Below are 122,546 nucleotides of genomic sequence, written 5' to 3'. Positions count from 1 at the left end.
TGGATAACAATTGTGAACAAATTTCTTTACACAAAATCACTATCTAGCTTCATCACCAAGGTTTCAACAAGTTCATTTCCCTCTAACTAAAAATGTTAAATGTTTTCAGAAAACCAAAAAAGTTGACAGCTTTTATATTAAAAAAAAATAAGATAATTTTTCGAACATGCCACAGTAAATGTTTTAGGTTTTGCTGGTCATGAGGACATTACGCTGTTAACCACTGGAAAAGCGTTACGTTAAAACACTGAAGGATTTTGATCAGACAGTCAGTCAGACAGTTTAGCTGAACTAAAAGGATCTTTGAAGGATTTTGATCAGACAGTCAGTCAGACAGTTTAGCTGAACTAAAAGGATTGTTGAAGGATTTTGATCAGACAGTCAGTCAGACAGTTTAGCTGAACTAAAAGGATTGTTGAAGGATTTTGATCAGACAGTCAGTCAGACAGTTTAGCTAAACTAAAAGGATCATTGAAGGATTTTGATCAGACAGTCAGTTGGACAGTTTAACTAAACTAAAAGGATTGTTGAAGGATTCTGATCAGACAGTCAGTCAGACAGTTTAACTAAACTAAAAGGATCATTGAAGGATTTTGATCAGACAGTCAGTTGGACAGTTTAACTAAACTAAAAGGATTGTTGAAGGATTCTGATCAGACAGTCAGTCAGACAGTTTAACTAAACTAAAAGGATCATTGAAGGATTTTGATCAGACAGTCAGTCAGACAGTTTAGCTGAACTAAAAGGATCGTTGAAGGATTTTGATCAGACAGTCAGTCAGACAGTTTAACTAAACTAAAAGGATCATTGAAGGATTTTGATCAGACAGTCAGTCAGACAGTTTAACTAAACTAAAAGGATCATTGAAGGATTTTGATCAGACAGTCAGTCAGACAGTTTAACTAAACTAAAAGGATCATTGAAGGATTTTGATCAGACAGTCAGTCAGACAGTTTAGCTGAACTAAAAGGATCGTTGAAGGATTTTGATCAGACAGTCAGTCAGACAGTTTAACTAAACTAAAAGGATTGTTGAAGGATTTTGATCAGACAGTCAGTCAGACAGTTTAACTAAACTAAAAGGATCATTGAAGGATTTTGATCAGACAGTCAGTCAGACAGTTTAGCTGAACTAAAAGGATTGTTGAAGGATTTTGATCAGACAGTAGGTCGGACAGTTTAGCTGAACTAAAAGGATCATTGAAGGATTTTGATCAGACAGTCAGTCGGACAGTTTAGCTAAACTAAAAGGATCGTTGAAGGATTTTGATCAGACAGTCAGTCAGACAGTTTAGCTGAACTAAAAGGATTGTTGAAGGATTTTGATCAGACAGTCAGTCAGACAGTTTAGCTAAACTAAAAGGATTGTTGAAGGATTTTGATCAGACAGTCAGTCAGACAGTTTAGCTGAACTAAAAGGATTGTTGAAGGATTTTGATCAGACAGTCAGTCAGACAGTTTAGCTGAACTAAAAGGATTGTTGAAGGATTTTGATCAGACAGTCAGTCAGACAGTTTAGCTGAACTAAAAGGATTGTTGAAGGATTTTGATCAGACAGTCAGTCAGACAGTTTAGCTAATCTAAAAGGATTGTTGAAGGATTTTGATCAGACAGTCAGTCAGACAGTTTAGCTGAACTAAAAGGATTGTTGAAGGATTTTGATCAGACAGTCAGTCGGACAGTTTAGCTAAACTAAAAGGATTGTTGAAGGATTTTGATCAGACAGTCAGTCAGACAGTTTAGCTAAACTAAAAGGATTGTTGAAGGATTTTGATCAGACAGTCAGTCAGACAGTTTAGCTAATCTAAAAGGATTGTTGAAGGATTTTGATCAGACAGTCAGTCGGACAGTTTAGCTGAACTAAAAGGATTGTTGAAGGATTTTGATCAGACAGTCAGTCAGACAGTTTAGCTAAACTAAAAGGATTGTTGAAGGATTTTGATCAGACAGTCAGTCAGACAGTTTAGCTAATCTAAAAGGATTGTTGAAGGATTTTGATCAGACAGTCAGTCGGACAGTTTAGCTTTATTGCGTTATAGCTTTTATTGTGGCGGATTTGAGGCTGATGTAACACAAATTTAGTTAATTTAATGAACAAATCTGACAAATAGTCATTAATTAAAGACAAAAATAGCATGTGCAATTCCATGTATTTTATCTTCAGTACATAGTTACTCATAAATCTCATACAGTACTTTAGCCAGTAACAGGCTGTTGTGTTTTGCTTGTGTGTCTCTTTGTAAAAATAATAAAAGCCCGCATGACCGAAAGCGTTTATTTTTTACCATTACATGGTAAAACAGAGCCTTGTTTAAAAGTTACCAAAGACGACGCACGTGTCTGAGGAAGAACCAGTCCCAGGAAGCTCCTTTTCTCCAAAAATAAAACCCAGATAGATTGTAAATAAATCTCAGCTTGAAATACAGAATTATTCAAATTAGCCTGAATAGGAGGAGTAGTACTGATGGGTCATTCATGAACGATTCTTTCATTCTGAACAAATCTTTTAAATGACTCAGGAATAACGAGTTGTCTCAGAGAGGGATTCGTTCATTTAGTTTTTTTCGTTCATCTTTTCGTTTGTTTGTAAGGTGAAAACCGCTCTGTACAGGAAACGGAAGTGATTAGATCTCATTCACTTATCACGTGACGTGACAGCTGCATATATTCTGTATTGGATACAGAAATTAGTTCATAATTCCCAACCTTCCTTATGGACAAGCGGGTAGTTAGGTTTTTTACTCTTACAGTTAAACTTTTTTATTTCTTACAATTTATAATTTAGTGAATTTCTGCCATGATGGTTCTTTTCCATAACATTGAATCTGGTAATAAAGCGTTAGTTAATGCTTTAAACTTTTCAGAGCCTCAGCCTGTGCGTCTGTCACGTGACAAACGAACGAATGACTCGGACCAGAAGACGCAGCTGAGTGGTGAATTCATCATTTCTGTTTCTCATCATTTGTCCTTGGGTGCATTATCGTTTTTTGCTTACTCGGAATATGATCAGTGTTCGCATTAGACGTGGTGGGGGAATTTGGCTATTGAAAATGTAACATTTTAATTGAATTCTGCTCAAATGAATGCAAGGAACAAAATAACTAGAATAAAGGTTCCTTCATTTTGCTGAATGAGATTCAAAGATCCAAGTCAGTAAAGTGATCCGACTACAGTTCCATCAGGCCTATTTATTAAATTTGTCCTAGAGGAGGGGCGTGGTCTCTTTTATTCTCTGTGAAGGAGGCGTGGCCTCTGTCTTTTATTCTCAGGGAAGGAGGCGTGGCCTCTGTCTTTTATTCTCAGGGAAGGAGGCGTGGCCTCTGTCTTTTATTCTCAGTGAAGGAGGCGTGGCCTCTGTCTTTTATTCTCAGGGAAGGAGGCGTGGCCTCTGTCTTTTATTCTCAGGGGAGAAGGTGTGGCCTCTGTCTTTTATTCTCAGGGAAGGAGGCGTGGCCTCTGTCTTTTATTCTCAGGGAAGAAGGCGTGGCCTCTGTCTTTTATTCTCAGGGAAGGAGGCGTGGCCTCTGTCTTTTATTCTCAGGAAAGAAGGCGTGGCCTCTGTCTTTTATTCTCAGGGAAGGAGGCGTGGCCTCTGTCTTTTATTCTCAGTGAAGAAGGCGTGACCTCTGTCTTTTATTCTCAGGGAAGAAGGCGTGGCCTCTGTCTTTTATTCTCAGGGAAGAAGGCGTGGCCTCTGTCTTTTATTCTCAGGAAAGAAGGCGTGGCCTCTGTCTTTTATTCTCAGGGAAGAAGGCGTGGCCTCTGTCTTTTATTCTCAGGGAAGAAGGCGTGGCCTCTGTCTTTTATTCTCAGTGAAGGAGGCGTGGCCTCTGTCTTTTATTCTCAGGGAAGAAGGCGTGGCCTCTGTCTTTTATTCTCAGGGAAGAAGGCGTGGCCTCTGTCTTTTATTCTCAGTGAAGAAGGCGTGGCCTCTGTCTTTTATTCTCACTGAAAGAGGTAAACAAACTTCTCATTCTATTGTCCACGGATCCACACTTCAAAAATCTACTGGGAATAGTAGAGCATCCGGGTACCTTTGGGGCACACGCCTGCAGGAACAGGGAGAAAAGCATTTTTTAATATTTAAGATGCTTTGACTAGCGGTTTTCATCAGAAAAAGATGTTACATGTGAGCACAGCCTGACTTTGTTTAGTTACCAAGCCACGTTCGATATTAACGTTAGTTCAGTTGAGGTGTCTATGATATCTATGAGTTAGCTAGGTTAGCAATTTCTTTAGTTATGAAATAGGCTACATTATTTAGATCTTTTCTCTATCTGCTATCGCTATTGTTAACATCCACAAGAATTAGTCCCTAACAAAAAAAGTTTATACTTCATTTATTCTTTGTTGAGTATATATTTACATCACACAACTACACCTCATGTTTACATCACACAGCTACATCTCATGTTTACATCACACAACTACACCTCATGTTTACGTCACACAGCTACACCTCAGGTTTACATCACACAGCTACATCTCATGTTTACATCACACAGCTACATCTCAGGTTTACATCACACAACTACATCTCATGTTTACGTCACACAGCTACATCTCATGTTTACGTCACACAGCTACATCTCATGTTTACGTCACACAGCTACATCTCATGTTTACATCACACAGCTACATCTCAGGTTTACATCACACAACTACACCTCATGTTTACATCACACAGCTACACCTTATGTTTACATCATGTTTATCTCATGTTTACGTCACATCTTTATATCTCATGTTTACATCACACAGCCACACCTCATGTTTACATCACACAGCTACATCTCAGGTTTACGTCACACAACTACATCTCATGTTTACGTCACACGGCTACATCTCACGTTTACGTCACACAGCTACATCTCATGTTTACATCATGTTTATCTCATGTTTACATCACACAACTACATCTCATGTTTACGTCACACAGCTACATCTCACGTTTACGTCACACAGCTACATCTCAGGTTTACGTCACACAGCTACATCTCAGGTTTACGTCACACAGCTACATCTCAGGTTTACGTCACACAGCTACATCTCATGTTTACGTCACACAGCTACACCTCAGGTTTACATCACACAGCTACATCTCATGTTTACGTCACACAGCTACATCTCAGGTTTACATCACACAGCTACATCTCATGTTTACGTCACACAGCTACATCTCATGTTTACGTCACACAGCTACATCTCATGTTTACATCACACAGCTACATCTCAGGTTTACATCACACAACTACACCTCATGTTTACATCACACAGCTACACCTTATGTTTACATCATGTTTATCTCATGTTTACGTCACATCTTTATATCTCATGTTTACATCACACAGCCACACCTCATGTTTACATCACACAGCTACATCTCAGGTTTACGTCACACAACTACATCTCATGTTTACGTCACACGGCTACATCTCACGTTTACTTCACACAGCTACATCTCATGTTTACATCATGTTTATCTCATGTTTACATCACACAACTACATCTCATGTTTACGTCACACAGCTACATCTCACGTTTACGTCACACAGCTACATCTCACGTTTACGTCACACAGCTACATCTCAGGTTTACGTCACACAGCTACATCTCAGGTTTACGTCACACAGCTACATCTCATGTTTACGTCACACAGCTACATCTCAGGTTTACGTCACACAGCTATATCTCATGTTTACGTCACACAGCTACATCTCAGGTTTACGTCACACAGCTACATCTCATGTTTACGTCCCACAGCTACATCTCAGGTTTACGTCACACAGCTATATCTCATGTTTACGTCACATGTTTATATCTCATGTTTACATCACACAGCTACATCTCATGTTTACGTCACACAGCTACATCTCATGTTTACATCACACAGCTACATCTCAGGTTTACATCACATGTTTCTATCTCATGTTTACATCACATGTTTCTATCTCATGTTTACATCACACAGCCACACCTCATGTTTACATCACAATTACATCTCATGTTTACATCACACAACTACATCTCATGTTTACGTCATATTTATCTCATGTTTACATCTCCTGTTTATGTCTTATATTTACATCACGCAACTATTTCTCATGTTTACGTCACATGTTTATCTCATGTTTACGTCACATCTTTATATCTCATGTTTACAACACACAACTACATCTCATCTTTACAACACACAACTACATCTCATGTTTACATCCAATGTTTATATCTCATGTTTACATCACAATTACATCTCATATTTATGTCACATGTTTACATCACAATTACATCCCGTTTACGTCCAATGTTTATATCACATGTTTACATCATATGTTTACATCACATGTTTGTTTCTCATGTTTACAGCACATGTTTCTATCTCATGTTTACATCACATCTTTATATCTCATCTTTACATCACACAACTACATCTCATGTTTACATCCAATGTTTATATCTCATGTTTACATCACAACTACATATCATCTTTACATCTCATCTTTACATCACATGTTTACATCACATGTTTGTTTCTCATGTTTACATCACATGTTTGTTGGCACCCTATCTCTCTATCTATCTATCTATCTATCTATCTATCTATCTCATCAACTCTACAGGTATTGGCACCCTATCTATCTATCTATCTATCTATCTCATCAATTCTATCTATCTATCTATCTATCTATCTATCTATCTATCTATCTCATCAACTCTACAGGTATTGGCACCCTATCTATTATTCTATCTATCTATCTATCTATCTATCTCATCAATTCTATCTATCTATCTATCTATCTATCTATCTATCTATCTATCTCATCAACTCCACAGGTATTGGCACCCTATCTATTATTCTATCTATCTATCTATCTATCTATCTATCTATCTATCTCATCAACTCCACAGGTATTGGCACCCTATCTATTATTCTATCTATCTATCTATCTATCTATCTATCTATCTATCTATCTATCTATCTGTCTATCTCATCAACTCTACAGGTATTGGCACCCCATCTATTATTCTATCTAGCTATCTATCTATCTATCTGTCTATCTATCTATCTATCTATCTATTGTACAAGTATTGGCTATCTGTCTTCAACTTTACAAGTATTGGCACCCTATCTGTCTATCTATCTATCTGTTTATCTGTCTGTCTATCTCAACTCTACAAGTGTATCCATCTGCACTGTATCTATCTGTCTATCTATCTCATTGGCTCCACAAGTATTGGCACCCTATCTATCTATCTATCTATCTATCTATCTATCTAGACTAGGCTATGTTACAAAAAAAACCAGGATAAACAGAGAAACAGCTTTCTACATCAAGTGACGAGATATTATAACATCATTAATACTGTATAACATTATAACATAAGCGTTTATGCATGACTTTACGTAACAAATTTCTGTGTGTTTAGCAAGAAAAGAGTGATTTGTTAACAGCAAATGAACCACACTGCATACTGTTAAGGATATATGAAGCTACACTCATTTGCATTTATTTCACAGAATTTCAGAGAATACGGTTCCAGGTTTTTACATTGTTGTTTTAGCAACGAGTAACCTCATCAACTTGTACTGCATAAAAAAGTCTAACATATATAACATAATGGAATAAACTCCATATTAAAGTTTAATTAATTACAATTTAAGTTGGAGCTACTTGTAGCTATGCTAATTTTCAATGTTAGTTATGCAAATGACACTCAAATTTAACTTTTTTACATGGCAGATATTTGTGAAATAAGGCAAAATATGTACTCGTAAATCACTGTTTTTGACTCTAATTTGATGAGTTTGTTTCCCTCGTTAACCCTCGACTTCCTGCGATTAAACGTTGTGTTCTTTTTGTTTAGGTTTTAGCCTATGATTGAAGAAGTGCCAACCTGGAACATGGTGCATCATATTTGCCCCTCAGTGCCCTTGATGCCTTGCTGGCTTTCTGTCCTGCTTCTGTTCGGCTACGCGGCCTTTCCCTCCCACGCCGACAGTGAGTATACCGGCGCTGAAAATGTCTGCTCTAAAATGCCTGTACTCCATTTACATTTACAATATGGTCGAAGTTGGGTTAGCGGTTGATGCTAAATGTAAATAAAGTGTCATTTTAGCTCTATAGTCTTTATAGTCTTTTTTCTGAGGAATTTACCAACATATCTGAGGAAAATGTTGATATTCCAGATTCTTTTGTTGTGTTTCCATGGTTACTGTGTGTTCACTTTATTAAAAAAACTCAATACCTGCAAACTAGTTAGTTGTAGCCTCAGAATTAACTAATTTATGCCTGGACTTGCCCTTAATGAACAATAACTCAAATAGATGAATCAAAATTTTATACGTTTATATAAGAATAATAGAAGAAAAGGTGGGTGCAAAAGTTTTGGCCCCCGACTCCATAATACTTCATAATGCAATATTGCCACTCGGTTATTCTTGAGCACTTCTGGTTTCTTAAACTTTGTTGATTTAGTTGATTAATATTTTTAATATATAATTGATGTATTTGTATCTGGATGTGTGTATTGATTCAAATATCTGTATATATATTTGGATTTAAAATCGAAACATGCATAAAAGTACACCACATGGTATCTCTACCAAAACTTTACAACTGTAAAGATATACAGCACTGTGCAAAAGTCTTAGGCACATGTAAAGAAATGCTGTAGAGTAAAGACGCCTTCAAAAATAACGAAATTAAATGTTTCTGCATTTTTAAAAAATCCTATAAAGAGCAGTAAACAGTAATAAATGAAACAAAGTCAGTATTTAATGTGACAATCCTTCACTTTAAATAAATAAACAGTATCTGAGGTGCAGTGTGTGCAGTTTTATAAGGAAATGAGCTGGAAGTGTTACTGAGCATCTTGCAGAAGCAGCCACAGTTCTTCTGGAGACTTTGACTGTCGACTCGCTTCTTATTTCTGCAGCGAAACCCAGCAGCCTTCATTATGTTTTTATCTGAAAAGTGTCTCTTATGGAATCTGCTGCTTTCTTTACTGACATACAAACATTTTTCTGTAACATTTCATTTTGTGCTGGAAAACTAATGTTTGGAATCTAAAATGTTTTTGTACTGAATCAATAATGTAGAAGTCAGAAAATAAACATCTATAACAAAGTTTGTACTAAAAAAAAAGTAGGGTGCCAAGACTTTTGCACAGTACTGTATACAGTAGAAAACTGTCAAATCAGCTGCTAGTCATTATATTGAAAAGTTATAAAAAGACACCTTGATACCTGAAATATCTCAGAAAAGTGTATTGTGACTTCTCTGATATTTTAATATTTTGGCTAAATTGCTATAAGAATAAACATCAGTAACAGTGGATGTTCTTCCAGCTGGGTGTAGTCCCGTAAGTCCGAATTCAGAGACATCCGCATTGTCTCTGAATTCCTGTATCGGTCATCGTTACTTTGAACCAAGTGCATTAAAGTCCCTTCGTGGCTACTGAAATTTGACCATAGTAATGAAGGTTTGTGAATGAGAAAAGCTTACGATGTAACAAACACCACTAGCTATGAAAACGTGAGGCAGCGTCGGTCCAGTCTACATCTTATGTAACTTGTTTGTTTGAAGCTTCGTTTCATCCGAGTACACCACGTTCCCTCATCAGGTATCGATATTCTGGCAGATTCTCCAGGACACGGTTCCCCCATTACGCCTTTTTGAAGGAAGATTGAAAAATAGAGATTGAAGATAAATAAAAACCAAAAGCAGAGTGTTGGAGTGCTGGAGTTCCCGTATGTGAAATGTCAAGTCAAGTCTGTTTTAGAAGTTATGTAACTACTTCTTATTGTTTCTTATTGAAACAAAAAAAAAAAGTGAGACAGGCCACGCCCACAGGAGGCAAACTACAAACGTCAGGAGCGCGTGACCGTACATTTAACCTTTAAAATTCAACGTATCTCCAACGTAACTGATCTTTCAGTTGTGTATTTTATTAACATTGTACATATTAATAAATTTTTCTATCTAGCTATCTATCTATCTCTCTGTCTGTCTTTCTCTCTGTCTGTCTTTCTCTCTGTCTCTGTCCCTCTGTCTCTCTCTGTTTCGGTCTCTCACCCTTCTCTTGCTCTGTCTCTCCCTCTTTTTCTTTTCCAGGTTTGCCGAGTTTCATCAAGACTCCGGAGGACTACACGGGGATTTCGCGTGGCGTGGCGTCTTTCGTGTGCCAGGCGGTCGGAGAACCCAAACCTCGTATCACATGGATGAAGAAAGTCAGCTCTCCGCGCTTTGAGGTGAGAGTCGTAACGTAACTGTAAACAGATAAAAAGTACGATATACTGTATATTCACTTTAACTGTTGGCCAGTTGCAGTAGTATAAGAGTAATAAAACACTTCAGCATGTGCTGAAACTAATCTGTTTTGTGGTGGTAACAGTAACACTGCTGTGGAAAATACTCATCTCTGATTGGCTGGCAGGACTCTTTTCTCCAAAGGTGATTTTACCAGAGCTAACTGTAAAAAAGAGACATTTTCCAAGAAGGTCTTTTTCTTGTGTGCAGGTCTTTCCATACCCATGAACTGTGCAGGTCTTTCCATACCCATGAACTGTTGTTTACATGCAAGACCTAAGACAGATTCAGACATTCATTATGGTACAGTTTTGTATTGCGTTGTTTACGGTATCACTTAACTAAAGAACTAAGAACAGATTTCACCCAGTATTAAAAACAAATCACTTTTAGTCCATTCGTTCCTGATGATGGTTCTCGTCTACATTGCATTTGATGTTTTCTTTTGCAATACACCGAGGGAAAAACCTCGTTGCATGGTGTATTCATCCCTGGCAGTCCTCTGCACCTATAGCCAGACAAGCAGCATTCATTGCCTCCAGGATAGACATCTGGTCATATGGTCGGTTATCATACGCCTTCCATCTCCAAGTAGAGAAGAACTCCTCAAGCAGGTTCAGAAAAGGGAGGAATGGAGGGAGGAATTGCATTGCATCGTTCGAGGTTGTGCTGCAAACCATTCATTCACAGGGCGAGAGTGGTGGAAGGCAACGTTGTCCCAAATGATAACATGCAGAGTCATGTCAGAGCTCAAACAGCCTTTCATTCAGTGCATGCAGAAATATGATGAGGTGCTCTGTATTCTCTGGGCCAGCAGTTGATGTATGGCAAAGGACGCCATCATTGGAGATGTGAGGAAGGAGTCTCCAGTGCCAGTGCTTTCTAACAGTCAGTGGTAAAGCTGTAACTTTTTGACATCGTTGCTTTTAGTCTGATGCTAATAGCGAAGCCGTCGTATGTACGTGCGTACACTGTGTTTACCTTCGTGTTTTATTGAATTATTTTCACTCGTGCATGTCTGTGGTGTTTAGATGATGTCTCAGCTTGCAGCGTTTGCTTCCCTCCGTCTCTCCGTCCCGCAGGTGATCGAGTTTGAGGATGGCTCGGGCTCTGTCCTGCGTATCCATCGCCTGTGCAAACACCAAGACGAGGCCACTTACGAGTGTACGGCCACCAACAGCGCCGGAGAAATCAAAACCAGCGCCAGACTCACCGTGCTGGAAGGTAGGAAGTGTCTGTCTCTTCCTAGTAAATGTAAAAGTCAATGTGTAAAATTACTCAGTGATAGAATTTACCATTTGCAAATAAAAATAAATTACTAATATACATGATGGGACTGTATATTAGATACAAAAGGAGAAATTTTGGACTTCGAGAGCAGGAACACAGCGTTTGCCTGCCAGCTTCCTTTTTTCACCACCACTGTTTTGTTCTGTTGATAATTTCTCAGCACAAATCTGTGTTAGTAGAGATCAGAAGTCTCGTGTTTAAATTGCTCAGGGTTCAATTACTGCACAAGCGGCTTCATCTAGATGGGGAAGAGGAGTCCGGGAAATGTGACTGTGATGAAACAGTTTCTTTATTTAAAAAAAGACAGCAGGTGGTCTTAGCATTAGTACGTTTTTATGATGTAAAGAGTTCGACTGCCCCAACGCCGTAACGTTCTCTGTAACGAGTCTTTTGGAGAATGAGCTCCGCTGACTCTGTAGTGTGTTGTAGAGTGGGTGAGACGGATCGTCCATGATGGAGCGCAGTTTGTTCAGTGACCTCCTGTTCCTCACTGACTCAAACGGCTCCAGTTTCCATGATGATGCGGAAAAAGACCACCAGGCCAAGGAGCTCATCAAACAAGCTGAACAATATACGCTCGTTTTAGTCTTATTTACATATGCATATTTTATTCAATTAAATTGTCGCTAGTTGGCAGTAATCATTTATAATCCGAGAATGTATTCACAGGGCTCATTTGATGAGTCTTAATAATGTCGTGATTGATTTTATGTGTGAAAATCATTTTTGTCTGCATGTGTTTGTTTTTTTTTGGGGTTTTTTTTCCGGAAGCTAGCGCAGTTCAAATGAACGAGTAGGAAATGTGCACTCTATTCGTGCACAAACCAAATAGAATTTTCAATTTCATCAATTAACAAACTAATACTGATAAGCTGCTGTGCGAGTTTTACAAATAGGTTATAATTACAATAAAATGTTTTGTTTTTGTCAGTTATTTTACGATTTCTGCTCCTCTACCTCGGTCCCATGGATTTGTCACTCTAAAACAAAAGTCTATACCAATCTGCATGTTACTGTGTGTCGCTGTGTGTCGCTGTGTGTCGCTGTGTCTGCAGCAACACACAGATGCAGCAACATGCAGACGCAGCAACACACAGATGCAGCAACACACAGACACAGCAACACAGCAACACCCAGACGCGGCAACTCAGAGCAAGACGCAGAAGCACACAGCAACACACAGACACAGCAACACACAGATGCAGAAACACGCAGACGCAGAAACTCAGAGCAACAGGCAGATGCAGCAACACGAAGACGCAGTCACACACAGACGCAGCAACAAACAGCAACACACAGACACAGCAACACACAGATGCAGAAACACGCAGACGCAGCAACACAAAGACGCAGCAAGCCGCAGACGCAGCAACACGCAGACACAGCGACACACAGATGCAGAAACACGCAGACGCAGAAACTCAGAGCAACAGGCAGATGCAGCAACACGAAGACGCAGTCACACACAGACGCAGCAACAAACAGCAACACACAGACACAGCAACACACAGACGCAGAAACACGCAGACGCAGCAACACGCAGACGCAGCAACACGCAGACGCAGCAACACACATGCATGTTGCTGCATCTGTGTGTTGCTGCAGACACAGCGACACACAGTAACATGCAGACGCAGCAACTTGCAGCAACACAGATGCAGCAACACGCAGTAACACGCAGACACAGCAACACAAAGACGCAGCAACCCAGAGGCACAGCAACACACAGTATCACGCAGACGCAGCAAGACTCAGATGCAGCAACACACAACAATACACTGACGCAGCAACACACAGCAACACGCAGACGCAGCAACACACAGATGCAGCAACATGCAGCAACACAGACGCAGCAATGCGCAGACGCAGCAACACGCAGATGCAGCAACACGCAGCAACACACAGATGCAGCAAGACGCAGACGCAGCAACACGCAGACGCAGCAAGACGCAGCAACGCACAGACGCAGCAAGACACAGCAACACGCAGACGCAGCAACACGCAGATGCAGCAACACGCAGCAACACACAGACGCAGCAAGACGCAGACGCAGCAACACGCAGATGCAGCAACACGCAGCAAGGCGCAGACGCAGCAACGCGCAGACGCAGCAAGACGCAGACGCAGCAAGACGCAGCAACGCACAGACGCAGCAAGACACAGCAACACGCAGACGCAGCAAGACTCAGATGCAGTGGAAAGCATGCTTAAAGATTGGAGTGATTATTAGCATTTATCTGGATATCGCCATTAATTGAGGAATTGTCGAAGTAGAGTTCAGTCACTAGTAAGAGAGCTGACGTCATGCTAACTGCTGTGTGTAAATAATAATATTAGCCGTGTTTGCTAGGAAGTGGGCGCAATGTTTCAGATGTTAACAACATTCTAAAACATTTTTACAAAAGTATATTGAATGTATATGCTCCACCTAACTCACCACCAACCTTTTTTACAGTTAAAGACTTTGCATTTCTTTCAAATCCCCATAATTCTTATTCTAGTCTAGACTATTTTCTTATTCCACATACCTTAGCTGCATCAGTTTTAAATTGTAGGATCGGTTCAATTCATGTATCAGACCATGCCCCAATTACTCTTCATTTAACTTTCCAAAGCCCTGTGCACACGTATAAATGGCAGTGCAATAAAGCCGTTTTATCGGATCCAGATTTTTGTGACTATATCAGGAGGAGTAAGAAGAAGAAAATGATATCTGAACAGAAAAAACATGCAGTAATGCTGCAAAAGTCCACCCAAGACCAATCATTCGGCAAATAAATCCATAGCAAGTGTAATCCAAAAGGCGTCGGGGAATCTCAGTAGCCAGTGTCTGTTAAAACTGCATTCACTGCGAAACTAAGTGTAAACATCTCAAATGTCATTTTATTTGATCTAATTTACTAATTTAATTTATTATTTTATTGAATATTTCACATTTCTAATATTTTGTCTTGTTCTTTCTTTTTTTTAAAGACATTTTTACTAATTTTTTTGCTTGAGCTTGTTTGGTAGATAATTATTGGTATGTAATGAGTTAATAATCTTATAATGTCATTATATAAAATATATTCACCTCCAAGATGTTTTCATTCTTGCAGCCATTGATTTGGCCTGTGTAGCTTTTCTGAACGTGTGTGTTGTGTGTTTTCAGAGAATCAGATTCCTCCCGGTTTCCCGAGCATTGATACTGGTCCTCAGCTCAAAGTGGTAGAGCAAACACAGACCACTACCATGCTGTGTGCTGCTAGTGGAAACCCCGATCCGGAGATTTCCTGGTTTAAGGACTTCCTTCCCGTCGACATCATCAGCAGCAATGGACAGATAAAGCAGCTTCGCTCAGGTATCAGTTAAAACTGCATGATGGTGTAACTCATGCTATTTTATTAGTGAAAAATAAAAGTCTCTTTCTGTACAAGTTTAACAAATTCCTTAAGTCGTACATTTAATATTTTTTTTTATTTCTTGTAATAATCTCTCACACCAAAATCTTTAAGTTGCGTTACAAATTTTTTTACATCAAATAAATAATAGAATTGATTACATCAAACAACAGAAGTAGTTTACATCAACAGAAGAAATTGTTTACGTCAAAAATTCCTCAGAAATTGCCATTGGTTCTGAAACTTTTCTTGGCTTTACCAGGTGAGATTTTTGTTTTCCTTTTTAGGAAAGTGCAGGTTCAGCGATGACTATTAAATGGAAACCATATTTGGGAGATGTGTTGAACTGTTTGATCTGCAGAATGACAACGTCAGATCAGAATGTGCGTGTGAGTCTTGGTGCTCGTGTGTTTATTTTTATTTTGGCGGAAAAAAAAATGTAACATCGTCCCAGGTCAGAGCGATGATCTCATTTAATTAAATAATCATCTAAATGTATATCTCAAACATTAGGACAGTTGATCAGAAGGATAAACAGTGTCATTTTGTATAAGCACACATCCATCACATACGAGTCATCTCATTCAAAACCTCCCGAAAAATCATCGCCAGCCATCAATACAGGATCCTATGTGAATGTAAATCGATTTAAAATTCTGTTTCTATCACCTTTTTTTTTGTTGTAGTGCAAATTCCTTAAGTTAAAAAAAAGTTTGCGTGTTTACTAGTGAACAAATTAATTGCTAGTTCATTGCAAATTTGATAATTTGTGTCAACTGATCAATTTTTTGGCGTCCTGTGTATATGGAGAAATGTTCTGTATTTTATAAAACCCTATAAAACAAAAAAAAAGATAGTGGAAAAAAAAATATTTAAATTTTTAAAAAATCACAGCATGAAGTCAAATGTGACCAATCAGGACGCAGAATGGGGGGGTGGGGGTGGGCGGTGCTCAGGTAGCAGCTATAAACAGTCGCTCCCTCACCAACCTTGCTTTTTTCTCTCACTTGAAGTTGATAAAAAAAAAACAGAACCGAGAAAGCGTAAACAACTCTTTCCTGAAGATGTTTGAAAAGTTACAGCTTTACATCCGACTGTTACGAAGCGCTGACACTGCAGACTCCTTCTATAAAGGTTAAGTAAATAAACATCTCCTTACAGAAAATTTCAGCATGTTAACGAAGTCCCTGCAAATGAGACGATGTTACTATAGAAATGATAAGGTATTAGAATGAGCGCATTAATATAAACCCCTGTTGTGATTTGCAGTGAATTAGCAGGAGAGGAAAAAAGAAAGAAAGTATTTTGTAGGCATGTAGGTCTGTAAAGTGGTGAGTTGTGTGATAACTGGCCTGGGTTCTGACATCAGTGTAGCGCCGGCTTTTCCCCTCAGTGACTCCCACATGCAGTGTGCTGGTTTGTGGACAAACTGCAAAATCAACTTTTTTTTTTTTTTTCGGAAAAATGTACCATTAATACTACGGAATTTGAGAGGAAATGTTTGCTGACAGAATTGAGATATAATGTTGAACTGCTGTACTGCTTTACTGTGATACTACTATACTGTTATACCGCTGTGCTGCTGTACTGTTTTACTGTTATACTACTATACTATACTCCTATACTACTATACTCTTATACTACTATACTGCTATACTGTTATACCTCTATACTACTATATTATACTGCTACACTACTATACTTCTGTACTGTTATACTGCTAGACTCTTATACTGCTACACTACTATACAATACTCCTATACTACTATACTCTTATATTGTTATACTGCTGTACTATACTGCTATACTACTGTAGTGCTATACTCTTACACTGCTATACTGTTATACCTCTATACTACTATATTATACTGCTACACTACTATACTTCTGTACTGTTATACTGCTAGACTCTTATACTATTATACTACTATACTATACTCCTATACTACTATACTCTTATATTGTAATACTGCTGTACTATACTGCTATACTACTGTAGTGCTATACTCTTACACTGCTATACTGTTATACCTCTATACTACTATATTATACTGCTATACTACTATACTTCTGTACTGTTATACTGCTAGACTCTTATACTATTACACTACTATACTATACTCCTATACTACTATACTCTTATATTGTTATACTGCTGTACTATACTGCTATACTACTGTAGTGCTATACTCTTACACTGCTATACTGTTATACCTCTATACTACTATATTATACTGCTACACTACTATACTTCTGTACTGTTATACTGCTAGACTCTTATACTATTATACTACTATACTATACTCCTATACTACTATACTCTTATATTGTTATACTGCTGTACTATACTGCTATACTACTGTAGTGCTATACTCTTACACTGCTATACTGTTATATCTCTATACTACTATATTATACTGCTACACTACTATACTTCTGTACTGTTATACTGCTAGACTCTTATACTGCTACACTACTATACTATACTCCTATACTACTATACTCTTATATTGTTATACTGCTGTACTATACTGCTATACTACTGTAGTGCTATACTCTTACACTGCTATACTGTTATATCTCTATACTACTATATTATACTGCTACACTACTATACTTCTGTACTGTTATACTGCTAGACTCTTATACTATTATACTACTATACTATACTCCTATACTACTATACTCTTATATTGTTATACTGCTGTACTATACTGCTATACTACTGTAGTGCTATACTCTTACACTGCTATACTGTTATACCTCTATACTACTATATTATACTGCTACACTACTATACTTCTGTACTGTTATACTGCTAGACTCTTATACTGCTACACTACTATACTATACTCCTATACTACTATACTCTTATATTGTTATACTGCTGTACTATACTGCTATACTACTGTAGTGCTATACTCTTACACTGCTATACTGTTATACCTCTATACTACTATATTATACTGCTACACTACTATACTTCTGTACTGTTATACTGCTAGACTCTTATACTATTATACTACTATACTATACTCCTATACTACTATACTCTTATATTGTTATACTGCTGTACTATACTGCTATACTACTGTAGTGCTATACTCTTACACTGCTATACTGTTATATCTCTATACTACTATATTATACTGCTACACTACTATACTTCTGTACTGTTATACTGCTAGACTCTTATACTATTATACTACTATACTATACTCCTATACTACTATACTCTTATATTGTTATACTGCTGTACTATACTGCTATACTACTGTAGTGCTATACTCTTACACTGCTATACTGTTATACCTCTATACTACTATATTATACTGCTACACTACTATACTTCTGTACTGTTATACTGCTAGACTCTTATACTGCTACACTACTATACTATACTCCTATACTACTATACTCTTATATTGTTATACTGCTGTACTATACTGCTATACTACTGTAGTGCTATACTCTTACACTGCTATACTGTTATACCTCTATACTACTATATTATACTGCTACACTACTATACTTCTGTACTGTTATACTGCTAGACTCTTATACTGCTACACTACTATACTATACTCCTATACTACTATACTCTTATATTGTTATACTGCTGTACTATACTGCTATACTACTGTAGTGCTATACTCTTACACTGCTATACTGTTATACCTCTATACTACTATATTATACTGCTACACTACTATACTTCTGTACTGTTATACTGCTAGACTCTTATGCTATTATACTACTATACTATACTCCTATACTACTATACTCTTATATTGTAATACTGCTGTACTATACTGCTATACTACTGTAGTGCTATACTCTTACACTGCTATACTGTTATACCTCTATACTACTATATTATACTGCTACACTACTATACTTCTGTACTGTTATACTGCTAGACTCTTATACTGCTACACTACTATACTATACTCCTATACTACTATACTCTTATATTGTTATACTGCTGTACTATACTGCTATACTACTGTAGTGCTATACTCTTACACTGCTATACTGTTATATCTCTATACTACTATATTATACTGCTACACTACTATACTTCTGTACTGTTATACTGCTAGACTCTTATACTATTATACTACTATACTATACTCCTATACTACTATACTCTTATATTGTAATACTGCTGTACTATACTGCTATACTACTGTAGTGCTATACTCTTACACTGCTATACTGTTATACCTCTATACTACTATATTATACTGCTACACTACTATACTTCTGTACTGTTATACTGCTAGACTCTTATACTGCTACACTACTATACTATACTCCTATACTACTATACTCTTATATTGTTATACTGCTGTACTATACTGCTATACTACTGTAGTGCTATACTCTTACACTGCTATACTGTTATACCTCTATACTACTATATTATACTGCTACACTACTATACTTCTGTACTGTTATACTGCTAGACTCTTATACTATTATACTACTATACTATACTCCTATACTACTATACTCTTATATTGTTATACTGCTGTACTGTACTGCTATACTACTGTAGTGCTATACTCTTACACTGCTATACTGTTATACCTCTATACTACTATATTATACTGCTACACTACTATACTTCTGTACTGTTATACTGCTAGACTCTTATACTATTATACTACTATACTATACTCCTATACTACTATACTCTTATATTGTTATACTGCTGTACTATACTGCTATACTACTGTAGTGCTATACTCTTACACTGCTATACTGTTATACCTCTATACTACTATATTATACTGCTACACTACTATACTTCTGTACTGTTATACTGCTAGACTCTTATACTATTATACTACTATACTATACTCCTATACTACTATACTCTTATATTGTTATACTGCTGTACTATACTGCTATACTACTGTAGTGCTATACTCTTACACTGCTATACTGTTATATCTCTATACTACTATATTATACTGCTACACTACTATACTTCTGTACTGTTATACTGCTAGACTCTTATACTGCTACACTACTATACTATACTCCTATACTACTATACTCTTATATTGTTATACTGCTGTACTATACTGCTATACTACTGTAGTGCTATACTCTTACACTGCTATACTGTTATACCTCTATACTACTATATTATACTGCTACACTACTATACTTCTGTACTGTTATACTGCTAGACTCTTATGCTATTATACTACTATACTATACTCCTATACTACTATACTCTTATATTGTTATACTGCTGTACTATACTGCTATACTACTGTAGTGCTATACTCTTACACTGCTATACTGTTATATCTCTATACTACTATATTATACTGCTACACTACTATACTTCTGTACTGTTATACTGCTAGACTCTTATACTGCTACACTACTATACTATACTCCTATACTACTATACTCTTATATTGTTATACTGCTGTACTATACTGCTATACTACTGTAGTGCTATACTCTTACACTGCTATACTGTTATATCTCTATACTACTATATTATACTGCTACACTACTATACTTCTGTACTGTTATACTGCTAGACTCTTATACTGCTACACTACTATACTATACTCCTATACTACTATACTCTTATATTGTTATACTGCTGTACTATACTGCTATACTACTGTAGTGCTATACTCTTACACTGCTATACTGTTATATCTCTATACTACTATATTATACTGCTACACTACTATACTTCTGTACTGTTATACTGCTAGACTCTTATACTATTATACTACTATACTATACTCCTATACTACTATACTCTTATATTGTTATACTGCTGTACTATACTGCTATACTACTGTAGTGCTATACTCTTACACTGCTATACTGTTATACCTCTATACTACTATATTATACTGCTACACTACTATACTTCTGTACTGTTATACTGCTAGACTCTTATACTGCTACACTACTATACTATACTCCTATACTACTATACTCTTATATTGTTATACTGCTGTACTATACTGCTATACTACTGTAGTGCTATACTCTTACACTGCTATACTGTTATATCTCTATACTACTATATTATACTGCTATACTACTATACTTCTGTACTGTTATACTGCTAGACTCTTATACTATTACACTACTATACTATACTCCTATACTACTATACTCTTATATTGTTATACTGCTGTACTATACTGCTATACTACTGTAGTGCTATACTCTTACACTGCTATACTGTTATACCTCTATACTACTATATTATACTGCTACACTACTATACTTCTGTACTGTTATACTGCTAGACTCTTATACTATTATACTACTATACTATACTCCTATACTACTATACTCTTATATTGTTATACTGCTGTACTATACTGCTATACTACTGTAGTGCTATACTCTTACACTGCTATACTGTTATATCTCTATACTACTATATTATACTGCTACACTACTATACTTCTGTACTGTTATACTGCTAGACTCTTATACTGCTACACTACTATACTATACTCCTATACTACTATACTCTTATATTGTTATACTGCTGTACTATACTGCTATACTACTGTAGTGCTATACTCTTACACTGCTATACTGTTATATCTCTATACTACTATATTATACTGCTACACTACTATACTTCTGTACTGTTATACTGCTAGACTCTTATACTGCTACACTACTATACTATACTCCTATACTACTATACTCTTATATTGTTATACTGCTGTACTATACTGCTATACTACTGTAGTGCTATACTCTTACACTGCTATACTGTTATACCTCTATACTACTATATTATACTGCTACACTACTATACTTCTGTACTGTTATACTGCTAGACTCTTATACTGCTACACTACTATACTATACTCCTATACTACTATACTCTTATATTGTTATACTGCTGTACTATACTGCTATACTACTGTAGTGCTGTACTCTTACACTGCTATACTGTTATACCTCTATACTACTATATTATACTGCTATACTACTATACTTCTGTACTGTTATACTGCTAGACTCTTATACTATTATACTACTATACTATACTCCTATACTACTATACTCTTATATTGTTATACTGCTGTACTATACTGCTATACTACTGTAGTGCTGTACTCTTACACTGCTATACTGTTATACCTCTATACTACTATATTATACTGCTACACTACTATACTTCTGTACTGTTATACTGCTAGACTCTTATACTGCTACACTACTATACTATACTCCTATACTACTATACTCTTATATTGTAATACTGCTGTACTATACTGCTATACTACTGTAGTGCTATACTCTTACACTGCTATACTGTTATACCTCTATACTACTATATTATACTGCTATACTACTATACTTCTGTACTGTTATACTGCTAGACTCTTATACTGCTACACTACTATACTATACTCCTATACTACTATACTCTTATATTGTTATACTGCTGTACTATACTGCTATACTACTGTAGTGCTGTACTCTTACACTGCTATACTGTTATACCTCTATACTACTATATTATACTGCTACACTACTATACTTCTGTACTGTTATACTGCTAGACTCTTATACTGCTACACTACTATACTATACTCCTATACTACTATACTCTTATATTGTTATACTGCTGTACTATACTGCTATACTACTGTAGTGCTATACTCTTACACTGCTATACTGTTATACCTCTATACTACTATATTATACTGCTACACTACTATACTTCTGTACTGTTATACTGCTAGACTCTGATACTGCTACACTACTATACTATACTCCTATACTACTATACTCTTATATTGTTATACTGCTGTACTATACTGCTATACTACTGTAGTGCTATACTCTTACACTGCTATACTGTTATACCTCTATACTACTATATTATACTGCTACACTACTATACTTCTGTACTGTTATACTGCTAGACTCTTATACTGCTACACTACTATACTATACTCCTATACTACTATACTCTTATATTGTTATACTGCTGTACTATACTGCTATACTACTGTAGTGCTATACTCTTACACTGCTATACTGTTATACCTCTATACTACTATATTATACTGCTACACTACTATACTTCTGTACTGTTATACTGCTAGACTCTTATACTGCTACACTACTATACTATACTCCTATACTACTATACTCTTATATTGTTATACTGCTGTACTATACTGCTATACTACTGTAGTGCTATACTCTTACACTGCTATACTGTTATACCTCTATACTACTATATTATACTGCTATACTACTATACTTCTGTACTGTTATACTGCTAGACTCTGATACTGCTATACTATTAAACTGTTATACTATCCTGCTATATGACTATACTGCTATACTGCTATATTATGCTGCTATACTCTTATACTGCTTTACTATACTGCTACACTGCTGTAGTGCTATACTCTTACACTGCTATACTCTTATACTGCTGTTATACTGTTATACTGCTATACTATACAGATATATTGCTATACTACTATACTTTTATACATCTAAACTACTATACTGTACTGCTATACTGTTCACTGCTATACTGCTGTACTGCCATACTGCTATACTGTTATACTGCTATACTACTATACTATATTACTATACCGTTATACTGCTCTACTGTTATACTATACTGTTGTACTGCTATACTACTATACTATAATACTATATTATTATACTGTTATTCTGTACTGATATACTATTATAGTACTATACTGCTATACTTTTATACTGTTATACTGTTATTCTACTATGCTTCTATACTATTATACTGTTATACTGCAGTACTACTATACTGCTATACTACTTCACTGCTATACTGTTATACTGTTATCCTGCAGTACTACTATACCACTATACTGTTATACTACTTAGGAGCTCTGCAGATTAGGAACACTAAAGAGTCGGACCAGGGAACATATGAGTGTGTGGCGACGAACAGCGCCGGGACACGTTACTCCGCCCCCGCCAACCTCTATGTCCGAGGTAACACACGTTCAGCCTGTTCTGCCTTAGTGTGCTATGACTTTTCTAACTCATCGAAAATGATTTTTCTGTTATAGAAGCTCAAAGTGGCCAAGATTCCCATTCACATTCATTAAAAATTTCAGACTGTGGCTTGAAAACTCCTTGAGCTTTCAGGCAATTTCCATCAAACTCAGCACAGTCCTTCAGGCTGTTCAGACTGATCATGTTGGTTTTCCCGTAGCAGAAGATCATATATCTCGGTGTAGCAAAGCTGTGTGTAAACATACATTTAAATATAGTGTTGTGTGTGTGTGTGTGTGTGTGTGTGTGTGTGTGTGTCTGTGGGAGAGAGAGAGAGAGACAGAGACAGAGAACATTCACTATAGTGGTGTGTTTAAAACAGACTTGAGGCCTCGTGAGCCACGTGGGAGGTGTGTAATGATTAATGGATAAATGTTATTACTTATACACTCATGGTCCACTTTATTAGGAAGTACATCTGCTCATTTATGCAGTCAGCCATGTGGAATCATGTGGCAGCAGCACAGTGCATAAAGTCATGCAGATACAGGTCAAGAGCTTCAGTTAATTTTAATCAAACATCAAAATGAAGAAAAAGTGTGATCTCTGTGACTTTAACCGTAGCATGGATGTTGGTACCAGATGGGCTGGTTTGAGTTTTTCAGAAACTGCTGATCTCCTGAGATTTTCAAAAAAACATATAGACTTACTCAGGCAAGTCAAGTTATACGGTGTCCACTCTTGCATCTCTCCACCACTAAATATCCAAACATCTCACTTTATTCTTTTTGTTATGCGTTCCAGTACGGCGGGTGCCACCCCGTTTCTTCATCCCACCCAGCAATAAGGAGGTGAAGCCAGGGGGTAGCGCTGTTCTCTCCTGCGTTGCCACCGGAGCCCCAGTTCCCTATGTCAAGTGGATGACTGGAGAAATAGAGCTCAAGAACGAAGAGGAAATGCCCGTAGGGCGCAACATTCTGCACCTTACCAACATCCGGGAGTCAGCTAACTACACCTGCGTGGCCATGTCTTTCCTGGGAACGATCAAAGCCACAGCGCAAGTTACAGTCAAAGGTAAAGTTAAGTCTTTTACTCCTTAATGGCTTTCAGTTTGAGCTGGTCTTTTCTCTGATGGTATCTTCAGTTCAAATGGTAAACGTTTCAAAGAATTGAGGGGAAGAAACTTTACCACAAGACACAATCCTATAGAGAGAAAGACGGTAGCCTCGCAACAGTCCACGGTTTTGGACCTGCCAACTAAAGACACGGTCAGGATGAATGAGAAAGATGCATTAGCTGCCAATCTCGGTTCATTTCTTTTAGGCTTTTATTTCGACTTTGCTAATTTGGAAACTTCAGTATTAAAAACGTAAACAAGATGAGAAATGTCTAATTAATTCAAGGTAGCATACCTCACCAGACATTTTGGCTCACCGTCTTTTTTTTAAAGGAGCAGTTTGATATATTTAAAGCCTTTTGCTGCCAGTGAGGTGAATTGCACTTGTAATAAAATAAAAAGACCTAAAAAATGATAATCTCCACTTTTAATATTGTCTGAATTTGCTAAAACCAATGTTAGCTCTCCCTGGGCCACTCCATTTTCTCCAAAATCAAATGCAATCAGGCCCTGAATTTGGGTCAACCTCAGTAAAGAAAGTAACGGGTCTGATGTGAACGTTACTTAAAAAGTCCTGTCAGATACACCATCCTATTCTCTACCATTATTGAGCTTTATGGACTTTGGAAAGCTCAATGGAGAGAGCAACAGGCTTCAGCTCTTTGCCCTTTTGATGCTTTGGAGCTGGTATTTGCACAGAGCGAATGTGCAGAGCAGGCTTGAATGTGTTTCGGTCGCACCAGACACCAGGACTCGCGTTAGCAACCTCTAACTCTATTGATGGCACTTTGCACTTTGACAGTCAGTAATGGCTCAGAGAGTGTCACTTGTACTGTCTCTCTCTCTCCCTCTCGCTCTCTCTCTCACAAATACACAGCGTTCCAGTCGAGCTAAGCTACATTTCTTTCTTGCTTTTTTGCGATGGTTCTGTCTCGGATTCAGAATGGGTTTCAGTGGCCAATCAAGGTACCACTGGCAAGGACTATAAAGTGACAGTAGCCGTGTGATGATAATACATTTTTGCCCTAGTTTTTATCATTATTTACGATATTACCATTACGTCATCGATAATGACGTTATCGACTTATCGTACGATATATGGACATGACCTCGATCATTTTTGCTGACCTCGATATTGCCCATTGTGTTTACATGCGTGTTTGTTTACTCAACAATGAACGTCACCAACATTTTAGCCATTTCGCGCTGCTTCGGTCCTCTTGCCTGCTCTAGGGCTGTCAAGTTAACATTTAAGCTTGGAATATTCGTCCAATTTAAGATTAAAATGCACATGCGAATGCAAAAATTGTGTGCATTCGAATTTATGATGTGTAGCAAGCACTAGCACCAAATTTAATTAAAACACTTGAAAAAATGACACACAAGATAACTAACAATGTTTTTTGAAGAAGAAAAATCTAGAAAGAATAGTTTTAGTGTTTCAGATAATCCAGTCCTAGTGAATAATGTCAGGGATTGAGACACTGAAGCTGGACAGTGAATGAACACCAGGAAACTGAAGCGCTTTACTAGCAGCTTAATTAACTCACCCAAACGCATCCTATACACACATGAGATTAATCAGATATATACACAACATAAACGTAATATTACAACTTGCTTCTGCACAAAATGACACGAATGCACAAGTGAAGCTGAACTTCAGTAAGACGCTAGGTAGAAATGTAAGCCACATTGTGAACACGCTCTTTCAGTAACAACGCACTAAAACATGGACAATGATGAATTAAAGCATAAAGAATTCACAATATTGTATTACAATAGTGTACTCAATAGTGTAATGTTATTATTTCATGACATCAGGTTTTCACACGAAGGGCAGTTTTCACATGTGTTTGTTGACGTTACATGTTTAGTATATAAAATATGTGAATATTTGGTTTAATTTTTGCCGTTGATTAATATTTGATGCCATTTTAGTCAGAGTGAAATTAACTATAATTAATAAATATAGCACTTTAGTTGAAAAAATAAGTGCACTTTGTTAACAACCAGGTTTGTAAACAATATAACACGGCGCAGTTTGGCTTGTATTTATTCGTTGCGCCCTCTTGTGGACTGTTGATTTTTGACATTCCGATTCCAACGTCTGAATATTCTTAAGAATGAAAAGTTTATCGCTCTTTGAAAGGGTGTATTTGCATTATTATGCTCTTATATTATCATCATATCAGTGGCATAAAATGGTCTAAAAATGACAGTAACATTGTTTATCGCAATTATTTCTGGGACAATGTATCGTCCAACAAAAGCAGCTATCATGACAGGCCTAATTATCTGCATGGTTCCTTACTTTACCTTCACCTGCTCTCCATCTCCTCAGCTCTCCCCAAACCCCCCACGTCTCTGACTGTAACTGAAACGATGGCCACCAGCGTCACCCTGACGTGGGACTCCGAGAACCCGGAACCCGTCTTCTACTACGTGATCCAGTATCGCTCCAAAGCCTCCGACAGCAGCTACCGGGAAGTGGACCGCGTTACAACGACGCGCTACAGCATCAGCGGCTTGAGCCCGTACTCGGTGTACGAGTTCCGCGTCATGGCGGTGAACAACATCGGCCGAGGTCCGCCGAGCGATGCCGTGGAGACTCGCACCAGCGAACAGGCGCCTTCTTCTCCTCCACTGCACGTGCAGGCGCGCATGCTGAGCTCTAGCACCATGCTGGTGCAGTGGGAACCTCCGGAGGAACCCAACGGGCAGATCCGCGGATATCGCATCTATTACACGACCGATCCGGATGCGCAGCTCATCGCCTGGCTGAAGCACAACACCGACAACAACCGACTGACCACAATCTCGGGATTAACCGCCAATGTCACGTACAGTCTCTGTGTCCTGGGCTTCACTTCTGTAGGAGACGGACCTCCATCTGATGTCCTGCAGGTCAAAACGCTACCAGGAGGTGTGTTTAGATCAAAGGTTTAACATTTTTCTTTATAAGGTCTTTTATTCTTAATGCACTTGATCAGCCAAAAAAAATTCATTTCCAATGTACCATCTCCTTCTTTAAGATTTAGGCCATACCCCCTGTCTGAGTCACCGTACTCTGTGCTGGGAAAGAAAACTATTTCACCATTAGTGCAAACCTAAAGAAGCAAACTTCAAACACCAACCAACCATGCCTTGCCTTCCCTATTGACTTTTTTGTGGACATTTCTAAAATCTAAAATTGATTTTAGATCAATTCTGCCAGTCGAAACAAAAATGTTTTGTGTATTTTAAGCTTTTTTATTTTTTTATTTATTTATTTTTTTTTTAGTAAATGGTGCACCTGTTGAACCTCACTGAAGTTGTTCAGATTTGAAAATCTTTTTGTTTGTCATATTTTTCTTTGTTGCAGCGCAGAGAGACAGCTTTTTATAGACAGAGAAACACGAATAAACACAGCGAGGATCTGGGACAAGTTTTGATGTGTGTGTGTGTGTGTGTGTGTGTGTGTGTGTGTGTGTGTGGTGTACAAAGTTCACAGCTCGCTGAAGTGATTCATTCTGCCGTGACACGACTGAGATTTGTCTGTGTTGCGGATTGAATAAATACTTGTGTTTACTAAAGTAAGAGACAGATTATAAGATGAAAAACACAAAACAGAAAAAGCGCAAATGGAGAAGAGTGCAAATACGTGCAAATGACGAGACGGGCAAGATGTATTTGGTGGGTTTGTTTGCTTCTACAAGGCTCAAGTGGCTAAAAATAGAAGTGTGTCTCAATTCAAATCACTTGTGCCATTTCATGCAATTCCCAAATCTTGTTATAGTTACTTCAAAAATGTCATAAGCTACGTAATCTCGTTTCTGAAAAAAATAGTGTTAGACATGGTTAAGTTTGAAGTGAGAATATATCATCGTCCAATGTCAGTTCCAACTTTCCGCTACAATTTCAAGTGAAAAATTTGGGGGGCGGGGTCTAAAGGATTAATACCGAACTGTTTGGTAAAAAAGCGATTCTTGTTTTCCAGCATAGGCGCCATTATAATGTTCCAGGCTTCATGGGGAAGTTCTGTTCATCTTTCTAGAACTGGACATGGGTTTGGGGCATAAACGATTTTAGGTGGGTTCGATGACTTGTTAGCTACTTTAGCATTTGTCTCTCGAACACTAAAGCTGGAGAAGCAAATGATGGACCCGGGCTGATTGGCCAAATTTGGCGTAAGGTGGCCAGAATAAGATTTTGACTTGAAGGACGGATCGTTGTGATCGGGTTTACTGATTTCTTTGCTAACTTCCTTTCTTTCCCGTGCGCTCTTCAGTCCCAGCACAGCCTTCTGGATTTAAGGCCGAAGCCGAACCCGACACCAGGATTAAGCTGAAGTGGCTTTGGCCCGTTCAAGAGCCGATCACTTGGTACGAGCTGCATTACTGGGAGGCCGGAACAGACAATAAGGTACGGCAACAACGCTTCTTATCGTTTTTTTCTCTTTCTGTCTCGCTGTTATTGGGCTCCATGCAGTTAATTACTTACGTAAGTCATACTTTCTATGCGCATTCTTAGTCATATTCTGATGATTATCACAGCAGGATTTGTTCACACAGTGTTTATTGCCTGATTTACATGCCATTTTGTATTAAAAACATGGCGAAAATCAAGTTTTAATACATGTGCATGGTATTTTGAGATTGTTTAAATGACAAAAAAGGAGATATCCAAAATCTGTTGTGTAAAAATTCTGCTATGTTGTTAAAATGAAATAAAGATTTTAAATATAACTGTGTTCAATATCTAGATTTTAAAATGTATGTAAATAAGCGCATAGTTAATGAGAGAGTATCTTATTTGCATATCTAAACATATTATTTTCAGAAAACATGTAATGCAAGAAATAGTAATAACGTATATAATGTATTGGTAAAGTTTAGTGATAATATGTTCACATTAAACATTTCCTCTCCTCACCTTAAATGAATATGCAAATTAGAAAGAAAAAAAAAAGCTGTCGACTTATACATGCCCTGTCCCTCTTTCCCAATTAAACTGGTACTACAGTACATGGTTTGCATTTGCATACTTGAACCTGATTGGCTGTTATATTTTATGATGCAAAAACCCTTAATGCCAATGCTTTTACTTTCATTACATAATCTGCATTCTATTAATATGCAAATTAGAAATGCCTTCACCTCTAGGATCCCTTAGCCCTGTCCCAGGTGAACTGATTTTTGCATAGATTTCATTTGCATAATTGAGTCTGATTGGCTGTTATATTTTAGGATGAAATAAGATTCAGTGAAATCACTTTTACTGTCATTAGGAAATTTACATTCTATGAATATGCCAGTTGAAAACATCCACAACTTTAGGAGTAAACTGTTGGCTTTTTTAAAAGGATTTCATTTGCGTACTCGGACCTGACTGGCTGTTACAGTTTATGTACGCAGTCTTATTTCATCATAAAATATAACAGCCAATCAGGTTCATGTATGCAAATGCAAGCCATGTGTTTACTTGGAAAAGGGAGACAGGACATGTAAAGTCAAGGGCTTTTTTTTTTTCTTCCTAATTTGCATATTCATTTAAGTTAATATTCCCCAAAGAGATTTTTAGCCCTTATTTATTTAAAAAAAGAAAAAGAAAAAAAGAATAAGGCAGCAAAACTGCTTGTGTGTATTGTCACATTTTTGATAAGTCTGATTAATTAGCTGGAAATAATTGAATAAAAAAGACATTTTATCATCTGTGTTTCTACACTTTTGTGATAATCTACCGAAGACTCAGAGTGATTCCACTGAGTCCACTTCAAGCACTATTATCTTATTATTGGATTTTTATATTTATATGACATTCAATGGTGTCTCTTTTGTGAGAATGGGAAGTTGTAATGCCAGAACAGCGAAAGCCGTTTGTTAATAATAGCATGATTAGCATAATGCTAGTTACACCACCAAGACCAATTTGTACATCTTGGCTTTTATATTTCACATGGGTTTGGTGAGTCTCTTCTGAGATTCCACACTTACTGCCAAAAAAAAAAACCTGAAGGTTGCCTGGTCACTGATCCAAGATGGTGAGATACGGATGTCTTTTGAAAAATGAATAAAGGTGAAAAAAGCTGTCTTGTGTTCGTTTCGCAGATTCGTGTCACCTTCATCCCGGCTGGGTCGTACGTCGTGGAAGGCCTGAAGCCAGACACACTGTATAAGTTCTCCCTCGCTGCCCGCTCAGAAATGGGTCTGGGGGTCTTCACCAAGCCCATCGAAGCCAGGACCGCTCAGTACAGTGAGTGCTCTGCTCTTTCCTCCTGTTATATCGGCGCTAACCTAGAAAAAATGTTAAAGTAAAATCATCCCGCTGCTCAGGGACAGCCGTAGATTTTCTCTCCCTTTCCTCACCCGCGTCTGCCGTTAATTATAATGTTTTCCTGAGCGAGGGCATTACTTTGTCCGTTGACAAGGGAGGAAGGCACGTTTCGGCGCGTTCTTGTCACCTTTATTTCGGTTCGGGGAGAAATGGTTATCGAGGATCCTGTAATGTGCCTGGGACATTAACACCAAGAGTAGAGGAGGAAACGACGGGGTTATACAGTCGATACGAAGTTTCAGGCCGTGATGCGCAAACTTGATATAACCTGCAAAAAAATATATCCAAGTTGCTTTTACTTTCGAGAATTCTGTCTCTCAAATGAGTACCATAACACAAATGTAGCGTAAATATAAACAAGCAAACATAAATACACTGTTTCGTGTTGGAGTCAGTGCAGATAGATTTGTTTAGCAGCTGCAATGTGATTTACTGAAGCCAGAAATTCACTTTGGGAAGGGGATTGTGCGCAAATGAACACCACTGAAGGGCAGGTAATACATTTGCGTTAGCTTGTCTCAAAGTAATGGGAATTTTTCTTGAAATTATTACTAATTTTTTTTTTTTTTTCATTTATATTTAATGTTCTGGAACATCCGCTTAATAAGTTATAACAGTTTTTTTTTTTTTTTAATAAGACTACATTATGTACTATATCTTTGTGGCTCAGCCAATTAGATTTTGGAACTGAAACACCTTTAAAAGCTCAACAAAAAATAAAGAATTTATCTTGCAGAGTTACAAATTTCTCCTTGTGTTGCAATGTTGATAAATAAATACTGTTTTGTCTGGTTTTTTCATTTGATGTTCAGCGTGGTCATAGGGGTATTATAATGCTTCACATGTAAGGTTATCTCCTATTCTTTAACAATACTATTTTGCAGAGGAAGTGTTGAGAGTAAGTGCTGTCCTGCGTAAGAGTTTAATAATTAAATAAGAACACTTTTTTGGTAAATTGTTAGCCTGTGACTTAAGTTAGCATAAGATTGGCATTATCCATTTGATGATAACATTTACATAGCCTTAGACTTCTTGTAGATGAAGCATATGCATAGCCTTTGAGATGAACTCAGATATGATATGGTGTCCCTGGAGCACACAGGGTCAAGGGCACAGCAGTGGCAGCTTGAACCCCCAACCTTCTGATCGGCAACCCAGAGCCTTAACTACTGAGCCACCATTGCCCGTATTTAGAGCGCCATAACTTTGCAAGCAATTCAGAAAAAAACCAATAGGGCTCCAGATTTGTTGATCTTCAGCAGTGATGTTAGTTATTTGTTTAACTATTAGTATTATTATTATTATTATTATCGCTATTATTATTATTTATTGTTGTTGTTGTGTGTCTTTTTTTATTTCTTTCACACCTCTGGGCTGTGGAAAGTTAGCCAGATTCACCTGTGTGTCATTTGGCATGGATTTAATTAAATTTGACCTTTCATTGCCTAAAAACACACACACACACATACTAATTAGATTATGACTCAAAATGACTCAGTGGGACTGCAAATACGTACGCAAACGCCGTCCCATCTGTCGAAAAAAGAAATAAGAATTGGATTGAAAATAAATGCTTACATTTGTACTTTTATAGTCAATTCCACTTGGTGTTCAAGTGGTTAAAGCCATGAGAATGCTGTTGCTAGGCAACTGAGAAACTCGTACACTGAGCATAAGGTCGAGATGAATAAAAATAGTGATTTACCGAGCTATCACGTCTTGTCTTCGGACAACGGAAGTGCACAGTGACCACGGAAACCAGATAAAACAATCTGAAAATGTACCTCCGATCTGTAATTACACTTAGCGTTGATTTCTAACCAAACTTCCGTTGGATCTGCCGTACTGAGAAACATCAAAATCGTGTTACAACTTTAGGAAATAGGAAATAACAAAAAAAAAAGGTGGGAATTTTTTTCATAAAGTTCTCAACACTTTTGTGCATTCGAATTGGATAGAAGAATATTCGTGAATAAGAATCTTTTAGAATAATTTACACAATTTGTCTGATGCTTGTGTCCAAAGCTACTGTCCAATCCAAGCACAGATCTGAATTCCCTCAAGGCTTCCAAGTCTTTGGCAGTCCTGAAATGTGAACCCACAACCTTTGGCTCGTTAGATCTGAGCCCTAACAGATAAGAATCTGGCTAGCCTCTTAGCCTTGAGACGTTGATCTTCTTCCTAATTTGACGTGAGTTTGTTTAAATTTTGCTTGACTTCCATTCCGTTGCCTTGCCAGCACCCTCAGCTCCACCTCAGGACGTTCAGGTGCTGAGTTTGAGCTCCACCAGCATTCGGGTGAGTTGGATGCCACCTCCTGCTGCCAGCAGGAACGGCGCTATTGTTCGCTACACCGTGAGCTACCAGGCGGTGACCGGTGAGGACACCGAGCGGCACGAAGTGACAGATATTGGAGCGGACGCCACCAGTGTTGTACTGGAGGGGCTGGGGAAGTGGACGGAGTATGTGGTACATGTGAGGGCTCACACTGACGTTGGGCCTGGACCTGAGAGCGCGCCAGTACACATCCGAACCAAAGAGGATGGTACGTCTTTAAAGTCCTGGCTGAGAGAAGCCAAAATTCCTGCTGGAATCTGAACCCCATTTCCTGTTTCTGTCCTTTTTCATCTTGACTCGGGGGGGGGGTCGCTGTCCTTTCTAGTCTTCGTACCTTTGCTCTTGTCAACCTCTAACCACACTAATATGTCTTCTCTCTAATATGTCTTCTTCCATGTCTCTACTAATCTTGTCTTTAACCACAAGTATAATCATGAGTGAAAATTCATTTCTAGAGACGCAAGCCAATGCATCGTCAACTTTTGTAAATTTGTTTTATAGTTTATATCTTATAATTTTATATCCTTTTGGTTACAAACGCTTTGGGTTGTTTTAGGACTCTTATTTTCACAAGAGGAATTTTAACTGAGCTCCGGGGTCGCAAAACCAACATGATGACAGGAAACGGCTCCGTCCCGGACTCGCAGCTTTCGCTCCATCAGGTTCAAGTTCACGCTTCTTGGCATGTGTGTGTGTGTGTGTGTGTGTGTCACAACGTCTGCCAAGCGGTATCGCACTCTCTCTCTCTCTCTCTCTCTCTCTCTCACGTGGGTTATGGGAGTCACTGAAAGCACAAGTGTCTCTTCTTCTTTCTCACTTCCTTCCTTTTTTCTCTTTTGTCATGAATAAGAGCGCTCCCGGAGCTTCTCCCGGATCCCACAAGGCCGCCATAATTAATATTTCAAGTGTCCCTACTGTAATTAGCAAGTTTTCAACACATTTCCCTGCACTGTTCACTGCTCATTGCTGGATCTTCATATTGCTTTGTAAGGGCTTGTAGAAAATGGGTAAATTCTCCAAAGTCTAAAAAAAGTTGTCAGAATTGCCTCAAGATGCCACGTCAAGAGAACAGCACAACACTTGTCGTAAATGCACTTCTTTGGAAAGACACTGAAGAATTTAACTAGCATGGATGTTGGCTTGTATAGCAGAGTTGCACAGACCTCTAAGTTAACCATTTCAGGGTTAATTACTTAAATGAAAGTTGGGAACATGCTAATGGCTTGTCTAAAATCCTATTTACCTTGGCCCGGGAATCGGTAACTAGCATGCTAAAAGATATAGCACTAATGTTTCAGTGCTTCCGAATTTCTTTCCAGGTTTATCATTAATTATTTTTATATTACCTTATCTTACTTGAGCTTAATATTCTTTTTAAAAAAAATAAAAAAATAAATAAATCAGATTTCATATTTGGTGGTCTTTTCATCTTGAGATGCTATTTCTATTCACAGTGCCTGGAGCTCCTCCTCGTGCGTTGGAGGTTGAAGCTATAAACTCGACGGCTATCCGTGTGACGTGGAAGCCGCCACTCCCGGGAAAACAGCACGGTCAGATCCGAGGATATCAGGTGCTTTACTTTCGACTGGAGAACGGAGAACCACGAGGGCATCCCAATATCATGGATGTAGTGCTGCCTGAAGCCCAGGTAAGAAAATCAGTGACTCTGTTAAGTTCTTTGCCTTATGGGTCTTTGGCGCACAACATTTTCCCGACCTGTTGGATATTGAGCGGGCCCACTGAACCTCGAACCCGATGCTGAATCCTGATAAACCTCTGAGAGCCGTCTGGGTTCAAGTGCTCCGTTATCAAGACTGGGAAAAAAATGCTACAGCTCGCTAAACAGAAGGAGCATATTTCCCGGCATGAGTCTGGAACTTGCAAAAGGGCGCAAATAAATGGTTCCAGCCCTGAAAGCAATGAAGGAGTGGAAAACCGCCTGCTACCTGGTCCACCCTGCTCGCCTAAAGATCCAAACCAAGAACGGGAAAGTCTGGACATGCCTGGAGAGGCACTAAAATTTATAGATGAACCAAATAAAGCTTGAAACAATAACCATTGTGCTTCCTGAGTTAGACTGTTTGAAGAACTTGAATTCAGGACTGTTGTAGTTCCAATTCAAAACAACAGGTAGTCCTTCCTTTATCTTACCGTTCTTTAAATCTGTGATTAATACCATTTGTGGTTACAAAATGACTTAATTTACTTTAATCTAAATCCGGAGACATTTTTGAGCTTGGCAGAAGCCTTAGACTGTCTACTGGAAGATGACGAAGGAGCAAACGTGTTTTCCCACGGAGTTTGTTTGTTTGACTGTCGGTATAGTTCTAAGCCGACAACTGGGGGGAACTGGGTTTATGTGATTGCGTGCGGTTTTTCCTTTGCAATGTTTAATCACGGTGTTGCGAGATACAGGGGTTTCTGGTTTTCTTTTTTAAATGGGAAACTGATTCAGTCTATTAGTATATATACTTATACATGATCATTCTGTTAAAAGTTCTAATATTTGATGTAAAGGGCCTACACAGCCCAGTTAAAAGGAAGAGGGTGTATACATACCTTAAGAAATTACACGCAGAAATTGTTTATTTGCAAGAAACACATTTAACAGATTCGGAGGATAAGAAGCTGAAAAGAGAGTGGGTGAGACAGATCTTTGCATCTTCATTCGATTGTAAATCAACTGCAATATTGATCAGCGAAAATATTCCATTTAGTGCATCTAGAGCTGTAATTGACCCCTTGGGAAGATAAGTTCAAGGTCTGGATAGATCGATTGTGCAGTAGTGTGTTCACCTATCACACAGAGATGAGCTGTTATAGTGAAAGGTAAGAATGATTTCCTAAAACGTTCTTTATGGCAGCGGAGCTGGACGAGTCTGTTGGAAAATGAGCTGCTGTGATAGTTTCGGCCTTGCGAATGAGTTCATTGATCCTGCTGGTGTCTCTGACACTGATGCTGCTCTCCCAGCAGACCACACCATAGTAGATGGCGCTCGTGACCGCACGCTGGTAGAAGATCTCCAGCATCTTGGAGCATACATCGAAGGATCTGAGCTTCCGCAGAAAATAGAGTCTGCTCATCACCTTCTTGTACACAGCATCGACGGTGTTCCTGCAGCACAGGCTGTTGTTCAAGTAGACACCCAAGTACAAGTACCCAAGTATTTGTAGATAGGGATTATTCTTTGTATTCCCACCCACACAATATGCATACAAGAATAGATTATTTTTTTTATTATCTACCCAACTCTCATATCGCATTAGCGGTTGATTATGCAAGTCTGTTTCATCCTCAGTATTTGGGTAGAATTACATTCTCCAAACAAATTAGCACCTTTTTTACTCAGGATAAATAAAATTCTTATTCAGCTGTGTTTTTGAATTCTGTGTCCTCTTAAAGAAAACACGTGTCTGTGTGTCTGTGTGTGTGTGTGTGTGTGTGTATGGTTTGTCCATGGGGTGGGTGTGTGTGTGTGTGTACTGTGTGTAGAAGGATCAGGGTGCCAGGTTATTCTGGGCTCATGTGGTTTTTGTTTAACAGGAAGCCATCATCTCTGGCCTGAACTCAGAGACGTCGTACTCGGTTACGGTAGCGGCGTACACCATCAGAGGAGACGGAGTGCGGAGCAAAGCCAAGGTCATCAAAACCAAAGCAGCAGGTACGAGAACAGTAATAATAATAATAATAATAATAATAATAGTAATAATAATAATACTGCGCCCCTGACCAGGATAAAATATATAAAAAATAAAATGCTATAAAAAGATTTAAATGCTAAAAAATAATAAATTATGTAATTCCTTATGTAATGGTGTACTTTTTATAAAAAAAATTAAACACTTTTCCTAATATTTAAGAAATTAACAAAAAATAAAATTAATTCTAAACGCAAATTATTAAACAAAAAAAAAGTCTTATTTGACTATATTTTGTGTTTCTTGGTTTGTGTGAAAAAAAATTTGAATACTTTCTCTAATGAACCTGAAATACAGTACATTATTTATATTACAGATTAGGTTCAGGACATTTTGACCGTAACGTGGCTCTTGAGTTTTCCCGTAAAGGCTGTAAAAAAAAAAAAAAGAAGAACGGTAAGTCATGCTGTGAATCGGAATAAAAATGGTCTTAAATGAAGTCACGCACGGTGGAGCCAAAGTGTGAGACCTTCATCAGCTGCTTCTACATTACACACCCCAAATTAGACATTTTGGGTCGTTTAAAAAAAAAAAACACAGCAGGTACGTGTTGTTAGCTCAGTGGTCCATGCAGTGGAACATTTCATTAATAACGATGACTTACATTACTATTGTAAATTCCTCTCCTGTTCCACCCTCCAGTCCCCAGTGAGCCTACCATGATACATTTGAGGTCTTATGGTATATATAATTGTATATATGGACCCCTGGAAGGATAGCACTAATGCGCTAAATGTGATGAAAATGGCCATAAATGAAGCCCGTCTCTGAAACAGTAGGCTGGAGCTCGTCGTTAAAACCAGACAGGAAACCACCCACTAATAACGATCAAAGTAAGTGGCTGTTAAGAAGCAATAAAAGCATTAGCACTAAAATGGCGCCCTCGTGAAGAGCATGGAAGCTGAATAAAAATGATCTCTAGGATTAGAGACAAGGACTGAAAGGACTTAATCCAGTCACCTTACTCCATGTCCATGAAAATCGAATGGAAAATTTTGACGTAAATTACTTTAAACGTTTAAAAGGGGCCAAGTTTAGAAACCAAGTCTCCAAAATGTTCTTCTCTGCAGTCGTATTTCTTCTTCTCCATCATTTCCTCACTTACAGTTCCTGGCAAGCCCACCATGCTCATTAGCAGCACAGTGGGCAACGCCGCACTCATCCAATGGCAGCCTCCGAAAGACATGCCGGGCGAGCTGATTGGCTACCGTCTGCGCTACAAGCGCGTGGATGAGGAATCGTTCACAGTGCGTAACTTCAGTAGCACGGACGAACACTACATGGCGACGGGTCTCTTCAAGGGCGCCACCTACAGCTTCCACTTGAGCACCAAGAACCGCGCAGGCACCGGAGAAGAGTTTGTCAAGAACATCAGCACGGAGGAGGAAGTTCCCAGTGGATTCCCGCTGAACCTGAGCGTGGAGGGAATGACCACCACAACCATCCGGCTTACATGGCTGCCGCCGGCCCCGGCGGAGCGAAACGGACAGATCACTCACTACGTCGTCGTTTACAGAGATATCAACAGCCAGCAAAACAACACGAATCGTACGTCGGACACGCACGTGATGCTGCATGACCTTCGACCTGACACCACCTATGACATCCGCATCCAGGCTTTCACCAGCAAGGGGGGTGGACCCATGAGCCCCAGCATCCAGAGTAGGACCATGGCCACGTCGCCAGGTTAGTGCTAGCCATAAGAATCCCTGCAATGAACTGGTTAAAGCTCATCAGTCCAAAATTTTACTCGGCTCCCGTCTGGTGCTTTTTCATCTCGCCGAATAGGGAACACGATAAATCAAACGTACAGACTATTTTATTATAAAATGCTAATTAGTTTGTTTGCACGATTTTCAGCTACTTCATCATGTTTCAACATTACTGCTGATGATAGATGATCTCATTCTCTGATATATGAAGCAGTTGTTATGCTTCTTTGTGCTGGCAGTGTGTGAAAGTTGCTGATCAGTGACGTAAAGTCTCTAAAAAATTGCTTCAAAGTAGTTCTAACTCTTTTTTTTTTTTTTCAAATTTTGCTAGCTTTTGCAACGAGTTTTGGGGTCAGAGCGGTAATGAAGACGTCTGTCCTCCTGACCTGGGAGCTTCCAGAGAACTTCAAGTCTCAAGGGCTTTTTAAGGTGCGTAAAGTTCGTAAATGGTTGACATTTTATAACGTTAACTTTTTTAAAAATTATTTTGTGCTTGTGCTAGAAGGGTACTGAAAGCCAGGATCACTCAGAACCTTTCCTTTACAACAACGTCTAATTTTGGGAGGCAGAGCCTGGAGAGACTGCTTCTTCATCACTGCACTGTTCGTCGCGCTAATCCCATTAGCGCACAAAAATCCTCTTCTTTTCTAGCGACTTTTCTTTTTTTATACTTAAAACTTCTTTAGGTTTGCATCGGAGCTCTGAGGCTTACATCACAAATAAGTACCAAAAGCCACGAGTCATGCGTCTGATTCTTCAGAAAGGTGTTGATTAATTTTCTGTAACAGCAGCTCTGACAGTAGTGCAGCTGCAAATCACAGGTTTATATTGATGCACTCGTTAAATTAATGTTATCGTTTCTATGGTAACAGCACAGACTTGTCTGGCGGACACGCCACTTAAATGGATTTTAAAAAAGCTTTCTGTAAGGAGACGTTTATGTAACAATGATGGAAGGAGTCTCCAGTGTCAGCGCTTTGTAACAGTCAGAGGTGAAGCTGTAACTTTCAGTTTTCCGACGTCTTCAGGACAGAGGAGTTTACGCTTCTTTGCGGTTTCTCGGTAACTGCGTTTTGTCTTATTAGCTACAAGAACAGCTTGTTTTGTGGACATTAAATGTAGCAATAAACAGATAAAAACTACTTGGCATTTTTTTAATAAAGAATAAGAGGAACGAGAATAAAATGCTTTAGGATGCTAACAGTAACTCCAGTTTACCACATCACCCTGTTGTTGATTATTTTCCTATAACAGCATGACGCATTGTGTTTTATTTCTTAAGAACTGATTTAATTTAATAATATATTTATTTAATATATATTTTTAATTAATAATGTAGAGAACTCTTATTTTTTATTATTTAAAACTAGTGCAAATCTGTTTTTTCACACTATTTAATTATTTTTACTATTTTTATTTATTTATTCATTGACTAAATTATTTTTTGTCGTGATGTTTATTTTGCTTTCGGACACTTTTTAAGATTTTTAATGATATATTTTTAAAAATGACAAAAACGTTAACCAAGCTGTTGTGAATGAAAAAGAGTGGACATCAATGGCGCGTCTTTGTCTGCCCTCGCTGTAGATTCTGTACAATCAGCGGAGTGTGGAGGTTCAGGGCAACATGAAGAGGAAGCTGATCACAGGCCTGAAGCCTGACTCGAATTACTCGTTCGTGTTAACGAGTCGAGGGAACAGCGCCGGAGGACTGCAGCAGCTGGTCTCCATCCGAACCGCTCCGGATCTCCTCAAAACCAAACCCGTCCTCTTCAAAACCGACAAGAACAGCGGCAGAAAAGTCACCATCAACCTTCCCAAAGTGGTGACTACAGCACCGATCAGGTCAGGCACAGCACACAGAGAACTGACGATGGGTTACTGCGGAGAATGTTCTCGCTACACGCTAGCTAAAGTTACCACACGTTTATAGCTAGCTAAAGTTATCACATGGTTATTGCTAGCTAAAGTTATCACATGGTTATAGCTAGCTAAAGTTATCACATGGTTATAGCTAGCTAAAGTTATCACATGGTTATTGCTAGCTAAAGTTATCACACAGTTATTGCTAGCTAAAGTTACCACAGGAGGTTATTGCTAGCTAAAGTTATCACATGGTTATTGCTAGCTAAAGTTACCACACGTTTATAGCTAGCTAAAGTTATCACATGGTTATTGCTAGCTAAAGTTACCACACAGTTATTGCTAGCTAAAGTTACCACAGGAGGTTATTGCTAGCTAAAGTTATCACATGGTTATTGCTAGCTAAAGTTACCACAGGAGGTTATTGCTAGCTAAAGTTACCACACAGTTATTGCTAGCTAAAGTTACCACAGGAGGTTATTGCTAGCTAAAGTTACCACACAGTTATTGCTAGCTAAAGTTACCACAGGAGGTTATTGCTAGCTAAAGTTACCACAGGAGGTTATTGCTAGCTAAAGTTACCACACAGTTATTGCTAGCTGAAGTTACCACAGGAGGTTATTGCTAGCTAAAGTTATCACACAGTTATTGCTAGCTAAAGTTACCACAGGAGGTTATTGCTAGCTAAAGTTATCACATGGTTATTGCTAGCTAAAGTTATCACATGGTTATTGCTAGCTAAAGTTATCACATGGTTATTGCTAGCTAAAGTTACCACACAGTTATTGCTAGCTAAAGTTACCACAGGAGGTTATTGCTAGCTAAAGTTATCACATGGTTATTGCTAGCTAAAGTTACCACAGGAGGTTATTGCTAGCTAAAGTTACCACACAGTTATTGCTAGCTAAAGTTACCACAGGAGGTTATTGCTAGCTAAAGTTACCACACAGTTATTGCTAGCTAAAGTTACCACAGGAGGTTATTGCTAGCTAAAGTTACCACAGGAGGTTATTGCTAGCTAAAGTTACCACACAGTTATTGCTAGCTGAAGTTACCACATGGTTATTGCTAGCTAAAGTTATCACATGGTTATTGCTAGCTAAAGTTACCACAGGAGGTTATTGCTAGCTAAAGTTACCACACAGTTATTGCTAGCTAAAGTTACCACAGGAGGTTATTGCTAGCTAAAGTTACCACACAGTTATTGCTAGCTAAAGTTACCACAGGAGGTTATTGCTAGCTAAAGTTATCACATGGTTATTGCTAGCTAAAGTTACCACAGGAGGTTATTGCTAGCTAAAGTTACCACACAGTTATTGCTAGCTAAAGTTACCACAGGAGGTTATTGCTAGCTAAAGTTACCACACAGTTATTGCTAGCTAAAGTTACCACAGGAGGTTATTGCTAGCTAAAGTTACCACACAGTTATTGCTAGCTGAAGTTACCACATGGTTATTGCTAGCTAAAGTTATCACATAGTTATTGCTAGCTAAAGTTACCACAGGAGGTTATTGCTAGCTAAAGTTATCACATGGTTATTGCTAGCTAAAGTTATCACATGGTTATTGCTAGCTAAAGTTATCACATGGTTATTGCTAGCTAAAGTTACCACAGGAGGTTATTGCTAGCTAAAGTTATCACATGGTTATTGCTAGCTAAAGTTACCACAGGAGGTTATTGCTAGCTAAAGTTACCACAGGAGGTTATTGCTAGCTAAAGTTACCACACAGTTATTGCTAGCTAAAGTTACCACATGGTTATTGCTAGCTAAAGTTACCACAGGAGGTTATTGCTAGCTAAAGTTACCACAGGAGGTTATTGCTAGCTAAAGTTACCACACAGTTATTGCTAGCTAAAGTTACCACACAGTTATTGCTAGCTAAAGTTACCACAGGAGGTTATTGCTAGCTAAAGTTATCACATGGTTATTGCTAGCTAAAGTTATCACATGGTTATTGCTAGCTAAAGTTATCACATGGTTATTGCTAGCTAAAGTTACCACAGGAGGTTATTGCTAGCTAAAGTTACCACACAGTTATTGCTAGCTAAAGTTACCACAGGAGGTTATTGCTAGCTAAAGTTACCACAGGAGGTTATTGCTAGCTAAAGTTATCACAGGAGGTTATTGCTAGCTAAAGTTATCACATGGTTATTGCTAGCTAAAGTTACCACAGGAGGTTATTGCTAGCTAAAGTTATCACATGGTTATTGCTAGCTAAAGTTATCACATGGTTATTGCTAGCTAAAGTTATCACATGGTTATTGCTAGCTAAAGTTACCACACAGTTATTGCTAGCTAAAGTTACCACAGGAGGTTATTGCTAGCTAAAGTTATCACATGGTTATTGCTAGCTAAAGTTACCACAGGAGGTTATTGCTAGCTAAAGTTACCACACAGTTATTGCTAGCTAAAGTTACCACAGGAGGTTATTGCTAGCTAAAGTTACCACACAGTTATTGCTAGCTAAAGTTACCACAGGAGGTTATTGCTAGCTAAAGTTACCACAGGAGGTTATTGCTAGCTAAAGTTACCACACAGTTATTGCTAGCTGAAGTTACCACATGGTTATTGCTAGCTAAAGTTATCACATGGTTATTGCTAGCTAAAGTTACCACAGGAGGTTATTGCTAGCTAAAGTTACCACACAGTTATTGCTAGCTAAAGTTACCACAGGAGGTTATTGCTAGCTAAAGTTACCACACAGTTATTGCTAGCTAAAGTTACCACAGGAGGTTATTGCTAGCTAAAGTTATCACATGGTTATTGCTAGCTAAAGTTACCACAGGAGGTTATTGCTAGCTAAAGTTACCACACAGTTATTGCTAGCTAAAGTTACCACAGGAGGTTATTGCTAGCTAAAGTTACCACACAGTTATTGCTAGCTAAAGTTACCACAGGAGGTTATTGCTAGCTAAAGTTACCACACAGTTATTGCTAGCTGAAGTTACCACATGGTTATTGCTAGCTAAAGTTATCACATAGTTATTGCTAGCTAAAGTTACCACAGGAGGTTATTGCTAGCTAAAGTTATCACATGGTTATTGCTAGCTAAAGTTATCACATGGTTATTGCTAGCTAAAGTTATCACATGGTTATTGCTAGCTAAAGTTACCACAGGAGGTTATTGCTAGCTAAAGTTATCACATGGTTATTGCTAGCTAAAGTTACCACAGGAGGTTATTGCTAGCTAAAGTTACCACAGGAGGTTATTGCTAGCTAAAGTTACCACACAGTTATTGCTAGCTAAAGTTACCACATGGTTATTGCTAGCTAAAGTTACCACAGGAGGTTATTGCTAGCTAAAGTTACCACAGGAGGTTATTGCTAGCTAAAGTTACCACACAGTTATTGCTAGCTAAAGTTACCACACAGTTATTGCTAGCTAAAGTTACCACAGGAGGTTATTGCTAGCTAAAGTTATCACATGGTTATTGCTAGCTAAAGTTATCACATGGTTATTGCTAGCTAAAGTTATCACATGGTTATTGCTAGCTAAAGTTACCACAGGAGGTTATTGCTAGCTAAAGTTACCACACAGTTATTGCTAGCTAAAGTTACCACAGGAGGTTATTGCTAGCTAAAGTTACCACAGGAGGTTATTGCTAGCTAAAGTTATCACATGGTTATTGCTAGCTAAAGTTACCACAGGAGGTTATTGCTAGCTAAAGTTACCACACAGTCATTGCTAGCTAAAGTTACCACAGGAGGTTATTGCTAGCTAAAGTTACCACAGGAGGTTATTGCTAGCTAAAGTTACCACACAGTTATTGCTAGCTAAAGTTACCACAGGAGGTTATTGCTAGCTAAAGTTACCACACAGTTATTGCTAGCTAAAGTTACCACAGGAGGTTATTGCTAGCTAAAGTTACCACACAGTTATTGCTAGCTAAAGTTACCACAGGAGGTTATTGCTAGCTAAAGTTACCACAGGAGGTTATTGCTAGCTAAAGTTACCACAGGAGGTTATTGCTAGCTAAAGTTACCACAGGAGGTTATTGCTAGCTAAAGTTACCACAGGAGGTTCTACAGAAGCTAAAGCTCCTTTCTTTCTGTTGACTTTTTTCTCCTGCTTTATCCTTCTCTATCCTTCTCTTCCCTTTTTTCACAGATGCCCTCTGTCCACATCTATTCATCCCTTCCTCTCTTCATGCTCTCCTTTTTCCCTTTTTTGTCTCTTTCCTTTTATTCCCCCTCTCTGTCTCTCTCTCGCTCTCTCTCTCTCTCTCTCTGTATTTTGAGTCACTTTGCTTCTGCATGGAAAGAGTCGTTTCTCTCTGACATCCTGCCGCTTTGATATCCATGTGGAAAACGACAGGTTAAGGAACGAAACACAAAAAATTCTTTCTTTCTTTCTTTCTTTCTCTGCTTCAGCACACGCTCTTCATTTTCTTTGTCCCATTCTCGTTACCAGGGTTTTTTTCCCCACTTCTTGCGGATAATGGATGATATTCCACTTTTAGAGCAAAATCTGCAGGACGAGACTCTGTGGGCTGATAATGTGTGTGTGTGTGTGTGTGTGTGTGTGTGTGTGTGTGTGTGTGTGCAGTTGGTATTACATCGTGGTCGTGCCAGGGTCGCTGACATCATCAGGCAGGTGTGAAAATCTGGATGAAATGGAGCTTGATGAGGTGAGTGCAAATAAGAATAATAAGAAAACCTTTCATGCATTTAAATCAGAGTGCGCATAAATGAAATAAATACATAGAACAGGAGGAAAATAAATCCTAAGAGAAAAGTAAATAGTAAAAGTAAAAGGCAGAGGACACAGTTGTAGTCAGAAAGGAAAGGGGAAAGTGGGACGAATGGAGGAAGAAAAGGAGGACAGGAAATATAAGAGGGAAAAGAACGGGAGCGAGGGGAAGGAAAGAATACTAAGAGAACGGAAAGAAGGAAGGGGGGGACAAAAGAATTGAAAAAGGGAGGGAAAGGAGGAAAGATAGAAAAGGTGGGTTTTTATTTATTTATTTATTTATTTTATTTTATTTATTTTTTAGGTTTAGGGCTAGGGTTCTGGATATCAGTCTATGGTTAGGGTTAAGGTTAGGGTTAGGTTTAGGTGTAAGGCTGATATTAGGGTTATGGTTAGGGTTAGGTGTTAGGTTTAGGTGTAAGGCTGATATTATGGTTAGGGTTAGGGTTAGGTGTTAGGTTTAGGTGTAAGGCTGATATTAGGGTTATGGTTAGGGTTAGGTGTTAGGTTTAGGTTTAAGGCTGATATTATGGTTATGGTTAGGGTTAGGTGTTAGGTTTAGGTTTAAGGCTGACATTATGGTTATGGTTAGGGTTAGGTGTTAGGTTTAGGTTTAAGGCTGATATTAGGGTTATGGTTAGGGTTAGGTGTTAGGTTTAGGTGTAAGGCTGATATTAGGGTTAAGGTTAGGGTTAGGTGTTAGGTTTAGGTGTAAGGCTGATATTATGGTTATGGTTAGGGTTAGGTGTTAGGTTTAGGTGTAAGGCTGATATTATGGTTAGGGTTAGGTGTTAGGTTTAGGTGTAAGGCTGATATTATGGTTAGGGTTAGGTGTTAGGTTTAGGTGTAAGGCTGACATTATGGTTATGGTTAGGGTTAGGTGTTAGGTTTAGGTGTAAGGCTGATATTATGGTTATGGTTAGGGTTAGGTGTTAGGTTTAGGTGTAAGGCTGATATTATGGTTAGGTGTTAGGTTTAGGTTTAAGGCTGACATTATGGTTATGGTTAGGGTTAGGTGTTAGGTTTAGGTGTAAGGCTGATATTAGGGTTAGGGTTAGGGTTAGGTGTTAGGTTTAGGTGTAAGGCTGATATTATGGTTAGGGTTAGGTGTTAGGTTTAGGTGTAAGGCTGATATTATGGTTATGGTTAGGGTTAGGTGTTAGGTTTAGGTGTAAGGCTGATATTAGGGTTATGGTTAGGGTTAGGTGTTAGGTTTAGGTTTAAGGCTGACATTAGGGTTAGGGTTAGGTGTTAGGTTTAGGTGTAAGGCTGATATTAGGATTAGGGTTAGGGTTAGGTGTTAGGTTTAGGTGTAAGGCTGATATTAGGGTTAAGGTTAGGGTTAGGTGTTAGGTTTAGGTGTAAGGCTGATATTAGGGTTATGGTTAGGGTTAGGTGTTAGGTTTAGGTGTAAGGCTGATATTATGGTTATGGTTAGGGTTAGGTGTTAGGTTTAGGTTTAAGGCTGATATTATGGTTAGGGTTAGGGTTAGGTGTTAGGTTTAGGTTTAAGGCTGATATTAGGGTTATGGTTAGGGTTAGGTGTTAGGTTTAGGTTTAAGGCTGACATTATGGTTATGGTTAGGGTTAGGTGTTAGGTTTAGGTTTAAGGCTGATATTATGGTTAGGGTTAGGGTTAGGTGTTAGGTTTAGGTTTAAGGCTGATATTAGGGTTATGGTTAGGGTTAGGTGTTAGGTTTAGGTGTAAGGCTGACATTAGGGTTATGGTTAGGGTTAGGTGTTAGGTTTAGGTTTAAGGCTGACATTAGGGTTAGGGTTAGGTGTTAGGTTTAGGTGTAAGGCTGATATTAGGATTAGGGTTAGGGTTAGGTGTTAGGTTTAGGTGTAAGGCTGATATTAGGGTTATGGTTAGGGTTAGGTGTTAGGTTTAGGTGTAAGGCTGATATTAGGGTTAAGGTTAGGGTTAGGTGTTAGGTTTAGGTGTAAGGCTGATATTAGGATTATGGTTAGGGTTAGGTGTTAGGTGTTAGGTTTAGGTTTAAGGCTGACATTAGGGTTATGGTTATGGTTAGGGTTAGGTGTTAGGTTTAGGTGTAAGGCTAACATTAGGATTATGGTTATGGTTAGGGTTAGGTGTTAGGTTTAGGTTTAAGGCTGACATTATGGTTATGGTTAGGGTTAGGTGTTAGGTTTAGGTGTAAGGCTGATATTAGGGTTATGGTTATGGTTAGGGTTAGGTGTTAGGTTTAGGTGTAAGGCTGATATTAGGGTTATGGTTATGGTTAGGGTTAGGTGTTAGGTTTAGGTGTAAGGCTGATATTAGGGTTAAGGTTAGGGTTAGGTGTTAGGTGTAAGGCTGACATTATGGTTATGGTTAGGGTTAGGTGTTAGGTTTAGGTTTAAGGCTGACATTAGGGTTATGGTTATGGTTAGGGTTAGGTGTTAGGTTTAGGTGTAAGGCTGACATTAGGATTATGGTTATGGTTAGGGTTAGGTGTTAGGTTTAGGTTTAAGGCTGACATTATGGTTATGGTTAGGGTTAGGTGTTAGGTTTAGGTGTAAGGCTGATATTAGGATTATGGTTAGGGTTAGGTGTTAGGTTTAGGTGTAAGGCTGACATTAGGGTTATGGTTAGGGTTAGGTGTTAGGTTTAGGTGTAAGGCTGATATTTGGGTTATGGTTAGGGTTAGGGTTAGGTGTTAGGTTTAGGTTTAAGGCTGACATTAGGGTTAGGGTTAGGGTTAGGTGTTAGGTTTAGGTTTAAGGCTGACATTAGGGTTATGGTTAGGGTTAGGTGTTAGGTTTAGGTGTAAGGCTGATATTAGGGTTATGGTTATGGTTAGGGTTAGGTGTTAGGTTTAGGTGTAAGGCTGATATTAGGGTTAGGGTTAGGTGTTAGGTTTAGGTTTAAGGCTGACATTATGGTTATGGTTAGGGTTAGGTGTTAGGTTTAGGTGTAAGGCTGATATTAGGGTTAGGGTTAGGGTTAGGTGTTAGGTTTAGGTGTAAGGCTGATATTATGGTTAGGGTTAGGTGTTAGGTTTAGGTGTAAGGCTGATATTATGGTTATGGTTAGGGTTAGGTGTTAGGTTTAGGTGTAAGGCTGATATTAGGGTTATGGTTAGGGTTAGGTGTTAGGTTTAGGTGTAAGGCTGATATTAGGATTATGGTTAGGGTTAGGTGTTAGGTGTTAGGTTTAGGTTTAAGGCTGACATTAGGGTTATGGTTATGGTTAGGGTTAGGTGTTAGGTTTAGGTGTAAGGCTGATATTATGGTTATGGTTAGGGTTAGGTGTTAGGTTTAGGTTTAGGTGTAAGGCTGATATTAGGGTTATGGTTAGGGTTAGGTGTTAGGTTTAGGTGTAAGGCTGATATTATGGTTATGGTTAGGGTTAGGTGTTAGGTTTAGGTTTAAGGCTGACATTATGGTTATGGTTAGGGTTAGGTGTTAGGTTTAGGTGTAAGGCTGATATTAGGATTAGGGTTAGGTGTTAGGTTTAGGTTTAAGGCTGATATTAGGGTTATGGTTAGGGTTAGGTGTTAGGTTTAGGTGTAAGGCTGATATTAGGATTATGGTTAGGGTTAGGTGTTAGGTTTAGGTTTAAGGCTGACATTAGGGTTAGGGTTAGGTGTTAGGTTTAGGTGTAAGGCTGATATTAGGATTAGGGTTAGGGTTAGGTGTTAGGTTTAGGTGTAAGGCTGATATTAGGGTTATGGTTAGGGTTAGGTGTTAGGTTTAGGTGTAAGGCTGATATTAGGGTTAAGGTTAGGGTTAGGTGTTAGGTTTAGGTGTAAGGCTGATATTAGGATTATGGTTAGGGTTAGGTGTTAGGTGTTAGGTTTAGGTTTAAGGCTGACATTAGGGTTATGGTTATGGTTAGGGTTAGGTGTTAGGTTTAGGTGTAAGGCTAACATTAGGATTATGGTTATGGTTAGGGTTAGGTGTTAGGTTTAGGTTTAAGGCTGACATTATGGTTATGGTTAGGGTTAGGTGTTAGGTTTAGGTGTAAGGCTGATATTAGGGTTATGGTTATGGTTAGGGTTAGGTGTTAGGTTTAGGTGTAAGGCTGATATTATGGTTATGGTTATGGTTAGGGTTAGGTGTTAGGTTTAGGTGTAAGGCTGATATTAGGGTTAAGGTTAGGGTTAGGTGTTAGGTTTAGGTGTAAGGCTGATATTATGGTTATGGTTATGGTTAGGGTTAGGTGTTAGGTTTAGGTGTAAGGCTGATATTAGGGTTAAGGTTAGGGTTAGGTGTTAGGTGTAAGGCTGACATTATGGTTATGGTTAGGGTTAGGTGTTAGGTTTAGGTTTAAGGCTGACATTAGGGTTATGGTTATGGTTAGGGTTAGGTGTTAGGTTTAGGTGTAAGGCTGACATTAGGATTATGGTTATGGTTAGGGTTAGGTGTTAGGTTTAGGTTTAAGGCTGACATTATGGTTATGGTTAGGGTTAGGTGTTAGGTTTAGGTGTAAGGCTGATATTAGGATTATGGTTAGGGTTAGGTGTTAGGTTTAGGTGTAAGGCTGACATTAGGGTTATGGTTAGGGTTAGGTGTTAGGTTTAGGTGTAAGGCTGATATTTGGGTTATGGTTAGGGTTAGGGTTAGGTGTTAGGTTTAGGTTTAAGGCTGACATTAGGGTTAGGGTTAGGGTTAGGTGTTAGGTTTAGGTTTAAGGCTGACATTAGGGTTATGGTTAGGGTTAGGTGTTAGGTTTAGGTGTAAGGCTGATATTAGGGTTAGGGTTAGGTGTTAGGTTTAGGTTTAAGGCTGACATTAGGGTTATGGTTAGGGTTAGGTGTTAGGTTTAGGTGTAAGGCTGATATTAGGGTTATGGTTATGGTTAGGGTTAGGTGTTAGGTTTAGGTTTAAGGCTGACATTAGGGTTATGGTTAGGGTTAGGGTTAGGTGTTAGGTTTAGGGTTAAGGCTGACATTAGGGTTATGGTTAGGGTTAGGTGTTAGGTTTAGGTGTAAGGCTGATATTAGGGTTATGGTTATGGTTAGGGTTAGGTGTTAGGTTTAGGTTTAAGGCTGACATTAGGGTTATGGTTAGGGTTAGGGTTAGGTGTTAGGTTTAGGTTTAAGGCTGACATTAGGGTTATGGTTAGGTGTTAGGTTTAGGTTTAAGGCTGATATTAGGGTTATGGTTAGGTGTTAGGTGTTAGGTTTAGGTGTAAGGCTAAGATATTAAGGTTAGGGCCAAGATCAAGTTCGTGCAGGTGTGAACGTGAAGGAGAGCAGAGTGGGGACGAGCCACTAGACTGAGCAGGTCAACCCCCTATGCCTGTCTGGGCATATTTCCGCTCACCTACCCACCCCCCCCACCATCACTCGACGAGGCCAAGGCTGGGCAGGTGTGAGAAAAATGATGAGTCTCAGCTGGGGTTGAAGTTTTTGCCTTATGTCATTTGATTTTTAGGTTTGCTCAGGATGAAGATGTTTGTTTCAGCTAAGGCGTTTGTATTAGGGAGGGAGGGAGGAAGAAAGGAATCGAGTGAGGATTAGAAGTGATAGTAAAAGGAAAGGAAGGATGGAAAGAAGTGATAGTAAATGAGAAGGAAGGAAGGAAGGAAGGAAGCAATAGAAAAAAGAAAGAAAGAAGGAAACAGGAAAGAAGAGGGAAAAGAAAGGGAGAGTGAGTGAGCAAGAGGAGAGGGACATGAGGAAAGAAAAAATTAAGGGAAAGGAAAAGAAGGAAGGAATGAACAATAGAAAGAGAGGAAAGAAAGGAGGAAGAGAAAGGAAGGGCAAAAGAAAAAAGGAAGAAGGAAAACATTAGTAAAATAGGGAAGCGATGGAAAGAAGAGAAAAGAAGGGATATAACAGGTTTAGCTACAGAAGAAAGGGAGCAATAGCACCTAGATCACCATGGCAACAAATGGGTTATTATGGGATGTATGACTATAACATGTCACTCGTCTCAGCTTCTCGTTTTCTTCTTGTTAGCTTCTTGAGGTCGGCAAAGTTCCTCCGCCGAGGCACCGGCATCGTAGAAGTTACACTGAAATTCCAAGACCGTATGTCGCCGCCAAGCTGGAATACCTTCCCGAGACATTCCTGCTCGGAGACGAGCAAAACTACAACGGCTTCTACAACCGCCCGGTGCCTAGCAACCAGCCCTATCAGTGCTTCATCATGGCCGAGATGAAAGAGCAGCACCTTCCCAATGGCAACAAAAAGCAGGTACACCTCCGCACCTCTAAGCCTCTACACCTCCACATGCTGTGCTTGCCATTCTTCCCCTCCATCTCTTACCTTCTCCATCCATTTCCCCCTCCTTCTGTTTATCCATTAATTTTTCTTCCATACATTATTTCTTCCTTTCTTCCTTCTTTCTCTTTTTCCTTCCTTCCTCCCTTTTCTTCTTTATTTTCTCTCTTCCTGTCCCTTTTTTTTCACCCTTTCTTATTTTCTATTCTCTTTCAGTCTCTTCTTTTTGTCCTTTCTCTCTTCCTTACCTCCCTTTATTATCTTTCCTCCATCCCTTCATCCATTTCTTACACGTTTTTTCTCTTCTTTTCTTTTTCTAACATCATTCCTTACTTTTTTTTTTTTTGAGCTTATATTTTATTTTAAACATCATCACTTTCTATAAAAGTACAGTTTTACTTTTTGGTGTGTTAGTTTTTCATATTCCAGCTTCGTCAACACTGATTCAGTTTTAGGTTTATCAAGTACATTATACAATTTTCTTATTTTCCTAACCTCATGTCCAGTTTGTGGTTCTTCAAAAAAATGAGTTCTCTTGGAGAGGTTTTTGTTTATTTATTTTTGGGAATAAACCTTGGGAGTTTTCGGGAGTCCTTGGGAGTGTAAACTCATTTCTTATTTGTTCAAATGATTTGAGTTCACCGTTATGGAATATTTGATGCAAATAGCTGAGTCCGTATTGAAACTTTCTGTAACCTGTGTCTGCATGTGATGGTACAAGCCCTTAAGATACTGATGAGATTTTCTTAGACAGGATAAACGATGTTAGTTTTCCAAGTTTTTAATGTGACTTAAGGCCACTCTCCAATTTGAGCCTCTTTTAGGGACACTTCTGAAAAAGGTACTACCTTAAGACAACAAAGCCTACAAAGGCTTTTTTCAATATTTATCCATCAAGTGCATGTGTGATCCTTCATCCTAGAGAGATCAGGGGTCTCAGTTGTGCAGCCCAGAAATAATAACCAAACTTTACCTTAGTATGTATAGAGATGTCACCATTTACATCGACAGATAAGACTGACTATCGAGGAGAATAGTCTGCTCAATGGTATCAAAAGCTGCACTAAGGTCAACCAACACAAGCAAGGAGACACAACCCTGATTAGAGGTCAGTAGTAGGTCATTTACCACTTTAACCAGCGCTGTATCTGTGGTATGATGAGGCCTAAATCCTGAATGATGCATTTCATGAATGTTATTCCTCTGTATGTATGAGTATAGCTGCTACAACCTTTTCTAGGAACTTAGAGATAATGGGGAGGATTGCTAACTCCGCATAAGGCATCCAGACTTTCCCCTACAGAAACTATGCTGCTCTCACTCTCACTAACCCTCTCTAGAGTCTGGAATGCACCCCCCTAATGCTGCAATCTTCTCCATCAGAGAGCTAACTAACATACGTTTATCACAAATAAAGCTATTACTAACGACGGAGGAAGAATGACTAAACATCCTGCACTCAACCCACTGAATGTTGAATGTTTGCCATGTTGAGAAAAAGAAAATGCGGCAGAAGGGGAAAGTTAAACATACAACAAATGTTAGCACAAAATTATTGATGAAAAATAGGAAAAACAGTGCAATTTAAATGCCGAGACAGGCCAGAAACTACGTCACAGGGATTATGTCACAACCCATACATCACCACGTCCCCACATCACCACTTCCTCACATCGCCACGTCCCCACATCACCACGTCCCCACATCAAATCCCCACATCACCATGTGTTTACATCACCACGTCCCCACATCACCATGTGTTTACATCACCACTTCCCCACATCACCATGTGTTTACATCACCACGTCCCCACATCACCACGTCCCCACATCATCAAGTCCCCACATGAAGTTCCATCACCACTTCCTAACATCACCACTTTCTCACATCACCACGTCCCTAGATCACCACGTCCACAGATCACCACGTCCCCACTTCACCACGTCCCCACATCAAATCCCCACATCACCATGTGTTTACAAAATGCAACAGGCCACCACTGGCCATGAAACTGCCCATCAGTCAATTGTCCAATTACTTTGATCCTTACCTCCTCCAGAGTGTTCTTGACTTGGCTAGATGTTGTGAAGGAGTTTTTCTTCACCAAGGAAAGAATTCTGAAGAATAGTGGTCTTCCAGGCCTTTGGATTTGCTGAGCCGGTGCATTCCTTCTTTTAAGAATGTACCGAATTGTTGATTTGGCCACTCCTAAAGTTTCTGCTATCTCTCTGATAGGTCTGTTTTGGTTTTTCAGCCTAATGATGGCCTCCTTCACGTGCATCAACACCTCTTTGGACCACATATAGAGAGTTACCATAAACAGCATCACCACGTCCCCACATCACCACGTCCCCACATCACCATGTGTTTACATCACCACGTCCCCACATCACCATGTGTTTACATCACCACGTCCCCACATCACCACGTCCCCACATCACCATGTGTTTACATCACCACGTCCCCACATCCCCATGTGTTTACATCACCACGTCCCCACATCACCATGTGTTTACATCACCACGTCCCCACATCACCACGTCCCCACATCAAATCCCCACATCACCGTGTGTTTACATCACCACGTCCCCACATCACCACGTCCCCACATCAAATCCCCACATCACCGTGTGTTTACATCACCACGTCCCCACATCACCACGTCCCCACATCAAATCCCCACATCACCGTGTGTTTACATCACCACGTCCCCACATCACCACGTCCCCACATCACCATGTGTTTACATCACCACGTCCCCACATCACCACGTCCCCACATCCCCATGTGTTTACATCACCACGTCCCCACATCCCCATGTGTTTACATCACCACGTCCCCACATCACCATGTGTTTACATCACCACGTCCCCACATCACCACGTCCCCACATCAAATCCCCACTTCACCATGTGTTTACATCACCACGTCCCCACATCAAATCCCCACATCACCGTGTGTTTACATCACCACGTCCCCACATCACCACGTCCCCACATCACCACGTCCCCACATCACCATGTGTTTACATCACCACGTCCCCACATCCCCATGTGTTTACATCACCACGTCCCCACATCACCATGTGTTTACATCACCACGTCCCCACATCACCACGTCCCCACATCAAATCCCCACTTCACCATGTGTTTACATCACCACGTCCCCACATCACCACGTCCCCACATCAAATCCCCACTTCACCGTGTGTTTACATCACCACGTCCCCACATCACCACGTCCCCACATCAAATCCCCACATCACCGTGTGTTTACATCACCACGTCCCCACATCACCACGTCCCCACATCAAATCCCCACATCACCGTGTGTTTACATCACCACGTCCCCACATCACCACGTCCCCACATCAAATCCCCACATCACCGTGTGTTTACATCACCACGTCCCCACATCACCACGTCCCCACATCAAATCCCCACATCACCATGTGTTTACATCACCACATCCCCACATCACCACGTCCCCACATCAAATCCCCACATCACCGTGTGTTTACATCACCACGTCCCCACATCACCACGTCCCCACATCACCACGTCCCCACATCAAATCCCCACATCACCGTGTGTTTACATCACCACGTCCCCACAACACCACGTCCCCACATCAAATCCCCACATCACCGTGTGTTTACATCACCACGTCCCCACAACACCACGTCCCCACATCAAATCCCCACATCACCGTGTGTTTACATCACCACGTCCCCACATCACCACGTCCCCACATCACCATGTGTTTACATCACCACGTCCCCACATCACCACGTCCCCACATCACCATGTGTTTACATCACCACGTCCCCACATCACCATGTGTTTACATCACCACGTCCCCACATCACCACGTCCCCACATCACCATGTGTTTACATCACCACGTCCCCACATCACCATGTGTTTACATCACCACGTCCCCACATCACCATGTGTTTACATCACCACGTCCCCACATCACCACGTCCCCACATCAAATCCCCACATCACCGTGTGTTTACATCACCACGTCCCCACATCACCACGTCCCCACATCAAATCCCCACATCACCGTGTGTTTACATCACCACGTCCCCACATCACCACGTCCCCACATCATCACGTCCCCACATCACCACGTCCCCACATCACCACGTCCCCACATCACCATGTGTTTACATCACCACGTCCCCACATCACCACGTCCCCACATCATCAAGTCCCATCACCACGTCCACAGATCACCACGTCCCCACATCACCATATCCCGACATTAAGTCCCCACATCACCATGTCCCCACATCACCACATCCCCACATCAAATCCCCACATCACCATGTGTTTACATCACCATGTCCCCACATCACCACGTCCCCACATCACCACGTCCCCACATCACCACGTCACCACACGAAGTCCCATCACCACTTTCCCACATCATCACGTCCTAACATCACCACTTCCCCACATCACCACGTCCTCACATCACCACGTCCCCACATCACCATGTCCCCACATCACCACGTCACCACTCGAAGTCCCATCACCACGTCCCCACATCATCACGTCCTAACATCACCACTTCCCCACATCACCACGTCCCATCACCACGTCCCCACATCACCACGTCCCCACATCACCACGTCACCACACAAAGTCCCATCACCACGTCCCCACATCACCACGTCCCCACATCATCAAGTCCCCACATGAAGTCCCATCACCACTTCCTAACATCACCACTTTCTCACATCACCACGTCCCTAGATCACCACGTCCACAGATCACCACGTCCCCACATCACCATATCCCGACATTAAGTCCCCACATCACCACGTCCCCACATCACCACATCCCCACATCACCATGTGTTTACATCACCACGTCCCCACATCCCCATGTGTTTACATCACCACGTCCCCACATCACCATGTGTTTACATCACCACGTCCCCACATCACCACGTCCCCACATCAAATCCCCACATCACCGTGTGTTTACATCACCACGTCCCCACATCACCACGTCCCCACATCAAATCCCCACATCACCGTGTGTTTACATCACCACGTCCCCACATCACCACGTCCCCACATCACCATGTGTTTACATCACCACGTCCCCACATCACCACGTCCCCACATCACCATGTGTTTACATCACCACGTCCCCACATCACCACGTCCCCACATCCCCATGTGTTTACATCACCACGTCCCCACATCACCATGTGTTTACATCACCACGTCCCCACATCACCACGTCCCCACATCAAATCCCCACATCACCGTGTGTTTACATCACCACGTCCCCACATCACCACGTCCCCACATCAAACACCGTGTGTTTACATCACCACGTCCCCACATCACCACGTCCCCACATCACCACACGAAGTCCCATCACCACTTCCCCACATCATCACGTCCCCACATCACCACGTCCCCACATCACCACGTCCCCACATCATCAAGTCCCATCACCACTTCCTAACATCACCACTTTCTCACATCACCACGTCCCTAGATCACCACGTCCACAGATCACCACGTCCCCACATCACCATATCCCGACATTAAGTCCCCACATCACCACGTCCCCACATCACCACATCCCCACATCAAATCCCCACATCACCATGTGTTTACATCACCATGTCCCCACATCACCACGTCCCCACATCACCACGTCCCCACATCACCACGTCACCACACGAAGTCCCATCACCACTTTCCCACATCATCACGTCCTAACATCACCACTTCCCCACATCACCACGTCCTCACATCACCACGTCCCCACATCACCATGTCCCCACATCACCACGTCCCCACATCACCACGTCACCACACGAAGTCCCATCACCACTTTCCCACATCATCACGTCCTAACATCACCACTTCCCCACATCACCACGTCCCCACACGAAGTCCCATCACCACTTTCCCACATCATCACGTCCTAACATCACCACTTCCCCACATCACCACGTCCTCACATCACCACGTCCCCACATTCAATTCAATTCAATTCAATTTTATTTGTATAGCGCTTTTAACAATGGACATTGTCACAAAGCAGCTTTACAGAAATAAATGGATTCACAAAAATATATTGTAAATATTTAAATTTATCACTGTGAATTTATCCCTAATGAGCAAGCCAGTGGCGACGGTGGCAAGGAAAAACTCCCCGAGATGATATGAGGAAGAAACCTTGAGAGGAACCAGGCTCAAAAGGGAACCCATCCTCATCTGGGTGCAACGGATAGTGCAATTATAAATAAATCCCTTCTATTGTGTACTATATGGACAAATAGTGCAATTGTGCAACCAATAAATTCATCGCAGTATTTGCAAGAGGTCCGGCTGGTTAAAATCTATCCACTGTCCACTGATGGAGTCCTGAGTACGAAGCTGCTCGTGGCAACTGCAGCCCCAAAGCCACTACAGCAATCGCAGTCCCAAGCCATTACAGTACAGCTCCCCATATGTGATCCCCAAGCCATCTCCACAGCCCCCAGGTGGCACCATCCCCAGCAATCCAAACAGTTCTTCAGGCAGTCCATATGGGGCCACCCCCAGCAGCAGCGAGCGAACTCAACCGATGAGAACTCCAACCAGAAGTAGGGCATCAGGATGGGTCAGGCAGCGAGGAGGAGCAGAAGGGGTCAGGATCACTGGCATCATTGGCATCTCAGAAGTAGATCCCCACATCACCATGTCCCCACATCACCACGTCCCCACATCACCACGTCACCACACGAAGTCCCATCACCACTTTCCCACATCATCACGTCCTAACATCACCACTTCCCCACATCACCACGTCCTCACATCACCACGTCCCCACATCACCATGTCCCCACGTCACCACTCGAAGTCCCATCACCACGTCCCCACATCATCACGTCCTAACATCACCACTTCCCCACATCACCACGTCCCATCACCACGTCCCCACATCACCACGTCCCCACATCACCACGTCACCACACAAAGTCCCATCACCACGTCCCCACATCATCAAGTCCCCACATGAAGTCCCATCACCACTTCCTAACATCACCACTTTCTCACATCACCACGTCCCTAGATCACCACGTCCACAGATCACCACGTCCCCACATCACCATATCCCGACATTAAGTCCCCACATCACCACGTCCCCACATCAAATCCCCACATCACCACGTCCCCACATCAAATCCCCACATCACCGTGTGTTTACATCACCACGTCCCCACATCACCACGTCCCCACATCAAATCCCCACATCACCGTGTGTTTACATCACCACGTCCCCACATCACCACGTCCCCACATCACCATGTGTTTACATCACCACGTCCCCACATCACCACGTCCCCACATCACCATGTGTTTACATCACCACGTCCCCACATCACCACGTCCCCACATCCCCATGTGTTTACATCACCACGTCCCCACATCACCATGTGTTTACATCACCACGTCCCCACATCACCACGTCCCCACATCAAATCCCCACATCACCGTGTGTTTACATCACCACGTCCCCACATCACCACGTCCCCACATCACCACGTCACCACACAAAGTCCCATCACCACGTCCCCACATCACCACGTCCCCACATCATCAAGTCCCCACATGAAGTCCCATCACCACTTCCCCACATCAAATCCCCACATCACCACGTCCCCACATCAAATCCCCACATCACCGTGTGTTTACATCACCACGTCCCCACATCACCACGTCCCCACATCAAATCCCCACATCACCGTGTGTTTACATCACCACGTCCCCACATCACCACGTCCCCACATCACCATGTGTTTACATCACCACGTCCCCACATCACCACGTCCCCACATCACCATGTGTTTACATCACCACGTCCCCACATCACCACGTCCCCACATCCCCATGTGTTTACATCACCACGTCCCCACATCACCATGTGTTTACATCACCACGTCCCCACATCACCACGTCCCCACATCAAATCCCCACATCACCGTGTGTTTACATCACCACGTCCCCACATCAAACACCGTGTGTTTACATCACCACGTCCCCACATCACCACGTCCCCACATCACCACACGAAGTCCCATCACCACTTCCCCACATCATCACGTCCCCACATCACCACGTCCCCACATCACCACGTCCCCACATCATCAAGTCCCATCACCACTTCCTAACATCACCACTTTCTCACATCACCACGTCCCTAGATCACCACGTCCACAGATCACCACGTCCCCACATCACCATATCCCGACATTAAGTCCCCACATCACCACGTCCCCACATCACCACATCCCCACATCAAATCCCCACATCACCATGTGTTTACATCACCATGTCCCCACATCACCACGTCCCCACATCACCACGTCACCACACGAAGTCCCATCACCACTTTCCCACATCATCACGTCCTAACATCACCACTTCCCCACATCACCACGTCCTCACATCACCACGTCCCCACATCACCATGTCCCCACATCACCACGTCACCACTCGAAGTCCCATCACCACGTCCCCACATCATCACGTCCTAACATCACCACTTCCCCACATCACCACGTCCCATCACCACGTCCCCACATCACCACGTCCCCACATCACCACGTCACCACACAAAGTCCCATCACCACGTCCCCACATCACCACGTCCCCACATCATCAAGTCCCCACATGAAGTCCCATCACCACTTCCTAACATCACCACGTCCCCACATCACCATGTGTTTACATCACCACGTCCCCACATCACCACGTCCCCACATCAAATCCCCACATCACCGTGTGTTTACATCACCACGTCCCCACATCACCACGTCCCCACATCAAATCCCCACATCACCGTGTGTTTACATCACCACGTCCCCACATCACCACGTCCCCACATCACCATGTGTTTACATCACCACGTCCCCACATCACCACGTCCCCACATCCCCATGTGTTTACATCACCACGTCCCCACATCACCGTGTGTTTACATCACCACGTCCCCACATCACCACGTCCCCACATCAAATCCCCACATCACCATGTGTTTACATCACCACATCCCCACATCACCACGTCCCCACATCAAATCCCCACATCACCGTGTGTTTACATCACCACGTCCCCACAACACCACGTCCCCACATCAAATCCCCACATCACCGTGTGTTTACATCACCACGTCCCCACATCACCACGTCCCCACATCACCATGTGTTTACATCACCACGTCCCCACATCACCATGTGTTTACATCACCACGTCCCCACATCACCATGTGTTTACATCACCACGTCCCCACATCACCATGTGTTTACATCACCACGTCCCCACATCACCACGTCCCCACATCAAATCCCCACATCACCGTGTGTTTACATCACCACGTCCCCACATCACCACGTCCCCACATCAAATCCCCACATCACCGTGTGTTTACATCACCACGTCCCCACATCACCACGTCCCCACATCATCACGTCCCCACATCACCACGTCCCCACATCACCACGTCCCCACATCACCATGTGTTTACATCACCACGTCCCCACATCACCACGTCCCCACATCATCAAGTCCCATCACCACTTCCTAACATCACCACTTTCTCACATCACCACGTCCCTAGATCACCACGTCCACAGATCACCACGTCCCCACATCACCATATCCCGACATTAAGTCCCCACATCACCACGTCCCCACATCACCACATCCCCACATCAAATCCCCACATCACCATGTGTTTACATCACCACGTCCCCACATCACCACGTCCCCACATCACCACGTCACCACACGAAGTCCCATCACCACTTTCCCACATCATCACGTCCTAACATCACCACTTCCCCACATCACCACGTCCTCACATCACCACGTCCCCACATCACCATGTCCCCACATCACCACGTCCCCACATCACCACGTCACCACACGAAGTTCCATCACCACTTTCCCACATCATCACGTCCTAACATCACCACTTCCCCACATCACCACGTCCTCACATCACCACGTCCCCACATCACCATGTCCCCACGTCACCACTCGAAGTCCCATCACCACGTCCCCACATCATCACGTCCTAACATCACCACTTCCCCACATCACCACGTCCCATCACCACGTCCCCACATCACCACGTCCCCACATCACCACGTCACCACACAAAGTCCCATCACCACGTCCCCACATCACCACGTCCCCACATCATCAAGTCCCCACATGAAGTCCCATCACCACTTCCTAACATCACCACTTTCTCACATCACCACGTCCCTAGATCACCACGTCCACAGATCACCACGTCCCCACATCACCATATCCCGACATTAAGTCCCCACATCACCACGTCCCCACATCACCACGTCCCCACATCAAATCCCCACATCACCACGTCCCCACATCAAATCCCCACATCACCACGTCCCCACATCCTCACATTACCACATCACCATGTTTGTGTCTTCGCCTTCTGCAGCTAACGAAAGCTTGTCTTCCTCCCTTTTCTCAGTCGTTCCCCTTGTCATGTCTATGAAAGAAGCTCGGAATCGTACCAGCAGGGATATGTCTCATTTTTGACGCCTTCCTTTTCTTTGACATTTCTCTCCATACTTTATTTTATTTTTCTTCATTATTTTTATTACCTACTTTATATTAAATTGTAATTGAAGCTACAAGTGCTAGCTCCACCCCTCAGCATGATGTCACCCATTCATAACATTACACATCGGTTATTTTCTGAGAGCCTATATTGGTTCCTGATTCAAATCTTTCTCTCCTTTTTTGTTCCTGTAGCGTGTTTTCTCCTCCAGCCCGTACTCAGACCCGGTGATGGTGGAGAATGGCAGCATGGCTGGCAGTGTGGATTCTCCTAAGATGTTGTGGGTAATGGGGCCGGTGCTCGCCGCGGTGCTCGCCGTGGTGCTCGCCGTCAGCATCACCCTTATCCTTTACAAAAGGTGAGAAGTCATCGACAGCTCGCTCTTTCTGTCTTTCATTCATTTGTTTCAGCCCAGACCTTGTTTTTAATGTCATCACTCTTTATATATATATATATATATATATATATATATATATATATATATATATATATGTATATATATATATGTGTGTATATATATATATATATATATATATATATATATATATATATATATATATATATGTATATGCTGTGCAAAGTCTTGGTCTTTTTTTTGTTATAGATGTTTATTTTCTGACTTCTACATTATTGATTCAGCACAAAAGCATTTTAGATTCCAAACATTAGTTCCCCTCCAGGAACTCGAGCTACGTCACGAAACGCTATGGGAACGCCCCCGCGTGACCGCGCTCTGAATCACGTGTCTAATCCGTCCAATGGATGGGCGAGACGTCACGGGCGGGGTGACGTAGCGACCCGGAAGCATAAAAGCCCGAGCGGCGAGCCCCGCGTTAGCTTCCTGTTTTCAGCAAGCACTCTATGTATATCGTTTGTCTATTGTCTGTCTATTTTGTGTTTTATCGGCGGCATGCCAAAGGCCAAAGATAAAACTAAGGGCGAGAGCGGGCAGCGCTTCAGGCTGTGTGTTCCTCCCTGTCCGCGATATATTACGGGCGGGGATACACACAGTCTGTGCGTTGCCTGTTTGGGAGCGGAGCACGCTCAGTCGGCTCTCGAGGGAGCCGGCTGCGCACATTGCGAGCGTTTACCGCTGCGCACTATCCGCTCCCGCTGGGCTCTCTTTGAGGAGGGAGCCCTCACTAGCGTGCCTCGCGGTGCCGGCCCCGCTTCTGCCGAGGCAGAGCGGCGGTTGCGCTTGTGGGGCTCGCAGATGGACCTGGCGGAGGGAATGGAGACAGGCCCATCCCTTTCTCCTTCCTCACCCTCCAGGTCCTCTGTCCCCTCCCTGGGTTCGGAAGCACGCTCTGCGGTTTCTTCCCCCCAGGGAGCAGACTCGGCGCTCCGCCTATCGTCCTCCGAGGAGGTCGATGTGGAGAGCGTCGACCCAGAGCCGCAGTCTCCTCAATACGAGGAGCTGCTCGAGGTGGTTACGCGGGCAGTCGCTAAGCTGAGCATTGACTGGCCCGCTGAGACACGGCCTGAGCCTCAGTGCTCCAAGCTAGATGAGCGCTTTTTGTGCAGTAGGCCACCACCTCCGCCTCGGAGCCTGCCCTTTTTTCCAGACCCACTTCTTCCCATTACGCTAATGTGGCGGGGCTGGACTACTCCGGTTACAGGGCGATGCCCAGGGTTGAACAGACGCTAGCCAGCTATCTGTCCCCTGCTGCTGCATCGTCCCTGAAGGCTCCGGCGTTGCCTACCAAGCCGCTGCGGACCACCTCAGCGCTGGTAGGCAAGGCGTTCACGGCAGCAGGTCAGGCTGGTGCGTGTCTGCACACCATGGCGGTGTTACAGGCGTACCAGGCCGACCTGCTTAAAGAGCTGGATGAGCACGGGGAGATGACGTCTGAGCAGGTAGCGGAGCTTAGGCGGGCCGCTGATCTGTCCCTCCGGCGGAGAGGCATCTCTGGCTGACCCTGTCCGATATGAAAGAGAAGGACAGGGTCATGCTCATGGACGCCCCGCTTACTCCCTCGGGCCTGTTTGGCGACGCTGTAGATTCCGTCGTCGAGAGATACCAGCAGGCCTGTGCTCAGGCGGCGGCGTTCCAGCGGTTCCTCCCCCGTCGCTCTCTAGCTCGTGGGGCTGCTGGGCGGGGGCAGCCCCCTCCGTGTACGGCCCCCTCCTACAGGGAGGCCCAAAAACAGAGCGTCGCCTCCCGTGCTCCCCCGAGGTGGGAGCAGGAGTCACGACGACGCTCTGGGCCCGGCCCTTCGGGCGCTAAGGCGGATCTGAGGACCGTCCTCATGTCCAGAAGGGCTGCAGCTAAGAAACCCTGATGGTTTTGGCCCAGGGCTTCCGAGGGCGGGCCCCTCTGGGGCGACGCGGCGTACACCTCATGCCCGGGTCCCCCCAGTGCCCTCAGGAGGTCGATCTGCCAACCCTGCCACCTATGGTGCTTCAGGGCGCAGCGGTCTCCGGCAAGCGGTCTCTGGCCAGCGGTCTCCGGCGAGCAGCGGTCTCCGGCGAGCTCTCGCCCGGCAATGTAGCGAGTCTGGGAGGCTCGCGGCCTCTTCTGGGGTCTTCGCAGCGGTTAGTTCATTTACCCCCTGTCGGTTCGCCGCCTCAGGGCACCAAGCTAACCGCTTCTATTACACCAGAGGTCAGTCTCGAGAGACTGATTCCCTTAGTGAGCTTTCTGGCAGCGTGGAAACTTCTGCCGAATGTGTCTCATTGGGTCCTGCGTACTGTAGAAAGAGGCTACCGAATTCAGTTCGGCTCGCCTCCGCCTCGTTTTTCTGGGGTTCTTCCCACTGTGGTGGGTCCCGAGCAGGCTCTGGTATTGGAGCAGGAAGTACACACTCTCCTGAGGAAGGAGGCCATCGAGGTGGTCCCTCCTCACGACAGAGAGTCCGGGTTCTACAGCCGGTACTTCATTGTTCCCAAGAAGGGGGGAGGGCTGCGTCCCATTTTGGACTTGCGGCAATTGAACCTCTCAGTCGCTCGACTGAAGTTCAGGATGCTTACGGTCACTCAGGTCGTGTCTCAGATCAGGTCCGAGGACTGGTTTGTCACGATCGACCTAAAAGATGCGTATTTCCACATCTCCATCCTTCCCCAACACAGGAAGTTCCTGAGGTTCGCTTTCGGGGGCGAAGCTTACCAGTATCGGGTTCTTCCCTTCGGTCTAGCACTCTCACTCCGCACCTTCACGAAGTGCGTGGATGCTGCCTTGGCTCCTATGCGACTCCAGGGCATCCGCATACTGAATTACATCGACGACTGGTTGATTTTAGCTCCTGGTCACCGCGTAGTGCTAGCGACGGATGCGTCCCTCACCGGATGGGGAGCGGTCATGAGTGGCCGTTCTGCCCGTGGTCTGTGGAGCGGCCGCCATCTCACTTGGCACATCAACTGCCGGGAGATGCTGGCCGTGTTTCTGGCTCTGAAACACTTTCTCCCAGACTTAAGAGGCCGCCACGTGTTGGTGCGCACCGACAACATGACGGTGGTCTCTTACATCCACCGCCAGGGAGGTCTGCGTTCGCGCCCCCTTTACGGGCTGGCGCGCCAGATCCTTGTGTGGTCCCAAGGGAAGCTCCTCTCATTGAGAGCAGCCTACATCCCTGGTTATCTCAACGTGGGAGCGGACGGTGGTCTCTTACATCAACCGCCAGGGAGGTCTGCGTTCGCGCCCCCTTTACGGGCTGGCGCGCCAGATCCTTGTGTGGTCCCAAGGGAAGCTCCTCTCATTGAGAGCAGCCTACATCCCTGGTTATCTCAACGTGGGAGAGGACGGTGGTCTCTTACATCAACCGCCAGGGAGGTCTGCGTTCGCGCCCCCTTTACGGGCTGGCGCGCCAGATCCTTGTGTGGTCCCAAGGGAAGCTCCTCTCATTGAGAGCAGCCTACATCCCTGGTTATCTCAACGTGGGAGCGGACGCCCTGTCGAGGCAGGGGCCGGTGCCCGGGGAATGGAGACTCCACCCCGAGGTGGTGGAGCTCATATGGCGTATGTTCGGCAGAGCCCAGGTGGATCTGTTTGCGACGCGGGAGACGTCGCACTGTCCCCTTTGGTTCTCTCTGACTCATCCAGCTCCTTTTGGACTGGATGCCATGGTACAGCCGTGGCCGAGGCTGCGTCTGTACGCCTTTCCTCCGGTCGCTCTGCTCCCGGGAGTTCTGGAGAGAGTGCGCCGGGACGGAATTCGCCTACTGTTAGTAGCCCCGTTCTGGTCAGGCCGAGTATGGTTCTCGGACCTGATTTCCCTCCTAGACGGCTCCCCATGGGAGATTCCGATCAGGAGGGATCTCCTCTCACAGGCGGGGGGCCATCTTCACCCCCGCCCGGAGCTGTGGAAGCTGTGGGTGTGGCCTCTGAGGGGGCACAACTCCGCGCTTCCGGTTTCTCAACCGAGGTTGTGGAGACCACCCTCCAGTCCAGAGCTCCCTCTACGAGGAAACTGTACGCCCTGAAGTGGAAACTTTTCACATCCTGTTGCGGAGACCGCTGGCTTGACCCTGTTCACTGCCCAGTTGGTACAGTGCTGGAGTTCTTGCAGGCCCGCCTCTCCGCGGGGCTGACCCACTCCACCCTGAATGTGTACGTGGCGGCTATTGCGGCCTGCCACGCCCCTCTCGATGGCCAGTCAGTGGGCAGGCACCCCTGGGTGACACGTTTCCTCCGCGGTGCGCTGAGGATCAGACCTCCAGCTCGATCTCGGGTCCCCTCGTGGGACCTGGCCGTGGTTTTAGAGGCTCTCTGCAAACCCCCCTTTGAGCCCATAGAGGAGATTTCGGACCATCTTCTGACGTTGAAAACTGCCTTTCTCTTGGCAATTTCCTCTCTTAGGAGAGTGGGGGGATCTTCAGGCCCTCTCTGTGGCCCCTTCCTATTTAGACTTTGCGCCTGGGTTGGCCAAAGCGTTCTTGTACCCCCGAGCAGGGTACGTACCGAAAGTCCCCTCCTCGGCACCACGGCCGGTCGTGCTGCAGGCTTTCTGTCCTCCTCCCTTCAGGGAGCCCAACCATCGGAAGCTCAATTGTACGTCCACAGAACTGCCCTGTGGAGAAAGGCGGACCAATTGCTTGAGTGCTTTGGTCCCCCTAAGAGGGGTTTTCCTGCTTCTCAGACCCTGAGCCGGTGGATTGTAGAATCCATTTCTCTGGCTTTCGAGTCCTCTGGTCTCCCCAGTCCCCTGGGGGTCAAGGTTCACTCTACCCGAGCGGTGGCAGCCTCTAAGGCCTTTCTGGCAGGTGTGTCCTTGCAGGACATCTGCAACGCGGCGGGATGGTCCACGCCCCTGACCTTTGCCAGGTTTTATGACCTGGATACGCAAGCCACTCCCGGCTCCTCTGTCCTTGTGCCTTAGGCTTTTATGCTTCCGGGTCGCTACGTCACCCGTGACGTCTCGCCCATCCATTGGACGGATTAGACATGTGATTCAGAGCACGGTGACGCGGTGGCGTTCCCATTTTGTGACGCAGCGTCTCGTTCCCTCGGGGAACCATGGTTACATACGTAACCTGGAGACGTTTTCCAGCACAAAATGAAATGTGAAAAGACACTTTTCAGATAAAAACATAATGAAGGCTGCTGGGTTTCGCTGTAGAAATAAGAAGCGAGTCGACAGTCAAAGGCTCCAGAAGAACTGTGGCTGCTTCTGCAAGATGCTCAGTAACACTTCCAGCTCATTTCCTTATAAAACTGCACACACTGCACCTGAGATACTGTTTTATTTTTTAAAAGCGAAGGATCGTCACATTAACTGATTACTGTCACTGATTACTTTTTACTGCTCTTTATAGTTTTTTTTGATGTAGAAACATTTAATTTCATTATTTTTGAAGGCATCTTTGCTCTACAGCATTTCTTTGCATGTGCCTATGACTGACGTGTGATGAAAAATAGAAATGTTCCCATCGTCAAAGCTGACATTTTCTTCAGCCTGGCGTCTTCATAGTTGGTGACTTAAAGCTCAAATCCAGATTCCTGTCTCACAGGAAGCGAGCATCTCCATTGCCTAAAGACGAACACTTGAGCGGGGTGAAGGACTCCCTCAAGGCTAACTCGTCCGATCGTGTGGAAATGAAGAGACTCAACTGTCAGACACCAGGTAACTTTTTTTTTTCCATCAGTTATTTATCAACGTGGTAGATGTTAATCTTACTTTTTTTCTGTTTTTTAAATCAATGTCAATTTTCAGCTCTTAATAGGATCTCTGTTCATCATCAAAATCCTTTACACGATCCTCGTCACTTCATTAGCACTCCTGCTTTATGATTGTCAAGCTGAGCATGAAGGAGGACAAGAATTTAAAAAAGGAGAGAGAAAATGTCATTGCCTGCTCTTTCTCTCGCTCGCCCTTTTCACTAACAGGTCATGTGACCTCCCCGCTGGGTTACGGGGCCCGGCCAAGCTCTTAATCACAGTAAGCACAATTTATTCCAAAATCTTTCCCAGGAGCTTTATGTATAAGCAGACTCACTAATTTGGAACTTGATCGAGTGACTTTGGTTCCTATAATTAACGTTAAAAAAAGTAATGTTTAAATCACTTATTTATTTCAGTTACACACCAGTTTATTGAAAGAAAATGATTTAAAGACAAAAACGTAAACTAAGACTATTCATTCAATTGGGACAAAAATAATAGCGCCCTATAAAAGGAGGAAGGCTTAGTGTGCATCTCTGGTAGGCAACACGCTGCAGTGGCTGAGCTGCATTAGGGCAGTGGTGGCTCAATGGTTAAGGCTCTGGTTACTGAGCCTGGATTACTGCCAAACTGCCACTGTTGGGCCCTTGAGCAAGGCCCTTAACCGTCTCTGCTCCAGGGGGCCGTACCATGGCTGACCCTGTGCTCTGACCTCAGCTTCCTAACAAGCTGGGATATGCGAAGAAGAGAATTTCACTCTGATGTAATGTGTATGTGACAAATAAAGGCTTCTTCTTCATTACTGGAAGATTACACTTAAGAGGCATTCTTTCACCATTTAGTCACCATTTTGTCAGTTTTTTCAGCTCTCTCTGAGCTTTGCCTTTTATGGAGTTGAATGTAAATGTGCCTTGAACGCGCTTGGCAATATCATTTTGTTTTGTATTTGGATATTGTGTATTTATCTTCTTACACTCATTTTGTGTAGTATATTTTCACTTTTTTAATTGCATCCTTATGAATTGCTCTGTAAATAAATAAACAAACAACAACAATAATAATTAAAGCTGCAAGCAGCATTTTTGGGGGGCCAAGCACCCAGACTTGGTGAGCTGCACACGAAAGCAGAGCCATAACTTTAGGCGAAGGGATTCAAGGGTGATTTGTGTGATGCTGCATGTGTATGTTTTGACCACGGACAGTGGTGGAATTCTCTGACTGTAGGAGGAAAGGTCTAGATGGATAAATGCGCAGTATGGTGGCATTGCTGCCGCTACTGCTGTGACCTGTGGAGCTATTTTGACCTTTGGTCATGATTGCTAAAATTTTTCTTCTTCTTGCAATTTACAAACATGTATGGTATTTATTTTATGTTTTTTCTCATCAGTTTGGGCCTTTTTTCCATATTTTGTGCATGTTTAGATGGGTCTGAGTATAATGTGAGCCAGACTTTGCTGAAGGTTGTACAAACTGTGGAGGAGGAGTAGCAAAAATGCAGTGATTTTTGGCATGTTATTGTTACTTTTGACCAGTAGGTGGCGCTATCATGGAATTTCTTGCATAGCCTCAGGTTATGGTCCTGAAGATGCCTACCAAGTTTTGTGTCAGTGCGCAAAATCATTGCTGAGATACAGCCTCACTTCCTTTTTGGCAGCTTCGCCGTCAGGTTTGTTGACCCATTACGGGTAAACCTTTTGGACTATTCAAAATTCTTTTGGTAGCTTTTGTGATGCTTACTCTGAAGATGATACATTTGTGATGATTGGACAAAATTTGCCGGAGGAGTAGCAAAAAAAAAACAGTTTTTGAAAAACATCCAAGATGGAAAATCTAATTAGTCGACATCATAGAGTGCATTGAACCCATCTCAACCCAGGGAATCCGGTGATACTTTCATGGCTTTCAAATTTTGGACACGTGATTTGGCCCGATGGTGGCGCTAGAGCATTGGCAACATGTGGCCCAAATTTGGTCAGAATGTTCCTTAGACCCTCCCCAATCAGTGTGCCAAATTTCACAACTTTTTACCAGAAGGTTCAGCCAGACAGGCTGCCATAGACATCCTAGCCTGAAGAAGCAGAAGAAAAGGTAGAATAATACTCACGTTCGGTAGTAGTAGTAGTAGTAAACGTACGAGGTTTAATGCATCTTCTCATTGGCCCGCTTCCGTCGGCTCTTTATTTTAATTCCATGGATGTTTTTCTGGAATTAGCCTGAAAACCCCACAAATGGACTTTGCTGTTACCTGATGTGTGTTGGCTAACTTAAATTATTTATATTAATGTATATTTAGTATATATGTATATTAGTTTATTAATGTTACTCTAGTGAGTTAAAGGGAGCTTTTAGAGATTGTCGTCACGTTTCGTTGTAGATTTTACATATTAAATGTTATAAACATTTATAATGTTATAAATGTTTATTTCGTTATCATTTTTTTTTTACATCATTTAAAAAAAATCACAAATTTTTAGTGTCAGGTTTGGTCAACACTTTTGGCAGCACATTTATACTTCAATAAACACGCCAGTTTAAATATGGCTGTGAAAAAAACGGAATGACTTATACTCACTACTTAAGATTAAATGCACAACTGTGAACACTAGGTATGCTGCTATTGTAGCTAACATGCCTATACATAACATGTACACTGCTCAGCCATAACATTATGACCACTGACAAGTGAAATGAATAATATTGATGATCCCGTTACAGTGGCACCTCTCAAGGGTTGAGATATATTAGGCAGCAAAGTATCTACCAAAAGTGGTCCCAAGGAAGGACAACCGGTGAACTAGCGACAGGGTCATGGGCGCCCAAGGCTCACTGATGCACGTGGGGAGTGAAGGCTAGTCCATCTGGTCTGATCCCACAGAAGAGCTATTGTAGCACAAACTGCTGAAAATTTAAAGCTGGCTATGATAGAAAGGTGTCAGAACACACAGTGCATCGCAGCTTGCTGCGTATGGGGCTGCGTAGCCACACACCTGTCAGAGTGCCCATGCTGACCTCTGTCCACTGCCAAAAGTGCCTACAATGGACAGGTGAGCATCAGAACTGGACCACGGAGCAATGGAAGAAGGTGGCCTGGTCCGATAAATCACATTTTCTTTTACATCATGTGGAAGGCCGGGTGCGTGTGCATCGTTTACCTGGGGAAGAGATGGCACCAGCATGCACTATGGGAAGAAGGCAAGCTGGCGGAGGCAGTGTGATGCTCTAGGCAATGTTCTGCTGGGAAACTTTGGGTCCTGGCCTTCATGTGGATGCTATTTTGAAACATACCACCTACCTAAACATTGTTGCAGACCAGGTACACCCTTTCATGGCAACGGTGTTCCCTAATGGAAGTGACATCTTTCGGCAGGATAATGCGCCCTGCCACACTGTAAAAATTGTTCAGGAATGGTTCGAGGAACATGACAAAGAGTTCAAGGTGTTGACTTGGCCTCCAAATTCCCCAGATCTCAAACAAATCGAACAACTATGGGGTGTGCTGGCCATCAAGTCTGATCCATTGAGGCCCCAACTCGCAACTTACAGGACTTAAAGGATCTGCTGTTAAGGTCTTGGTGCCAGATACCACAGCACACCTTCAGGGATCTAGTGGAGTCCATGGCTCGATGGGTCAGGGCTGTTTTGGCAGCAAAAGGGGGACCAACACAATATTAGGCAGGTGGTCCTAATTTTATGGCTGATCGGTGTATATATTAGCTTCTTTAGTGCTAGTCACTTTAGTTAGCTAGTTATTGTTAACACATTGCAAAATGTTTCACAAATTTAAATTGTTATTTGATGTAAAATTGTTGAAGACTATGAGCTTCACATCTATGAAGGAAACACTTTTGTGTTTTGATGAGCCACATTGTTTACTTCTGTTAAAAAAGATAACATTTTAAATTTAATGTTTGCGTTTGTTACAATTATTATGATTAATGTGCTTTATCTGATAGAAAGACGAAATGATTTTCACTCGATATTTAAGGTTGCGTCCATGAGTATAGGTTAAAGGTAAGTTCTGATATATAAAACATTTACACATTAGCTTCTTTTAATATTAGTCACTCTAGCTAGCTCAGCAGATTGTAAAATGTTTCCTAGTTGCAAATTTAAATCAAATCAAATTTAAATAAATTAAAACCTTGATGAAGAACTGTGCTGTACTTTAAATAACGTTCTGTATTTCTATGGCTGGTATAACACACTGAGATTGGTACACAATCCAGTTCAATTGTATTTGTATAGTGCTTTTAACACTGGATATTGTCACAAAGGAGCTTTACAGAAATATATAATTTTAGGATATAAATTTTAAATTTATGCATTTACCTTGAAAGGAACCAGACTCAAAAGGGAACCCATCCTTAGCTGGGTGACACCGGATAGTGCCATTATAAATAAATCTCTTCTATAAATGTGTAACCAGGAAATTAATCATAGTTTTCACATGAAGATTATTTTGTTGAAGTTATCAACTCTTCAACTCTTCACTGATGGAGACTTGAGTGAAAAACTGTTTGTGGGAATTGCAGTCCAAAGCCATCTTCATGGTTTCTAAGTGGTACCATCCACAGTAATCTCATGTATCTTTAGGCTGTATGTGTGAAGCCATCCTTAGCAGCAGTGAGTGATTTCCAAGTGATGAGAACTCCAACCAGAAGTAGGGCATCAGGATGGATCAAGCAGGTCCGGAGAGCAGAAGGGGTCAGGATCACTGGTATCTCAGGAGTAGCATGTGTCGCTCGAGAGAGAGGAAGAGATTATTAGGTATGCTTATTGTCCTGTAATGGTTAAGGGCAATGTACATTGTGTGCAGAGGCAGAGTACAAGCAGGGACTCTGGCAAGACTGCAAGACTGCAGTGACAGCATACCTAAAAGGGAGAGCCAGAAGGTAACACAGACATGAGGGTACCCTGGGACATAAAGCGGCTGCAGCAGTCTGACAGTACAGATATAGTGCGGATATGTGCAGTTTTGTGCAAATAATGTGCCAGTTGTGCGATATAATCCAGGAGAATTTGCTACAGGCGCAAGAACGTCAATCCCGGCTGTATAACAGGGGTACTCGGCTACGGGAGTTTGCACCGGGAGATAAAGTGCTCGTTTTACTACCCATGTCAAGCTCTAAGTTATTCAATTATGGAGAATGGACAGAGGTGGGGCAGGGGAGGTGCCACCCTAACCTCCTTAAACCGTGGAGGGAGGTGTTTCCCTTGGCTTTTGCGACGGTTGTTCCGGAGAGAGGGGAGCTAGGACTGGAGGTAAATCTAAAAATAGCAGCTCAATCCACCTCATACCCCTTATGGACACCACCTCTCTCCGTCCCAAATCACGGATGTGGCTAAATTGCAAAAAATGTTCGGGATTAACTCAAGGCTGTGCTTGAAATGGGAGTAATCAAGGAGTCCCACAGGGACTGGAGCAACCCAGTGGTGTTGGTGCCCAAGGCCGATGGGACTGTCTGTTTTTGTATGGACTTTAGAAAAGTCAATGCAGTGTCTAAGTTTGAAGCATACCCAATGCCTCGCACTGACGAGCTGCTCGATCAGTTAGGCGCGGCTTGCTTTTATTCGACGCTGGATTTGACAAAGGGATATTGGCAGCCTTTTCCACTCCGTTTGGGTTACACCAAGTCGTGACCCTTCCTTTTGGGTTGTTTGGGACCCCCGCGACATTCCAGCGACTCATGGACAGAATCCTCTGTCCACACACTGTGTATGCTGCTGCCTATTTAGATGACATTATTATCTACAGTAATGGAGGTATGGTATCTGGGCTTCCACTTGGGCCATGGGCAGATGCATCCCCAAATTGATAAGACAGCATTTTTAAACATCTGTCAAAATTTGAATAAAAGAAATTACATCAAACAGTAGCTAGATTATCCCCGTCCATCTGTAATAGCTGTAGTTTCAACTTTTTCAGCACGAGTTTGTGTCCAAACAGGTGGATGGAAACTCTGTCTTTGTTTTCTGTTTTTTTTTTTTTTTTTTTTTGCTTTTCCTTTGTCTTTTCTTTCCTCAGTGCATCCCTGACACTTCAGCACAGCACATCTCCACGTCCTCCTCGGTAGCCTCGCACTCATCACCCTGCCTCCACAGTGACTGGATGAGTGTTAGCCATCTGTCTTGTTCAACACTTTCCTTCTTTCTTTCTTCTCCAGATATGAGAGAACATCCTCCCATCTCCGTGTGCGAGCTGGCTGACCACATCGAGTGCCTCAAAGCCAACGACAACCTGCTCTTCTCGCAGGAGTACGAGGTAATAACCATTCATACACACCCCCTACAGCTACAGCTTTACCTCTGACCGTTACATCGCGCTGACGCTAGAGACTCCTTTCATAAATGTTAACCAAATAAATGTCTCGTTACAGAAAACTTCACTTAATGATTACAGCACTCTGTTAAATCAGTTTAGGATTAGGTTTAGATATTGTGAACGTTTCTAAGCGTTTATCATAATCTCACATAATCTTTTTACTGCCTATTGAATAAAAATAAACACTCATCTTGCTAAGACTTGGCTCTCTGAGGAGAAAAAACAAAACAAAAAAACAAGAACAAAAAGAAGCCCAGTGTTGTATAATGAATTGTATAATGAAGTATCATTTCATAATTCAACAATAATGTTTTGTCTGGTTTGTACCTTGATTGTCTGTCTGTTTTTTTGTGCCTTGGCTTTGTTTTATTTCATCTGCTCTTCAAATGCTCGCTCTGACTGTTTGGATGGGAAATCACGTTCTCCTCTCCTGATTAAAGTATTGCTGCATTCAGTGATACGGATCACTGTCCAGACACCAAGCACGCCAATGAAAGTTCTGTGAGCTGAATTCATAAGCGAGAGTTCTGTCCAGTTTTTCACTCATAATCTATCTCTTTTTCTTTTTCTTTCTCTCTTTTTTTCCCCTCACTCTAGTCTATTGATCCTGGCCAGAAATTCACCTGCGAGAACTCCAACATGGAGGTGAACAAACTGAAAAACCGCTACGCTAACGTCATTGCCTACGATCACTCCAGAGTCGTGCTGACCTCCGTGGACGGTGAGAGTCGATCACTTGAATGTACGCTTAATAACCATACAGGTGGTCGATATTTAATACTAATAACTTTTATTCTAGATTGTTTTACTTTAACATGGTGGACTTGTGATAATATTAAACGCCTATAAGCTTAAAGTTGAGCGTAGCTTTATTAGCATGATGATATTAGAGACAGCATCGCCATAGCTTAAAAAGGATGTCTGAGGATGTTTGAAGGCCACGAGTGATTTTAAGATGTAGATTTTAAGATTTTTTTCCCCCCTTCTTTGTAGCTGTTCCAGGTAGCAACTACATCAACGCGAACTACATCGATGGCTACCGTAAGCAGAACACCTACATCGCCACGCAGGACCCTCTGCCCGAGACTTTCAACGATTTCTGGAGGATGGTGTGGGAGCAGAGGACCAGCACCATCATCATGTTGACCAGATTGGAGGAGAAATCACAGGTCAGTTCTTAACACTCAGCTAAGACTAAGACTAAAAAAATCTATTAGTTGGGATTAACGAAGGTCTTGGATCTCAAAGTTCAAGGACCAAGGATAATTTTATTGATTAAGGACAAATTTAATTTATTTAATCCTTAATCCTAATTATTAAATAGGATCAAGTAGGAGATTTGATGATTTGCAGAAATCATTAACACGGCTGAGAGACAGTTCAGTATGTGGAAAGTCGTCTATACTAGAACATATTAAAGCTACCCATCAATATGTTAATATGTATAAATACATTATAAATAAATACGTTAATGTACATTATGTTGCCAAAAGTTTTGGGATGTCTGCCTTTACATGCACATGAACTTTAATGACATCCCATTCTTTCTAAACTGTAGGGTTTAATATGGAGTTGTCCCTTTGCAGCTATAACAGCTTCAACTCTTCTGGGAAGGCTTTCCAGGAGTGTGTTTATGGGAATTTTTGACCATTCTTCTATAAGCGCATTTGTGAGGTCAGGCACTGATGTTGAACGAGAAGGCCTGGCTCACAGTCTCCGCTCTAATTCATCCCAAAGGTGTTCTGTAGGGTTGAGGTCAGGACTCTGTGCAGTCAAGTTCCTCCACACCAAACTCGCTCATCCATGTCTTTATGGAGCTTGCTTTGTGCACTGGTGCGCAGTCATGTTGGAACAGGAAGGAGCCATCCTCAAACTAAGAATAAGACCACAATAGAAACACGCACACAATCATTATATAGCAGCGATGACTTCATGAATTTTTTCAATGGTAAAATTCAGACTATTAATTTAAAACCGGGCAGTTTTATACCTAACCCTGTAGATGATAATATAATAATATTAGATCAACAATTACAACGTTTTACTCCCCTTGAAGAGACTGAACTAATTTCACTAATTTCATCATCAAAATCATCAACCTGTTTACTAGATCCTAGGTAAAGTTTGGTGTCCCGCAAGGCTCTGTTTTAGGCCCACTGCTCTTTTCTCCATATATGCTACCTCTGGGCACAATTATCCGTAAGCATGGTATTAGCTTCCACTGTTACGCTGATGACACACAGTTGTATGTTTCAGCAAAGCCAGATGATAGAGACCAGCTTAATAAAGTTGAGGAATGTGTAAAAGACATTAGAAACTGGATGCTTATTAACTTTCTCTTACTTAATTCTGACAAGACAGAAGTGCTTGTACTAGGACCACATGCAGCTAGAAGTAAGCTTTCTGATTACATAATAACTCTGGATGACCTTTCTGTTTCATCATGTGCAGCAGTAAAAGACCTTGGTGTGATTATCGACTCCAGTCTTTCATTTGAAGCTCATGTAGATATTATCACTAGGATTGCTTTCTTTCATCTCAGAAATATTGCTAAAATATGAAATATAATGTCACTACACGATGCAGAAAAATTAGTTCATGCTTTTGTTACCTCTAGATTGGATTATTGTAATGCCTTACTGTCTGGATGTTCCAGTAGATGCATAAACAAGCTCCAGTTAGACCAGAATGCAGCAGCGAGAGTCCTTACTAGAACCAGAAGATATGACCACATCACCCCTATCTTATCCACACTGCATTGGCTCCCAATCAAATTTCGTATTGATTATAAAATACTACTATTGACCTATAAAGCACTAAATGGTCTCGCGCCACAGTACCTGAGCGAACGTCTGGTCTTTTATGATCCGTCACGCCTACTCAGATCAAAAGATGCAGGCTATTTGTTGGTACCTCGAATAATGCGGGCTACAGCTGGGGGTAGAGCTTTCTCTTACAAAGCCCCACAGTTATGGAACAGCCTTCCACTTAGTGTTCGGGGCTCAGACACAGTCTCAGTGTTTAAGTCTCGGCTGAAAACATATTTGTTTAGTCAAGCCTTTTGTGAATAGTTTTCTTAGGTACAGGGGCAGGTCTGGAGGGTTTCACAGGCATAGAGTGTTGTGGTGAACTGGGACGTTTGGATGCTGTCGCCCCCCCACTCTCACACGTTCACTCAGGTTTGTCGACGGTGGAGTGGCTGGCTGCCTTATGTCCCAGGGTGCCCTCATGTCTGTGTTAGCTTCTGGCTCCCCCTTTTAGTTATGCTGTCACAGCTAGTCTTGCCGGAGTCCCTGCTTGCACTCTGCAAAGTATATTGTGCTTAACCATTAGAGGACAAAGCTTATCTAACAATCTCTTCCTTTCTCTCCATCTCTCTCTCTCTCACTCTCTGTCGAGCTACACATGCTACTTCTGAGATGCCAGTGATGCCAGTGATCCTGACCCCTTCTGCTCCTCCTCGCTGCCTGACCCATCCTGATGCCCTACTTCTGGTTGAAGTTCTCATCGGTTGAGTTCGCTCGCTGCTGCTGGGGGTGGCCCCATATGGACGGCCTGAAGAACTGTTTGGATTGCTGGGGATGGTGCCACCTGGGGGCTGTGGAGATGGCTTGGGGATCACATATGGGGAGCTGTACTGTACTGTACTGTACTGCAATGGCTTGGGACTGCGATTGCTGTAGTGGCTTTGGGGCTGCAGTTGCCATGAGCAGCTTCGTACTCAGGACTCCATCAGTGGACAGTGGATAGATTTTAACCAACCGGACTTCTTGCGGAAACTGTGATGAATTTATTGGTTGCACAATTGCACTTCTTGTCCTTATAGTACACAATAATAGAAGGGATTTATTTATCATCGCACTATCCGTTGCACCCAGATGAGGATGGTTCCCTTTTGAGCCTGGTTCCTCTCAAGGTTTCTTCCTCATATCATCTCAGGGAGTTTTTCCTTGCCACCGTTGCCACCGTCGCCACTGGCTTGCTCATTAGGGATAAATTCACAGTGATAAATTCAAATATTTACAATATATTTTTTGTGATTCCATTTATTTCTGTAAAGCTGCTTTGTGACAATGTCCATTGTTAAAAGCATATACAAATAAAACTGAATTTAATTGAATTGAATTGATGGACAGAAGGTCAGACTGGGGATAAAGGAAACACAGAGGAGAAGAATATGATGGAGCGAAGTGTGTCTATTCGGGACGAGGCCGAGCATTTAGAGATGTGACGTTTGTGCTTTATTTGCTCAGATTGTGTTTCTTTTGTTGTAAATGTCACAGGTGAAGTGCGACCAGTACTGGCCGGTTCGTGGAACAGAAACGTATGGAATGATCCAGGTGACCGTGTTGGATTCAGTGGAGCTGGCGACGTACAGCATGCGCACGTTTGTACTTGAGAAGGTAAAAAAAAAAAACACACACACACACACATTTCCACACATGGCAGAATATATAATATTTAAAATCCATCTGTTCCTCCTCATTATTCACAGAGTGGAGGATTTTCGGATTTACACTTCAAACACATGAATATTTTCTCACTCACTAAAATCTTGAGCTTTTTTATTTTCTGTTTTTTTTTTCAATTTTGTATCAGAACGGCTTGATTGTGAAGAGGGAGGTGAGACACTTCCAGTTCATGGCGTGGCCGGATCATGGCGTGCCCGAGTACCCCGCATCCATCCTGGCCTTCCTGCGCAGGGTTAAAGCGTGTAACCCTTCTGATGCCGGGCCCATGGTGGTGCACTGCAGGTGAGCTAACACGTTACACATGCTACACCGCTGACCTTTACAGCACGTCAGCTCGTGTTACTTGTGCATCTCAGGCCACGTACATCGGTACATGAGCTCGCCTTATTCAGACTTCAGCTGATCCAGTCTTAAAGGAACAGTTCTGATAAAAAGGCTCAGATTCAGACTCTTTTACCCTAAAGACATGCTCGGTGTCTGAAGTACATTTGCTGTTTAAACTTAAATAGATTTTAAGACGCAGTGGTGTGCAAAATGGCAGTTTTTTAATTCATGATGAAAATGAAAATACCAGCAATAAATTAATTGCAGATTCAGTTAGTTATAAGCAATTCAGTTAGCAATAAATGTTACAGTGCTCCTGGAGCAGATGTGGTTAAGGGCCTTGCTTAAGGGCCCCAGCAGGGGCAGCTTGGCAGTGCTGGGGCTTGAACCCCCGACCTTCTGATCAGTAACCGTTGAGCGACCACCACCCTTAAGTGATTCTGTTAGTAATGAGTGGTAGGTGATGGGTGATTGAGTTAGTGTTAAGCGATTCAGCAATCAGTGATTCGGTTAGTAAAAGCCGATTCTGGATATGAGGCATGTTTAATTGGTTTTTGCCTGTCAGTGCCGGCGTGGGTCGCACCGGCTGCCTCATCGTGATCGATGCCATGCTGGAGCGAGTGAAGCATGAGAAGACGGTGGACATTTACGGCCACGTGACCTGCATGCGCTCTCAGAGGAACTACATGGTGCAGACGGAGGATCAGTACATCTTCATCCACGAGGCGCTGCTGGAGGCGGCGAACTGCGGCGTCACCGAGGTCCCGGCACGAAACCTCCAGACCCACATCCAAAGACTGAGCCAGCCGCCGCCCGGAGAGACCGTCAGCGCCATGGAGCTCGAGTTTAAGGTCTCTCTCTCTCTCACACACACACACACACACAAAGTATAATTTTGTGGAAAATGTGTAGAAACGATGATTCTGTCTGAAGAACTATGAAGTAAACGTGTGGGAATCTATCAATATTTCTCCAAATGTGCAACTTTTGGACTAAAAGCCCTAATGGACGTTGACTAGCGAAGCCCTGTGATCATAAATAAACAGAAACAGACGTACAGAATTTGAGCGAGGATGGAAAAGTCGAATAAAAAGAGAAGAATAGACAGAAACAGGATTCTGTCGGCCTTTGCTGTACATGCTTTGAAAAATATTTAAGTAATGATATTAGACGTGTGTGTGTGTGTGTGCAGAGGCTGGCCAACTCCAAAGCTCACGCATCATGCTTCATCAGCGCCAACCTGCCGTGCAACAAGTTCAAGAACCGACTGGTGAACATCATGCCGTTTGAGTCGACGCGTGTGTGTCTGCAGCCAATCAGAGGGGTGGAGGGGTCCGACTACATCAACGCTAGCTACATCAACAGTTACAGGTAACACACACACAGTAAGACAGTTTTTAAACCGTTCATATGCAGCTTTAACGCCTTTTCCCTTTTATCACTGAATGAACAGAGCAACACTGACTTCTCCTCCTCTGCCATGTTTACTACAACATTCTCTCTGTCTCCCTGTAATGTTTTATCTATGTTGTAAATCTTTCTGGATGACCACCAAAATGCTGCAGTCTCACCAGAAGTAAGATGACTGAAGAATCTGTTGAGTGCATAAAGACAGCCTGGGCGCTGTATAGTCTAAACACAGATTGGACACAGCCGGCTTTTATACTGATGTGTACATGCGAAGGACATACCCAAGGTTAATAAGAGAAAAACATGATCAGGGACAAAACATCTTAACCCAAAAGCAGATACATGTACATCATGAGTGAACAAAGGATACATATGCATCATGAGTAAGCAAAAATCACATTGAATGGATTTTAAATGATTTTGTCATGTATCTTGCATCAGTAATCATGGAAAAAAAAAGGAAAATAATCCCACAATTTCCCCCATTTGGACAACCCTAAAGGTGTCCTCAAAAGGAAGCTTAAACTTCCTGTGCTAGCCTACATGGCAACAGGTTTTACTGTTACACGGGGCTTAAGATAAGAGGGGGGTTTCATGGCAGGAAGGAGATAAATCTATGAACATCAACCATTGAACCTGGCAGGTAATTCACTATAAGCGTTACTGCTGCATAGCCAATAAGTATCTGAAGGGGCCAGAACATGACAAAATTCATTAATTGATAGCCAGTTTATCCAGGGACCAGGTAGAGAGACACAATCAGCTATTGAGTGAGCTGTGAACTGGATTTGCGGGAGATGAGAAACAGCTCTTAGATGGCATTTCTCAAGGTCAATGGTAAAGCTACATAATGCCTTAGAAATTTCACCTGCAAAGGGTGGTCCACTACGATGATTTTCTACACACCATGAAAATATAGATGGAGTGATGATATCAGTAAAACTACGAGGAGGGAGGTATGTCTGATTACAGGGCAATAAACCTGGAGAGCATCAGTGAGTCGTAACTGCTTTGTAATATTGTGACATGTAGTGACATTAAATGAAGAAACATCTGTATGTAGCAAAGTATGACCATAATAGCTTAGGTTTTGCTGAAGTACTTTTAGGAAAACCTTGACCTTAATTTGAGAACTTAATTGATATGTCTCTAATTCTTGGATTTTGACCTCGGGTGGTAAATGAGTGGTTATAGCATGGGCTGTGCAAGCTATAGCTTTTACATGCTTTCCCCAGACTATAACCTATAACCTCTTATCAGATAACCTTGGGGCCCAGTTGCCACATACGTATTGTTGTATAATGTGAAACCAGTGATTGTGATGAATTAATAATCAGTGATACTGCCTGAAGGTTCTGCTCGAAGTAGAGTCAGAGTCAGGCTCGTGTTGTGATGATGGCGAGGACGGCTGGGTCTTGCTTCAGCAAGGTGCGAGCAGACGGCGAGCAGCATTGAGGCGCAGCGTGGGGTCAATTAGGAGGGGCGTTGTACTCCCCTATACCCCTCCAGCACCCATCGACAGCTTTGACGTTCCTCCAGAAAGCCACGCCTTGCAGTGCCAAATATGTTTTGAGAGCCTGTTGGACCCCAAGCCTGAAGAGATTCAGTGGCTGAGGTTCTTGCTGTCCTGGCTCACCGGCCGAGCCTGCCAGTGGGTGGAGTCACCATGGGCCTCGGAAGCGTAGCCAAATTTGTATGCCTCCTGAGAGTGGTGTACCGGTGAAACAAATTTGACAGCGAGCACGCCCAAATGAGGCTATATCTTCGTAACGCTTTAGTATATGTCATAGGCATCATGACTTGACTGCACAGTTTTGGAACAGCGCCACCTAGTACTCATGAGATATGAAAAAAAGTATATTTTTGCTTTTCGGACCATTTGTCCGATTTCCAACAAATTCAACTCAGATCATCTTCAGTCCATGCCATCATAAGTTATGTTGTTCATGTTGAAAAAAAGTTTTTGATATGTTAAACCATTTCCATATAACGCATCGTCAAAGTTGCCATAAGCTGACTTGATGTGTAAATCATGACCATGCTCTGATGCTTGCTTAGCTCCTTAATTTGCCTCTGTTGTGCTTGGCTCCATAATTGCTGCTATATTTATTACTATTATTTTTCTGCCCTAAACCTGATTGTGCAGACCAAACTGTCTGGATGGTAGTACTCCACCAGTCTACTATGGCACACAGTCTCACCTCAGTTGGCCGCATAGTGGCGCTATAGTGATCAAAACATAAAGTTTTATGAAAATGGTTGTAACTTTTGAACCGTTTGTCACAGACATTTCCGCCATTTAAAAATTTCCACCATTTAGAATTTTTTGAAAAACCTACTTTTGTGAACTCCTAGTCCAAATTTTGCTCAGATCATCTTCACACAATGGAGACCAAAGATTTTTGATAGACCAAACCGTTCGCGTATAAGATGTCAACAAATATGATGGAACGCATGCTAAAATGAATGTGAGGTTATATCTCCGCAATGATTTGGTGTATTGATAGCAGTTTCCTTATAAGAGAAAAAAGAGAGGCTGGTGAGGGAACGACTGTTTATAGCTGCTATAACGTAAGCGAAAACAGGAACTAACTTTTTTTCATGGACATTCCACAGCATTAAATGTAACTATAAATAGCTAGGAGAAAAAAATTGTAATCGTTGGAAAATTGCTGTGGTATAAGAAGAATAAAACACTTATATGTTTTATGAAATATGAAAATAATTTTGGGATGGTAAGAGTAACTCCACTGATAATATAACTGATAATACCAATGTAGATCCTGGGGCGGAGCTTCGTGAACATGGGTAGAAATGGGGGGTGGGATGGGGTTGAGGCTAATCTTGCCTAATGCACCTTTAATATATATTTGTTTGAATCAGATTTATATCTTTATATAAAGTGAAGCACACAGTGTACAGTGTGAAACAAAAGATTGTTTTATATTGATCCTAAATGAACAGAATCATTTTAATAAGTAAATGTTGATAATAAATGGACGTGTCTTGTGTGTGTGTTTTATAGGCAGCAGAATGCGTACATCGCCACTCAGGGACCTCTGCCCGAGACCACGGAGGATTTCTGGAGGATGCTATGGGAACACAACTCCACCATTGTGGTGATGCTGACCGACCTCTGCGAGATAGGATGGGTAAGGAAACGGACAGAAATGGACAAGCGCTAAACTAAACATTGTAGTCCTGAAATGTTGTACACTGGGGTAGGTACAATGTGGTACACTGTGTGTGTGTGTGTGTATTGCGCTTTTCTATTGGCTGAAAATCCAAAAAATAAAATGCACACATCTTCCCATCGAGCTAATAGATTGAGCAAGCTTTAAATCTTGGTGGGAATATTTGCCCAAATTTAGACCTAAACAAGCAAACAGAGGCTTTTATAGTCTTGTTATAGTCTCCAGTCCTCTTGCTTTCTCCCTCATCTGCATTCCTTCTCCTTGATATTCAACAGCTGCCCTCCCACACACAAGGGAGGAAATGCCCTGGACCTGGTCTTCAGCCGCCCCTCTCCATTTTACAAACATCAATGCTACCCCACTCCACATCTCCAATCATCACTTGGTATCCTTCACCATTACTCTCCCTGTTCTGCCTAAAACCACCTACAAATACTTCTCTCCCACTCTTCGAAACCTCCACTCTATCACGCCTTCCTCCAAAGCTCCCTGCACCCTATCATCCCTTCTAGACCCTAACTCCTTTTCCTCCCTACCATTGGAGTTAGCCACAGACACTTTCCTCTCCTCACTTTCCTCATCCGTGGACCTCCTCTGCCCCCTATCTTCTAAACCCAGGAAGATTTCTTGCCCTGTTCCTTGGCTATTGGATGTGTTATGCAGCAATCGGAGAGAATTAAGTACAGCAGAGAGGAAGTGGAAGAAATCACAACTCGACACAGATCTTGTCATGGCTCCCAGGGGTAATTCCACACTACTTCTTCTATTGTCTGCCTTATTTCCTGTGTTTATCTGTCTGTTATTTTCTTGATTAGTTGCCTTATTTAAGTCCAGTGTTTTCTTTCTATTTTTATATATATATATATATATATATATATGGGGAGTTAGTATTTGCATAGTACTTGTTTTATAAGTTTTAGCCTAGCTCCCTGTGTCCTAGTTCCTGGTTTCCCTGTGTTCCTGGTTCATTACTTGTAGTTTCTTGTGTTTTTATTTAAAGAAGTTCTGTACCTGCGTCCGTCTCCATAGACTCCGTTATGACAGATCTTGCCTCTTACCACACTCTCCTGTCCAAATTCTCATCTGAAGTGACTTCTGCTAAGACTGCTTTCTACAAGGAAAAGCTATAAACTTCACAAGATCCTCGCAAGCTCCGCAACATCTTTTCTTCACTATTCAGCCCACCGGCTCCTCCTGCTCCATCCTCCCTGACTGTTGAAGACTTTGTGACCTTTTATGTTGGGAAGATTGAAAAAATCTGCCAGACCTTCAATTCTACACCAACTACATGACCTTCGCTGGACCTTTTCTAAACCAGCAACAGAAGAGATCCTGCAAGTCACCTTGTCCTGCAATCCTACCACCTTCCCATTGGATCCAATCCCTTCCACAATACTCCAGACCATCTCACAATACCTCATCCCCTTGATCCCTCTGACATCAGCAACTACCAAACGGTATCACTTCTCTTTTATCTTTCTAAAATCTATGAACAAACTATCTACAATCAACTGTCTCTCTATCTCTCACAGTACAACCTCCAAGATCCTAACCAGTCTGGCTTCAAAGCGGCACACTCCACAGAGACTGCCCTTTTGGTTATCACTGAGAAGCTACATGCTGCTAGATCAGCCAAACTGTCATCATTCCTGATCCTCCTCGACCTTTCAGCGGCGTTTGACACGGTGAACCACAAGGCTCTCTTGTCCACCCTAATGAATTTTGGAATTCGTGGTGCAGCATGGCAATGGTTTGCTTCCTACCTGGAAGTTCAGTCATATCAGGTGGCATGGAGGGGATCTACATCTGCTCCCCGCAGACTCTCCACAAGGCTCAGTACTTAGTCCTCTTCTGTTCTCCCTCTATACTCGCTCTCTGGGTGCATCATATCCTCACATGGGTTTTCATACCACTGCTATGTGGATGACACTCAAATCATCCTCTCCTTCCCTCCTTCAGACACTCATGTTTCTGCTCAGATGTCAGCATGTCTGGCAGATCAACTGTCAATACTCAGAAACTGGACTGAAAGAACACACACATACACACACAACTGTGCATCCTCCATCCTCTTTGCAATTTTTTGCACATTACATTATGCTGCTACAATATTTATTATATTGTACATAGGCTGCTACGTCTTATGTTTACACTATTTCAGCAACTTATATTGTACTCTTTGCACTATTGTCACTGGATTCACTTTCTAATAGAACTGTGTACTGGTCAGTGCTTTAAATTTATGTAGTCCCTTGTAGTTGAACTTCCCCTAGATGTCCGAATAGCTGAGTCACTGGCAGTCTTCCACCCAAGTCTAAAGACTTATCTCTTTCTACAAATTGGGTCCATTGAGAATGAGTTTCGTTATCACACGCTAAATATTAGAGTGTAGAAGTGTGAACAGTCATAATGAAACTTAATGACCGGTTTTTAATTAGAATAGAACTTTAGTCTGTAATCCAATACCAGCTAATCTGTTTGTCTGTCTTTCTGCAGGAGCACTGTGATCAGTACTGGCCGGCTTATCGCTCCACCCGTCATCAGTACTTCGTGGTCGACACCGTAGCTGAGTACATCATGCCATACTACATCCTGCGAGAGTTTCTAGTCACTGACATCAGGGTATGAGAGACGCTCTACCATTCCACCTGTCTCACTCTGTCTGAGTCTGTCTCACTGTAGCTGTCTTTTGTCTGTGTTTCTCAGAATGTGTGTGTGTTAAGTCACGTGTTAATGTCTTGCTCTGCCTCATTCGGTCTCTGTCTGTCTCTTCCTGTCTCATTCTGTCTCGTTCTCTCTTCCTGTCGCATTCAGTCTCTCTCTTCCTGTCACATTCCGTCTCTCTCTTCCTTTCTCATTATATCTCACTTTCTCTTCCTGTCTTATTTTGTCTCTCTCTTCTTGCCTAATTTTGTCTCTTGCCCTCCCTGTCTCATTCCATGTTGTTCTCTCTTCCTGTCTCATTATGTCTCACTCTCTCTTCCTGTCTCATTCTGTCTCTCTTCATGCCTAATTTTGTCTCTTGCTCTCTCTTCCTATCTCATTCTGTCTCGTGCGCTCTTCCTGTCTCATTCCATGTCACTCTCTCTTCCTTTCTTATTATGTCTCTCTCTTTTTCTGCCTCATTACGTCTCTTTCTCTCTTCCTATCTCAATCTTTCTTGCTCTCTCTTCTTGCTTCATTATGGCTCACTCTCTCCCTGTCTCAGTCTGTCTCATTCTGTCCCACTCTCTGTTCCTGTCTCAAATCAAGTCAAAATGTTGCTTTATTGAAAAATATTAACATTTGTATTGCCAAAGTTTGGATACAGACTTTGGGAACAAATTAGAAAATAACTACAGAAATAAAGAAATAGAATGAATATACACTGATCAGCCATAACATTAAAACCACCTGCCTAATACTGTGTAGGTTCCCCTTGTGCCACCGAAACAGCTCTGACCCTTCAAGGCATGGACTCCACAAGACCTCTGAAGGTGTGCTGTGGTATCTGGCACCAAGATGTTAGCAGCAGATCCTTTAAGTCCTGTAAGTTGCGAGTTGGGGCCTCCATGGATCAGGTTTGTGCAGCACGTCCCACAGATGCTCGAGCGGATTGAGATCTGGAGAAATTGGAGGCCAAGTCAAAACCTTGAACTCTTTGTCATGTTCCTCAAACCATTGTGGAACTATTTATGCAGTGTAGCAGGGCGCATTATCCTGCTGAAAGAGGTCACTTCCGTTAGGGAACACCGTTGCCATGAAGGGGTGTACTTGATCTGCAACAATGTTTAGGTAGGTGTTATGTGTCAAAGTAACATCCACATGAATGCCAGGACCCAAAGTTTCCCAGCAGAACATTGCTCAGAGCATCGGCATGCCTTCTTCCCATAGTGCATCCTGGTACCATCTCTTCCCCAGGTAAGCGTCGCACAAGCACCTGGCTATCAACATGATGTAAAAGAAAATGTGATCAGACCAGGCCACCTTCTTCCATTGCTCCATGGTCCAGTTCTGATGCTCACATGCCCATTGTAGGAGCTTTCATCGGTGGACATGGGTCAGCATGGTCACTCTGACTGGTCTCCAGCTACGCAGCCCCATACACAGCAAGCTGCGATGCACTGTGTGTTCTGAAACCTTTCTTTCATAGCCAGCATTAACTTTTTCAGCAGTTTATACTACAGTAGCTCTTCTGTGGGATCAGACCAGATGGGCCAGCCTTCGCGCCCTACGCGCATCAATGAGCCTTGGGCGCCCATGACCCTGTCACTGATCCACCGATTGTCCTTTGTTTTGGTAGGTACTAACCACTGGATACCTGGAACACCCCACAAGACCTGCTGATTTGGAGATGCTCTGACCCAGTCGTCTAGCCATCACAATTTGTTCCTTGTCAAAGTCACTCAGATCCTTACACATGCCCATTTTTCTTGCTTCCAACACATCAACTTCAAGAACTGACTGCTCACTTGCTGCCTAATATATCCCAACCTTTGACAGGTGCCATTGTAACGAGATAACGTCTCCAGGTTACGTATGTAACCATGGTTCCCCGAGGGAACGAGACGCTGCGTCGAAACGCTATGGGAACGCCTTCAGCGTGACCACGCTCTGAATCACATGTGTAATCAGTCCAATGGATGGGCAAGACGTCACGGGCGGGGTGACGTAGTGACCAGGAAGCTTAAAAGCACGCGCGGTGGATACAGCTTTGAGAATGGAGCAGGCACTCGAAGGGATGCCGGAAGTATGGCACTGAGACGCAGCGTCTCGTTCCCTCGGGGAACCATGGTTACATACGTAACCTGGAGATGTTCCCCTTCAGGAACTCAAGCTGCGTAGAAATGCTATGGGAACGAGTATGCCCACGCCACCAGACTTACAAATCCCTGCCCAGTGTGGAAGAGCACAGCTAGGGCGAGAGAACAAAAGAGCCCAGAGTGGCTTGCATGTCGAGGCCATAGAACTGACGAAAGTCAGGGGCACGGACTAACCCGCAGAGTTGCAGATGTCCTGCATAGGGACACCTGCCAGAAAGGCCTTGGAGGCCGCCACACTTCTAGTGGAGTGAGCCTTGACTCCCAAGGGCGAGGGGAGATCAGAGGACTCATAGGCCAGACAGATGGCATCCACGACCCACCAGCCAGCTCTGAGGACGTATGCGTCCAGTGCTCAAACTGGACACATACAGTTAAGCCTCTGCTGGTCGGGCTCCCTAAAGGGAGGAGGACAGAAGGCCTGGAGTACGACAGGCCGTGGTGTAGAGGAGGGAACTTTTAGGAATATACCCTGCTCGAGGGTAGAGGAATGCTTTGGCCAGACCGGGCGCAAAGTCTAAAAAGAGAGGGCCACTGAGAGGGCCTGTAGATCCCTAACTCTCTCGAGAGAAGGAGGTTTACAGAAAGCCTCAGCACCACAGCCAGGTCCCACGGAGGGACACGAGATCGTACTGGAGGCCTCAGCGCACCGCGGAGGAAACATGTAACTAGGGGGTGTCTGCCCATAGACTGACCACCGTGATAGGCCACAAAGGCCGCCACGTAGACCTTCAAGGTGGAGAGGGTCAACCCTGCGGAGAATCGAACTTGCAAGAACTCCAGCACTGTACCAACTGGGCAGATAACTGGGTCGAGCTGGCGGTCTCCGCACCAAGAAGTGAAAAATTTCCACTCAGGGCGTACATATTTCCTCGTTGAGGGAGCTCTGGATTGGAGAATGGTCTCAACATCCTCGGTTGAGAGACTGGAAGCTACGAGTTGTGCCCCCTCAGAGGCCACACCCACAGATTCCACAACTCGGGGTGGGGGTGGAATATGGCACCCCCCGCCTGTGAGAGGAGATCCCTCCAGACGGGGATCTCCCATGGAGAGCCGTCGAGAAGGAAAATCAGGTCCGAGAACCATACTCGGCCCGGCCAGAACGGGGCTAGTAGCAACAGATGGACCCCGTCCCGGCGCACCCTCTCCAGAACTCCTGGGAGCAGAGCGACCGGGGGAAAGCCATACAGACGCAGCCTCGGCCAAGTCTGTACCATAGCATCCAGTCCGAGAGGAGCTGGATGAGTCAGAGAGAACCAGAGGGGACTGTCCGTATCTGCTTCACCACATCGGGGTGGAGCCTCCATTCCCCGGGCTTCGGCCCCTGCCTCGACAGGGCGTCTGCTCCCATATTGAGATGTCCAGGGATGTAAACTGCTCTCAGAGTTTCCCTGCTATCAGAGTTGGGACCACACAAGGATCTGGTGCGCCAGCCTGTAAAGGGGGCGCGAACGCAGACCTTCCTGGTGGTTGATGTAAGAGACCACCGCTGTGTTGTCTGTGCGCACCAACACGTGGCGATCTCTTAGGTCCGAGAGAAAGTGTTTCAATGCTAGTAACACGGCCAGCATCTCCAGGCAGTTGATGTGCCAGGTGAGATAGCGGCCGCTCCACAGACCGCGGGCTGAGCGGCCACTCATGACCGCTTCCCATCCGGTGAGAGATGCATCCGTCGCTAGCGTTACGTGGTGACAAGGAGCTCCAAGCACCGGGCCCTGGGACAAGAACCAAGGTTACCTCCACATGTCTAAGGCACGTAGGCCCCGCCGTGTAACCTTGATCATGTGGAGCAGGCTTCCCCTCAGGGAGAACCCCTTGGTCTTGAGCCACCACTGTAGGGGTCTCATGTACAGCAGGCCAAAAGGTATCACATTGGACACAGCTGCCATCAGACCCAGCAGTTTCTGGAACTTCTTTACAGTGAGTGACCAGCCTTCTCTTACTCTCGCGACTGCAGTGAGGATCGACTCCTAGCAGGAGACAGACGTGCCTGCATCGTGGTGGAATCCCACACCACGCCCAGATAAGTGGTTCTCTGTACTGGAAAAAGCACACTTGTCTGCGTTTAGTCTTAACCCCAGCTCTTTCATGTGGGCAAGAACGACATCTCGATGCCGAACCGCCGCCTGCTCCGATTGAGCTAATATCAACCAATTGTCGATATAATTCAGTATGCAGATGCCCTGGAGTCGCAGAGGAGCCAGAGCAGCATCCACACACTTCGTGAAAGTGCGGGGTGAGAGTGCCAGGCCGAACGGAAGAACCTGATATTGGTAAGCTTCGCCCCCGAAAGCAAACCTCAGGAACTTCCTGTGTTGGGGAAGGATGGAGATGTGGAAGTATGCGTCTTTTAGATCGATCGTGACAAACCAGACCTCGGAGCTGATCTGAGACACGACCTGTTTGATCGTGAGCATCTTGAACTTCAGTCGCACGACTGAGCGGTTCAAATGACACAGATCCAAAATGAGACGCAGCCCTCCACCCTTCTTCGGAACGATGAAATACCGGCTGTAGAACCCAGACTCTCTGTCGTGAGGAGGGACCACCTCGATGGCCTCCTTCCTCAAGAGAGTGTGCACTTCCTGTTCCATTACCAGAGCCTGCTCGGGGCCCACCAGAGTGGGAAGAACCCCGGAAAACCGAGGCACTGGAGAACCGAATTGGAGTCAGTAGCCTCTTTCTACAGTATGCAGGACCCACTGAGGTACATTCGGCAGAAGTTCCACGCTGCCAAATAGTTTACTAAGCGAATCAGTCTCTCGAGACTGACCTCTGGTGTAATGAGAGTGGCTAGCTTGGTGCCCTGAAGCGGCGGACCGGCAGGGGACGGCCGAACTAGCTGCTCTGGAGACCTCTGAAGAGGTAGCGAGCCTCTAAGTACCGCTATGTTCCCGGTCGGAAACTGAGAGAAGTGCTCGCCGGAGATCACTGCGCCCTGAAGCACCATGGGTGGCAGGGTTGGCAGATCGATCTCCTGAGGGCACTGAGGAGAGACGGGCACCGTATGATGAGGTGTACACCGCTCTTCCCCAGAGGGGCCTGCCCTCAGAAGTCCTGGGCCACCAGTGTCAGGACTTCTTGGCCGAGGTCTTTTTAGACAGAAGACCGGGCCGCAGATCTGACTTCACCTTAGAAGACCCCAGCTTAGAGTGTTTTTGTGCCTCCCAGTATGAGGCACTGGTACACGGAGGGGACTGTTCCCGCCTGGCAGCCCCAAGAGCTAGAGAGCGGCGGGAGAGGAACCGCTGGCTCGTCTGAGCTTGGAACGATGAAGTACCGGCTGTAGAACCCGGGCTCTCTGTAGTGAAGAGGGACCACCTCAATGGCTTCCTTCCTCAGGAGAGCGTTTACTTCTTGTTCCATTACCAGAGCCTGCTCAGGTCCACCAAAGTAGGAAGAACCCCGCAAAAATGAGGCGCTGGAGAACCGAATGGATTCGGAGACGGGCGAGTCCCTTTCTTCTTCCTCATCCACCAGATCCACTGGTCCTTTTATGTGGTTTCACTTTCGCCGCGGCATGCCTAAAGCTCGCGAAAAGACGGAGCATGAGGCGTAAACAGGCAGCATTTTAGGCGGTGTGTTTCTCCCCGTTCGCGGTATATTACGGGTGGGGATACACATGGTCTGTGCGTTGTCTGTTGAGAAACGGAGCCCACATTGTGTGTGTTTGCTGCTACGTGTGCTTCGCTCCCGGAAGGCTACCATTCCCTCCACCAAATGCATTTGAGGGAGCGAATCATCATCGGCGCCCTCCACGTCAACCTCCTCGGAGGAAGACAGGCGGAGCGCCGAGCCCTCTCCCCGGGGGGAAGAAACCGCAAAGCGGGCTTCCGATCCCAGAGAGCAGGCAGTGGATCTGGTGGGTGAGGAAGGAGAAAGGGGCTCACCTGTCTCCATTCCCTCCACCAAATCCATTTGCCAACCCCACGAGTGTAACCGCCGCTCTGCCTCGGCAGAAGTGGGGCCAACACCGCGAGGAACGCGGGTGAAGGCTCCCTCCTCAACGAGAGCCCCCCGGGAGCGAAGCGCACGCAGCGGCAAACGCTCGCAATGCGAGCAGCCGGCTCCCTCGAGAGCCGACTTTGCATGCTCCGCTCCCAAGCAGACAACGCACAAGCCTAAAACGCTGCCCGCTCTCGCCCTTATGTTTTGTCTTTTCTTTCACTTCTGACATAATGCTTAGACAGACAATACAAAATCAGACTGACACACACAGAGCGCTTGCTGAATGACAGAAAGCTGCTGCTGTATCCACCACGAGTGCTTTTAAGCTTCCTGGTTGCTACGTCACCCCGCCGTGATGTCTCGCCCATCCATTGGACTGATTACACATGTGATTCAGAGCGTGGTCATGCTGAAGGCGTTCCCATAGCGTTTAGACGCAGCTCGAGTTCCTGAAGGGGAATCAATGTTATTCACTTTTCCTGTCAGTGGTTTTAATGTTATGTCTGATTGGGGTGTGTATATATATATATATATATATATATATATATATATATATATATATATATATATATATGTGTGTGTGTGTGTGTGTCACTCACTGTCCCTCACCTGTTGGCAGATGTGTGTGTGTGTATGTGTGGTATGTATTAGATGACGTGGTCAATCACTCTCCTTCACCTGGTGGCAGGTGTGTGTGCATGTGTTTGTGTGTGTCACTCACTGTCCCTCACCTGGTGGCACACGTATGTGTGTGTGTGTATATGCGTGTTATATATTAGTTGACGTGGTCACTCATTGTCCCTCACCTGGTGGCAGGTGTGTGTCTGTGTCACTCACTTTCTCACTTTCCTTCAACTGGTGACAGGTGTGTGTGTCTGTGTACTATGCCATGCTCGCTGAGTCTACTTCTTCACCATGCTTAGATAATCTGCCACACTGTACTGTCTGTTTAGGGCCAGATAACACTGCATTTTACTAGTTTTCCTAAATAGCTCAAATAGTTTACTTTCAGTGTTTGTTTCATTTGGTTCATTCTAATTGGGTTTTCAAATTTATACTGTTACTGAGTCTTTATTATGTTAATCTGAGTTAGTGGTGTGTTAGTGCGAGTTTTATAATTTTGAAGATTATGTTCTTTACTGTGACTGTATGTGGTGTCCTAATAGTGTTTTGAATTTCTTGACTGTTTCTGGAACTTGTCGCTGCTGTTCTGGGCCCATCTGTATGATTTGTGGATGTTGTACAGCTTACTGGGCTGTGTCTGCGTTGTGGTTTAGTGGTTTGACAGTGAATGCACTGAGAGAGAAAGGGTCTAAATCTGTTATGATGTAATGTATAATGTCAGTTACTGTATGCTTTGGCTGGTGCCCTTGAGCCAGTGGGGTTGGCAGGACTGGGGGGTGTCAAGGTGCTCCATCAAAGCCTACCTCAACCTGCTCAGCGCTCCCAACTGACCAGACCAGTACCAGGCAGACTAGTGGGTGTGCTTTAGCTGTAGTGGTGTTGATGTAATTTTAGAGATTCTCCTCTGTATTGGCCTGCTGTGTGTGTAGGTGTGTCTGCCCAGTGCTGCATCCTTCAGTGTCCTGGCAAACACCTTGACACTATGTTTTTTCAGGTGCACAAGGTCGGATAGGTGATGGGGTGTAATGCTGATGTGGTGAGCCAGATGATTATGCAGCTGGGCTCACCTAGGACATTTTTACAGAGGACCTGGTGAATATCTCTTGTTCTTGGACACCAGATTTTGGATGTTATGAGTCCTGGGAAGAGCTTCTTCTCTTTTGCCATTTGAGTCAATGAGGATAGCGATTTCAGTGTCTGTGTGAGACGCCTCTGGGTGGTTGGAGGGGTTTTCTCTGTCTGGTGATTCTTTGCTGGTTTGGGTGAATCTGTGAGTCCCCCAGTGTTTGCGTGGCAGGCCGTGAGGTGCAGGGTGTTTGCTGTGGGGAAGTGGGCATTGCCTGTGAGGGACCAGTGGTGGATTGAGGTTAAGGCCCAAGGATGGGCTGTGAGGTTCTTGGCATTGTCTGTGTGAGGTCAGTGCGGGAGGTTTTTAAGGGGGCAGAAGGAGTTTGCAGTTTTGTTTTTAGGGTCTCTATAATGATATCTCTGCTGTGCAGCAAATGTGTGAGGTTTGAGGACTCTCTTGTCAGTTCTGCTTTAAGGCTTGACTGTTTTTTTTTCCTGCTGTATTTCTACACTCTATTAGAGTATGTAACATGTAGCTGTGGTCAGATGTGTGATAATTTGGTAAGAATCCAGTTTGATTTCTACTCAAGATGTTGTGTGTTGTAAGGAATTCTAAAAGTCTAGAATTTATTATACTGCAAAATAACTTTCCCAGGTTGCTGCTCACACACACTTCCCCTGTAGTTATTGGGGTCAAATTTGTCTCCATTTTTAAAGATTGGTGTAATTAGTCCTTGATTCTAGATATCAGGGTCCTACACTCAGAACAATTTTGAATAATTTTAAGATGGCCAATTGGAATTTAGAACTGGCATGCTTTATCATTTCATTTCCTCAAATATGCATAGTTGTCTCCCTTTACATATTCCTTGCTTTGTCAAGTGTTCAAAAAAAAAAGTGCAGAATGCTGTGTGCCATACTGTTGGTGTCGTGGCAAAAACTCTTCAATTCAAAATAAGAAAAAACATTTCGAAAGTACTTTGTGAGAATAAGAGTTCTTATTTGCTTACCAAGTTGAAGGCCTCTGTTGATTTGCTTTGAATCCAGTTATTTCTTCTGTCTTGTTTTCCCCTTGTTGTTTTATTTCTGATGTTGTTTGGTTAGTTGCCCATTTTTAGTGATTTTTCATCCAAAGCATTTAAACCTTTTTGTTGTGCTAGGAAATATTTGATGTAGTTTCTTTCTCTGTTTTCTGTTGTTGTTTCAGTTTTCTCTTGTCTGCTCCAGTGTTAGGATCCACTCCAGTGTGAAGAACGTTCTTCAGTGCTGTTTTTCTTTTAATTTTCATCGTTATTCAAAAGTGGTTTAGCCAAATTTCTCTGCTATTTATAGTGAAATTATAGTGAAAAATTTGCTGGTTTTTTCCTGAGGTTTATCTCTTCCTGTCTCATTCTATCTTTCTCTTCCTGTCTTGTTTTGTCTCAATCGTTCATGTCTCACTAAGTCTCTCACCCCTTCTTCCGCTACTCCTGGTGTGTCTCACTCTTTGTTTCTGTCTTGTGCTCCCTCTTCTGTCTGTCTGCTGTAAAATAGGGTAATGGTAATGCAAAAGCTTTAGCGCACACACACAGACACCCTAGTCACATGTTTGTACAGAAACCATATGGAGGCTTTCCGGTTTTTCACTCTGATGAAAAGAAACTCCAGCTGCTCTTTGTGTGTGCATGTATTTGGTTGAAAGCTTCTCTGTATATCACAATGTAATTTTCCAAAAATAAAAAAATGTCCCCATTTTCCTCACACTCCTCAGGACAGCCAATCGCGGATGATCCGTCAGTTCCAGTTCACTGATTGGTCCGAGCAGGGTTTGCCAAAGACGAGTGAGGGATTCATTGTCTTCATTGGCCAAGTGCATAAAACCAAGGAGAAATTCGGCCAGGATGGACCAATCACTGTGCACTGCAGGTAGGACACGCGCGAGCGCACACACACACACACACACACTTGTACACCAATTACGTACATCAATTAGATAGATAGATATCTTTATTGTCATTGCAGTACAGGTTTAGCATCTACCAGAAGTAGCACTGTAACGAAGTGTACCTGACTGTGTATATATGTATATATATATATATATATATATATATATATATATATTTTTATATACAGTCAGGTCCGGAAGTATTTGGACAATGACAGAGTTTTTGTGATTTTGCCTTTGTAGTATATAATATATAAATGTAAAATATGCAAGTATTAGTAATAAACATATGTAAGAGATATGTACATTGTATATACAATAGCACCCAGAATACCCATGGATAATATAAAATATATACAGATACTATACAGATGCATAAAGATAACCTAGGATATACTGTATACTATGACTCTACAATTGTATAGAGATAATACAGAATATACAGTATAGAATAGAGCGGAATGATGATTACAGGCAGTAAAACATCAGTGGCCTAACGGTGTAGTGTAGAGTTCAGCAGGTGATGGTTGTGGGGAAGAAGCTGGAAGAACCTGCTGGTTCTGGTGCGAATGTTCCTGTATGTCCTCCTGGAAGGAAGGAGGTTGAACAATTTGTGACTGGGATGGGAGGACTCCCTGATGTTGCATGCTCTACGCAGACATCTACTGTGGTGAAGATGTTCAGTGGCTGGTAGTTGGGCACCAGTGATGTGTTGGGCGGTTTTCACGACCCGTTGCAGGGCTTTCCTTTCAGACACCATGGAGCTGTAATACCGCACTTGTCAGGAGTTGGTCAGGATGTTCTCAATGGTGCAGTGATAGAAGCTTTTTAAGATCTGGGGAGACAGGCAGTAAAGACGCTGTTGTGCCATCCTAACTAGAATTGAAGTATTATGGTGTCAGGACAGATCTACTTCAGTCCAATTGATGTAGATGGGAGAGTGTCTGCTGCTTTTAGATTTCCAGAAGTCCACAGTGAGCTCTTTGGTCTTCTCAGTGTTGAGGGTGAGGTTGTTGGTGGAACACCATGCTGCTAGGCTTTGGATCTCCTCCCTGTAGGCCGACTCATCATTGTTGCTGGATGTGACCTACCACTGTGGTATTATGTGCATACTTGATGATGATGATGGAGTTACCTGGTGGTGTTGTCCAGATGGGTGAGGGCTGAATGAAGAGCAGTGGAAATGGCATCCTCTGTTGTAGGCAGTCCCCACCAGATCTTAAGATGACAAACACTCAGGTCTTAAGATCAGCGCTTCATGGAAATAAATTAGTGATAGTTGAATTAGGGATGGGTGACATGGCGACATTGATATCGATATTGTATAATTTGTCACAGTATGCTTTTCAGAGCGATCGCCAATATCATCAGTATTTTTTTATGATCGTTTTAATAATTTATATATATTTTATAATTTATAATACTGATTCAAAAATTATATGCTAAAAAAATTGTGCTTAATTTTAATCATTGTAGTTGGAGATTTGTGAAGATTTTTCATCTTCTCTTTTGTAAAAGGCATTAAATAATCAAATCATTGTAAAAATGTTTTAATGCAGCAGTACTGTACTTTATATCGTGATATCATAACTCCATCATTCTTCATTAATGTCTAAGTGCATTCTCATTGGCTGAAAGCAGAAGGAATGAACGCATAAATCAGTATTCACATAGATTTTTTTTTTTCCCCGCAAAATGGATTCTAAAGGAGAATGTATTGGTTTTGGATAACTGATGATAACTGAGTGTTATAATTCTGTGTGTGTGTGTGTGTGTGTGTGTGTGTGTGTGTGTGTGTGTGTGGTTCCTCAGTTCGGGAGTGGGCAGGACTGGAGTATTCATCACTCTCAGCATCGTTCTGGAGAGAATGAGATATGAAAGAGTGTTGGATTTATTCCAGACGGTTAAAACTCTGCGCACTCAGAGACCCGCCATGGTGCAGACTGAGGTATAAACACCTCCACTCACACCACCAAGAAAACACTGAGAACAGTTACGAACTCGAATTTAATATTATTTAACATAAATAAACTTAAATGATTGAAATTCACGAATGCTTTCGACTACTGGCCTAATCATGGTATCTTTTAAAAGAAGACACTTAGGAGGTTTTTTCGTGACATGAAAGCAAGCAGCAATATAACTGAAATTAAAACATTATGGAAGCTTAAGTTTATTTTAAAGAATACACTGTGCTGAACATAAATAAAACAAATAAAAAAACAGCCCACGGAGGCTGTGTCAGTTAAAAGGTTCTAAATAAGCTATTTCAGAATAGTAAATAAACAGCAATGGTTGACATGAACAGTTGTTAACTTGTGATTCTTAGCTCTATATTGCTCTTTTTCTGCTCCTCTTCTTTGCGCTGCTTCCTGCCTTCAGCACCTGATAATTTCTTTTTTCACTTATTTTTTTCACCGTATGATGAGGATCTGATTATATGCAGCGTATAATCGCCATATGGCATAAATAACACACATGGTAACGATGCCGGCATGCATAACTAATGCGTTATGTTGACGTACCACAATCACGTCATGAAGCAGGAAGTGTTTAAAACACGATAACGATACCGATACTGAAGCCTCAGGTGTGAGCCGATATTGATATCCATCAGATATTGTTTTCTTTATTTCCTTTTCTTGGAAACAGACGTTTGGATGTAAACAAATGTGATGATTATTTGTTTATTATTTATGAGGAATTCTGTGATGAGAAATGAACTGAACACTAACCCTGCCATGTTTGTGTGTGTGTGTGTGTGTGTGTGTGTTTTCCCCCTATAAGGACCAGTACCAGCTGTGCTACCAAGCAGCTCTGGAGTATTATCTGGGGAGTTTCGACCATTATGCAGCATAACACTGTGGGACTTCAGCTATCAGGGAAAAAAAAGAAATTCATACAATGTGTATGTGTGTCACGTCTCACACCCACAAACATGACACACAACACACACCAACAGCTTTTTTTTTTTCATTATAAAATTTTATTCTGACTTTTATTTTGAATATTTTGATGTTTTTAATAATTGTTTAACATCTTTAACGGCCTCTGCACCTTTTCCACAAACGGTACTGTTTTTTTAAACTATTATTATTATTATTATTATTTGTGCACAGAGGGTGTGTGAAGTGTTGCAATGCCCTATGCTCACACTAGCATGTGACAAAGCGACTGTTCCTTTTCAAATGTACGAGGCCCAACTTCAGCAGCATTTAAATTGAGATTTTCCCAGTTCTATGCTGTAATGTAACAAGCATAAATGATTGTCTGGACTGTTTCCTTGAATCATTCCTATGGCACGTTCAGTCCAACATTTCTTCAACTTCAGTTCTTATCTGCAGTTAGTTCCCATGCACTGTTTGATGCACTAAAATTTAAGAAAAATTTATAACTATGGTTTTACCTCATTACGTATGTTGAAATAAAGCAAGCAAAAATTGCTTTTTTGTTTTGTAATGAAAAAAAATGTTAGTGTTGTTTAAAAATGATTTATTTAAATAAAGTTTAACCTCAAATCAAATGTGTGTGTAGAGATGCAATATACACTGATCAGCTATAATCAACATTACAACCACCTGTCTAATATTCTGGTGGCACTCTGACTGATCTGTGGCTATGCAGCCCCCTACACAGCAAGCTGCGATGCACTGTAACAGGCCCCACAAACAGGTAAACCTCCAGACACTCAGAGTTTGTTTTTTGCCAGCGTGTTCTCCCTGGATGAGCTGCTGGTCTCTCCTGCTAGCTTGCTTCTTTGCTCATTCAATTAGGCCTTCCATCATGAGACTCCACTGTCAAAATAAAAGTCCTTCTTTCTCTCTACAGGACGTCAGTGAAACATAAAAATCCCATGTGTTTCCCAAACCAAATATCAGAATCACTCGAAACAAATCACTGCAATAACAAATGTCAACTCATCAGATGTACCAGTTTTAGTGGTACTCAAATTAGTGCTCGAATTAGACTATACTCTATTAATACTATACAGCATGCCTTGCTGGATCTCCCATCACATCCGCTCATTTTTCCCATCCTGTATATCAGCTTTCTCCATCAACTGATTTACCCGATCATCCTGGTTCTGGGCAGCTGCTATTTCGGATAGAATTGTTGGTAAGTCAGAATTCCAGCCCGGGATCTTCTTTGCCATGCCGCTGAATCATTGTTGTAGTTGCTCACCTGGTTTCACCCCCATGTCCCCCACAACTGTCGTCTCATCATTGTGAAAGTAGAGCCCGTGTCCACAATAGCTTCTACCTGCAATCCCCTGATTCGAACAGCACTGGAGGGGGTTGGCCTACATCAAAGCTAGGTGATGAGTGTGTTCTTTATGAGGTCTCGAAACATCCATATGACAAGAAGGAGTCTCTTTTTCCTGGGCTTTGAGGTTGTTCACTTTAGCCCAGTACCCTCGCTTCGCATTAAGGTCTCTTTCGACCATGGATCCGATCTTCACAAGCTGCAATTATTTACAGACACCCAGGGCCATATTCGGAATTCCTGTGTGAATTTGCGAATTTTATCTCTAACCTGGTTGTTTCTTTAGACAAGGCATTAATTGTTGGAGACTTTAATATTCATTTTGATAACCTTCACATGGTGGTTGTCTGAGTTCCCCTGAGTATCATATTAAGATGACAAGTGGCTAGAATGAAGGGAAAGTTTTTTAGCTTTTATGCAAGAATCACTCACATAGGCCTCTGTGTCTCATAGCCACACAGACCCTCTTGAATGAACCAAGTCAAATTAGGGTTAGGGTTAGTGTTGGTGCAAAAAGAGGATCAATTTGAGGGCCCTTGGACTACTAGGATACTAAATTTCAAGTTCCTGTGACCTTTTGACCCCTCTTTACATAAACAGTCAAGGTGTAATGGGGCCTAAATACATGCTCTGTGGACACGGTCATTTGATTACATTTTTAATGACTCTCTTCACACTCAAAGGAACACTTTTATCTGATTTAAAACTCATAAATAAATGTCATTTGTGATTGTCCATGAACTACTTGGTTAGGTTTATGCACAAAAGCTACTTGGTAAGGTTTAGGAAAAGATCATGGTTTGCTGTCGCTACAGACTCATAGTGTCTATTTCAGATGTGGAAGGAGTTCTGTTGAAGTCTGTCAGACTACCCTGCACATTTTAAGAGACCTCAAGGCTACCCAGTGTGTCCAAAACTGACACCAACGGCTATATACATTAGTGACAGAAAGTAGCTATGTACATTTGTATAGCTCATGTAATTAAGTACAGTATTGAGGTACTAGTTTAGAGTATTTCCATTCTCTTCAGCTTTATACTTAAAGTCAAAGAACATTTCAGAAGCAAATATTGTACTATTTATTCCACCACACTTTTTGTGAATTTACATGAGCTTGCAGATTCAATTTATACACATTATAATTAACAGTAATTACAATGTATTATTATATGTTAAAGCAAAACTTTATTGATCCATGGGTAAATTCACAAGCTACCTAGCAATATATGGTATATCATTAAAATTAGCTCCACCTTTACTATCTGCAATTTTAAAAGAGTTGTTTTCAATAATGCATCAATAATTATAATCAAATAATTTAATTATTCTGAATTGTGCATAATGCATACTTTTGCTACCAAGTGTATTTGGCTGCTTATTCTGTTGTATTTTTATTTAAGTTAAAACTTCAATACAGGACTTGTAACAGAGTGTTAATACACTGTGGTGCTCATACTTCTAGTTAAATGAAATATTTGAGTACTTTTTTCACTACTATATAAACATACAGTGAAATTTAGGTGCAAGATAAACTTTTATTTTTAAGAGATGAATTTTAGTATGTTCATTCATCTTGTGCAGTTAACTGCAGTAATAAGAGTCAGCCTTCCTTTATTCCCAACACTCTAAGCCTGTGAGTCAGAGCAGAGAAGTGGAGAATATTGTGATACAATTTTAGCTGCCTTCAGCGCAGCCTTATTTAATTAATAGTAAGTTTTAAGAACAAATTGAAATCGAGTAGAAAACCTAATAAACTACATAATTACTAATGAGTGAACTTGAACTGCAGTAATAAACCAGACAAGTCAGAGGAGGGCCTTTGTATCTTTACAGCAGCTTCTCTGAAAAATTAACAAGTGACCAAATGATGCATTGTCATTTATACAGAATATATGGATGCAAGTTTTAATGTAGTATATCATTATATTTAAGGTCTTAATTGTGATGTAAAAAGACGAATGAGGTACTGAGACATTATTGTTTAGTGGTACTGTATAGCCTACTACTTACTGTTGCCTGTGACTGGAATTATTTTGTTTAAACTGATATAGAATTTTTCAATCTTCTCTTTGGTGTCCAAGAAGTGATGGAAGGAAGTTCAACACCGGTATGTACCTTTACAAACTAATGAAACAACACAAAGTGATGAAACAAATTAATTCCAGATCTGGCGTCATTATAAGTTAAGGATGAGAGAATAATTGATTGTTAGATCCAACATGATTTTTTTTCCAGAAATGTGATTCTTTGTAGAAAGTACTTAATCTGAATTAATGCTGCTAGATTACTACTTCTGTCTGTTATGCCAGCTACATTTATGTAGGCTACAGTTACATTTTGCAGCTGGTGGGGATACAGATTCTCAGGAATGGTAGAAGGTGCTAAGTCAGCTGTACAGTTTCATGGTGTCCATGCACATTCATACAGTTATAAGCTAGGTTCAGTCTCCATGATGTATTAATACTTAACTTCAAATAGAAGACTGGTTGTATTTTTAGGTACAGTCCAGACCTAAGACCTCAAGTGTCTGGACAGTTCCATAGGCTCTGTGCTGAAGCACATTCAATGTGACATTAAATAGTGGACACTCTTAAAGGTTATATATGTAAGAATGTGAAGGAATTTAAATTAAAATTAAGTGCTTCACCAGGATCCAACTGCTCCACTCCACCACCAGTATGTTTTACACAACCACAGTGCACTTAAACTTAGCTCCAGGCTGAGACAGCAGCCAGCGTCTCTCTCTAGCAATGATACCTGCAGGTGGTGAATCCACATCAGCTTGTATTAAGTTTATAGAGTTACTTTGCTGCTGTAGACATTACTGCTGATGCTTTAGAAACTAAATTTAGTTCTATTTTATTCTGATCATATTCTGAATCTATTCTTTTCTTAAAAATAATAATAAAAACAATTTTTAGTGATGAAAAAGAACCACACTGAGTATCAAAAATCAACCGGATAAGGAATATCGATAAATGCAATATTGTATTATATTTATACCCACAGCTGACTTGGCCAGTAGCTCCACACAGAGAAACAAGGGTTCCCCTTCAGGAACTCGAGCTGCGTCACGAAACGCTATGGGAACGCCCCCGCGTGACCGCGCTCTGAATCACGTGTCTAATCCGTCCAATGGATGGGCGAGACGTCACGGGCGGGGTGACGTAGCGACCCGGAAGCATAAAAGCCCGAGCGGCGAGCCCCACGTTAGCTTCCTGTTTTCAGCAAGCGCTCTGTGTTTATTGTCTGTCTATTTTTTGTCTTTTGGTGTTTTATCGTTGGCATGCCTAAAGCCAAGGATAAGACGAAGGGCGAGAGCGGGCAGCGCTTCAGGCCGTGTGTTCCTCCCTGTCCGCGATTTATTACGGGCGGGGATACACACAGTCTGTGCGTTGCCTGTTTGGGAGCGGAGCATGTTCAGTCGGCTCTCGAGGGAGCCGGCTGCGCACATTGCGAGCGTTTACCGCTGCGCACTCTCCGCTCCCGCTGGGCTCTCTTTGAGGAGGAAGCCCTCACTAGCGTGCCTCGCGGTGCCGGCCCCGCTTCTGCCGTGGCAGAGCGGCGGTTGCGCTCGTGGGGCTCGCAGATGGACCTGGCGGAGGGAATGGAGACGGGCCCGTCCCTTTCTCCTTCCTCACCCTCCAGGTCCTCTATCCCCTCCCTGGGCTCGGAAGCACGCTCTGCGGTTTCTTCCCCCCGGGGAGCGGACTCGGCTCTCCACCTATCGTCCTCCGAGGAGGTCGATGTGGAGAGTGTCGACCCTGAGCCGCAGTCTCCTCAATACGGGGAGCTGCTCGAGGTGGTTGCGCGGGCAGTCGCTAAGCTTAGCATTGACTGGCCCGCTGAGTCACGGCCTGAGCCTCAGGGCTCTAGACTGGAGGAGCATTTTTTGCGCAGTAGGCCGCCACCTCCGCCCCGGAGCCTGCCCTTTTTTCCGGACCTCCACACTGAGGTGTCGAGGTCCTGGAATAGGCCATTTTCGGCCCGGTTGTTCAGCCCCACGTCTTCCCATTACGCTAATGTGGCGGGGCTGGACTACTCCGGCTACAGGGCGATGCCCAGGGTTGAACAGACGCTAGCCAGCTATCTGTCCCCTGCTGCTGCATCGTCCCTGAAGGCTCCGGCGTTGCCTACCAAGCCGCTGCGGACCACCTCAGCGCTGGTAGGCAAGGCGTACACGGCAGCAGGTCAGGCCGGTGCGTGTCTGCACACCATGGCGGTGTTACAGGCGTACCAGGCTGACCTGCTTAAAGAGCTGGATGAGCACGGGGAGAGTACGTCTGAGCAGGTAGCGGAGCTCAGGCGGGCCGCTGATCTGTCCCTCCGCGCCACCAAGGAGACCGCCCATGCTATCGGTCGATCTATGGCAGTCCTGGTGGCGGCAGAGAGGCATCTCTGGCTGACCCTGTCCGATATGAAAGAGAAGGACAGGGTTGTGCTCATGGACGCCCCGCTTACTCCCTCAGGCCTGTTTGGCGATGCGGTAGACTCCGTCGTCGAGAGATACCAGCAGGCCCGTGCTCAGGCGGCGGCGTTCCAGCGGTTCCTCCCCCGTCGCTCTCTAGCTCGTGGGGCTGCCGGGCGGGGGCAGCCCCCTCCGTGTACGGCCCCCTCCTACAGGGAGGCCCAAAAGCAGAGCGTCGCCTCCCGTGCTCCCCCGAGGCGGGAGCAGGAGTCGCGACGACGCTCTGGGCCCGGCCCTTCGGGCACTAAGGCGGATCTGAGGACTGTCCTCATGTCCAGAAGGGCCGCGGCTAAGAAGCCCTGATGGTTTTGGCCCAGGGCTTCCGAGGGCGGGTCCCTCTGGGGCGACGCGGCGTACACCTCATCTCACGGTGCCCGGGTCCCCCCAGTGCCCTCAGGAGGTTGATCTGCCAACCCTGCCACCTATGGTGCTTCAGGGCGCAGCGGTCTCCGGCGAGCACCTCTCCCAGCTCTCGCCCGGCAACGTAGCGGGTCTGGGAGGCTCGTGGCCTCTCCTGAGGCCTTCGCAGCGGTTAGCTCATTTCCCCCATGTCGGTTCGCCGCCTCAGGGCACCCAGCTAACCGCTTCTATTACACCAGAGGTCAGTCTCGAGAGACTGATTCCCTTAGTGAGCTTTCTGGCAGCGTGGAAACTTCTGCCGAATGTGTCTCATTGGGTCCTGCGTACTGTAGAAAGAGGCTACCGAATTCAGTTCGGCTCGCCTCCGCCTCGTTTTTCTGGGGTTCTTCCCACTGTGGTGGGTCCCGAGCAGGCTCTGGTATTGGAGCAGGAAGTACACACTCTCCTGAGGAAGGAGGCCATCGAGGTGGTCCCTCCTCACGACAGAGAGTCCGGGTTCTACAGCCGGTACTTCATTGTTCCCAAGAAGGGGGGAGGGCTGCGTCCCATTTTGGACTTGCGGCAATTGAACCTCTCAGTCGCTCGACTGAAGTTCAGGATGCTTACGGTCACTCAGGTCGTGTCTCAGATCAGGTCCGAGGACTGGTTTGTCACGATCGACCTAAAAGATGCGTATTTCCACATCTCCATCCTTCCCCCGCACAGGAAGTTCCTGAGGTTCGCTTTCGGGGGCGAAGCTTACCAGTATCGGGTTCTTCCCTTCGGCCTAGCACTCTCACCCCGCACCTTCACGAAGTGCGTGGATGCTGCCCTGGCTCCTATGCGACTACAGGGCATCCGCATACTGAACTATATCGACGACTGGTTGATTTTAGCTCATTCAGAGCAAATGGCGGCTCGGCATCGAGATGCCGTTCTCGCCCATATGAAGGAACTGGGGTTAAGACTAAACGCCGAGAAAAGCATGCTTTCTCCAGCTCAGAGAACCGCTTATCTAGGCGTCGTGTGGGATTCGACCACGATGCAGGCACGTTTGTCTCCTGCTCGGATCGAGTCGGTCCTCACAGCGTTCGCGAGAGCGAAAGTAGGCCGGTCACTCACTGTAAAGCAGTTTCAGAGACTGCTGGGCCTATTGGCAGCTGCGTCCAACGTGATACCGTTTGGCCTGCTGCACATGAGACCCCTACAGTGGTGGCTCAAGACCAGGGGGTTTTTCCGAAACAAAGGAAACTCGCTCCGCATGATCAAGGTCACGCGGCGATGCCGCCGTGCCTTAGCTGTGTGGAGAGAACCTGGGTTCTTGTCTCAGGGCCCGGTCCTGGGAGCTCCTGGTCGCCGCGTAGTGCTAGCGACGGATGCGTCCCTCACCGGATGGGGAGCGGTCATGAGTGGCCGTCCTGCCCGTGGTCTGTGGAGCGGCCGCCATCTCACTTGGCACATCAACCGCCTGGAGATGCTGGCCGTGTTTCTAGCTCTGAAACACTTTCTCCCAGACCTAAGAGGCCGCCACGTGTTGGTGCGCACCGACAACACGACGGTGGTCTCTTACATCAACCGCCAGGGAGGTCTGCATTCGCGCCCCCTTTACAGGCTGGCGCTCCAGATCCTTGTGTGGTCCCAAGGGAACCTCCTCTCATTGAGAGCGGCCTACATCCCTGGTCATCTCAACGTGGGAGTGGACGCCCTGTCGAGGCAGGGGCCGGTCCCCGGGGAATGGAGACTCCACCCCGAGGTGGTGGAGCTCATATGGCGTATGTTCGGCAGAGCCCAGGTGGATCTGTTTGCGACGCAGGAGACGTCGCACTGTCCCCTTTGGTTCTCTCTGGTCGCTCTGCTCCCGGGAGTTCTGGAGAGAGTGCGCCGGGACGGAATTCGTCTACTGTTAGTAGCCCCGTTCTGGCCGGGCCGAGCATGGTTCTCGGACCTGATTTCCCTCCTAGACGGCTCCCCATGGGAGATTCCGATCAGGAGGGATCTCCTCTCACAGGTGGGGGGCCATCTTCACCCCCGCCCGGAGCTGTGGAAGCTGTGGGTGTGGCCTCTGAGGGGGCACAACTCCGCGCTTCCGATCTCTCAACCGAGGTTGTGGAGACCATCCTCCAGTCCAGAGCTCCCTCTACGAGGATACTGTACGCCCTGAAGTGGAAACTTTTCACTTCCTGGTGCGGAGACCGCCGGCTTGACCCTGTTCACTGCCCAGTTGGTACAGTGCCGGAGTTCTTGCAGGCCCGCCTCTCCGCGGGACTGACCCACTCCACCCTGAAGGTGTACGTGGCGGCTATTGCGGCCTGCCACGCCCCTCTCGATGGCCAGTCAGTGGGCAGGCACCCCTGGGTGACACGTTTCCTCCGCGGTGCGCTGAGGATCAGACCTCCAGCTCGATCTCGGGTCCCCTCGTGGGACCTGGCCGTGGTTTTAGAGGCTCTCTGCAAACCCCCCTTCGAGCCCATAGAGGAGATTTCGGACCGTCTTCTGACGTTGAAAACTGGCAATTTCCTCTCTTAGGAGAGTGGGGGATCTTCAGGCCCTCTCGGTGGCCCCTTCCTATTTAGACTTTGTGCCTGGTTTGGCCAAAGCATTCTTGTACCCCCGAGCGGGGTACGTACCGAAAGTCCCCTCCTCGGCACCACGGCCGGTCGTGCTGCAGGCTTTCTGTCCTCCTCCCTTCAGGGAGCCCGACCATCGGAAGCTCAATTGTATGTGTCCAGTGCGAGCACTGGACGCGTACGTCCACAGAACTGCCCTGTGGAGAAAGGCGGACCAGTTGCTTGTTTGCTTTGGTCCCCCTAAGAGGGGTTTTCCACCCTCAGCTGGTGGATTGTAGAATCCATTTCTCTGGCTTTCGAGTCCTCTGGTCTCCCCAGTCCCCTGGGGGTCAAGGCTCACTCTACCCGAGCGGTGGCGGCCTCTAAGGCCTTTCTGGCAGGTGTGTCCTTACAGGACATCTGCAACGCGGCGGGATGGTCCACGCCCCTGGCCTTTGCCAGGTTTTATGACATAGATACCCGAGCCACTCCCGGCTCCTCTGTCCTTGTGCCTTAGGCTTGCCTCCTCCTGGAGGCAGGGACTTGTAAGTCTGGCGGCGTGGGTATACTCGTTCCCATAGCGTTTCGTGACGCAGCTCGAGTTCCTGAAGGGGAACGTCTCCAGGTTACGTATGTAACCATGGTTCCCCGAGGGAACGAGACGCCGCGTCTCGGTGCCACACTTCCGGCGTCCCTGCGGCGCTTGCTTCATTTTCCAGTAAGCTAACGCGGGGCTCGCCGCTCGGGCTTTTATGCTTCCCGGGTCGCTACGTCACCCCGCCCGTGACGTCTCGCCCATCCATTGGACGGATTAGACACGTGATTCAGAGCGCGGTCACGCGGGGGCGTTCCCATAGCGTTTCGTGAAGCAGCGTCTCGTTCCCTCGGGGAACCATGGTTACATACGTAACCTGGAGACGTTTTATGAACGTTAGAAAGAGAACCTTTAAAGTGCCATGTTGTCCATTATTTTGTTTCAAACTGGAGATCACTATAGTTTAACTGTAGTTTTACAGACTTTGCAATTTTGCAAACGTATGCAACTGAAATATTTCTACAAAGGAAACTAAAATGTCATGTCCTTGGTGTATGATGTACAAGACAGTGACTGAAAAAAGTGTTTTTTCCTTATTATAAGTGGTCAGCTAAGCCTGGTAACTCTTGAGTCAACTTGGTAATGTACTTTTATAACATTTACACCTGACCTCATTTAGTATCAGTAAGTCAGATAGTCCATCTTCAGAATAATGATGGTAAAGTGTTTCTTTAAAGTTAGACTTTATTAAACAACAAAAGAACCCCAGAACATATGTGAAAAGACACAAACAACACAAGATAAACAAAACAAATAAAGACAAGTCAACTGTGACCCTAAAAAGTTGTACAAAAAGGGAAGACAGTAAAAGAGCATGGGACAAAAGACTATTGCCTCTACTGTGGCAAATCACAGTTAAAGATATCAAGGCATTTGGAGAGAAAGCATATAGAGGTCAAAGATGTGGCATATGCCTTCAATACCAAACCTCTGGAAAAAGGCAGAGGAAAATAGTGACATGGAAGCGGCCCTCTGATAAAGCTTCTGTTAAGGATTATCTGCCTCGCTCATATTGTTTTGGAATGTTCAGGAAAAATGACCTGTGGAGACAGGGGAAGAGTACAAAGTTGTGCTGCATCCTTGCTTCCAATAGCAGCTTCCTCGGCCGGAGGTCAGATGTCAGAGAATCATCAACAACATGCGACAAGACGATGTGTCCTGATTCTCTGATTTGCAAATATGGTGAATCACTGTATGCAAAACATGGTCGTGTGAAGTCTAGGCACCAGTATATTGCACTATGAATGAGGGAGCTTGGCTGACAAGACTGTCAAAAGTCTTGAAGATTTGTGTGTAACATCAAAATTTCCGTTTGTTGTCGATGTTGCAATGTGTCTTACTCAGTTTAAACCTTCAACAGCAGTCTAAATTGGATTCTGTCGTAAAGGGGCTGTGGAGGTCCTGATTGGACAAACTCTTATGAACGACAATGATCTGGCAGAGAAGAAAGCAATAAAATTCTTTGAACTTTTGGAGAAAAACTGGAGGAACAGTGTTTCTGTCACTGCTCATCAAACCATAGAAGAAAAAAGATGGAATAAACAAGATGACATCCCCCTCACCAAAAATGTGATTGCTCTGAGAAACCATCTCAGGATGGTAGAAGATGAAGCAAGAGGGCAACTGATGCAACAGATGAGTTTAGGAGCATACAAAGCATTAAACGAGACTGTTCTGGCACAGGTCACTATCTTCAACAAGCGGCATGAAAGGGAAGAATCACGCTTAACTCTTGAGACCTACAAGAAAGCAAGCACAAGTGTCATTACTGAGGACATTTATGAAACCTCGTCACCATTAGAAAAGGAGCTAAGCAAGCTATTAACCCACATAGAAATCAGGGGGAAAAGGAGGCAAGAAGGTTCCAGTTTTCTTGATGGAGAGAATGAAGGAGTCAATCGATTTGTTGGTTAAAAGGAGAGAAGAAGCTGGTGTTCCTGCTGAAAATCCCTAACTCTTTGCAAGGCCTGGTGTGATGACAAACATACGTGGATGTGACTGTGTGTGAAAATATGCAGAAGAAAGCAAAGCAGAAAACCCTGAACTCCTTAGGTCAACTAAATTAAGAAAACAGGTTGCGACACACTGCCAGCTCTTAGATCTTAGTGAACAAGAGCTGGAGCAAGTTGCAAGTGTAACAGGGTTAAAAATAACATTTAATTTAAAGAGTAAAGATGTGTGAATTTCATAAAATAAGGGATTTGGTTGTATTTGTTGGTGTTCGAAGGCTCCCCTCTTGTGGCTGTTAATGGTATTGCAGATGTAGTATTTTGTCCCTCTTCTCTTTCCATACTACAGCAGATTTGAGTGTCACTGCTGTAGGTATGTACGATTTTTGACGCTCCAACTCATTAACGTATTAATTGTGGAAATAATATGTTTTATGTGAATATTTTCGATGTAATTGATTGAATTGATGTATTTGAACATGAGTATATAATGTATTTAACACTTTAACAAGGTTGTTGAGGTCATCATAAATGTATTGAATTTCCTCGAGCATTCACGAGCGGGAACGAGTGCATTTCATGTGGTCATTGTGTCTGTCTTAAAATTTCTGATAATTAATCGTAATATGAATCGAGTGAAAGTGTCATTTCTGTTTTTCTAGTCATATGTATATCTGCAGTATATTGTCTTCTTCAGCCAACCTGATTTGTACCCGTTTTTCTATCAAAAAGGTATGTTGCTTTCATGTTTATGATGATATAAATGTTAACAAATGCTGTTTAGAAATTCATGAAGTTTTCTTATCATCTACAGTTTGTTGGCCAGTATTACTACAGTTACTATTTACAGGTGTACTGTTAGTTTTCACATTGTATCCTATTGTTATGTGTTTTAAAGCAGCAGATTTGAGTGTGTCCTTTCACATCTGTTACACTGGTGCCATGACTCCTTGGATCCTTAGATCAGCTCGACGCAGATCGACCATGGTTGTTGTGTGTGGTTCAGTTTATCGGTGGGTCAAGTCTTCAATGCGGTGAGCAGGTCAAGTTCGTCAGTAGATCAAGTCTCTGATACTCCGGATGAGGACAGTATGCATACTCGCACATCGTGATTGGGACTGTACATTAATCTTTTGCATACAGCTTACACAACACATGGACATATGGAACATTTTTTTTTTTTTTTTTGACTATCGTCGTGTTCAAGATTTAATTTCAAATAGTGAAATACCTCATAATTGATATTGTATTTGATTTTCCTTTTCTTTTACTATATTTTATGAACATTTTTTGATTGCATAATGGCTGAAAAACACGAGTGTGATGGTGATCTGGATGTAACATGTTATAGTAACTTGGGTTTCTCTAGAGGAAGAGGTACATGGTTAAATGATGGTTCAGTGACCGTGTCAGCCGGGGGGGTTGAACAACCACAGTTACATGCTGACAACGGTGAGTCAATAGTTGCGAAACTAATGTCTGCTGGCTTGGTCAATGTGAACTCTGAATGTCAAACCAACTCACCCAGTTACACGCAGACATCTGCACGCACAGAACAGTGTACACATACAGTGATGGCACCACAAGTAACATGAAGTCAGAGCATGACACATTTAGAGGCAATGGCTCTGATAAGTATGGCGTTGAAGAGTGGGTAGACAGGACAAAAGCTTGCCTAAGAAAACAGATGTGCCCTGTTCAAGATCAAGCTGACGAGATAATGAGTAGACTTGCTGGAAAAGCAAAGGACGTTGTTAAAGTTAGCCTGCGCAGTGATGCTATGCTTAATGTCAGACAGAACCCGGAGTTAATTTATAGTATCCTCATGCAGTATTTCAGTGAAGCGCCATCTTGCCTTCCACTTGCAGATTTTTATGCCACTCTCCCCAGAGCTAAAGAGAATCCTGTGGACTACTGGATCTGACTGAACAAAGCGGCTGATCTGGCCGATGAAGGACTGCAAAGGCAAGGCAAACGATTGGACAACATCGGAGAGGAGGTAACGCAAATGTTTATCAAATTCTGTCCTGATCCCAGTTTAGCAAACATATTCAGATGCAAGCCCATTCAAGAATGGAGTGCGAAAGAAATACAGAGCAGGATTGATGATTACCAGAGGGAATTCAGGAGCTGGGGAAATACTGGTGTGAATTTATGGAGCCATACAACTGTAGTGTTTAGCACTGGACATGACATGTATGATCGCCCCAAGACTGAGTTGCCTGCTGTTCCCGATCCAATCATTCTGCCCTGTACCAGATGCTCAAGTATGCCGCCAGCCGGAGCCTACATCAGTGCCAAGTCAGGCACAGCATCAGCCCTCCTGCTGCTCATCTCCGGCCCCAGTAATGTCTCAATACACACAACAGGCTGAGAGTCAGTTGCTCACTCGTATGGTGGAGATGATGGAGCAGCTCATGAACAGAGTGCAATTTCGTGATGTTTCCAGCCCCAGACATGACTCTAGGCAGCGGCGCAACTTTGTCAGAAGTACCTGTCGAGTCTGTAATGACCAGCATACCACGGTGATGCATTGCATGACAGACAAGCTGTGCTTTGCATGCTTCTCCCCAGGGCATACAAAAAAGGAATGTGCTAGACAGTCCTCTGCCCAGTCACAACATGAGGGAAACTAACAGAACCGTATTTGGAGGGAGGCAGTGCGGGTCATCACCATTATAACTCCCAAACTGTTGATGATTGTGAGTTTCAGAATGCTTACCTTTCAGCCAAGGTAAATTGTGATCATTCAGAAGTCATTTATCAGAACATGCATGTTGTGGGTGGACATGACAGCCTCTTTTACACGCCAGTGAAGATTGGCAAGGTGGTTACGCTGAATGCAATATTGGACAGTGGTTCGATGGCCTGCACTATAAATGAATCTGCTGAGATGACACTGAGATCAGCTGGTGCAGTGGATGAATGTGATGAGTTCGTTGCCGATGTCACCCTGGTTGGCTGTGGAGGACTGCGTGTGAAACCAAGATCATCATTCAATCTTACCATGGAAGTGTATGGTATAAAGATGATAGTACCTACCCTTGTAGGTCCCGGACAACATGATGAGCTGATACTTGGGACTAATGTTATTAAACACATTCTCAGATACTTCAAATTGAGTGATGGATTTTGGCAAGCATTGTCTAAACCCTGAGTGTGAAAGCTTCTTGTCAATGCTTGCGGGATTGAACCGTTGGAGAGGAGAGGAGATTCCTGAGAAGATAGGGACAGTAAGATGCAACTCAGCTGTCCATCTCGAGCCAGGCTGGGAGTACTTACTATGGGGGAAGTTGCCCAAATCTGCTATTGTGTCTCCAGGGAGTGCAGTCATGACTGAGCCTACATCTTCTCACTCTGCTCCCAGAGGTGTAATGGTGGCTAGACTAATCACGTCTCTGTGGGGAGATGGATGGGTCCCCTTGAAGCTTATCAATACATCAGACAGGCCTGTGCTATTAAGAATGAATGCAAAAATTGCAGACCTCTATCCATGCATTGCACTTGAAGATTTCGATCACACAAATGCTGTCAGTCCTCTACTGGTAAACTGCTCCACAAGTTTGTCTGATGAGGCAGCTGATGCGTTACCTGTGAGTGAGCGACTTAAGTCAGTTGGTCTGGACAGCCTTGACATTGACTCATGTGACATCTCAGATGCATGTAAGCGGGGGTTGGTAAACCTGATTCTGAGTTACGAAGATGTCTTTTCACATAGCCGTCTTAATTGTGGGAAAGCTAAGGGCTTTGTACACAGGATACACCTCTCAGACCCCAGACCATTCAGGCTTCCATTCAGACGAGTAGCACCCAGTCAGTATCAAAAACTGCGGCAGGTACTGACCGAAATGGAGGAGAAGGAGATAATTAGGCGATCTGCCAGTGAGTATGCTTCTCCTCTCGTTTTAGTCTGGAAGAAGAATGGGGACCTGCGTGTATGTACAGACTTCCGCTGGTTGAACAGGAGAACACTGAAGGACGCGCATCCTCTTCCGCATCAGGCGGATTGTTTAGCAGCACTGGGCGGAAACGCTTTATTTAGCACAATGGATTTGACGTCCGGATTCTATAACATGCCGCTGCATGAAGATGACCGCAAGTTTACGGCTTTTACGACGCCCATGGGTCTTTTCGAGTACAATCGTTTACCTCAGGGCCTCTGCAACAGTCCTGGCAGCTTCATGCGTATGATGACCAGCATATTCGGTGCCGAAAACTTTCTCAGTCTCCTGTGTTATCTGGATGACTTGATTGTCTTTGGTCCAGATGAGAAAACCGCTCTTGATCACTTGGAAATGGTGTTTGGCAGGCTCTGCACATACAATCTTAAGCTGGCTCCAAAAAAATGTTACCTTATGAGAAAATCAGTGAAGTTCCTTGGGCATATAATTGATCAGACAGGTGTTTCAATGGACCCAAGCAAAGTTGATGGCATCTCTAAGATGAGCAGTTCGGATTTGATGGAGTTAGATGGAGCTACTCCTTCTCAGAAGAAAATAAGATAATTCCTGGGAATGGTGAATTAATACCAGCACTTCATTCCAAACTATTCAGCTGTAGCAAAGCCTCTTTTTAGTCTTCTGAAGGGCCGGAAGGCAGAAGTAAAACATCTGGGGAAGCAGGGTCATGTTCACCAGAATAGAAAGCTGAAGCCCAGTGACTGGACAGAAGCGCAGACCCGGGCTGTCGAGAGGTTGAAAACATTGTTGGTCGAGAGCGTTGTCCTTGCCCATCCAGATTTTAATCGCCCTTTTGTACTGGCAGCGGACGCATCCTTAGATGGTATTGGAGCTGTGCTCTCACAGGTCCCGGAGGGGGACACAAAAGCCAGGCCTGTAGCCTTCGCCAGTAAGTCCCTTTCTCGGTCGCAGCAAAACTATCCAGCACATCGTTTGGAGATTTGGCCTTGAAATGGTCAATATGTGGCAGTGTTTCTTTTGGTCAATATGTGGCAGCGTTTCTTTTGGCTGAACATGGATCGAAATGTAAGAGAATATGTGCATAGATGTTACCGCTGCACTGTGAGCAAGACTACTGATCCTGCTGGGAGAGCCCCCTTGGAAAACATTTCAACAAGTAGACCATTAGAGCTTGTCTGCATAGACTTCTGGTCATTAGAAGATTCCAGTAACAAGTCTGTTGACGTCTTGGTGGTGACTGATCATTTCACAAGACTGGCACAAGCTTTTGTGTGTAGAGACCAGTCTGCCAAACAAGTTGCCAGAGTCTTATGGGATAGGTACTTTTGTGATACATTTGTGACCACTCTGGTCAAAGATCTGAAAGAAGCATCCCTGATCGCACAAAAACATGCAACGAAAGAGCAGAAAAGACATGCAGAGTTATACAACCAAAAGGTGAAAGGATTGGTCATTGAAATAGGTGATCAAGTGCTCCTGGCGAACAAAACAGAAAGGGGCAAAAAGAAAGTCGCTGACAGGTGGGAGCCGACAGTTTACACTGTTGTGGATCATAAACCAGACACTCACACTTACAGGATCTGTAATCCATCTACTGGTCTGGAAAAAGTGGTTCATCGAAACCTGCTGATGTTGGTAAATTTCCTACCAGTGAATGTGGAGAACCCCCTGTCTGATCAGCTTTCTGTCGTATCCGACTCTTGTCAGAGGTCACCTTCAGTCCTTTCCTTGTGTGTGGTGGAGGATGAATATTTGGGAAGGGATGCAGAAGTGTCTGAGCTTGAATAGGACAGCTGCAGTAGCGTTACAATGGATGGATCTGTGATGATGAGGGGCAAGGCATTTATGTGAATATATTTATGTGAATATATGTTTTATGTAGTCATATGTATATCTGCAGTATATTGTCTTCTTCAGACAGTCTTTTACAGCTGGACAATAACACTCATTTAACATCAGTTAATAGAAACACATTTCTAGGGAAACCACAGACACACACAGTACACCTTATGAGCTGTTATGTTCACTGTGCTCGTGTAGTGAGTAGTGTGTACTACAGTTTCCAGTGGTGGTGTTTATATATGCAGTACTTGTTTAAAATAACCCCCCCAAAAATTAGTGAAGTTTTACTGTTACATACTTCCTAATGCTAACTGGAGTAGGATTTGTTTAAAAATGTGTTTGACTCTGGTGATTTCTGGTAGTGAAAATAGTGTAAAGGTAACAACTTGCATCAGTAGATCAAATGTATTATTTACTGTTATCTTTTATATGTGAAAGTCCCACATCGTCTTCTGTGAGTGTCCCACAGAGAAAAAAGAAAGAAGGTGGATGAGGTTAAATTTAATTTTCCATTTTAAAATGGTCTAAACACTTGTAACCTACGTGCTATTAAAAGCACCTCAAAACATAGAATTGAATTAGGAGGATGAGGTGTCACTTTTAGTTTGTTCTTGTTTTTCAGATGGATGTTCTGACCTCTTCAACCCCTAAAAAAGACACTGCAGTGAGGTGAGTTAAATAGTGTTTATCTTGAAATCTACAAAAACTCCTGCCTTTTGGCAAGGCACACTACAGGTTGTTTTTCATATTTACCCCATTAGTTAAACATATTAATGGCTAAAGTCTGATAACACTGTAACCAGCACAAACTCGGCTACAATGTGTGAGCAGCATGTTTATACATGATTGTGTTTTTGAGAAAACAGCGTTTATGCGTGTTTAAGTGAAAAACTCAAATTTTTAAGTCACTGAAATAAGGCCATAAAACACATACAGAACATTGGTTCACAAGACGATTATCAAAATAATGTGATAATCATCTTGTTCACTCATTCACAGAAAACAATATACTGATTTAAATCTTCAAAGACACTTTTTGTTTGGAAAGGGCATATGCAAGAGGGCGTGAATGATCATGCGTAATAATGTGATTGACATCTGAGAAGACAAAGACCCGCATAATGACCTGCATAATGAGCCGTTGAGTCAGGAATGTGGCTGAGAGGGAAGTGCTATGAAAAAGAATGTGAGGACAAAAGAAATGTATATATTTTTTGTTTGTAGTTTATTTAGAATATAGTAAAAGCCCACTCTTCCACCCTATGTATAACCTACTCTCTCACATAGTACACAGAATTGAACAGCTATACATCTTTGTGCCACTCTAGGAAACAGTTCCTTTTCAGCTGAACACACAAGTGAACATCACATGCCTGGCATTTCCAAGGAGTGTCCTGCCTCTTACCATGCTTTGCTTTGCAAAGCACACAGATCCGGCGACCAGCAGTGGCATCTGAGGCCTGCTCAGCTCCCGGAACTGGCACATGGTCAACACTGGTCCGTTTTGGTGTTATTTTCTGTGACACACCACAGAGCTCTGCAATTAGTTCTTCCATAAACTCCTTGTGGCTCATGGTGCCGTAAATCTCTTTGTGTACAATAAAGGCATTGGTGGCAGCAATGTCCAAGAAGTGTAGAAATAGCTTTCTGTACCACTTCATTGTTTTGTGCTGTGTGGTGTAGTACTGTAACCGCTGATCAGACAGGTCAACACCCCCCATGTGCTGGTTGTATGCAGTCACAGGTGCAGCACATTTTTGCAGGAAAACTTTGTCCTCCATCCATTTTGTGTTTTCACCCTCCTCTGCACAGTGTCTCCTGTATGAGCAGCATGGATGGTGGAACACACAGACACCTCTCGTGTGTCCATCCATTTCACAGACACAAGATATCCATCTCGGGCAATCCTTCCTGTTGTCTCTGTAAGTCCCACATGCACCAAACTTCAAAGCAAACAAGTCTGTTAGACCCTTGGGACTAGTGTAAAAATCATCCAACATGGTACCCAGAGCCCAAAACTCTACGGTCCAACAGAGATGTCACAACATCATATGACAGTCCATGGCCTGTGGGAAAGTTGTTCTTTCCTGTGTACACAGCAAAATCTACAGTATATCCATTTGATGAGTCCGCAAGAACAAACAACTTGAAGCCCCACCTGGTTGGTTTGGCTTTCATGTACTGAATCATTCCTGTGTTTGCTTTGCATGCCACCATTCTTTCATCCACTGCCAAATTTTGTCTTGGATGATAGATGGCCTTACATGCATGCCGGATAGTGTCCATGAGGGGTCTGACCCTGAAAAGACGGTCGTGTTCAGCTGTGCCCCTCTTTCGGTCATTGTCCATGTCTCCATCTGGGTGACTCATGTGCAGATTCCATGAAATGGTGCGGAATCTGTCCCTTGACATGATTGTGGCAGGAAAAGGAAGAGAAAACACTATCCTGCCGCCAGTAGTCTCTGATGGACCTCAACTTCACCATGGCCATGTAGTAGAGTAGCCCAATGTAACAGTACAGCTCACTGATGCTGACGTCTGTCCATTTATATTTATGGCCCTTTGCACGTGCCCTGCCCTGGTACCCTGAGCATTGGTGTTTCGACACAGAGTTGACACAGCAGTTGCAGAAAAAAACATTTTGAACAGACTCATGGGAGTGTGTGCCTCACAGGGTCTTGGGTCTAGCTGTGGTCCAGGTTGCCGTGTGGGCAGGAATCTCAGAGCCTGTGGAGCCACGTCAACATCAGTCTCGGTGTTCCATGACAGAGTGGGCTGATTATCTGCTTTGTCTCTCTTTGCCACAGGTTCTTTTGCACTGTTTTTCTCACGTCTGAAATAAAAAAAGTAAGCATTAAGTAAACAAATAAACTACATTATTAACATTATTGTGACCTTCATTCATACTAGTACTAATTTATAGAAAAAAGAACACAATTACCACATAGCAAACATTTTACCATACAGTAAATAAATCAAATTAACATCTGTTAAATAGTGAATGCACACTTGCTCTTTATTTAGCATTGATTCTTCACAGTACCTTGGTATATGCCTACTTGCTGAGAAAACAGAATGGCAATAACAAAGAAACTATATTCTAACACTATCAACCACAAAGAATATTACCATATAGCTAATCATTATATATATATATATAGCCGAGCAACATTTTAAATGATGAAGGTAATAATAAAGGGCTTACTCGTCAGGAATGATATCCTCTGCTGGGTCCACTCGCTCTTCAAAATGCAAACGCTCGTCATCCGAGTCGCACTCTTCCTCTGAGGAGAAAGTAATCTCTTCGTCGCTGTCCAGAACCAGCCGGAGTGCTTCTTCACCCGCGTAGCGTGCCATCATCCAAACGCGCAGAAGAAGTGAGTAAATTCTGTGATGAAGCTTGACGTTTTATGCCGTTTCTCGGGGGCGTGTACATAATTACCTGGCTCACCTCAGATCGTTTCCATATGAACAGCGCGCTCAGTGCGAGGCGAGATCACATTAGCTATAATGAGGTGAGACAGGAGAAACCGTACCACTCCTTACCTTCATACCCATTACATAAAAAGAGATTATTTGTTTTCGACTTGAATTGTTTAATTTAAAAGTAGACAACTCAAGCTTTCTATACATATATTTCTCATGTCTTTGAGGCAAGTATTCGCTGAGATTCAGGGGGTTTTATTTACGGGTCTGTGAAGAGAGGTGACAGAGACAGAGAAGACAACACACCCTGTCTGTTTTCTTTATTCTACAAAAGCACAGCGTTTTGTTGTTATTGTGAGTGTATACAAATAAAAGTAGACCTTTTCCAGATTTGAATGATGTATTGCTCTTATCTGCCCAGATAGCGACAGAATCTGGGCGAGATCTGGCTTACTTTAGGCCCTTCTGGTTTAATTGTGGCACAGTGTTTTTGGCTGAGTCTTGGCTGGAGTTTGGTCCACCAGAAAAAGAAAACAGTCTGCTGCAAACCTGGGTGGGTTTTGGTTGGGTTTTGGTTAGCCAAAGAGTAAAGAAGCAGCTTTACAGCCAAAGAAATCTTGTGAAGTGGTTCATTTGTATGTCATACATCAATAAAAAGTTCATTTTGTCCAAAACAATTGAAATAATGAAAATGTGCTTGATGTAGTTAAAATGATTGAATATTTGTTCCAGGGCAGAAACTTTTATCAAAAGCTATTTTTAAATTGAGGGATAAAACAAATGAATTCTAATGAATTGTAAGGAGGTAATATGTGTTTTTATAAAGAAAAGAAGACTTGGTGGCTCTGTTGACAAGATTAGCTTGATGGGCACTTAAAGCAGACAAGGTGTCAATGTGCAGAATAAAAACAAAACAATAATGAAATGGTTTCAAATGAAGGAAGCTTCAGGCTGCAGCATCATTGCTAAGACAAAAGACTGAATCAAGGTTGGAACCACACTTTGACTGAATAGGTGTTTAAGAGTTTATACCTGAACGGTTGTGAGTAAATTTTAAATGTCTTTCATATTGTTTTTTAAAGCACCAACTTCATATAGGTTTATTCACTAAAATGGTTTATTCAGTAAAATGGAGCAAATACAAATCAAATACTGAGACACTGTCTGACAATCTGCTTCTTTATAATTTGATATCAATCCAAGAATAAAGATCTACAACTAAACAAAAAGTTACAAAGACAAACCTTCATGGATCTGTTACAGTAGTAAAGCGTTTTTGTGGGATGGTAAAAAGTCATAATAAAATATAGCACTTAAATGAACTATTTCAATTGGTTTTCAGGATTTCACAGTGGGCAATATAAATTATATTACATTAGGAATGTCTCAACAAATAAAAAGGTGAGAAAAATAAGCCAAACAACAATGAATACAGTATTGTAGGATTTGTGAGGCTTTTAAAAGGCTTCAGTGAATCTAAACAATCAACATTTAAAAAAAGAGATCTTATTAAACGGTACTGATATCAAAGATAGACAATTTAATAATACATTTTTTAGATGTTTGATTCATTACCCTATTATTTCGATGTACATACTTCTGGAATAATCATTTTGAGAATATCAAATGGAGATTGATTTGGATTTATAATAACAAATCCTGTGTCACAAATAAAGTTAGTGAAATTTACTTTAAAATTATACATAGAATTTATCCAACTAACCAGTTTCTCAAGAGATACTGAGCTGATCTCTCGGAATTTTACGTTTTTTGTGGAATGGATGTAGAGACTGTTTTGCATCTTTTTTTTTTCGAATGTATGCGTGTTCAATTTTTCTGGATTGAGGTTGAATATTTATTTACTATGTTGAGTGGATCTAAAAAACTTACCTAATAATATTAGAAGATTTAGCACAAAAATGTGACTCTTATCCATATCTTTTTTATCAAAATAAAATAGAACATCTCTTTTCCTTAATGTAAATGGGCAGAAAGGAAGCCCAGTATCTCCCACTTCAAAGTTGACTTGAGGATTTATTTTGAAACTCTTCAAGGTCTTTCAAATCAGAAAGCAACCAGAACTATGGATACGCTCGAAACGGTGGAAATCACCCCGCCCACCAGAGCAACTGTTGCGTAGCAGCCAGCCACTCATATTTACGCACGCCGTGCCGTGGAGGTGAAATTCAAACTGCTGTTTTGCTACATGCTGAATTGCTGTCTCGCTGTATTGGTTTTTGTCTTCTGGAATTTTACTACATCAAGGTAAGTAAAAGCTTTTTTTTTTTTTTTTCTTCCTTTAAGAAATCTCAACTTTTAGGGTTTCTCAGCAGCGCACTACTCGATCAGCTTGTTGGTTCATTCGTAGCTTTTCTGTGGTTGGTTTTTATTTGCTTTATGCTAGAAGTGCTGCAGTTATTCACAGTCCTCATTTTCAGTGCATAATGGAAAACTTGTGGGCGAAGAGAAGTGAGCGAAGCGAGCAAAAAAACCTT

The 122,546-nt window shown here is 43.0% G+C and overlaps 1 protein-coding gene and 1 long non-coding RNA gene across 5 annotated transcripts in view; both read left to right on the top strand.

The window, feature by feature from the left end:
- Nucleotides 1-7,869: 7,869 nt before the first annotated feature.
- LOC113525264 (receptor-type tyrosine-protein phosphatase F-like) lies at nucleotides 7,870-100,207 on the top strand. 2 transcript variants are annotated; one of them, XM_053242341.1, is made up of 31 exons: nucleotides 7,870-7,999; nucleotides 10,115-10,251; nucleotides 11,392-11,533; nucleotides 14,751-14,939; nucleotides 23,884-23,994; nucleotides 24,802-25,071; nucleotides 27,459-28,040; nucleotides 29,385-29,518; nucleotides 31,204-31,348; nucleotides 33,669-33,974; nucleotides 35,221-35,414; nucleotides 37,311-37,428; nucleotides 38,573-39,151; nucleotides 39,509-39,606; nucleotides 40,765-41,021; nucleotides 45,587-45,668; nucleotides 51,640-51,876; nucleotides 62,716-62,879; nucleotides 68,468-68,580; nucleotides 74,783-74,880; nucleotides 75,538-75,661; nucleotides 75,934-76,109; nucleotides 79,224-79,343; nucleotides 79,540-79,694; nucleotides 80,302-80,587; nucleotides 80,929-81,107; nucleotides 84,172-84,298; nucleotides 86,837-86,962; nucleotides 96,530-96,684; nucleotides 98,516-98,651; nucleotides 99,491-100,207. In XM_053242341.1, the coding sequence occupies exons 1-31, from the start codon at nucleotides 7,876-7,878 to the stop codon at nucleotides 99,560-99,562; spliced, it is 5,736 nt and encodes a 1,911-aa protein (XP_053098316.1). In that variant the 5' UTR covers nucleotides 7,870-7,875; the 3' UTR covers nucleotides 99,563-100,207. The 2 variants fall into 2 exon arrangements, with proteins under 2 accessions (XP_053098316.1, XP_053098317.1); XM_053242342.1 differs by lacking the exons at nucleotides 10,115-10,251; nucleotides 11,392-11,533; nucleotides 14,751-14,939; nucleotides 23,884-23,994 and having other exon boundaries at nucleotides 99,491-100,206.
- A 21,662-nt stretch (nucleotides 100,208-121,869) lies between these two features.
- The window catches only part of LOC117599767 (uncharacterized), a 2,494-nt gene continuing 1,817 nt past the window's right edge, over nucleotides 121,870-122,546 (top strand). Inside the window, exon 1 of one of the 3 annotated variants that reach the window (XR_004580131.2) lies at nucleotides 121,870-122,316. This is a non-coding gene — a long non-coding RNA (uncharacterized LOC117599767). Of the gene's footprint in view, nucleotides 122,317-122,382 lie in introns of those variants that run through there. The other 2 variants (XR_008305286.1, XR_004580129.2) reach the window with 2 other exon arrangements.

The sequence above is a fragment of the Pangasianodon hypophthalmus genome, chromosome 19 (genome assembly GCF_027358585.1).
Source record: "Pangasianodon hypophthalmus isolate fPanHyp1 chromosome 19, fPanHyp1.pri, whole genome shotgun sequence".
Taxonomy (NCBI): domain Eukaryota; kingdom Metazoa; phylum Chordata; class Actinopteri; order Siluriformes; family Pangasiidae; genus Pangasianodon; species Pangasianodon hypophthalmus.
Note: the sequence above shows the minus strand (reverse complement) of the source record. Positions and strands in the feature narration are given on the sequence as shown.

Excerpts from the sequence above, each read along its gene's own strand:
- LOC113525264 (XM_053242341.1), top strand. The coding sequence starts at position 7,876 with ATGATTGAAGAAGTGCCAACCTGGAACATGGTGCATCATATTTGCCCC. Across the intron at positions 79,344-79,539 it reads GCACGTTTGTACTTGAGAAG|AACGGCTTGATTGTGAAGAG; the intron begins GTAAAAAAAAAA and ends ATTTTGTATCAG. Across the intron at positions 84,299-86,836 it reads ACCTCTGCGAGATAGGATGG|GAGCACTGTGATCAGTACTG; the intron begins GTAAGGAAACGG and ends GTCTTTCTGCAG.